Source organism: Diadema antillarum, unplaced genomic scaffold (assembly GCF_040938485.1).
Source record: "Diadema antillarum isolate AM-2024a unplaced genomic scaffold, OU_Dant_1.0 scf00000147, whole genome shotgun sequence".
Lineage (NCBI taxonomy): Eukaryota > Metazoa > Echinodermata > Echinoidea > Diadematoida > Diadematidae > Diadema > Diadema antillarum.
The window spans coordinates 997021-1141199 of NW_027271036.1; the positions used below are offsets into that span (position 1 = coordinate 997021).

The 144179-nt window shown below is 37.9% G+C and overlaps 2 protein-coding genes and 1 long non-coding RNA gene across 3 annotated transcripts; all 3 read left to right on the forward strand.

Moving 5' to 3' along the window:
• Positions 1-16002: 16002 nt before the first annotated feature.
• On the forward strand, positions 16003-31504 carry LOC139721698 (integrator complex subunit 14-like). Its single transcript, XM_071633029.1, has 8 exons — positions 16003-16233; positions 22124-22231; positions 24571-25075; positions 26266-26419; positions 27605-27738; positions 29180-29295; positions 29867-29932; positions 31280-31504. Exons 1-8 carry the CDS (start codon positions 16003-16005, stop codon positions 31502-31504), a joined length of 1539 nt encoding a protein of 512 aa, XP_071489130.1.
• A 16923-nt stretch (positions 31505-48427) lies between these two features.
• Positions 48428-52268, forward strand: LOC139721707 (uncharacterized). The gene is made up of 4 exons (XR_011710240.1): positions 48428-49149; positions 50929-51072; positions 51676-51782; positions 52200-52268. It is a non-coding gene; the product is annotated as an uncharacterized lncRNA (long non-coding RNA).
• Positions 52269-79269: 27001 nt separating this feature from the next.
• On the forward strand, positions 79270-81245 carry LOC139721699 (bcl-2-like protein 2). The gene is made up of 2 exons (XM_071633030.1): positions 79270-80249; positions 80882-81245. The coding sequence occupies exons 1-2, from the start codon at positions 79608-79610 to the stop codon at positions 80999-81001; spliced, it is 762 nt and encodes a 253-aa protein (XP_071489131.1). The 5' UTR covers positions 79270-79607; the 3' UTR covers positions 81002-81245.
• The last annotated feature ends 62934 nt before the right edge of the window (positions 81246-144179 follow it).

Below are 144179 nucleotides of genomic sequence, written 5' to 3' on the forward strand. Positions count from 1 at the left end.
AATCCATAACACAATTGCAAATTACAATATATTCCAGTACGTCAATTGCATTATGACTGTATATCGTGTGTGTTTGTGTGTATTTCTGCGTGTGTGGTGGTGGCGTGTGCGTGCGTGCGTTTGCATTCAACTTTCACTGCGTAATAATGAAAATTAAATGAAAAATCAATTTTCAACCACCGATATCCGGGCATCCAAGCAGCAGTTTGGGGATGTGATTGGAATCAGCCACTATTAATATCGTGTGTATGTGTGTGTGTGTGTGTGTGTGTGTGTGTGTGTAAATGTCATTCAATAGTTCTTTTGCTGGTCAGAAAATGTTGCCGACACTATATCAGAGCCCCATTTCATTCAAAAAAAAAAGTTAAAGGTCCTGTTTACCTTTGGGAGCCGTGATTTAAAAAAATGTTCAAGATATTTGATGCATACAATATGTGTAGGTCTGTTGTATCACAAAACCTCCTATACCATATAAAAATTTTCGCAATAAAGCCTAAAATATAAGGAGATATCAATGTTTTTCCTCAATAAACCGTAACTGTAGACGGTTTAGTCTTGAATCATTTTATTATGTCTATTGTTCACATTTTGTGTATTTAACAACACTTAACATCGATTATACGGATTCAAATTTTTACAGTGGTTGTTTCTATATCCCTAACTCACATTTTAGAATTATTTTAAAGCACTAATGCTGGGTTTTTGTTTCATCTGCACAAATAATGGTAAATTATGCCTTAATTACGATACCATCTCTTACTAGAACACAATTGTCATGGTAACAGCAAGAATTCAGCTTCCTGATTGGCTGTAGCTATTGGAAGTTGGCATTCAGCAAGAGTTGCTATTCTCATCCTTCATGAAATGGGGCCCCAATCAAACCATCTAGTCTTGTTGTGTTATGTTCGCACAGGCGTGACAACCATCCATTGCATGGAATCGCAAGAGTTTGCTTGGTCTGGGCAAGAGGGGATTTTAGGACAACCTATATATTTTCAAGGGTTATGCATAATTTGTAAATTGTTGAACTTGATTTTTGCTTGACGGGCTTGTGTTTGGGCTCGGAGCCGTTAATTGCGGGCGGATGCTGCTTTTTTGTGCATTATACAGCCCCATTTGTTATGTGTTATGTTTGTTCGCTTATTTGGTATTAAGGGACTTTTTTAATCTTATTTTTGTACTGTATACCAGAATCGGTTCATGAATGATTTGAATGAAATCAATAAGCATCAAGGGGGAAAAAATGTAATATCCTATTACCATTTAAAACTACATGATCATATTTTGTCACTAAATGAAGTTTATTTCATTTTCGGAAATATAACTCCAATTTCATTTTTGGATTAAAGAACCTTCGGAATAACGAACAACCGACTTTCTAAAAGTTCCGTCAGGAAGTTCTTCCGATTCCACAACCCTTTCCGACCGTCGACTATCGTGTCATCCGTTACGAACACCTCGTTTGACCACAGTAGGTCCCTAAATAGTAGTGAAGTAGTCGTGGTGATCTTATCAGATCTGGAGGTCAGCCCTACGTGACTAAAAATGGCGTTGTCTACACGTTCAACGCGATTGCCATGATTGACCTCAAGATCTGATAAGATCTGATGCGATCATTTTACTCCACGATCACCGAAGACCACGATTTCAAAAGTGGCGGAAATTGTGACAGACATACACAAAAATTCTACAATCAGGTGCTAATGGTCAAACGATAATGATTACTGTGGAGAACGCAGAACGTGGACGAGGGGCTGGGTACCAGTGACCCTTGTCCCCTCCACCTACAAAACAAAGCAAAGCAAAACAAAACAAAAAGTTTATAGGCCCTTTTATTCATGAGCACTGTATTCTAGGGAGAAATAAAGCTGAGACAAGCGATAAAGATCCTAGTGCGAATTTTCAACTACGGAACGATAGATGGCGGTATTCAGTAAGCCCCGAATTTGATTTACGGGTCTCTGTGTTCTGCATGATTGTCCGCAGATTTAGCTGCTGTCACAAGGGTAAATATTTCAATCATCTTTAAAGACTTTTCTTAGAGCACTGATACTTGAAAGTTTTTTGGTGTGTTTCAGAAATGATCTGTAAGCCCACGTCGTGACAATTATTTCAATTGTTCTGTTTCAGTGTAGTGCAGTGATAGACAAGACTTGTTGTAGTCCCACATGTTTAAGATCATGGTGGAAAACGTGAAGTGCAACAAAGTGGTGAGCCGAGCCTTAGGCGCGCTGTACTGTAGCTATAACCAGCAGAAACACGTAAAGTTTACGTGTTTGGGTCGCTGGTGCGGTTAGATGAGCGTGTGATATTCTACACATAGTAATAGTATAGGATCGTGTTAGTCATGTTTGATCCGTTTAATTTACCTTGGCCTTTCCAAGAAGTGATTTCGAGTAGATTGCAAAAAATAGAATTAGAAAGTCCCATTGCCAGTGCAGGAAACAACGGCTTTAGCAATTAAAATTTTTACTTGTCTATTTTTACCTCCGCCATGGGCGTGGGAGGAGGTAGATATGTTTTCATCGACATTACATTGGTTTAATGTTGGTTTTGTTTGTTAGAGAAATGGTGTGTTTGTTTGTTTGTTTGTCCGTGCGCAAAATAACTCGAAAGGTTGTGCACGGATTTGGATGAAACTTGCAGGAAAGGTTGAGAATGACACAAGGATCAGATGATTACCGGTAAATTTTGGTAGTGATCCGGAAATGTTTATGGATTATATGAAGGATTTTTAATATTTTGGCAGGTAATAAAATAACATTAACAGGTAGGCCTAGGGTCAGTGAACTTGGGAGTTCAAGCTGCACATTTTTTAGGTTTACATATGTGCACTTAGTTAAAGCGCGTGTTCTTTCTAGATAATCTAGGTCTACATATAAAGCAAGTTACCCAACGTATGACATCCTAAATTGCGGAAGCAAAATAGCGTGCATGATCCAAATGCCTGCGCTGCAATCGTCGTTCGAACGCCTGTACTCACTGTTCGGCCCCGGGTGTCCATGCTTCGACATCCGCGACGTACCGCGCCGTGCGCTCGCCCTGCCTATGAATGTATGCGCCATTTTTATTCATGAATTTCAGGGAATTTTTATTCATAAGAGTGGTCTATTCATGGAAGCTGTCGAATCAAGGGCCACCTGCTTTAGTTTCTGCTAGAGTGAGGGTTTATGATGTAGTCTGGTAAAGGCTTCTTTGTTGGGAAATCAGGAGATTTTTCAGCATGCATATGTAATGTATGGGGGAAATCACTAGCAAGATCATCAGTGGAAAGTAGCTGCTTGGCGGAGGTCTGTGCTCTCAGAGTGCTTTTCTAGTTTGCAATCTAGATCCTGCCTTGAAATCAGTTCTTGGATTTTATAGTTGGAAAGCTCAAAGGTAGCTTAATACAGATCAAACATGATTAGACTCGACCCTATGTCACAGGCTCTTCAGGAGCTCATCATGAAGAAGCCTACTGTACAAGAGTGTACTGACATTATGGTGTGGACTACTGATTTGAGTGACTAGGTCAGACCTTCTATTTTAGACCAAAGCTGCACAGTACAGCATACATTTGCCATGTATGTCGGATAGATATTAAATGAATGATACATGATATTTAACCAGAGATGTTGATATGCATTAATGGACAATCCTGGGTTTTAAGGGGCTAAATTATTTTAGTCTTCTAACTCCAGCACAACCATATGTGACCCTGCACCACAAAACGCACAAAAAGTCGCCAGACATGGATTTTTAGTTAAGGGTATATTCTGAAAGAGTAGACTCTAAGCTTTAAAATGATGTATAACTCAATTCAAATGGATTCTCTTACCCTATATAAATATTGGAAAGAAAGCACACACTCGGGATAAGTGTGAACTGAGAAAAGAGGCTGTGAAGTATACAGTGTGTATTCAAGCGCATAATCTTTACCAAGCTGTGCTGCCTGTGCGATGAATGGGACAAAAAACAGGAAGTAAACCACCGGAGTAACAACAATAAAGGGATTATCAAATTGAACTGAAATTACGCATGCCTTATTAACACACTCTGTCCATAATTAATGCCAACTTTCAAAGCAGTAGCGTCATCCTTTCAAAAGTTATTAGAATTGAAAGTGAAGAGTGTGTACATGGTTACTCAGAAATGAAAATTTTACTCTGAAGACACATCTAATCAAAGTATTCTACCAAAAATGTTTGAGATAAACTGCTAAAAAACACACTTTCCTGACCGTTTTATGACCCCAAATTTTAACATAATGTAGAAGAAGACTTGCTCTTTCAGAAAATATGAAAAAGGCAAGATTGGCTGGGTCGACCCATTTCACCTATTTTCAGTCCTCACGCAAAATCAGTGTTTGCGACTTTTTGTTCGTTTTGTGATGCACGGTCACCTATATGTAATTTTTTAAGTGACTCTAGGGTTTAATAGGGTCAAAGTTTATGGGTAGGGTTAGAATTTAGGGTTAGGGTTAGGGTTAGGTTAGGAAGGCTGTGCTGGAGTTAAAAGCGTAAAACAATTTATCCCTTTAAAACCCAGGATAGCCAGAGAACATCTACCATACTACAGTAATCAACCCTGTTTGCAGCAGGGTGCCTATTTCTGGCAGGGGCTCTTTCATTCATCAGTAAAACAGCTAATGAACGTCATGTGTGCTTAGTCCCACTTTAGAACACAAGCAGAGTTACTCGCAGGAGTTACTCGCAAGTGACACCTGAATGGGCCTTTTCATCAATGAATGAAACGGCCCTTGCCGCAAATAGGCACCCTGTACAAGGCCTACCGCAACAAACAGGGTTAGATTTCAGTACAACAGCCGAACAATGTCTAACTGTAAAACAAGGAATGTTCATGTGCAAGATTCATGTAATTAAAATGCATGCGAAAGTTCTTACCTACACTGTATGCATTGAATGCCAGTGGCGATTCGCAAAAATTTCATGCCGCGAAAAAGGCCGTCGGCTCCAATTCGCAAAAATTTCATGCAGCGAATATATCGTGTTTTACGGTATTTTGGAGAGACTTGGTAGAATATTCTCTTATTGAGTCTCCTACTCTTACTGATTAGTTCATGAGTCATGTGGTTGTATTAAATGATACAGTATGTGAGTGCATCAGTGCAGGATGATCAATGGTCTTTTATGTTTCCAGTCTGCATCATTTCTTGATTGATACTGATGCTTTAACTTCACCTTCAGTAACATTCTACTTATAGGGGAATTTCGTTCAAATAAACATGTAGATTCAGTGAATACAAAAGTATGAGATAGTTGTACAAATAATTTTTGTTTGAGGAAAATCAGACAATCCATTAAAAAATTATTAATCTTTTTGGTTAAAGCCATAATACATGTACACTGTATTATGTGTGCACAGTCATCATTGGATAAGAACATTAGAAGACTACAACAATTTGTGATATCACAGTAGGACAATGATAGAAAATATCTTATAAACGAAATTCCACACAATTTAATTTCTTAATGGAAAGTGCACTCTCCCTTACTTTGGTACTGACATAATCATGTTAGGGGTGACATTACTTCCCCAGCCTTCTGTAGGTAAATCATTTGCTCTTTCATTATGCTAGAAAAGGAGAAAAAGTAAAAATATAAAATTGAAATATGAATTCATTGCCAATGTATAGAAATAGCACATGCCTTTGACATTGTTATCATCAAATCTACAGTTGCAGTATAACAGTTACCCTTGAAAATTTTAAAGACTCCTTACTTCAAAATATACTTAATATCATGAATACCTATTCAACATATAAATATCAAATGTATCAAAGGCAGTAACATATTACAACAAATCACACGTTGGGGCTTAAAATAGACTCATTACAAGTTGGATTGACAACTAATGCCATCAATATCTTTTGATATTGAATTCATTTTAAGATGAACGTGTATGTACAACTCATTACCGGTGAATATTTTTGTTAATTCCCTCAAAGTTTTCAAACAGGGGAAATGTAGAAGCAAGAATCCGATAGTACATCAAATAATGTCTTTTGCTTCAGTGTCCTTGTTTTTCCATCATTGGATGTCTAGGTCATCACAAACAGAGGCATGGAAAAATATAATAATATGTGGTGTAAATACATACAATGTATGTTATGGTATGCAAACCCACCGTTGTATACTACCAAATATCACCTGTAGTGGTCGTTTGATGAATTCAGTTTGATTTTTCCTGTTCCTCTAAACCTCTTTTCCCTTTCCTCTCGTTTGCCGTATTTTTCTTTTCTTTGGTCAAGTTCTCTTTCAATGACTTCTCTTTCTTTTCCCCTCATATAATTTTCTGTCTTCTCTGGTATATTATGTTTTGGATTAGTATTTTCCTCTTTCCCAACTTCTGTCATTCCCTTGGTCTACAGGATCATCTTATAAATCCTTTGGTTCCTTTTCTGCCTCTCTGGGGCTTTTCTTTTGCTTTTCTTATCACCTGACCTTTCTTGATGTCTATTTCCTCCTTCCTAAATCATCATCAGCTTCCTCTGTGAGACCCTCATTAAGGGTATGTTTGTGTTGTTTTTGTTTTGTTTCTGTTTTTTTGTTCTTTCCTTTTCAGTAGTTAAACTGTTTTTCTTTGCCTCTTTAACTCCCTTGTTGCCTTCTTGTCATCATGTGCATTTCATTGTTTTTGATATTCCGTCACTCGATATTCAGTCGATCCAAATCTTTTTCCCCTTGACTTCTTAGCCCTGTTGAATAATACTCATGCTCTTTACAATCAGTGGGAACTCAGCAAGCAATGATAACTACCATAGTTAGCACTATGTCATGGCCAATCAAAGCTAGGAAATCACTGATGGTTACCGCTGATTGCAGAGTGACCATCAATTGAAAAATTGTCATACTTTTATGCAATGACACCCTTATCTTCCTCCAGCTGTTTTTTTTTTTGGTAATCCTTTGCCTTTCTCTTTGTTATTTCCCTCTTTTTTTTCTCTTTTTTTTCTTTTTTTTTTGTTGGGGGTGGGGTGGGGGTATTTACAGGGGATCTTTTGCAATGTCCCTGAATCACTGATGTTTGTGAAAATGATTTTACACAAAACAATAATCGTCCAGAATTATAGGCAACTATTAAGACTCTTAGATTAATAATAGAACTGTCAAGAGACAGTGCTAAAAGAGATGCATGCTTAGTGTGGGCAGCAGACAATCACTTCAAATGTCAGCATCTAATCTATGTAGATCTGGTATCAGTAATGCCCAGTATATGTGCCAACATCATGTAGATTTTTTTTAGTGATGTATTTAAGACAACAATCCATCAAGGGACACAGGGAAAGTGGAGAAAACATTTTTGACAGCTTTATCTGATGAAAGCTAATTGCAGATTCCTCCCTTGCGCTAAAGTTAGTTCACATGCATTGGCAGGTCTCAAGAACAATAACTATGGAACAAAGTAGTCATTGTAATGCAAAAAAAAAAAAAAACACCTACCAACAACAACAAGGCAGTAGTCTAGTTACTGTATGTGGACATTATGGCCTGAATTCACGATGGTGGTTTAAACTTAGACCATGGTACAAAATAGTACCATGATCTCAAATTAGCGTGAAATAGGTGTACCTTTGACATGCGTGTATCAATGGGCATTTGCTACTGGATGTCTGTTAGCGTAGGTCAGTCGTATTTACGCAGAGGAAATTTGCATAAACCATGGTTTCAACCATGGTTTCAATTGTCCCACCTTTGTGAATTTGGGTCCAAAGTGATAGAAGCAAAATGTGCTCAAATAGTCAGAGATCCAACAAAATGTCATGTTGTCAGCACTGAAGAGAGTAAGTCAACCAAGAATAAGCAATAGCGTGCGCCAAGCTGATAAGCATCTTGACTTGAAGGTTGCTATTGGTGTATTGTTGAACTGTAGTCCTTGACATCATTCATTCATTAAATCAAATGTGTCATATCTTGTTTGGTGTTGGTAACAGCATTCCTCTATGTGGGATGTATTGAGTCGGATCTGTGATGTAACGTTACCGATCTGAGTGGATGTCAATCAGTTCAGTAGGTTATCAATTTTATGATGAGGTTTTTGCAACCTTGCCAATGCCCAGACAGGAATAAAACCCTATGAATATTCAGTCAGGGGAGTGGGAAAGGGCCACCTCCCTGCTAAGATTGAGTCAATGGATAAGGGTGCATTGTTTGTCCTGATACACATACTTGCCCAGCCTACAATGTATGCTATGCTTCTGCAATATTTGATGAAGACAAATACTTGGGAGACATGGTCCTAAATTTGTTTCTATTTAAGCTAATTTGAAAAATTGGGGGGGGGGGGATATTAGAGAATTAATGTAATCAAAGACTTCTTTGCTGTATCAAAATTTGGTAATTTCCCTTTATTCCAAAATCATCTGGATATCTTAATTCATGAAAATGAGACGAAGGTGGTTAACATAAAAGGCTCAAAACATTATTTGCTTACAGCTGTATTATATGTCTAGGCTGTTCCCACCAAAACACACAAATGAGTTATTTCTACAAAATTTAAAAGAACATTTTAATCTATACACCACTTAACAATGAAATAATGTCATAGTTCAAGACATACCTACATTTTATTCCTTTCAAAATATTTTGTCTGAATTCTGTGCTTTCTTTTATGAAAAAAAAAACTTTAGTTGAAATATTTGTAACTATGCATAACACTTTATAAGTCATTTCAATAACATATCCAGGAACTAAAGAACACCAACAAGTTTGTGTTCATGGCTCATCAAGGGATGACTATCAAGTATTGAATTAGTTTTCATATGCTCCCTTGAAAGAGATAGGCCTGTTGGATGTTTTAACTGTTCTATAAAAATGCATTTTTTTCTATCATTTATTAAAATACTGAGGGAACCACCATATAAACTTTTCTGAGCATAGTGACGATAGTTTACTACTGCTCCTGTGATTCCGTCTTAATGCAAATGTAGCGTTCAACTCCACACCATTATTGTAGCATTGTAGGTATACTGTTGTAATAAGAGAGTACAATTTCAGGAGTTTGACCCCTTATTAACACTGTATGTATGTTTCAAATTGAAAAAAAAAAAAGAGCACAGATCATCGAAAAAACATATACTATGGGCCACAAATAATGAACATATCAGTGAATGATGTGAACATTTCTTAAAGTGTTCAATAGCTTACCTTGAGAAATATTTCCTAATTCTCTTGAGAAGTGTCCAAAAGTGTCCACAAGATCCTGTCTTGGAGCAGACGTAAATTCAACTGAAAAAAAAATTTCCCGGTCCTGTTCGTTGTGACAAGCCGTATTATTCTTTCACCAGAGGAAGAACTTCGCTTTGTCTGAAGCTATCACAGGGCTGTGCTCCCGTCACAGACGTTTGAACTTTGGTATTTCTCTCCTCAGAAGCTTACAGTGATGGTAACATTTTGGTGAACATAGTTTTCTGACATATTCACAGTTTCTCGGGGCACATTCTGGCCGGTATATTGTTGTACATGGTAAGCCCCCTTAAACTTGTGATAGCCAACAAAGGAGAGTGCGCCTTTGTGCGTGTTCATGAAACTTCACGCTCGTCGGGCAAAGGGAAATTACGAGAACAACAGCAAAACCTTCAGCATGATTAATCGTGCCTAATTAGTGCCCACAGAACGCTCCGCCCTCTGCTGCGGGGAGGGTAACCCGTGCGTGGCGGCGAGTGATAAGGACACGAGTGCGGATCACCCCCACCAACAGGTCCTGTGTGCAGGGGTATGGTAGGAAGTACCCCTCTGGCTGACATTTTATCATGCTGACCTACAGGATTTGGCGAGGGGAAATCATCAATTTAAGGGGAGTACGTAGATACATGATCTAAGAGATGTCTCCAAGGTGGGGGGGGGGGGGGAAGAGAGGAGAGTGGGGGTATACTTAGAATTTGGGTTTACTCACGTCATGAGCTGTGAGTAGGTGTAGGCTTTGAGACAGACCCCGTTCATCATCAGCTGTTGATTAAACCTGTTATGGATTGCAGGTGCCTGGCATTGCTGGTTTGATCCTCACCCTTCACTGGTCACTGCTTATGCTCATTGTGCATGGCACAGGGCATTCCTCTGTGTCGCTCAAATTTTTAATCCGTTGAAGCTGTCGGCCTCCCGCAGAATAGTTTCGGAGATAATGCTTGTACTCCGTGATTAGAAACCAGATTGGAAGGAGAAAAGAGTTAGAAATGAATATAGGGCAGGGAAGGTAAGCGGACCTTGGACATCGGCCAAATCTAGCTTTGCATTTGATCTCTTGCATCACACCAGCTAGAGTTTATCACAAATGGTACAACGAGCCCCATCATTTATTCTCAAATTACATGTCCGTTTACGTCAGCCCCCGCCATGATGTGTGGAGCACATCATTTCTGTCGTAAGGTGAGCATTTGGCATTGTTGTTGACATAGTGTATCGTCTTTTTCGTGAGTTGTAAGTGTGTTTGTGTGCGTGTGTGTGTGTGCGTATGTGAAGCAAATATCTATTTTCAGAATGTCGTTTGATATTATCAGTACAACAGCTGCAATTTCGAGCGCAAAATGAGATATTCGAATCTTATCCCCTCCCTTCTCAAATCGTCAAGCTCTATCTAATTTACTAAACCTGCTAGTGAGGTTTTCTTTTTTCTTTTTTCTTTCTTGCTGTTACTCTCCATGAATAGGATTGTATCCATGATCTATATCATTATGAACATCAAGAGAAAAAGAAGAAACTGTTCTGGGATAACAAATTCCTTTCATTTCTTGTTACTAAACTTGGATCTATACCATTAAGGCTGACCACTATAGTCAGCAGGTAATACTGCTGTACGTACGAAGTCTTTGTGGTTATGATAAAATGTCCTTGAGTTTTTGTCTGACAATATTTCCTGTGCATTTTTCTGAAGCAACAATATATGCATATATATATATATATATATATATATATATATATATATGCATATATATATATATATATATATATATATATATATATATATATATACACACACACACATATGTATATCTATGTGTGTGTGTGTGTGTATGTGTATGTGTATTTTTATGTTTTGATACTGTTTATATAAGGTAATAACTGAAAGAAATAAATATTGCACTGTATTGTCTTAAGTGTGCATATACTGATAGTAAGCAATGCCGTGGTTATATTATACTGCCATCTACATTCACTCATTGTGTGTACATCACACAGTATTATTTTGTTGCCCTTAGCAAGGAAATTGGTTCCACCTGAGCCAAGTTTGTTTGCTCGTTTCCCTGCAGTGAGTTTGTCTCTTGTGACTAACATTTTGCATTGACATCACTATGTTCAGGATTTGATGAATCCCTTTGGGTGTGGCGCTACGAAGACAATCGGGGTTTGTCACAACAACATGACAAAGGATTTGTGAGCATGAGCACAGAAGACATATATGCAAAGCGCCAAGAGACAAATATGTGTGTCTTAGCACTCAGACAGACAGACAGGAACAGACACACACACACACACACACACACACACATACACATAACAGTGAAGAGTATTGTTTTTGTGTTCACATCGGCTTCTTCAAAGGCTCTTGTGCTGCTGTTAGCACTAACAGTGGCAAAGGGAAAAGAGCCAAAACTGAGCATTGAACTGAACGTATTTCAGTGTCATCAACAATAAATGAAAAAACATCCCTTTTTTTCTTTTGCTTGCATATATATATATATATATATATATATATATATATATAAAACACAAAGTGATATTAAGAAAAAAACAAATGAAATACAGTATTCTCTGTCATGAACTGAAAATAAAATAAAAAAATAACAGTCAGTGTGATAAGGGGCTTTCAAAATGCGTGAATGTTTTTTATCATTTATGTGACTTGAGAACACTTAAGTTCACTGAATTATTGAATACACTAATTTAGTGACTTCAGCCAATGACGCGGCAAGATTTGCCATCAGCCGTCAGTGCCTTTGACATAAGGCTAGTGTTCACACTGTGCGTTCAGACAGACACATGCACACACGTGCACATTGCTCACGTGGCTTTCACAACCTAGGAAGGCTGATATCGCTGTCATCGTTCCTCATTATTGGATGTCCCAACGAGTGGAGACGGAGATTAATCGCAACCACCTCTAAAGGACAATTATGATGCCCCCTCAAGACAATGGCTATCAGTCATCTTGTCTGGTACTAAGATCTCAGTTGGCCTCATCTACACACAGAAGTCATCGGTCTTTGGAAGTTTGGATAGTGATGCAGAATTCAATATTCGCATCCTGTTCACACACAAACACTCACACACTATGCAAAGCAAATAATCACAAGGTTTTTCAGTCAAAAGTCAAGGTGGACAGAGTATTACGTCACTCTGTGGATCCCAATACTCGTGATTTTTCTGTGTGCACAGTTCTCACGCAAGAATTTGCAGTTTTCATATCACGTTTCAAGATCAGTACTTGAAACGGGCCTACGATTAATGTCTTATAGGCCCATGCATTCAAACATACGCATGTACATTAGACAGTTTCATCTGTCGTATTGCAATATTTGATAATGTGTACGTGTCAGGGAGGGACCACTTGTTATCGTGCATCACAAAACCAACAAAAAGTCACACCACATGATTTTACGTGAGGACTCAAAAAATGTGAAACAGGTCAACCTGGTCAATCTTGAATTTTTCACATTTCGTGAAAGGGATATTCTTTTTCTACATCATTCCTAAAGTTTGGGAACATAAAAGGAATGGGAGAGTGTGTTTTCAGCAGTTTTTCTGTAACCCTTTTCTGTGGAGTAGCATGATAAGGTATGTTGTTTGGAGGCCCCTTTTCATTTCTTAAAAATTGCGTACACTCTTCACTTTCAACTCTAATAATTTCTGAAAGGATAATGCTAACTGCTTTGGAAGCTGGTAATAATCATGGACAAAATGTGTTAATAGAGCATGCTCAGTTTCAGCTTAATCTTATAATCCCTTCATTGTTGTTGCTATTGTGGTTTACATCCTGTTTGTGTCCCATTCATCGCAAAGCTAGCATGGCTTGGTAAAGATTAAGCACTTGAGTAGATCCTGTACTTCATAGCCTCTTTTCTCAGTTCACTTTTTTTTTTTCCAGAGTGGTGCTTTTTTTTTCCAGATATTTAGATAGGTTGGGAGAGTCCATATGAATTGAGTTATGTATCAATTTAAAGCTTAGAGTCTGCTCTTTCAGAATCTGCCCTTATCTAAAAATTTATACAGTGGACTCCCGTTATAACGAAGTCCTTGGGATCGGCAGTTTTATTTTGTTATATCGAAATTCCGTTATAACCGAACGGATAAACAATAAAAGACAACGAGCAAGTAATGTTGCAGCCTGAATTTTTATTTCATTGTCACCAGAATTTCGTTATAACTGTGTTCATTATAACAGGAGTGCACGATATACTTTGCGACTTTTTTGGTTTTGTGATGTAGGGTCACATTTGATATTTAGATAGGGTCAAGAAAAGCATGCAAGATCAGGTCTGTAAGTCCATGTTTCTGCACAGTTAAATTTTACCAGGTTGCCTAATAATTACACAGCAAGTTACAGCATAGAAATAAATATGTGTGTCCCTCTTCCACATTACTTGGAAAACGTTACAGTTGTGTGAGCCAAGGGGGGAAGAGTGATAGTATTATTATTTTTTTTTTTTTTTTGGGGGGGGGGGTAATTTGGCTGAACAAAATAATTTTTTAAAGGTTTTTATTTGTTCAGAGTTTGAAATTGTACATAAATCTTTCCTACTTCTTAACTATACTTCTTGCTCCAGTTTTCAGTTTAAGTCTTTTGAGCCTAGAAATTTTTGCTCTTTATAAGCATGATTTGAATTGACTTGCTGTAGTGAAATGTATGAATTCTTGCATGCAGAACTGAAGTCAGAGTTCAAAGACATTTTTTCAAAAGGATGTTTTATCTGGTGACCGGTTACAATTGTGTTGGTGCTTTTTTTTGGGGGGGGGGAGGGGGAGGGGATAAAGTGAAATAAACTATGTATTGTTGGGAAACTTTACTGAAGAGTCTGGAGAATTTAGAACAATACTCTGATCAGGAAATCAGTGCTAAATGACTCTTAGGCCTCATGGGGACAGGAAATTAAAGCAGCAAGTAGGGTCTTGAAAGCAGACTATGTGTGCTATATCAGGCAGATGTGAATCATTGTGACGTAAAGGGGATAGCTGGCATTGCTAGTGATGTTGGCAACTGCGAAAAAAAAAAACAATTAAAAGAAAAGCAAAAATAGGCTGCCGAGGTTCTGCCCAGTTTTCCGTGTTTTCACATGTCTAATATTAGGCACTCATTGACTCTTATGGCCAAGTTTGAAGCATAGTGCTAAACTGTAATGTCATGCTCTATTCCATCTTGAGGGTTTTCTGAATCAAGATCTACGTAGATGTACGGGGTGCATGCAAGCATGGGCCACGAAGGATTCAAATAGATTCTTCCTCTTTCCCTGTAAAGGTGGGGGATGTTATTTATACCTGCCCACAGCTGGGACTGTGTGCATCACAGTATCCTGTAACAAAACTATGATCAAACTCTGGTCGAGATTGGCAGGAAGGAATGAATAATTATGTTCCGTGAACCTATTAGTCAACTTTCATTACGTTCAGTCATCTCCCAGCCAGCCAGTTGTCTTGCAAAGGGCAAGGAAGTCCTGTAATGCATTTATCCCGACCATAGAATAAGGACGTGTGTACGTATTGGGATTTTTTTCTCTCTCTCTGAAGTATGTTATGTTGTCAATGTTAGCAGGTGCAATATTTCCGTCGTTTTCAATCCCAAATGAAGCTCTGTAATGAGGGCTACAAGATCTCTCAATTCTACGAGAGACTCTCTGTGAAGCAGGGACAACAAATCAACTTGACATAGAATCATATGACAGCTGCGTACAGTTGTAACTTGATTCTTGAGGTGCCATGTGATCCCACGTACAAGTTGTCGTTGATAAAAGAATGGAGAACAGACAAATTAAAAGTAATGGCGGTTTCATAAAAATCAGGACATGAAATATTAAAAGTCATGAAATTTCAAAGTTTCTCATGTTTTCACAAAATTTTCACAAAAGACAATGGAGCACTCCGGGTTTAATATCGTACCTACTTCTGCATTATTGAAAATGCCTTAAGACTGGTGTCTGGCAAAAGTGGCTGTTTAACGAAAGTGACTTCATAGAAACAAGTTGACAATTTTAGTTTGCATCAGTCTTTCTCACTACAACACAAAGCTTCAACCAACCTTTATACATACTTTTATTTGACTGGCTTGCTTTTGTCCACCCCATGGACTTTTTTAAGGTGAATGATTGTGTTATCTAGTAACCTCGACTCTTTCTCAAACCTGCTTCTGGCCAAGGGAAAGTCAAAGAAGTGTTCTGGATCAGGAAAAGTAATCCTGCCATGAATAGGGGTTTGGGATGCGCATTGTCACTCGTGATCCCAAAGCATTGTCCGACAGGTGAAGCGGAGCCGTGAAGGAATCAGTGCTGACATTGGAAGTCTGTGATTCCTTAGTCTGAGAGGGATCTGCTTAACCCTCAATGAGGCAGGTTCCATAGATCTGATTTTCCAGTACTAATGTTCCTCAGCTGTGAAGATTTGAGGCACCATCCACAACAAACTCATGAAAGATCCCCCGTGTCTCAATGGCCAGATGGATCTTGATGAACTCCTGAATATCAATATGAAGATGGTATGGAAATCAGTGCTAACCTATTGGCGTGATTGTCCACAATGAGCATTTGTGCACTCATAGAAGTGATTGCAAGTTTATTGTGATACAAGGCCCAAATGGTAGTCGAGTACATTCAATACATTCTTTGTAAATTGGAGGAATTTTCATTGATATCTAGATCTGCTGTGAAGCTATAGCATGTCATACGAAATATAAAGAAGAAAGGATGTACAATACACATCGGGAATATTACATTGTGAAGGTTATCTGTGTGCTAACATTGAGTTCATCTTTTTTCTTTCAGTCTATCCCCTGAGGGAATACTCACTGCATCCCGTCACCATGCCGACAGTCGTCATCCTTGATGCGTCGCTGTCCATGATGCGGCCGCTGACGACTTCGTCGGCAGACGCATCCAGCACGGAGACGCGGCGCTCGGTAGCCCAAACCTCCCTCTGCTCCATGTTTGATTACATCACCGCCAATGATCGCATGGAATTCTGCTCTCTCGTTGTCTTCTCCTCCCTCTACGAAGTTCTCGTCCCGTTCACACGAGACCACAACGAGTTGAAGGTACAAATTCTCTGCCCAGACTCCATCAGGTGTAAAGAGCTTGATCCCCACAGGTCAATAAAAAGCTGACTTAGTGTTAGGTGATGGTTTCACACAAGGATCCTTAAAACGTCTTTCTGAACGGATCAAAATTTCATGATTTGTTATGGCAAGTTAACAACCCGACTTGGGTGTGACCAAGGATTGAATGGATGTTCACCTTTTGATCTTATTCATTTTTTTTTTATATCAGTACTACCTGTAGATAAAATGCAAGTCAAAATGGAAAGGGCTTGAGGTTTAGGTGCAAGGGATATACTTCAGATATTGTAATGCTGTTATTTTCATGTACAGATAATTTTTTGTGAGTAAAGAGACCGTAGACATTTTGAGGACATGTTGTTTTTGGCGATTTGGCACTGAGGTTACATCATAAGTGCACTAATGCCTCTCTGTGATATTTTTGTGTGTTGTTGAATTCGCAGGTGAACAGTGATTCGTGAAATTTGTGAAAATTAAACTTACACGAAAATAACAGCTTTTTTACAGATTTTTGAACACTCTTTAACGGACTGTTCCACAGGAAGCTGCATTGTTTGTGTTTTCCATTATATTTGAGCTTTTCGATACAAAGCCACTTGTTTCTATTAAACCTTTAGACCAGCGCTTTCTCTGGCTCATAAAAGAGTTTGAATTGTTGGTGGTTAGTTGTAGTGCATTTTATGACTTAATCCCTATGACGTGGACTGCATTAAGTTATTCCTCTCCTTTTTCTTTATTACTATGGCATAAAATCATTTAACGATGCAAAGTTAGAATGGCGATGTCATTACGGCGGTTGATGTTTAGGCAGTAGTAGTGCATTGTATGAGTTTATCCCTAAGATGTAGACTGCATAAGTTATCCTTCACCTTTTTCCTTAGAACTGTGGCATAAAATCATCTAACAATGCAAAGTTATGATGGCAGTGTCATTTCTGCTCATGTATAATAGGCTGTAGTGCATTGTATGAGTTAATCCCAGTGACGTAAAGCGCATGAAGTAATCCCATTCCCTTTTCTTTAGAACTATGGCATAAAATTGTTCAGCGACGAAAAAGTTAGGGTGGCTCTGTCATTGTTGCTAGTAAAAGTCTGTACCATATCCTGGCTTTATCATGGGTCTGATCCAAAAATAGTGTTCACTTGGACTAAATTTTCATATTGACACTTGTATTTCATGTTATATATCATATTAAAGCTGAGAATCTGCAGTTTTCAGAAAAGTACATGTCTAATATATTTGATGTCAGACTTTTCCGTAAATTAACGGTAAAACAGGAAAAGCGCCCTCTTTGCGCGACGGGACGGACATTACTTTTTCAAGTAATTTGAACAAAAATTACAAAAGTAGGGGAAACATCGATTCTTTTCATAGAGTACCCTTCCTAGGAGCAATTCATATCTGGTATTCATTTTTCTCATTATAGTTAAATTTTGGGTCAAAATCTTCATTTTTTCTTGAAAAAACATGTTTTTCAGTACTTTGACACCAAATTATCATTTTTTCTGTATGATAGACTTGAGTTTGGTCACTCATATTCCACAATGTATCAATGAATTAGTGGGGCTCTATATCCATGACACTAAATCAAATAATTCTCTATTCATAAGAAAATTATCATTGTCCAACATAATGTCCGTCCCGTCGCGCGACGGGACGGACTTTACTAAATGGTAGGCGCGACGGGACGGACTGCACATGTAAACAATGGTAGGTGCGACGGGACGGACTGCACATGTTAACAATGGTAGGTGTGATGGGACAAAATTATTATACCACAATGGGCTAGAAAAAGAGTGTCCCTAACTTGAACAGAATAAAAAGACTTATCTTAGTAAAATCTTAGTACTCTACACTAAAATGTTATAAAAACTGTGTTAACCACAGGTTTGAACACATTTTGATGCAGATTAGTCAGTGTTGAAAATTTCCCATTTGTTTTGTACATTGTGCATATCATTAATTTTGTTTTGCATATCATTTATTGCGCTATGGGATGGAATTCAACACCTTTCGAGGAAATTACTGAAAAACTATAATACATTAGATCTGTATGATAGCTTTTTCATTGAAGGAATGTAGGGAATATTAGTAGAAAACAATGTCACATTGCATGGCAAGTCTGGGTCATCAACGTTGATACAATTTTTTTTTTATTTTGTTCAAAAAGCAGTGTGTTTTTTTAATTCCGTCCCGTCAGGGCAGTAAAATTTTTGATTCCAGCCTTTGCATTGGTGATCAGATCTTGATGGAAAGATTCAATCTTTGAGCAAATGAAATGTCATTGCAACATTTTCATTTATGAGAAGTAATTTTCCTCGAGAAAAAATATCAAGGATTACTGTACCAAAAGTATAAGAATTCTTGTAAAATGAGAGTTTTTCGCCTTATGATAATAATTTTTGGTCAAATTTTTCAGCATTCATTAATAGTTTGAATCTTGGTGTGCTTAATCTACATTAAGATGTAATAAAACTGTGTTTTCCAAAGTTTAAATACATTTTGATGAAAATTAGCCGATTCTCTAGAATTTCCCATTCGTTTTGTACATAGTTCACTTTTGTCCGTCCCGTCACGCGACGGGACGGACTTCAACAGCTTTGGAGAAAATTACCTAAAAAATAAAATCTATTAGATCTAGATGTTTCTCTATTTGTGCAAGTGATGTTTGGAACATTGACAAACAAACACCACATGACATGGTCTGTATTGCTCATTAACTTTGAATTAATTCTCCTTTGAATCTTCTTCACAAAAACCAGTGATTTTTTCAGTCCGTCCCGTCGCGCTAATAATATATGTTGTTACCATGGAAACAAAACAGATGCCGATCTTGTCCATAGTGCAGTGTGATGTCTTCATGTAAGCTTAACACATTTGCAGTAATAAATGGCTGCTAACACTTAACCTTTTTTTGTTTTAAATAAAAAACCCATTCAAATTCCGTCCCGTCGCACACTCTTGATTTTTGGATCAGACCCTCATGTGTTCTCCCACAGTTGTATCATTTAGAAAGACTCATAGAGAGAGAAAAGTAGGGTGTGTCTGCCTCATTTTGAGGTCATTGACTTTAAGGTTGGAAATGATGTGGTGTGTAATTTTGTGATGGCAGTAAACCTTCGAGGGATGGTATAGTTTTGGTTGAGATGGGGCTTACACAGATTCCAACTTTGTGTGAGATAATGAAAAATGTCTTATGAAATACTGTATGAAAGAGCATACAATTCTATGATTAATTCAAAGTTTATTTGGTGAAAATTGGTTTTGAAATGGCTGAGATATCCAAAAACAAAGAGGTTCTTATAAAAGGTGGGACCCATCTCATCTCAACTAAAACCCTTTAAATAAAAACCATCCCTTTAAAATTACCAGTTTTATAACCTCACACAAAGTAATCTGTGTCCATACTTTTTAAATGATGCTCTCTCTGCTCGGTTTTACTCCTTTTTTAAGCTCTACCCTACAAAGAAATGATGGCATGCTTTAAAGAAAAAACAAAACAAATCAAAATGTTGACCCGATAATCAAATAATTTTTTTTTTCTGTCAAGCAGTAGGCCTCCTAGCGCAATGCTGCCAATTGATTTTGTGTATTCCTTGATTTGTCATTGTGTCAACCTGGTCAAGATCAGCAGGTCGAAGAAATGGAATAAACTCTCACAAATGCTAGGACACTTCTAACCATATAATCATTTAGTAAGATTGTCAAACCTGCTCTAGTGACCACCTGTCCATAATAATAGCCTATCCAAAGCACCCAGAAAGGAAGTCCCCGGCAAAGAAAATGTGTAGCTCAAAACAATGTAGAAAGCAATGACCAGCCTAACATGACCAGCAACCAATATTATAAGGTATCCACTTGACAATCAAAGTGTGCACAACCACCACTCAGTGGTGCGCTGAGGCAGATCAACCAGCTTTAATACTAGGGACTTTTCGAATGTGTAGACGTGGATGCCTTTCTCGGTACAAGAGCGGTTCCAAAATGTTGTAGTCCACATGTTATATCTGCGGTGTCATCACCCACTACGATTTTCAATGCACGCCGTTCACAACGTACTGCTATAACATCGTGGCTCCGTCCCTTCTGGCGGGCTGGCAGTTGGTGCGATAAGCGATTACGTCACTCACATCCTGAATCTAGGGGGACGTGAAATCCTTAGAAGACGCATTTGCGAGTCTTGCGTTGGACATGCTGGAGAACCTGGAGCATGCACAGTTCCTTAAAATGACTTCATTACCTCGACGTCCACGTCCAGGAGGTTGAAGTGGAAAAGTCCCTACTATTGCTTGGATGGCTGCTGCATCAGACAAATGCTGCTGAAACTTGTCTACAGCTACAGATGTATTAAGACAACACATGATCGTTTGAAGGGCAATTTATAGCAAGCACTACTGAAATTATATAGGTGTACATGTTGGTACCAGTATCATCATGGACACATGCAGGGCTCAGCATTGGCTGTGGCCTGGGGCCAGTAAGCAAATAATCAACGTTGGTGAAGGTGATGGGGCAAACTATCACTTCCGAGGCGATCTGGATGTAGCTATCTTTCCGAAGCGCAGCCGAGGAAAGATAGCGTACACATTCAGATCGCCGAGGAAGTGATAGCTTGTCTCATTGCCTGAAACTAAAAGTTGATTATTTGCTTTATATTCCACATCTAGGGTCCTAGAAATTCCCATTTTATTCCACATCTGAAACCGTTTTAGCTGTCTTTAGGTATCCCTAAGGCTTAGGCTACGTGTGCGCGTAGATGTTTTTAACGATGAATTTGCTGCGAGCACCGCGCGGCACCGCAGTGAAAGTGCGTCGCACTGTGTACTATCAAGTGACCTAGGTCACATGATAGTCCACAGTGCAACGCACTTTTATTTCGCGCGTACTCATCTTGTGTTAGGACTGTGTGGACTGTGTGGAGATCAGCGAAACAAAAGGGACTATCAACATAGAGTGTAACGAACTTTTCTTCTCAGGTGATGTGATGGGCAAAACTACGCTTCATCACGTGATCAGCTCTGGACCAATCCTATTGCAACATTCTTAGAATGTGGAATATAATAGAAATTAATGTCCGGCCACCACATTTTAAAAAGGCTATCTTTTGGTGGCCCAATCAGGCACTGCAGACACAAAATAAATTTTTATATTTTCATTTATTTCAGGATACTTCATTTTTTTTCAAGCCACCAAAATTTCAGATTTGAAGATTTTAGTGGCCCAAACAGGCTACTAGAGAAGTTTGTGTAGAGCCCTGCATCCATGATTGCATGGAAACTGAAAACATCTACCAGTTGTAAGGTTTAACTGTGCATTTGAGATTTAGATTATTGGTATTTCACTGTCTTTGTGAGTCACAATTAGTTCTTTATCATTCTTACACTGTACTTGTTCAACTGTATGTGCACCATTTACTTGGCAAAATATTGCATGCAAGGTAAAACAACTAAATAAATGTGGGTGTTTGTATATGTGTTTGTGTGTGTATTATATGTATGTGTGTGTGACCCATTTGTAGATATAATAGTGCAGGCAAGAACTTGGCAGGAATATTATTATTAGTCATGTTGCAGTCTTATGCAGTCTAGGACCTTGGTAAATTTGATATGTGTGCATCATACATGTCATAGAATCCAGTGTTGAATGATCATAATCAATGTTATTATACTGTTGAAAATGGAATGTGAAGTCGTAGCTGTATCTGTCTTTCATTAGGCAAAGACGTATTCGAGATTTTATTTTCCCCCATAATTACATATCCTTGATACATGTACATATCGCCAAAATAACTAATGTTAAACACAAAGGTCACAGAGTCTGTCTTCCGTACAGCTTTACACATGGCGGTATCCATTCTCTTATCCACCAGAGAGCTGTGCAGTCCGTCGACACGTATGACAAGACGCTGCTGGACACCGTCCTGACATCGCTTAATACGTACGTCATGGAAGAGTGGGGGTCCATTACTCCAGTACAGGTAACGCTGCCTCCAGCCATTCCAGGGGGTGTTTCATAAAGCTGTTCGTAAAGTTACGAACGACTTTAATAAGAACGACTGGTGATCAGTTCTGATGTGCTATGCTTATCAGAATTTCCATAATTCAGTGCAAGAACTGATCACCAGTCGTTCTTAAGTCGTTCCTAAGTTTAAGAACAGCTTTATGAATCTCCCCCCCCCCCTTCCAGGTGACACTTCTAGCATCGAACCAGCTGTTTATGCTGTGTTTGCACCACGTTCCCAGGGTCAGGGTAATCACGTTTAAGGCCACTGTGGACAAAACAGAATGGACGTGAGACACTGGAGAGACAGGATGGGCAAACGCGACAGGCCCAGATTGCCATAGATGCGGTGTCAGATTTTTAAACTGTCAAAAAATTTGCTACAGCAGTCACAGTGCTGATGAGAGACCTAGTAGGTCATAATAAAACAGGGTGAATGCCACAAAACATGGCAGCACATACCAGTAATAGGCAGTAACAAAACTTGGAGGCAGTCTGAAAAGTGGGACGCAATGGGAAATATGTTTAGCTTAGCCTGACCAGATGCCATGAAAATAGCATTCTGATGGCTACAGTTGTACATGTTCACTGAAGTGAGGACTGATATGAACAAGTCTACAATAGAATACAGAGGGGAAAAAAGGGGAATATCTCACCTACCTACGGCAAACTACATTTCAGGCAAACAGGCCTGCCGTGGCCACCAGGAACATGGTGTAAACGTAGCAAAAGATACAGTCAGACTTGTCTATAGTGACCACCTGTATTATGTGAGAAACAAGGCAACAAAGACCCTGAGTATAGTGGTCACCTGTACCAATGCAACCAGTGGCTAACAAGCTCATCTCCTTCTGGTTATATGCTTCACCATTTATTGCAGCCAAACAAATGTTCCAGATTGAACCCTGTGTGCTAGCAATTCTGAATCTCCCAAACAGGGCTAGCAGAACTATTAAGATTTTGTTGTTGTTGTTGTTGTTGTTGTTGTTGTTGTTTTAAAGTAGATATAAATCTCTTCTCCTTTTTTTCCCCTTTTTTTTGGCGGGGGGGTTCCAAATCATTTCTGTGATGTGAAGATATGAAATGTTTTATGTCTTAGCGATATGTATGTGCATTGATCCAGGTGCAAATTGGAGTTGATGATGTCCCCAGCTATAATACACATGTCCTGTCAGTTTGTACATGAATAGCCTGGATGTGTGCTTGCTGACCAAATATGGTGCCACTAGATTTCTCACCACACCCCCTATTCACAGTGGTTAGCTGTCTGTCTTCTTTTTTTTCCCCACAAGGTTGTATGCTCATATGATTTTGTGAGATAGACAGTTTTGTAGATAGTTACTATATCCACTACAAGAATACAGTTTCAGCAGTCATACAGGAAAAGCATGCCTCAAAACAGTTGTTTTTGTGCATGATAATTTATATGTGACATATATGCAATATCGTTCATGAAAGAAAGGGTTTTCCATGACGGTTTTAACCCATTGAGGACGAGTCCTGAGTATACTAGGGCAGCGGCCTATGGGAAATGCATGTTGTAGCAAAATTATCCCATCAATGGGTTAAGTGACAGGTCAGTTTGTAATTTGTGCACATGCTTCGATGATATATCTTGTACCTTTTATTCAAAGGTTGTTTTTTTTGCAAATTGTAAAGAGTATTTAATACGCAAACCCATTATGCTTTGCAACTGACAACCAAAGGATAATGACTTAATGGTATATTGTAAGATGTTATTTCAGGCTATCTCGATGTAAAATATTATGGTAGTGAAAATATAATGAAAAAATGCAAATAAATGATTTTTTATTATTGGTTTCAATCAATGAGTAAGGGGTAGGTTCTTGTTAGAATTTTGCCCTGAAGAAGCAAGTCAGATTAAACCAGAAAGCTTGTTGAATAGCTGTACACACTTGCAATGCACCGTATTATCGTCAGATCACGGACTTAATGAAAATTCTGAGCAATTGCATAACTAGACTTACATCAGATCTTGAAAGTTTTGCAAGGACTGATAAATAATCTTCATGATTGAAGTGATTGTTTCACTGATGTGTGATATCATATTAGTATAGGCTCATTGACGCAAGATTGGGCTTTTTTAGAGTTGTTATTGCTTTTACAGAGGGTCATGCCATCATCATTATGCCAACACAGCCAGGTAGTCATTCTTGCAGCTGGGTGAAATAGCTTGTCTTAAGGTGAATTCATCAAGCTAGACTTTAACTCAGGGTCTTCTGTCTGAGAGACCAAAATCAAAACAGAATGCCCCCCCCCCCCCAACTGCATGATTTGATTTTCTGCCACCTACAGATCATCTTGGTTACCGATGGCAACCCAGGGATTGGGGCGGGCTCCCTATGTCAGATGCTTGCTGAGATGAACGTCCAGGTGGACCCAAAGAAGAACCCCCTCCCGTTTGTCTTCCCCAGCGAGCTCCAAGTGTTCCTCGTCGCTAGCCAGGCCGAGCTGCAGCAGGGCCACACCCTGCTCCACTACCAGCAGCTGGTGGATGCCAATGGCAGCGGGCAGCTACACACGGTGGAGGGCACCCTCTCGCCCAAGTCCGTCCAGTCCATGTTCCTGAAGTACGCCGAGTCGCAGCACAGCATGTTCAGCACCACGCTCCACTGCGGGAACCTGAGCTCCGACGTGCAGCTCTTCCCCCGCCCCAAGACCACGGCGGTGGAGAAGGACACGGAGGTCCTCTCCAAGGAGATTGGCAGTGACCTCCACATCTTCGGCTTCCTGGACATGGTGGACATTGCAAGCCCACCGTCACTCTCTCGACATCTTGTCATTCCAATTAATCTCAGGGGTTAGTATCTTCATGTATATTGAATACGGTAGTATATTAATCAAGACATGTAATTTATAATCATGTAATTTTGTATTGTTACATTTAGGGAAATGCACTCTACAAGCTTTTTTAGCATACCTCCCCATTTCCAACATTTTCATAATTATACTAAAAATGTTTTACAAACTTAAAAATTTTGTTTGTTGTACATTGTTATGTTACTTTATGCACTCAATTTCTGTAAAACAAAAAAAAAAGATTATATGTTCCTGTTGGAAATGGAAAGACTGAATGAATGGATCAGATCAGGGCCCTGTTTCATAAAACTTGTATTCAGTGACAACTGCCTCATTTCTACGACAAATTTGCTCTCAGCCATTGGGATGCAATGATTTCAGTAGCTTGTCACAACTATAACAACTTGTCACTGATAACAAGTTTTATGAAACGGGGCCCAGATCAGAGTTCCATCAGATGAATATATATGGATTTGAAAAATATGATATGGTTTAAGAATTACACATAAAGGAGAAACTTTCAGCCATGTTTGAGTTAACTTGAGTTTTAACCCGTTGAGGACGAGTACCGAGTATACTCGGGCAGGTGTCTATGGGAAATGCGTGCTGTAGCAAAATCAAACCGTCCTCAACGGGTTAAGGAGTGAAGTCAAACAGATGGTGATCTGCGAGCCATAGAGATGATGTGCTCAAACAGAAGCTACTTTATCACAAACAATTAGTGAGTGATGGAAGCCATTTTACTCTGCGTTCGAAATAGAGCACAGAATAAACATAAGTCCAGAAAATAAACATAAGTCCAGAAAAAAAGAAAAGACTGAAATTTCCATGCTGACATTGTCAGTACCCTATAGTATACTATATGGCTACTGTGTATGGCTGATGATGTTTCTTGTGATATGTTTCAGAAGAATTTTGAGATATTTTTCTGTACTTTTCTGCACCTTTTTGCACAGAGTGCAGGCTCTTATTACTCTGTTTCTGAAATGACAAATGTTCACCAGACTGTCTTTCTCAACGAAGCCCATTGTTTGTTCAAGTTTCCACATGTGTTCTCAGCTGTCAGCCAGTGATAACGTCACAATTATATGGGTGTCCGTCAGGCAATTCCACAAATAGAGTGTGCATCCTGTGTCGAGGGAGAACCCCACCCATCATTTTTTTTTTTGCTTTCATTGTAAACCAACGTAGATAAATCCAGCGAAGGTAAAGATGGAGGAGGTGAAAAGGGTGAGGATGAGACGAGTTCGGCGGTGTCCACAGAGGAAGGCAAGGCTCCCAGCTTCTGTGTACTGCTCCATGGTAGTCTGAAGGTCAACAACATGGTTGCCATGGTGCAGATAGCGTACGTATCAGTCGGTCAGCTGGGTATCTTTCATAACTGTGGAATCACTGCATGTGACAGTGGCAATCAAGAGTACATACCACAATCCTGCTCTCAAGTTGAGTTCATTATTGCATTACCATACAAATTTCAAAAAACAACCTGACACCTCTAGCATAAGCGACATGTGAATGGTTATGAATGGCTACCAAAGATCTGTTTGCAGATTACTTAGGCAACTACTGCAAAACCAGAAATGTTCGCATGAAACTTTTGCAAATTTTGCGAGGAGCCAAGATTCATTAGAGGAAAATGCATGCGAAAGTGTTTTGTCAACGCAGTGCATTGAATGCAAGTAGCAGTTTGCGAAAGTTTCATACCACAAAAATGGACATCGGCTCCAGGTCAGGACAGTTTCCTGTCATGAATGTTTCTTAGTTTATAGTGCTTGATTGCACCTACCTCCAGGATCTACAGTCACCACTGCTTCATCAGGACAACTCAGAAGTAAGATCATTGTCCTGAACAAGATGACTGCCTGACCACAGGAGGTCAGGAGGTCACAAATGTTTAATGTGGAGTTCATTTCATTCCTACTGAAACGCAGAAATTTTCGCAGTACATTCGTTTTCTTATTTTCGCATATTTTGTGCGACTTTGGCTAGCTTGAATTTTCAAAAACCCATGGAAAAATAATCACAATTTTCTTTGCACATTTTGAATGGGTTGACAATTGTGCTGTGCAAAATTAACGCAAGCAGTGAATATGATTTTGAGCCGCTCAGCGTGAAAAATTAATTAGGCAAAAATATTGATGTTTACAGTATATGTGCGATGTTTGTCACCCGACTGTATTGAAAGTAACTGGTGTTGATGAGTGAATTTGAGCTGTACTCATGCAAGCAGCAACAGTACATACTGTGATATAGGGAAAGGAGTGTATGGTGAAGTTCTTCCCATGATACAATGCTAGGAATACCTCATCATGCTTGCATTTACTTTATTGTTCATGATTTTCTCATACATCTGTTTGTCTCACCGTTGAAACTTCTGGTTAAGTATTAATCAATTTACAAATATAGAATAAGGCCACAGACCAGAGGGATGCCTACTCCCAAATCTTGGCTGAGCTATCAATAGATAATTGCTCATGATTGAAAATGATACCAAAGTTTACGATTATTTTCATCCTCGCCTCACCAACAGAGAGGACTGGTACGGCATGCTGTACTCCTGGGCTGACAGCAAGAAGAAATCCAACATGATGCTGTCACTGTATGAGCCAGGGTCCACCCCCCTGTCCTGGCTAGGGAAGACCAGTCTACTTGGGCCCTGTCTTGGTAGGTCTATCTCTACCCTATCTCTCTCTCTCTCTCTCCCACTGCTCTCAGACATGTTGGCTCGAATTCTCAAAGGTGGAATAACTTTATTACACCGCTTATTCCGCCGATTTATTACGCCTCTTATGCAAATCAGGCCCTTGTGATGTAAAATGACGCGATTTATTACCCGGAATCTATTCTCAAAGGTGGAAGAACTTATTCCCCGGAATAACTATTCCGCGGAATAGTTATTCCAGCTTTGAGAATTCGGGCCGTTGAGTTTTTGTATGTCCATTCCACATGAGTGTAGATATACAGCGTTTTAAAGGAGACCTCCAAATGATTTTCAGAGTTTTGCATTTGAACGTTTATAAATTGGTCATACTGGGTACAGAGTTTCAGAATTTATAGTGATTTGGATGAGGAATGAGAATGTTTTCAAAATATTTAACAAATCATAAGGAACAAGGATGATGACATAGCAGCTTCACATAAGAATGCATGGCTGGGTGCTCAAGGAAGCAGAACAAAGGAAGAAAGCATGCTGCCATGCATGAAGTCTACGCAGGAGAACTTGTTAAATGGTGTGTACAGTTCTGGTTGAGATGAGGATTTAGCTTTTAACATTTTGCGAGATATTCAGAAACCACTCTTTGAGATGTCAAGGAGCATGCAATTCTAAGGGGTATCAAAAGTGTATTTGATGAAAATCGGTGTTGAAATGGCTGAGATATCCAGAAACAAAAGTCAAACAAAGAGATCCTTATAAAAGGTGTGGCCTGTCGCCTTTTATTATTATCACTTTTTTGGATATTTCAGCCATTTGAAAACCAATTTTCATCAAATAAACATTGAATCCTTCTTAAAATTAAATGCTCTTTTATAGTTCATAAGAGGTTTCTCGTTATCTCACTCAGGAATGTTATAAACCTGAATCCCCACCTCAGCCAGTACTGTACAGTCCCTTTAAGCAATAATTGGTATTGTAACAGAACTACACTGCTGTATTACTGGAATATATGAGCTTCTATGTCATTGTCATTGTTCAGTGTATTATGTTTTGGGTTTTTCAGAGTATTGGTTTATCTGTTCAAGAACCACAGTGAATTCCACAAACTATATGTGGCTGTGCCAATTTATGTAATACATGATCGTGAAATTATATAGATCTTCTGGAATGCCCCTTTAATCCTGCGTATGCCATATATTTAGTGAGTCTAATTTTTTTGCGAATTAAGACTTTCAGACTATTCCGTAAGTGGTAAAATTTACAATTAGGGAGTACTGCAATGGACAGAGAAATTGGTACCATTCATTTATTTTCAGGAAGCAAAGTTAGTGATCTTGCATTTAAAACAAAAAAGCTATCGACTTACGATAAGACGTTTTAAAGTAAAAACAGACATGAAACTGAGGCAATTAGTATAATGTGAGATACCCCTCGCCCTCCACCCGGCAGCATTCGATGAGAATCCATATGGAGACAACAACAAGACCCCCTTTCCTGTAAGACCGGCTCAGAAGAGGAGCTATGCCCAGAATCCGGTGGTGTGGATCAAGACGGGCAATTTGCAGGTAATGAATCTACTCACTTTTAACCCATTGAGGACGGTTTGATTTTGCTACAACATGCATTTCCCATAGACACCTGCCAGAGTATACTGGGAACTCGTCTTCAATGGGTTAACTGAGTCCCTCTCCTCTCCCCCCACTTTCCTTTCTCTTGCTTTATAGATAATCTGTGGCTGATGAAATGCTGTTCACAAACATTGAAACTTGACTCTGTATTCAGTTGCAGTAATTGTCACCCACTTTGATCCAAAAGGGCATATGTTGTGTACAGTCTGCATAAGATTTACAGCCTAGAAGCTTTCGGTAGGCCAATCAGTCGCATCTTGTGATGCCATGGTCCATTCTGCAAATTTCATTATATAGCTTATTATAGAGAATATTCAAACCTGTTTTATGTGTATTATTATAGAGAATACGACTAACTGTATTCAAACCTGGTGGATATACATAATGCTGGTGTGTGCACATGAGGTACATAGATGTGTGTAGTGTGTGTGCATGTGTAGCTTTTATGGTTATAAATAATATCATGTTTATGTGTAACATCATATATTTTCTTACTTTGCATATTCAGTCTGATGTTCAGAAGATCTTGCGTTATGCTCGGAAGCTGCCAGACAAGACGCCAGTGTTTTATAAGGTACGCACCCCAAAGCCTTGGCTATAAGTTTAAGGTCATGCTCACGGAATTGCCCCATGAAAATGTATACAGTGCACTAGTACTCCTGTTATGAGAAACATGGTTATAACCAAATTCTTGATACAACATTAACAAAGTAAAAATTCAGGTCCCAAAATTATAATCTATGTATCTTCATAATTATACTGTTCATCTGTAACAAAATTTCTGTATAACGAAAGAAAACTGCCTGTCCCAAGGACGTTGCTATAACTGGAGTCATCTATGTATAGTATACATGTGATCATGAAATTAGTTCTGTGTTACATGTTAGTAGAATGAGGCATCGTTATGTAGAATTTTTGATCCCATTTCTTCCAAAATGTGACCTCGATGGCCTGCTTAAATTTTAAATTCTGAACACATGCTTCCTTCTAATCAACGACATTGACAGTTCATGTGATCATGCATGCTACAATCATAATGAAAATATTTTTAAATTTACACTGTATGATGTCCTCTATTTTTATAGCCTGGACACACATATTTATTTCCTCTTCAGTCACACCTATTTGTAAAAACAGAAAAACAAGCAAACAACAAACAAACCCCTAACACTCTTGGTACTGCATATAGGCATGTATGAGATATATCGGACAGGAAACTTGACTTGGATAGAGCTGTCATGTTCAGGCAGTGCCTCGCTGACTGGTGGGGTATAAATTAAAGCTGATTATAATCCAATACCTGCACACAGACTGCAAGATCAAACAACATGGTACTGGCTTACTTGTACAGATGAGAATTTGATGCGCAGTGTACTGCTGTCAATAGAAGTATAGGAATAATGTTGCACTAATATACTACTGCCATATGGGTCCTTTCAGAGTAAGATTCTGTACACACCATATATTTAGCGAGTCTAAATTTTTGCAAATTGGCACTTCCCGACGATTTCACGATTTGTTAAATTCGCAATTGTGAAAGACAGTGCTGAATGGAGAACTGTATGTGTGCACGTCATATTTATGTCGGGATCAGAGTCAATAATTTCGCGTGTCTTTGAATTGGCGAATAGCCCCTGACTTGCGAAATTTGCGAAAATAAAAACCTCGCGAAATATTTGGCGTATACAGTATTCCAGAGTCAAAACCTGGGCAAATTGCATGTGAAGTTGCAATACAATGAAATTGTACTTGTAACAATGTGATTTTCACTTCACTGTGTCATGTTGTAGTTACCAAATGATATGACAATGTGAGTGTAATTCTTGTATGATTATCATTTCACTGTTCCATGTTGTTGATCTTATGGCAATGTGATTTTCATTTTTTGTTATTATCATGTGACTGTGTCATGTGACTGCAGGAGCTGAACAGGTTGAGAAGAGCAGCCCTCTCGTTTGGGATGCAGGAACTGCTCCTGGGGATCTCCAGCCTCCTGGAGCGTGAGTGCACGCTGCTGCCGGGAACCTCCCATCCGGACGCTGCCCTCCAGCTCACGCACGCCGCCAAGATGGTCAAGAACTCTGTCTCCAAGGAGTACAGCTACAACATTGTCCCGCTGTCCACCAATTTCTCAGGCGCGACGTGAGGGCTGGACATCTCGATTCTTATAGACTAATCAAGAGGACACCTGTAGCACATGGTAGTTCATCTGTCCTCTCAGTGAAAGCAGTGCTAGGCTAACAAGGAAAAAGCAATCTCCATCTTGTGTTGCCAATTTAGAACTGTCCATCTTGTGTTGCCAATATGGAGTTCTTCATCTTGTGTTGCCAATTTGGAGCTCCCCATCTGGTATTGCCAATATGGAGTTCTCCATCTTGTGTTGCCAATTTGGAGTTCTCCATCTTGTGTTGCCAATACGGAGTCTTTCATCTTGTGTTGCCAGGACGGGGTTCTTCCTCTTGTATTGCCAATTTTGAGTTCTCCATGTGGTGTCACCAACTTGGGAGTTCTTCAGGCTAACAAAGTCAATGCAGTCTTTGTCAGAGTAAAATATCGGAAGTAGAGGAAAATCCATTAGTGGGACATATCACCAAGAACGTTTTGATACATTGAGGTGTTTGTCATATGCGGCATCAAAGATATATTATGGAGAAAGAAGCAACACAGTCTGATGTTTGTTGTCAAGCTTCAATGCTGTGAGGACAGTGTCGTCATGAGGTGAATCCTGTAAGGAGGAAATATATCATCAGGAATTGATGTGAATAGTACTGACTGAAACCATGGTCTCCCAGCATTCTCTGTGCCAGTGTTCTCTTCCAGAGGTATCTGCCAAATGACATTACAGATGGTGGAGATGTTTCTGAAGTTCAACATCTCTCTCATATTAGAAAGTGCTGTGTGCATCTGTCTGCAGATTTCTTTTCCAAATAATGTATTCTGTTCATCAGTTCTCGCAGCATGAAACAATGCAAGAATTGATGAATTATGACCCCCCCCCCAAAAAAAAGAGCATATTCGTGTTTTTCACAAAGAAATGTTGGTAGTGTAACCCAGTTCATGCATAACTGGTCACCAAAAGGTTGTCCCTAACAATAAGCACACTGGTGAGTGCACCCGACCTAAAAAAAAGAAAAACAAAAGGAAAACAAAACAAACAAAGCAAGACAGTGCAAGCATACCAAATTCCTTTTTTTTTTATTATTATTAGCTGCTTTGTCAGTGGGCATATCCATGATCTCGTCACAAAGCATACAACTGAGCAAAGTTTAGATATATTGTCATGACAGTCAAGATTATTTTGTCACATTCCATCTTTTCTGATAATTCTTGAAGACTTCTCCAGAGATTGGATTTCTGCTGTTATTATTCCGGGTTTTTTTGTTTTTGTTTTTTTTTTTCTAACCTCTCTCATTCTAAGCAATATTGCCTGATACTCACTGTCACCTACTTTTGTTTGTTTTGCCTTGCAATGTATGGTTGTTGCAGTGAGAAAGGAAAACATGGCTCTGAGCTTTGTTAGCTTTAGCATGTGAAGTTGCAATACTCAATAACTGGGAAATATTGTTGTCCACGCATGTGGCAGAATACCCGTATAGTAGGGCATAACTGAATAGTACACAGACTGTCCTTTGGCTCGATAATGGTGAATAATACATGATGAATTTTTGTGTTGATTCATGAGATAAAGCTTTGCAAGGTAATTGCCAGTCACATATGCGGCATAGTTAAATATTACAAGCATGTTTCATTATCATAAATACATTTCAAATGTTTTGAAATGTTTACAGAGTCACAGTTGTCAGCTGCAAGGACCATTTCACCTGTGTGCCAGCTCATGATGTACTGTAAAATGCACAAATTTTCGCGTTGCATTAATTTTTTGCGCATTTCGCGCTACTTTGGGCTAGCACGAATTCTAAAACCCATGAAAACATCTTCACAATTTTCTCTGCACGTTTTGAATGAGTTGACAATTATGCAGTGCGAATTCAAGAACCCGAGAATATGTTTTTGAACCAATCAGCGCGAAAAATTCATCTTGCAGAAATATGGATGTTTACAGTAATAGGGAGATTATCTGTACAAGTCACATATTTGTGTTTAAGGGAAAGTCTACAGGGAACACCCTTAATTTACAAATGTGAATCAGGTCCTCATGTCGCAGGTCTGTACATTAATTCCTGTTCACATATGGCTATGTGTACATGAATATGAGACTGATCATAAGATTTTTTTTCTAGTGTGGATTGAATGATGTCCACACAGCTCTAAGTGTTAAAAAAATAAATGGACATATATTTTGTAATGCATTAAAGCTTCAACTTATGTAATTCAGCAGTGCTCTTTCAGAAATGTGTCTTTGTGTCTGTGTGTGGGTGTGTATGTGTTGTCTGTGTATCTGTCTGTGCATCTGTCTGAATAGGTGTCTGTGCCAGTGTCTGTGTGTATGTGTTGTCTGTCTCAGTGTATCTGTCTGTGTATCTGTCTGTATGAGTGTCTGTGTCTGCATCTTATGTCTGTGTCTGACATTCAGTACACCTGGGACTTAGTGGACTAACCTCACAGCGCGTTGGATGGACCGAAATATCGCAAGAAATGCGACACAAAAATGTAAAAATGCTAACAAATTCACATTTCTCCTCAGATTTAGAAGAAGATGTCGATTTGTGGCGAGACTTTATCACATTAACTGTTTGAAATGTTCATGTTAGACATTTTACTGTAAAATACAAAATTTAAGCCTCATTTGCCGATTTTTTCTTTGTCGTCTGTTTGGTAAGAATGTGTATGATGAATCATGGGTTTGAATTGTGATTCTAGTACAAGGACATGATGCGAAAGACATCGATTATTCCATTACAAAAATTTTGTCCGGAATTATAATGCGATTTTACACCGCGCTGAAAGACAACTTTTAGGAGAGGGGTATATTTTAAGTCTATTTTCCCAAAATTGGAGTGAATAATTTTCATTATTATGCTGGATTCGTAATTTTCAGAACTATGTGAATAACTGGTGCTATTTTTGGTCGAAATTTCATCCACAAAAAAAAAAAAATGGTCCATTTCTTGAAATACTTTCAAGAATGATGCATCTTTATTCCCCTTTTTTGTGTGTGTGTATTTCAATGTATAAATCATAGATAAATAAAGATAAACATGTATATATATTCATAATATGTGTGTGTGTATGTCTGTCTGTCTGTCTATGTCTGTGTTTGTAATATACTTCTATTATTGCATTATATCTGTTTAAGTCTTTGTGTTCATATGTACTTTGTCTACAATAGTGTCAAGTCTCTTGTCCTCAACTATAGAGTAAATTATTAGTATCTGCTGTGAATGAGGTTATCGCATTAAATTATTGGTACTCGAGACAACAATTATTCCCAATGAAGGACTTCACAAGATGCAAGATTTGCTGATACTTACAATTATTGTTTTGCTTTTATTGATATTTATCATGACAAATGTTGGGTAAATAGCAGCAATTTTGTGTATCTCATCTATCAATGATGCTTCCCGACTTTTAGATTGCAGTCTAATTTTGCAGAATTACATAATATAAAAAGAGTGACAAATGAATACTGAAGCATAAATAATGGCTAATCATGGGGTCATTAATACAAATCAACATGTACAATTGTATATAATGTTGAAATAGATGATGGAAAACGAGGAAGAAGCCCTGTGTATTACAGCAGCTAGTTCCCTTGAAATAAAGGTATGAGGTGATAAGGTGGTGACAATTAAGGCATATGAGGGAAAGAAGTAGAAATATAGATTTATTCAAATCATTAATTCTTGCACTGAGTTGTTTTTATTGTGACTGATTGGCATATTGCCCTTCATCAACGTAAATAAAGACTAATTATGCCGTGTCTGAGTAATTGCCAGGATAAAAAGAAAAAATAAAACAAGCTATCATGGGGTTACGACTCGGGAGTGGACCGAGACTTAGGATATTGTGGGATCGAGTCCCATTTGAGTTTGACTTTTTTCATAGCAATTTTCTGAAACAGTCAAGTATGGGTGTTTATCTACTTCAATGAAGGGCAATGTGTCAATTAGTTACATAAGTTTAGTTGAAAGGAATGAGAGGGACTAAAAAGTAAGGTAGAAAAACTAGAAAATAGAAGTTAAGAACACAGGTGTGTCTGTAGACAATGTCTACATAGTCCAGATAGAATCGATGGCAGGGGTATGAATAGTATTGCTTATTTTATAATTCTGTAAATTCGAAGTTTATTTTTGTTACATATTATTGTAAATGGGTAATGGGTATCACAAATAGGTACGTCATATCAAGTAAAAGGATGGATAATTATTATTATTTTTTTTTTTTTTTTTGGGGGGGGGTCAATTCAGCCGCACGTCCAAGCAGTCCAGACGTAAACGGATTTTTTTTCTTTAAGTAGAAAAACCAAAGGAAATGAGGCACAATCCTCCCCCTCCCCCCCCCCCCTCCAGTTTCAATTGACCAGACTTCCATCTTAGGCGCTGTATCTATCTGTGAGCTTTTTAACACCCAGAATGCCCAAAAGTTTTCAACAAGTTTAGTTCAACGTGCGCGATATAAGAAAAGTAAAATTGAAATGTATTTTAGCCATTTATGTGCAAGTGAGTCAAATGTGCACATATTTCGCTCACATAGGCCCACCTTTGGACAGGGAATCAGTCTGCCATGTAGGGGTGAAATGAACACCAATACGCAGTCACCTTCATTGTAATAAAAGGATTAAACTAAAGCAAACAGAATGACGCCAGTTTCATCAGAATTTGGCATAAGAAATGTTTAAGTTTCACATGTTCTCATGAACAATGATATTTCTCAGAGTCTCACCTACAATGTATAAACGAGTTGAGATAATAAAGATTATCCTTTGTTTGCTCACAAATCTTCACTAATTAAAAGAATCTACATTCGGAAGGGCTATCCGCTGTTTTGCATTTCATTATTTTGTCCCGATCTTTTTTGAATTTGTACCGTTCGTTTGATTTTACAATGCTCATCACATGGCGTGGATTTCCACTTTAAAATGATATTTTGCACTGCTCAAATTCTCTTAGTATTGTACAAAACATTTCAGTTGTCAATGCTATGTAGACGTAATTCGGAAAAGTAGAACCGCTTGTAAAGTCAAATAAATGATGAGTTTCAACGTAACATTGGTATATGAAAATTAATTGTTACGTCAGGCAAGCATGCACAATGGATCGGCTGCAGGCAAGCCGTAAGCGTACTCTCATTGGTCAAACAGGTAACTGTGACGTAGGCGCAACAAAAAGGTATTGCGCGCAATATGTGTTTACATTAACGAGTGCACAGCGACCTTCCCCACATTTCGCTTACTGAACGCCTTCTAGCTAAGCATCCTTATGCTGGGATTTACGGAACAGTCTGCTTTCAGTGAGATTTTGAAAGGTCTGAAATAATTCTTAAACTTCCTTTTAAGTTGGCGAAGCCAATTGACAGGAGAAGGTTTTACTATTTCAGGTGAGTTTTCCACGTTTCTACAGAGAGAATTTGGGAAAATAGGGAGTTTGAGAGCATGACATATGACGATGGTATATTCCGTTCAGGGATAAAACATTGTTCAAAGGCGAATTTAGCGATATTGTCTCTGGGTTGATCGTGTTTATGTAAAAAGTCACGTTATTACTTGTTTCTTGTTTCCATAGCATTAAGTTTGAAAAATGCACCCGTTCAGGCCGGCGGTTGTACAATGTGTTGTAATAAGGCCTTTAGGATTTTATAGACTGTAGTTTAGCATCCGTCAGCCAGTAATCGTTTCATAAAAACAATATTTGACTTCGTTTCAAATTTTTAAAGCGAGTGTTCTGATATGATTATGTAGAGAAATATTGGCTTACTATTATTCATGTTTATTTTGATACATGGAATAGCATCAAGCAAAGGGAAAAGTCACTAGCTACATCAAAATCTGACGCTTAAAAGGGAAGTTATGTAACTATTCAAGTTTCGCGTGTTCTCATGAATCGAGGATATCTCTCAGATTCATACATGTAAACTAGATGAGATCAAGATTGTCCTTTGTTTTCACACAAATCTTCATTTATTAAAGGAAAATACATTCGGAAGGGCTGTGATAAAGCAATCGTGTCTTTGAAAAGGAAGGGGTTTTATAGTTTCTAGATTGTTAGTCATGTTGGTTTAAAATATCAGGATAATCGTAAATATTCTTATATACAAACGAAAGGGAGAGATGTACATCTACCCGTGTATTATGATTCCGAAGAAGTAGAACCGCGTGTAGTCAAAAGAATGTCAAGTTTCAACGTAACAATGTTATCAATTGTTACGTCAGGCGACCGTGCATAATGGATGAGCCACCGGCAAGCAGCAAACTTACTCTCATTGGTCCAAAGTAATTGTGACGTAGGCGCAACGATGAGGTGTTGCGCACGCGGAAGAAGTAGAACCGCATGTAAAAGAATGATAAGTTTCAACGCAACAATGATATCAATTGTTACGTCAGGCGAGCGTGCACAATGGATCAGCCGCTGGCAAGCAGCAAACTTACTCTCATTGGTCAAAGGTAATTGTGACGTAGGCGCACCAATGAGGTGTTGCGCGTATTATGTGTTTACATCAACGAGTGCATAGCGACCCTCCTCACATTTCTCTTACTGAACGCGTACTAGCTAATTACTCTGATGATAGGAGTTTTCGGAGTAATCTTACTTTCAGTGAGATTTTGAAAGGCCTGAAATAATTTTTCAGATTCCTTTTAATTTGGTGAATCCAGTTGACAGGAGTAGGTCCTATATACTATTCGAGGTGAGTTTTCCGCGTTTACACAGAGAACTTTGAAAATAGGGAGTTTGAGAGCACGGCATATTCAGGTGGTTTATCTCATTCAGTTGTAGAACATTGTACAAAGGCGAATTTGGGGATATTACCTTTTATGGTTGACAATATAGTATTTGCATATTATGACTTTTTCTTGTTTCCTTAACGTTAAAATTGAAGAATGTATCCCGGTTGTACGTGTATTGCAATGAGGCCTTTCAGGATTTATGTGGACCGTAGTTTAGCGCCCTTAGCCGGTAATTATATTTAAAAAGTTGCATGAATTTGTGTCATATAACTGAATGCGCGTATTTTGATACACATAAATGAACATTGTGATTACTCATGATCAAGTTGACAATCTCTAATAAAATACTGTTGTTTGTTTTTGTGGTTGTTTTTTTCTTTCTTATTCAGACATCTTTTAGTGTGGGATGAGTAGTGTAGCCACAGCAGGCACACTTCCCCCTCTCGGGAAGGGGCTTAAGACCAGGGCACCTTTCCACCTGATGCCCGCCTTGAAGGCACCAGCAGTTGGTCGAGACCTGGACACTCGTTTCAAGAACCAGAGAATCCGGGAAGAGGTAAAGGCGATGGAGAAGAGAAATGAGGATGGATAAAATATATATTATCACAGCAGAGGATGTTTGAATGTGAGCTAATGATAAACACTTAAATGGCAGAGTCATGACAATAATTGGGTCCGATTATTATGAATAACGCCACTTTGGCCTACTGTTGCGAAAATGTCACATGCAAAATGGCGAATGTTATTTACCGTTGATTTTTTTTTTGGTCGTTTCATGAAAACGGAGAACAACACACTAAGTTGAATTAAAGGGCAACATTATAGTAGTTTAAAAGTAGTTTAAAAGACCAACTACGGATAAAAAACATCAAAACATAAACAGTTCTTGGCTAAGACATTTGTTTGTTTATGTAAACATTCTTGTCATTTGTTCTTGAAATGCGCCGTTTGTTTCATATATTTAAATGTGTATTTTTGAAGACTTGATCCGCTTTTTTCTTTGTTTATTTATATTTCTTCAGGACATGCAGCTGCTTCTGAAGTTCCTTCGCGAAACCTGCGATCTTCCGCCGAGCACCAGCCCGGCCGACACGGTCTGCAAGCTGCAGCACAGGATGGCAGCAGCAGACTCCAAGATCAAGCAGATGAAAGAAAAACTTCTGGTAAACTCCTCTCCATGAAATATCCGCCATATACCCTCGTACCGCAAAGAGCAGAAAATAAAAAGACGTATATTTCATATAGTGCACACTTCATTTACTTGGAAAGTAATGTCGATCTAGTGTTACTCAGAATGAAATTGATAACTCATGCTCAAACAAACACAATAATATCAAATAAAAAGATGGAAACTTCCTTATGTTTAAAAAAAAGAAATAGAACGCGGATTTTATTTTAGTTAGACATCGACTAAAGCTTCTGTATTTTATGTCTAATGTACTTGCGTATATAAGATGATCGGTATAATATCAGAAGAACAATCTATTTCATTATCCATTAGCAAATGTGCCAGAGTTTAGTACCTTATCGTATCATCAGTACATTTATTATATCGTGTCATGTTACATCGTTTCCATTTCGTTCTGTATTTATCGGTAGGACCACGACGTTCTCTTGTTTGCGGCTCAAGAGGCGTTAGATTTGGGACCGGAAGTGAATCCTGTTAAAGTTAGTCGCGCCCTCAAGAGTCACGTGAAGACGTCACGTGATCTCATCAGCAGACTGGAGAAAACCATCAAGGTAATAGAATAACCAGCTTTTGGGTGAAACGAAGCAGAATAATAATGAACTCTATATGTCTAAAAGATTTCTATGACGGGGAAACCTAGTTTCCTGTTTCTCCGCTTATATTTCACTGAATAAAAAGTGCAATGGACCGCTGTGATCTTTATACACCAACTGCCGATGAAATGTGCAGACACAACATGAATATGCCTTCTTATTTATAAGTTCTCGTGGCTTTAACAATCTATGTCAATATTGATATGAGCAGTACATTTCTCTCTCCGTACAAGAATTCCTAAACAGATTCAGCATGAAGCAATTTGAAAACATTTCTTTTACGACTTTTCACGTGTTCATGGATTGAAAACCAGTTGATTAATGGTGCTTTTGTCACGTATTGTGCACACATGTGTGTGTGTGTGTGTGTGTGTGTGTTGAATTTCAATCTTGGTTTAGTAGTTATTGTCTTTCTAATTCTGGCGTTCGTTGCTAGGGTAATGATGCTCTCCTCCAGGTCTGCAAGGAGATTGCCGGTGTTTCCGACTACCACACTCCCGAGGGTCTCGCTAACTTTTTCCGCTCCAGCTGGAGCCGAAAGCAGCACTCCTTGGCCTGTATGCAAGAAACCATCCAGGTATACAATTTGATGAATGGGCAGAGACGGAAGGAGCAAGAATACACGTGAAACAAATAAGAAATCCGACAATCGAATATCATTTATTGCAAAGAATGGCTTGGAAACACATGGAAATAAGAAGAACGAGAGAGGGTGAGAGAAAAGTACCAGAAAATGCGAGAGCTTAAGAGGTCGTCTGACAAAGTAATGTGTAACATCAGTAACAGAATCTTTCTGATGTACGAATAAAAAAGGACATTGTGTTGAATACTTAATCACAAGAATTAATTACAAGTATTTATCACTAGCTCCCCCCCCCCCCCACCCCCTCCGCCACAGGGGAAAAAAAAAATATTGTTGATGCTTTGGGATTTGGTTTTCTCACATGAACTGCTAGTTTTCGCAAAGTTAAGGAGAAGACAACTAAATAATGTCATATACAGATAAAATATACACAAGAGAAGTTTGTCCCTATGCATAATTATTATTGTATCGACTGACGTTGTCCGCGAAAAAGCATTGTCTCGGTATTTTTCGAATCCCCTGTTTTCAGAACCTGAAGGACAAGAACAACGTTCTGTCACAGAAGGACTCCGCAGTACAACCTCACGAGTCGGTGATGGTAAGCTATCATGCATTTTTATGAGTTATCTTTACAGAGAACCTCCTTCTAACCAAAAGAATACATATAAAACACAAAGAGAGAAGGATTATAAAGCGATTCATCCACTGCAATTTTATGACCTCTTAATAAGGAAAAAAAACAAGGGAAATAACAAGGAACAAACACGCGTATCATTGTTTCCAAAATCATGTGACAGAACTTTTTCAGTTTGTTATTTGTGTCGTTTACTGTTTTAGTTTTGTTTTTTGCTTGGGGGCAGAGAATAAACTCTGTGTAACTGTTGAGGATTTTCAAGGATAGATTACCTGAACCATCCTTCCCGTAAAAAAACAAACAAACAAACAAACAAGCAACCAACCAACCAACCAACCAACCAAAGAAACAAATAATGCCCGACAACATTGACAACACTATGATAGAAAAAAATAAATAAATAAAGGAATCAGTTAAGCAGAAGTCAGCAAAAGGAACGTAACGCTTTGATTTTCTTCTGTGTCCTCCCCCTAAAACATGACAACATTAACACACAAACACACACACAAATTAACACACACAAAAAACCCCAATATGATACAATACAAAACAGGAGCTTGCACGAGCCATGGGTGTTGATACATCTGACGGACAAGTCTCATCAGTGGTGGCCAGGTTAAAGGTCACCTTCAAGGCTCTTCAGGCTGATATCACCAGCCGTGATGACGTCATCAAGACCAAAGATGATCTTATCAAGGTATGGAGGCAGCAATGAAAACAGTTCTGAAGACGAACCACATACAGTTCGAAATCACGCTAGACCATGGGTGAATTCACAAGAAAGTGGTTAAGATTCATTCCCGTAAATGTATCAACAGTCCCGATATAAAACTTCTCGTTTGAAACTATAATTTCGTAGAGAAATATCTATAAACAAAGTATCGCAAATAGCATCGAAGTTTGTTCTGTTCTTTATTGGTGTCTTTCGTTTTTTTATATATTCTGATCTTAATGCGAACGTTGCTGGACTAACCATGCAGAGTTGACATGTCATTTACATTTGTAGAGAGGTTACGTTCTTAACTTTACGTTCCTCACGAAGGATCTTCGAGACGGCGAAAGAGCTAAGAATGACCAACTTGCAGATCTAAAGGTCACCATTACAGCCTTGACGACCAAAAACCAGGATCTTACCAGAGATCTCAAGGTAAACTTTGAAATCCAGCCATTCAGCTCTCGATCAACCTTTAGATCATACAAAAATAAGATTGTGAAACAAGGATTTTAATTCGAATAACGTTTTACTTTTACACAAACTTCAAAATATGGATTCTTCTAGTTTCTAATGCATACAGTCATATCAATTTTAATTAATTCGTTTTATCTTTTATCGGCTCAAGGAATCTTTTTAAGATCTGAAGTCGTACACTCTTTAAATATCTAGCACCATCTTACCTTTACATGAGTCCTTTCCTATCTTGCAGTCATATACACAATTATTTTATTTTTTTTTTTTATTTTATGTAACAAGATAGTGATGACTAAGTTAGAAACCACTTTTTTTTTTATAACCCCAGGAATCTCGAGGCAAGCTTCTGGCAGCAGACAATCGGGCCTTCGAGCGTGAGAATAAGTGCAGTGACCTTGAACTGACCAATGACAAACTGACCTGTGAGATGGAGGTAAGATGAAGGCCCCAAAATTTGATATTCCTTGACTGTTCCTTTGTTGTTGGTGGTGGTTTTGTTGTCGTTGTTTTTGTTGATATCCAATGCACATTTTTGCTTGCTTTTGTTTCTACTATTTATCCTTTATCTGAATATTAATGTAATGTTTTAATCGTTCATGTGATTTCTAACGCTTGTTTTTTTTTCTGTCGTCTGTTTTCATTTCCTCTTTCTTATCTCCCCTTCCTTATTTTGCCTCCACCGCAGACCTTCATTATTCCTTATTCCATTTTGCCTTTGCTGTCCTGTGCTTATCCTCTGTCGATTGCTCCATATTTCAGTTTCGAGTGCTCGTGTACTGCCTCTCCATCTCTCTCTGTTTTTCAATGAATATATTTTCAACTATCTATCTATCTATCTATCCATCTATCTATCACCAATCTATCTATCTATCTATCACCAATCTATTTATCTATCTATTACCAATTTATCTATCTATTACCAATTTATCTAGCCATCTATCTCTTCATCTATCTTATATATTTCCTGTTTTCGTTTGTCTTTCCTCCATCTCTACTCCATTTCTACTCCATTTCTCTTCATCTCTCTTCTTCCACTCTTCCGTCACTCTCCTGTCACTCTTCCGTTACACCCTGTCCCTGACGCACGCAGGACCTGCTGCAGCGATACGAGCAGGCCCGTCAAATGGTCGAAGATCTGAGGGGAGAGTTGGACGAGAGTCAGCAGAAAGATCAGAAGCTGATGACGGAGAACAAAGTGGGTTCAGAGAAGGAGAAAAAAAATCAACTTCTTTTTTTTTTATACAAAAAAAGTTGCATGATGATTTTATTTCCTTACACTATTTTTTCGCCTTAGCAGAAGAATAATAAGCCTTATTGATGTCGTATAACTATGTATTATGCATGCTGTAATAATACTTTGTTGGAAATTGAATAAATTAATTGTAACGAAAAATGAAATGAAAATACTTAGGACTGTGTTAATGTCACGGTCACTGTAGCCCTGGTCAAGACTCTTCGTGCACTGTAACATTTATATCGTCGTATATATGCGCTTTAACTGTCAACTTAATGTGTTGTAACTTTATATCAGTATCAGACAGTCATATAAGAATAATAATAATAATGATAATAATGATAATTGCATTTATATGGCGCTTTACACGGGTGTTTCTAAGCGCGCTGGTGATATACAAGAAAACTAGAAATCACAATACCATAAAGACAATGCCAAACCAAAATAACAGTAACGAAAAGAATATAATCATGTATAATTTTTATACAAAATATTGAATAGTACTTTTATCATTCCGTCTTTCTCTCTCTCTCTCTCTCTCTCTCTCTGTCTCTCTAACTATCTATATATTCATCTTTCTATTTATATCTCTATGATGGTCGTTATCGCTTTTACACTTTTTTGACATTTCTGATGATTCAAAATCTCTTTCAGTCGTTGCTCGAGAGTCATTCCCAGGCCGACCATCTTGTCTGCAAGCTTCGGACAGAAGTTGCCGATTTGCGCCAAGAGAAGGAGTCCATGGACTCAGAATTAAAGGTACAGTCTATACCAGTATGCCTTTCTGATGATTAACGATGTGATCATGCGTAGTGATGGGACGTCACATACGGAAGTGTGGTATATTTTCTGATCTTTTATATTTGTAGCTAATAATGAGGAAGGAAATAAATGTAGAGTGCGACATACAGGTGTAGCTGTTTGTTGTTCTTTCTTGTCATTGGTATTCCGTTTCTCTTCTTCCCCCCCCCCCCCCCGCACTCCCACTTCTTATTATCTTTTTATTTCCAACTGGTTACTTTAAATGATACTAGTTTCATTGAACCATTTTCAATGTTAAAGATAGATTTAAAACAATCATGACATATAAGAATGACAACGAGAGAAAGGCCAATTGTGTATTATCACCTGACATACGAGTCGGGAGGAAATGAAATATCAATCCACTTTACTCTCATGGATGTTTCAATGTATGAATTAATATTTGTTATTATCATTCTTACAGAAAATTTCTGATGAACATCTCAAGTCCAAAGAGCTAGTCTTGAAGCGAGAGACCGAACTCGCTGAGTTACAGGAGGAGAAGAAAGATCTAAACTTCAAATTCCTGGTTAGCTTGCATTCCACTTTGTTGACATAGAGTTCAATTTCTTATTATGCTTCTTAAACTGTTTTGTATCTCTACTCTTTTTTTTTACACCACTTCACTCTCCTGTGCTAGCTTCATTTTTCATTTGATTGTATTTTTATATTCCTTCATTGTTATTAATCTCCTTTCTTTTGCTTCTGATCCTTCATTTTCCTTTTCCTCCACTTCACTTTGTTGTCTTTCCTCCCTTTACTCTCTCAGAGTAAAACTCTCGTTTTTTAGGCCTACATTAAGTGCTTTTCTCATTCCGATGGACATCACTACTCAGTCATTTTACACCAGATTTTCACGTTTGTACAAGTAAAGACATACTGTCGACACACGATAAGCTAGACCTCTATACATCAGATAACATTTCATTATAATGATCTTCTCAAATATAATCTATGTGTATTCCTGTATATAAACCGTTTCGATTCTGTTCTCTGCACAGAATCTTGAAGAAACAAACGGCAAGGTGGTGGGACTGATCTCGAATCTCCAGAAGGAAATTTCTGACATCCGACAGAGCAAACTGGAGGAGGAAACTGAGCTCAAGGTACTCTTTGAACAAAATGGTGCCAAGTATCAGCTACCCATGTATACAAAGCTTAGGATATGAATAGAGTAAAAATACCTTGACTCTTATGTTACCGTGTCTTCAACTTTGTTGTTGAGATTTATTCACAGACCACTAGTAACCCGAGGGATTAGCGCATAAAAGTTTCATTTTGTTTAAGTGAATACATGTTGTAGTTGTGAATGACTAATCCATTCTTTAAGGAGAATGCTTTCCGCTGTGCCGTTATGATAACATCAAACCCGGCATCTGATCATGATGTAGATGAAACGCAATACAGAAAATAGAAGCATTCTTCAAATGGGATACCTTAGGGGTTGTATGATCGTGTGTACGTATACCATGTCGCGTCTCTCTTAAAGTTCAAAACAACAACAAGCAAAAATCCTTCTCTTTGTGTTTTCGTTTGACAGGATTTCAGACTACAGAATGAGAGATCAGAGAAGCTTGTCACGGAGCTTAGGGATGACGTTGCCAATTTGCAGAGGCAGAACCATTCTCTCGAGTCACATCTGGTGGTGAGGATCCCTTGCTTCTTATACTGCATTGACATTTGATTTTCATTGATTTCTTCATTCAGTCATAACATCTTTCATTTAAAGGTTAAATAAAAATGGGTGTTGTAATTTGTCAAGACAATTCTCGCTCTGTTTCCACTATACATGTGGGATTGAGAGACAAATTAATAGCACGTGATTTAAAATTTAATTGACTGTATGCCCAAACCTTGGTTTCGTGTGTCCACATATCGTCCTCTGTATTCTTATCGTACAAAATTAATGATTTTGCCCTCTATACAGAGTGTGACTAGTCAGTGTCGCGTATCGCATGCCCTCATCGACCAGTGTACTAACGAGACGTCAAGATGGGAAAAACTTACCAAGGAGCTTACAGACCAGTTAAAGGTACGATCTGCGAAGTAATGTTTATGTCTTGAAATCACTTTTCTGAATAAGGTTTATTTTCACATTTTATAGTGATTTAATGGTTATGTTACGTCTATATTGCAATGAATAAAAAGCTTTGGGACGACAGGAACTCATCAAAGATCTGCACAAGATTTTTCAAATTATTTCATTTATATACAGAGGATTATCTTGACTTTTCAATAGTACCAAGGGTCTTTCACTAGTGACTATATCTTCTAGACATAATATCAAACAGCATCATTCTATACCAACGAATTATAACTATAAACCAACGTAAAAACGATAAATGATAATGATGATGAATGACGATAAAGAGTCCATTCCATTTGCGAAGAATTTCGAGAATTATGAATAATCAAGCAAGCACATAGATTATTGTTCGACAAAGACAAAGTGTAGTTATGCAACACATTCAACGCGATAGCACCCTCACAGACTAGCACTAGAATCAGGTCAGCACCCCTCCTCTGATTAATGGTTGATACCTGGTCATGTGACAGATCTCAGAGGAAGCCAAGAAATGTCTTGCTACAGACCATGCCTCCCAAATCTCGGAGCTTCAGACTCAGCACGAAGATCTCAAGTCCAACTTGGAGGTAACACTTTACTTGAGCCTTTAAAAAGCTGACATGGAATTATTGAGGCCACATCTACACTTCCTTATTAACCCCAAATAAAAGTTCAATATCTCATTGTCCTTTTTTTTTTTATTCTGCAATTTTGATTCTGCCAGTAAATAAAGCCGCAAGTAAGCAAACTTTGAGAGCGGCAAAACAGACTGGGTTGCAGTCTGTCAAAGTAGTTTAGTATTACAGATACTGCAGATTATTTGCATTGTTAACAAACTCAAATCACTCATATTGCAAAAACGCCGTCTCAAACCAATTGCTAAAACGTGACGCGCACGTACGTACGTCAATACATACTAACAAACAAACGTATATGCATTAACAAATATATATATATATATATATATATATATATATGCATAGTATTTGTTTATATGCGATCATAAATCAACAATGAGAGAAGAAAAATATGGCTTTATATATACGTGCTAATGGCGAGTTCACTAACAGTCATACATTGTACTTCAATGACCTGTTTCCATTGTAACTCGATAGGACGCAGAGACGAAGTTGGCAGCTTCGACGCGGCAGATCGAAGTTCTGCAAATTGACGTCAGTGCGAAGACCACTGAAAGAAATGAGATCAGTGAACAACATCAGGCGAGCTGCAAGGAGCTACAGGTACGGTAACATCGCCATATTCTACCTTGATAGGTAGATGATGGCTGAGAACAAATATAAAATGTTTGTAATCTTCTTTCTTTTTTTCTCCTCCATCATTTCTTGTTCACCATCTTCTCTTCCTCCTCTTCTTCCTCCCATCCTCATCTATCTTCTTCTCTTTCTTCAGTTTTCCTCTCCTTCATTTCTCCTTCTTCATCATCTTCTTCTCCTCCTTCTGATCATCATCATCATCATCATCATATATTTTCTCCTGCAGTAGTACTGAGTAGGTGAAGATGTTTACTGTAAATTATATCCATGTGTCTCTAATCTTTGTGTCAACACATTCGACTGTATAGTCGCCAAGTCCACCTCCAGTAAAATGACTCGGACTTGAATCATATTATACATTCTTATAGGAAATGGAGTTGAAACTCTTAGCAGCGATGCAGCGGACCGAAGAACTTCAAATCCAAGTGGCCAACTTGGAGAGAGAGCGAAACGAGGTGATCCGCAGTGAACAGATGACCCGCCAAGAACAGCAGGTAAGGAAAGAAACCAAGTGTGAGATTATCTGGAGACTTGTTTCATTTGCGTAGCTCCTCTCTATGACGTAATGTTGTATAGACATGGCGTTTTCTTTCCAAAGTGTCAACGAAGACGTGAACTGGAATCAAATAAGACGAAATATACATTAATAGTAGACCAGCCAAACCTCAAAAAAGGCTCTAGATAAGGATTCGACGGCATTTTTTGTTAATGCTCCGTTCTCATACTGAAAGTCTTGCAAAAATACTAAGGAATAGCGTACGGCCGGATGTCACGCGCGTTTTTGCCGAAAAATGTCATTTTTAGCACAAAATTCAGAAGCATGTCAAAAATCACGATTTTTATTTTTTGCTTGCATTCAATTGATATTTGAAAGATCATGAGTTTCAATTGTCCCTTTTAATGAAATTGCAATTTAAATGTGTTTCCTTAGCATTTTAAAAAGTCATTTTGTACAGCCATATATGGGGCTCTCAAATGTTTGGGTGTTGTTTTCTCGAAATAATATTCACAGATTACTTAACGTTCTGCAAAGTTTGCTTTTCCAAGCTAATTAGATGATCTTCCAAAAGTACTTTAATGTTTTATAAAACTACAAGTGCTTCTTTAATTGAATGTGTCAATATTATTTCTAGTTTTCTTGAAGAAATCTTTACTTTTAATCAAAACTCTGAACTTGCAGGAACTCAGAAAATGCATTTTCCGAGCATTTTCCAGTAGCCCCGCGCAGCTTGTGTGCGCGCGAATACTTAATACGTGTGCGTACGTCTACCACGCACTACCCCTACGATCTAGCTACATACAGGTAAAATCTCTCGCGCGAGAGCTGCATGTTTCGGTCGTTGAGTTGGAAACGTGGTGACTGGAAAAGGGACTATTTCCTTCGAATGTAAGTAACTTAGTAAATAAATACATAGTTCCTTATTGCACTGCATAACGGAACTTAAAAATCTGTTTTGATCTATTAGTTAGATATACAACTTTGATCTGAGACTTGGTTAATATCAAGGTTCAAGCGCTAGTACTACGTTAGGCCGATGTCTTTAATTACTGTATTTCGCACCGATCCCGTGGGCGCGGGCATGCCTACCAACCCCCGGGCCGCCACCCGACCGTGCCGGCGGTGTTTGTTAGTGGAACAGCGATTATTCCGTAAAGCACGTCTTGACACGGTGCGAAAAGAGGCCTAACAAACATTAGGTCTACGTCTAGATTTAGGTGTCTTGTTAGTTCGATCTAGGTTTGTAATTTATGGCCTCATCACATGCAGTTGGACTGAATCCTCGTCTACTGTTAGGTCTAATCTATCTAACGGTAATACACTCTCTCTAACTGTTAATACTAACGTTAGTGTTAGACATTCTAGCTAGTAGGGGTAGTGTTACTCTAACGACGAATGTTAGTGTTAGTGCTAGAATGTACGGCTACGCCTGTTATTATGCCAAAACAATTCAATCGGGCTAGGCCCTATGACACTAGTAGTATAATCACAATGAACTTAACACCTAACGTTAGCACATTAGCAGTTGTATAACGTGGACAGTACAGGTCCACTACTACTAACGTTACTGCGCTGGTTAGATGTATTTCTATTTGTAGGGCTAGAGCCAGGTCCAGGGCAAGGGGCTGTAGACTATACAGAAGATGTAGATGTAGATCTACCAACGTTTAGAGTCTAATAGTAATATACTAGACCTACAATATAAAATCTAGGGCCGGGGTCTGAAGCATAAATAGCTGGCGTCTGGAATTAGGATCTAGGTCTAACCTTAGTCAAGATCTGGGCCACTGATTCTACCTAACGTTAGAGGTTTCTAGTAATCTACTACTCATATCTAGGCAGTTTTGTTGTAAAGACCCAGCTTACTAGGCCTAGCTAGACCTAAGTTTAGGCATCTAGAGGTTCTAAAATCTATGCATAATAATTATACTATATATGTAGGCTAACTTTGATCAAAAAGTTCATGTTAGATCTAACATTAGAAGATCCTAACATTAGCTCTAACGTGAATTATCTAGGCTAATATTAGTCTCTAGAGCAGAGGTCTAAGGTTGATTCCACTCTTTCTGGTATTTGTAGACCTGTGGGTTCAGAAAAAGAGTCTAGGATTTAGGCCTAGGTGTTTTATATAAAAGCGAGTCTACAACCAAGTGATCTTGCCATTCGAATATGCCTGAAAGAGAGAGAGAGAGAGAGAGAGAGAAAGTGTTCAGTCCTGACTGCCAACCTCTCCTAATCTGTGAATCATTTACATGTACTCTTCTAGTTTACAAATAGATCTAGTCAAAGAGAAACTATCTAGAAATGTCTTTACTCATAAGTACCAAGTTCTTATGTTAATGTCTCAAAGAATAAAGGTTCATTTGAAAAAATGTAAATATTACATTTTTAATGGATCATTTATACCGACTCACTGAAACCTAAATATCTTCTTCTTTTTTAACTTTTTAAAAAGCTAAAAAAAAAAAATCATCTTAATGAAAGAGATATATTTTTAGTTATAATTGATTTGCATGGGAAACAAAGAAAATTATGTCAATGTCAAGATGCCTTTTCAAAACAATTAAATTTCAAATTGATTTTATTTTTTGTTCACTATTAGCTTATAATGCTCTGCTTTAAAGATGAAAAAAAAATTATTTGAGTCATGTTGATTTCTGTTTTCAGCTAGATGTACCAACAAGTGGACAGACTGAGTCTTGTCTTCAAACTTCACCAAAGAGAGAGACATATGCCTATTCTGACTTGCCAAAATCTAATTGTAAAGACTGAGCTCTTTCTACCTGCAACAAATTGCAGAACAACCAGAAGGTAAGAAACGGTAAATGTCTTAAATAGCGGTCTAATTTGAAATATCTTTTAAATACTAACTTACTAAGTGTTTGATTATCAAATGTATCACTTCAGTGCCCAGTTGAAAATAATGCCAAATCTAAATACATTGAGTATCAAATATTCCTATTCCATTTGAATAAATTGTAACAAGCATGTTTTCGCTTTGACAGTTGCATTACAATGCAGTGTACAAATACTTTGCAAACAAAGAGAGGAGAATAATCTTATACACGTGTATCTCCATTTATATAATAAGGGGAGCAAATCTATGATCGGATGTGTATTCTTGTTTTCTTGTAAATTCATTGCATGATCTATTGTAGAGGATCATATGAAAGAACGGTATTCTATCTACTGAAGATGAGATCATATAAAAATCAAACATAAATGTAATCAAGTAAGATATTATATGTAATGAAATATTTCTCAACCATGTCAATTGGCACAAGTGTTTAATGTGTGCACAAATGAAAATACGTCTGTAGTCACAGATCAATTAACTTTCCATTGTTATTATGTTGCGTTAAGTATGACGTAAGGGTGATATGCTGTGATGTATTGTTCTTTATTTTTATCAAGGTGTCACCAACAAATGGACATGCTGAGTTTGAGATCACATCCACTAGAGTGAGGGGGAGATAGAAAGATGTCTTGACTGCGATGTGAATGCCCTTTCCAGCTCAGAAGTAAGTGTCATCGATTTGAAATTAGGAATATCATCTCATGAATACAAATCGATTTATGCAAGGAAATCATATCCTAATCCACATACAAATGAGAGCATGATACAATCAAATATTTGTGTACAGGAATTACAGGTGTCAAGATGACTTCCATCCTACATAATTCATTTTCAGTAAGATATGGCTTTAGAGCATCAAAGATGATAATAACAATGACATGATTAATGTATTACATGTAAGACAAATTAATGTTGACAGTGACCTGAAGATCCAAAATCTCATACTAAGGGATTCATGAGATCGTGATGATTAATTCTAATTCATGATGAATGTGTTTGTTTATGTTGCAGTATGATTATCCTGTTTCACTCATAAAAATGATAACTTATTTAAGTTTTTGTTAATTGTATTTTCGACCAGAATTAGCACAAAGTGGACAAAATGGACCCTGCAAACCACAGCCAACTACGGACAAGAGAGAGAGAGAGAAAAAAAAGAAAGAGAGAGATGTCCTGACTACCAACCTCTAATCTGTGCATCCTGCACTCTATTTCGAAAGGAAATGTGGGAGGTAAGCAATAATACATGTACATGTAAAATGTAAACCCCAAATATGTTGGAATATTTTGTCAAGCCTTTGACATCTTGACCAAATTTTTGACTGTCGATCGTTCATTGGGCAGAAAATTAACGCATGTTTTGCTAAATGAATGCAGTACTGCATATGCATGTAGTCAATCACTCCAACAACGAAGATTTACATGAATTAACGCTGATTATTATTTTTTTTTTAGCCTCTGTCAAAGATGGTTGCAGGAGTTTTTATGTTGTTGCAGTCATCATTCACACGCACATCTGTCCTATTCTCATCTTGCAATAACTTAACATTTACTCAGCAGATCATCTTCAACTTTGGTTTTATACAGAAGAGATGATTACCTGCTGAGCCTTGTACAAGTAGCATTTTAGTTATTGTTGTGATTTTGCTGCTGATTGTAAATTACAGGGAAACCCTGATTTTTATTGACTGTAGAGCATTGCTACCATGACATTATATTTACCTTCGGATGGCAAAGTTACCATAACCTCTAAGCAATTTGACTTTGATTAGTTATGAGGGTATTGATGTGAAAGGTCACAGGGACATTATATGCACGAAAGTGTTGAATGTATCCAGTTGCAGTATCAGGCAAGCACTACCTTGAAATTCTTCTGAATGGAATAAAAAGCTTAATGGAAAGAATTGGATATTTGGATCATGAAAGTTTCCTACATTTTATATTTCATCGTGTACTCACGGTTAAATTGCTACAATTAGGATCTACTGTATAAAATAATATACTTTACAGTTTCAAGGAAACACTACATATAGAGGAAATCAAGTAACCGTATGTCTTTATTAGCCTATATGTCACTGTGTCTTCACCAAAGATTAAAATGCCCATGTCACTTTCCTCATCAAGTAAAGACAGATACACCATTCTTTCTCTCTCTCTCTCTCTCTCTCTCTCTGTCTCTCTCCAGAAACAACCCTGCCAGGCTTTCCGGGCCGCATCCAGATTCCGTATGAAGGATGTCATCAGAACCTGAACTTACATGTGGAATGCATCCATCTAAACTTCTCAAATATAATCACAATGTGCTTTCAGAACTATTATAGAAGTTGAATATATAAAAGACATGTGTATATATTAGACATTTCTACTAATCCAGATTAAATGCTTCTTTTCTAATCTTTTTTTTCTTTTTTTTTTTCCCTTAGTGATGAAGTAAAACAAGACCTGATATCAAAATGTGCACAACACTACTTGGCAAAGAGCATTTACAATATGATTTGATGTAGATCTACTTCCAATTTTGATGGCAGCATTAAAGGGATGAGGGATGGCCTACTTTTGGTTGAGATGGGGGCTGATATGGAGATTTTGTAAAATAATGAGAACCCTGTTACGAAATATTAAAGAGTAAACAATACCAAGAGGAATTCCAAATTTATTTGTTAAAAATTGGTTTTGAAAAGGCTGAGATGTACAAAAACAAAGAGGTCCTAATAAAGGTGGCACCCACTTCTAATTATTATCATTCTGTGTCACTTTTTAAAAAAATTTCTCGGCCGTTTCAAAACCAAGAACTTTAATCAAACAAACTTCAAATTACTCTAAGAATTTGATGCTCTTTCATATTTCATAAGTTGTTTTTATTTGCTTGCAAAAAGTTAAAGTCTGAATCTCCATCTCAACCAAAACTATACCATGCCTTTGAGACTCACAGTTACAAGTCGCATACTAGTAGTTCATGGAAATTGATCCTGTTATTTCCTTTGAAGCCCAAACGCCAACATTTTAATCCTGTCAGATTGGAATGTCTTTTGTTTTTGTTTTTATGGGGGGGGGGGGCAACAAAAGGGAAGTGAACTTTGCCTTTCTTCATCAGATGGAGGAAAATATGTGACATGTTAGTCAGAAAAAAAAAAACTGCACGTTGAAGAGCTTAAAAAGAGAACATTTCACAAAGTAACAGTTGGTGAATCTGAAGGGAAATAGCATAGAGCATGTTTTTTCTTTTCTAGTTTAAGATATAAAAGAATAGTATGTAGCTTAAAGGAACGAACATAAGTAAAATGTTTCAATCCAAACGCCAAGTACAAGAAGTAGTGAAAAGAAAATGTACTGGTCAAGATGTATGTTTTGCCAGGTTTTCTTTCACATGTGCCATAATTGTCATGATGTTGGTAATACTGTAATATATGTTAGCTATTCAGGGCCCCAGCAATGTATTCTGGTACTTGGAATGAGGGAAAGTATTAGAGGGAAATACCGGTACCATGCATTTTGGAGAGGTGATTTTTTTTTTCTTCATTGAGAGACTAGTATTCAGTACAGATACCTTATCACACTAGTTTGCAGAACACAAAAATAATATCAGACTAAAAGTAGATTTTTAAAAATTTGGCAGTCACCATTCTAATTTAGTTGTACATTGACGAAAGTTCAATGCAACAGCGTACAGTCATAATTAGCTAGGATATGTAACCACAAATTTTTAAAAAGATAGAGATATTGAAATATTGCTTAAAGAGAACATTTTGTTTTTCTAACTGGTGTAACGTTTGTGATGCTGGACACATTATAGTATATGTCACATTAAAAAAAAAATTGAGGCTGTCAATGCAGTTAATGTAGTCAGCGCAATTTGTATTTTTCAAACTCTTTTGATGTATATCACAGAGATTTGTTCATGAAAGACATTTTCACTGAGGACTCATTCTTTTCTAAAGCTTTTAATCATTTAAGAAGATTGCTTTCAGATGGATTTTTTTGTTTGTTTTTAGATGTCCACAAATGGAGACTGAGGTTCTTTACCTTTCAAAACGAAATACTGTTGAAGAGAAATAATTATATATATTTTGCAGGATTCAAGCATGTTCTTACTGTGTATGGTATTCTAATCAGCATTTTGGTAACCAGCAACATAGATGTCAAGTGCTGCTATTCTAGTAAATGTACGCTAATGGCAAATCATTGCTTTAAAAAAGAGAAATTGCCTCGTTTACTGTTTACTGTATTTCATTCGTGAACGCTGTTTGAGACGGTGGTTGCGGGCGTGTGCACATTTTGTAGTACGTTTTGTTGGTTGACTGGGAATTTAGAGTGTTGGTGATAACTGAAATGATTTTTTTTTCACAAATTTGTGATAATATAGAAAAAAAATCGAATTGCAAACAAACAAGTTGTTACATGTCTGCTCCAAGGACATAGAACTTGGCCAAGGATTAATATAATCTGCAATATAGACTCGATGATATAACCGACTTAATGATGGGAAGGATACTGTCAACCTAGAAAAGGAGCTGAAGGATATGCTTTTGGCCCTTGAGTTGCATGATAGGAAATTGAACGTGTTGGTGTATGGCATAGCTCAGCAAAAAGATGAAAATCCCGTGCGTGTTGTGAGAAAGGTGATCAAAGATCTTGGCTTCTCTGATGAGGAAGCGCAAGGCATGCCCATTGTCAATACACACCGCCTACCAAGACGAGGTCTTCCAAATGGAGAAGCTGACAGACGGGGCCCAGATCCCATCATCGTGCGTTTCGGTTCAATGTTCGCGAGAGACGCCATTTTGCAAGCGTATCAACGAGTGCAACTGAAAGCTCGCGATAAGCAAGGTCATCCAGAATCACCGGCCCGACTCAGCTTTCGCATCGTCACTGATCTTCCCGCCACCCTGAAACGGAAGCGCTTTCAGCTGGAGCAGAGAGCTTATGACCTGAGAAAAAAGGAAAACAAATCTACGAGAATCAAACTCATCGGCACCAAGCTGCAACTAGAATGCAGGGAGAAGGGTTCGACGACGAGATGGATGGTTGTGTCTGACTGAGCCTGAAATCGTCTCTTACTCTTTTTGCAGGCCCCTAACTGGCGTAGAAAGGTGGAAGAGAAAAGGTATTATTTAATGAAACATTTCCTGGCAGACTTCTACAAGTATATATATCAATTTCAAATTATACACCAGAAACATTTTGCAAAGTCCAAAGTCTGCCAAGATCTTCTTTCCTGTTTGGTGGATTTGTGATTGAGAAAAGGAAAAGAAATCTAATTGATTAAGCATTTTTGTCTCAGTATGATGAAAAAAGAAGTTTTATTTATGGAGTGAATATTGTCTTGTAGCATAGCCAACCACTTGAAGGGGGGTCCACTGATACTCTTGTGTACCTGAAATGAAATCACAAAAAAGGGATTTATTTTCGCAATAAGTTATTCGCAGCTGCTAAGATAAAGAGTTCATCATGTCAACAGCATTGGAGAAAGTTTTTAGCACCGTACCGGTAACATTAATTTTGTCTGTGACACAGGGAGAGTTGACCTCAGTGGCAATGCAATCATGGTGCGACCACACAGATATGTACAATTCATGGGCTTGCCCTGCTGTGTAAATGTTGCAGTCCAGAACAGTACATTAAATGTTTTAGGATATAATTTTTTTTGTTCTGGCAAGTACAGTGATTCATATGAAGTTTAGGGTTAAGAGAATTGACTCATCCAAGGATGTACAAGATAACTCTTTGGCTGTTCTCAAAAAAAAAAAAAAAAAAAAAAGATATGGGAGATGGTTGGTCTGAATATGGTTTCCATATATCAATTCATTCTCTCCTTTTACATGACTTGATGATTATTTCACCCTTCATTTGTGTCATTACATGCTTGAAACCACATGAGGTGTGTATAGTAAAATATGCTTATTCGTCAGAAGATGCAGTCAGTATATAAAGTTTATTTACTGCATTGACCTGTCTACAAGTAAGAACAGATTTCATCTTCTGTGATTTGTTATGGGTATTGAGGAAATGTTGTAGTCTAGAACAGCAAACTAACTGTTTTAAGGTATTTACAAAAGAAAATAGTTTTTTTCTTTCAGGCAAGTACAGTGGTTAATATAAAGTTTTGATTTCAGAGAATTGATTCATCCAAGGATGTACATGATAACTTTTAGGCTTTTCTCTGGAAAAAAAAAAATATGGGAGATGTTTGGTTTGAATATGGTCTCCATGTATCGATTCATTTTTCCCCATTACATGACTTGAGAATTATTTCACCCATCATTTGTGTCATTACATGCTATGTACCAAATGAGGTATGTACACTTGTACAGTAGTACATGCTTATTCGTCAGAAGATGCAGACAGTATTTGAAGTTTATTTACTGCATTGACCTATCTACAAGTAAGAACAGATTTCATCTTCTGTGATCTGTTATGGGTATAGAGGAAATGTTGCAGTCCAGAACAGTGATAAATTAACTGCCTTAAGCTAAAAGATTTTTTTTTCATATAAAGTTTTGACTTGAATTATATTTGAATTTTTTCTCATTTATATAAAGTTTTGACTTGAACAGAGAATCGATTCATCCAAGGATGTACATAATAACCCTTTGGCTTTTCTCTGAAAAAAAAGTAAATATACATATATATGGGACATGGATGGTTTGAATACGGTTTTCCATATATCAATTCTTTTTTTTTCCATAGCATGATTTCATAACTATTTCACCCTTCATTTGTGTCATTAATGCTACATACCAAGTGAGGTGTGTAAATTATGCTTATTCGTCAGAGGATGCAGTCAGTATATGAAGTCTATTTACTGCATTGCCCAGTCTACAAGTAAGAACAGATATTACCTCGATCAATACAACTGTATGCTCAAATGATAAATTTTGTATTGTTTATTACCTACACTGCTAGGTCAAATTTGAATGTGGAAGCTTCGGTAATTTCTTTTCTTTTTTTCGGTAGGTCTGAATGACTGAAGGGTTTTTGTATTTTTTGCCTAGTTGGTGCATCTGAGCTCCACTTATTCTTTTTTCTTTTTGTGCACCACGAACATACACGTATTCGTGTTTCAATTCTGAGTTGTTATTTCCACATAAAGTGAATCTGAAGATGTATTTATCATTTCCTGAAACTCAGAAGGCCTAACCAATAGGCCTTATGTCGATAGTTATAATGAGCAGGTCTGGTTTAAATTTGACGCGCCATGGAGGCGAGTTCTCATTATGCTACCAATTACCAAGTTAGCGTTGTCTGATGCAAAGTCGATCTAACACACCCATACACCGAAGTGTCTTGCTATTGTGGTATTGCGGTGATTTAGCATCTCTTCGGTGTATAGGTTCTATGTGGCTGTGTGTGTCCGGTGCATTTTGTAAGACCCCTCCCTCCCCCCCCCCCCCAAAAAAAAAAAGTATTGTATCCACTAGCTCGCTACAGTCCATGAATGTTAAGCGAATCTTGCCAACATTTGGCCTTATGTAGTAGGAAAGCAATGACCTTACTAAATTATGCAGATTGGACCTAATCCGCCACGTCGTTTGACGTTATAATGCCCAAGATTTTGTATTTCTCCTACGACATAGCATGGCGTCAAGTTTCCATTGTTCTTTACATACCTTGTCAAGCTTGAGCATGCATATTTTTGTCTGTTTGTCTTTTTTTTTTAATCTTGCTCTTGAGTGCAATGCACTGATAATTGCCCAACTATCGCTGTGCAACATTGCTTTCATACCCTGGTACTGTGAATTTCACGAGGTTCTTAAGTTCAATACATAATGCATATTTTCACACGCGCCATAACAGTCACCTGTTGTTTGTGTCGGTTTCATACAGAGTTGACAGCCACTCGCTGTGGAATGTGTTTTTCACACGAGATAAATGCATGTACGTCTTCCGACAAGTTTCCCATAGTCTTTCTCTTTTTCTTGTTAGTTTCTTTTCCTCCTTACCTTCCGTCATTTTTTTTTTTCGTTTTCTTCTTCGTCCTTTTCCCTTTTTCTCCTTTTCCTTCTGTATTTCTGTATGGGTAATGTCACGCTTTGATTTACAAAACACTGCTGATTTCGCTTTTCAAGGATAATTTATGCATATGTATACCGCTCATAAAACGTTTGTATTATTTTATTAGACAAAGTAGGGCAACATACTCGATTTACGTAATCAACTCATTCCCCGGAAGAGATGCACGGCTCGGTGACAGCAACAGTTTAGCTCGGCTCTGTAATTGTATTGTACATTTTATACCTGATAATGATGTCGAGGCGGATATGTTCTTTCATTCCGACAGTTGAGTTTTGTTATTTGCTTCCTTTTCTTTCTTTATTTTCAGCCCAACTTTTTCTATATATATGTCTTTTGCTTTCAGTTTGGATGCCCACCCAGACACTCGTTGTACATGCATCTTCGTTTACTTGTTCTATTTGTTCTGTGTTTGTCTCCCTCGCCATTATTGGTCTCTCTCGTTCAACCCATTCTGCTTTTTCTTACTCCCACTCCACCTTCCTCGAAGCGATCATCCCTACATCAATGACTCCTACGCCAGCATTGCACATTGCTACGTGTATCGAATTGTTCACGTGCTTTGTCACACGTTGCCTGTTGGCCGCTTTCCTTTTCTATCGCACGCTTCCTCTTCACACTTTTGCTGGTAACTCAGAACTCTATTTCAGACCATATCATTATTTACTATGGCTGATTTCGTAAATGCACCCTTTCATTCTATGTCGAATGATGATTTTTTTGAATTATTTAGACACACAACATCCGAATCTGATTTAGTTGATGGAGTACCAGTTACACATGCAACTCCCTATGATAATTTCGCAGCCGATAATTTGAATTCATCAGCTCCTGAATTTACTTATGATTTTGATGATTCAATTCAGAACCCGCTATGTAATTATATAACTGTTAATGAATGTAAAGATATGTATCATAGTTTTTCTAAAGACACGTTTTCTTTGCTGCATCTAAACATAAGGAGTTTAAATAAGCATTTTGATGAGTTACAGTTTTTATTAGAATCTGATCACACTCAATCATGCTCTGTCATTGGTCTGAGTGAAACTTGGCTAACCGCGTCGTCTGAAAACTCTTTTGCTATCGACGGATATAATATTTATGTTAATAACAGATCTGACAGGAGTGGAGGTGGCGTTGCATTTTATGTCTCAAGTTCTTTTAAATGTGTTATTCACAGCGAAATCTGCAGAATGGATAGTACCGTTGAATCTCTTTTCATTGAACTTAGTATTCCAGGATGTAAGAATGTGGTAGTTGGAATTATATATAGACCTCCCAATTCAAATATTGTAGATTTTTTTACTTATATTGCAGATTTGGCAAAAAATCCAATAATTCGAAACAAGGACTGTTTTTTACTTGGCGATTATAACATTGATTTGTTGAAATCAGGAAATGATCATTCTTCAAGTGAGTTTCTCGAAACGCTTTTGTCTTCTTCCTTTCTGCCCCTCATTTCCAAACCGACTCGGGTTACAGATCATTCGGCTACTCTCATTGATAATATGTTTTGTAATGTTTTACCCCTCCCTGACTCTTTTATAATTCTTTCAGATATAACGGATCATTTTCCAATAATGACTTCCTTTACTTTGAGAACGCTTGTTAATGACTCCAAATCTTCATTTCCTTTATTTAAACGTAGAGTGTCCCCTGAAAAGTTGGCCAGTCTTGATGCCGCTCTTGATAATGCAGATTGGTCACGAGTATATGACAGTGACGATGTTAATTTGTCTTTTGACAATTTTATGAATATTTTGAATTGTTTTTTGGATGATATAATTCCTAAACAAAAGAAAAGAATGGATTATAAGAAGACTCCTAGGTTACCGTGGATAACTAAATCAATTCTTCGCTCAATTAACAGAAAAAATCGTTTATATTATAAATACAAAATGGAAAATACTGATCAATCGAAAAGGAAATACACATCTTATAAAAATACACTAATCAGAATTTTACGTTTTGAGAAGAAAAATTATTACTCACGACAGTTGTCAAAATTTCAGTTTGATATTAAAAATACCTGGAAAGTTTTAAACCGGGCGATGAATATACAGAGCAAAAAAGTAGAGATTGATCAAATTAAATCGGATGATAATTTGATTAACAATTCTGTTGATATTGCCAATGTTTTTAACTCTTATTTTTCTCAGATAGGTGAATCGCTTGCTCAAGATATCCCGGCCACAAAACAAAATTTTACTGAATTTTTAGGTCAATGTAACCCAAATTCTGTTTTTTTTTATTCCAACGAATAGGTATGAAATTATTGATATTGTTTCTTCTGTTAAAAATAAGCGCAGTTCCGGTTATGATGGTATTGATAATTGTATTCTTAAAGGAGTCATATCTGCAATTGCAGACCCTTTGACTCATATCTTTAATTTATCAATTTCTCATGGTATATTTCCTGATAAAATGAAATTGGCGAAAGTAATACCAATATATAAGAAGGGTGACAAACTGGATATCAGTAATTATCGCCCAATTTCTTTATTATCTTCATTGTCTAAAGTATTAGAAAAAATAATTTATACTAGAATTATTAATTTTTTTAATTTGCATAAAATTTTTACAAAGTCTCAGTTTGGATTTCGAGAAAAACATAGCACTATTCATGCAATTCTTCATTTCGTTGATAACGTGGTTAACGCAATTGACAACCACGCTCATTTAATTAGTATTTTTTTGGACTTCTCCAAGGCCTTCGATACAATCAATCATAACATTTTACTTTATAAGTTATCGCATTATGGAATACGTGGGAAGGCCTTGGAGTGGTTTAAGAGTTACTTAGGTAATAGGAAACAGTTTGTTACTATTAAAGATAATAATTCAGTTATAAGAGATGTCAAGTGTGGTGTTCCTCAGGGAAGTCTTTTAGGACCGTTGTTATTCATAGTATATATCAATGACTTTTCTTCTGTTTCTGAAATACTTTCTTTTATTCATTTTGCAGATGATACCACTGTTATTTTTGCTCACAACGATGTTGATATTTTAGTCCAAAAAGTTAACACAGAACTGTTAAAAGTTACTAATTGGGTCAGGGCTAATAAATTATCATTGAATCTTCAAAAAACAAAATATATGCTTTTCAGTAATACTGTCGAAGTATTAAATTCTAACATAGTTTTAGATGATATTAATTTAGAAAGTGTATTAGATTTTAAATTTCTTGGTATAATTGTTGACAATAAACTGTCTTGGAAAACACATATTGATCATATCTGTAAAATTATTTCACGTAATATAGGTGTTTTGAACAGATTGAAATTTTATATTCCTCAAAAGTCATTACTCATGTTATACTCCACTTTGATACTGCCTTATTTGAATTATGGAATTTTAGCTTGGGGCAATACTCATCAGACCCTCTTGAATAGAGTGTTGTTACTGCAGAAAAAAGCCCTCCGTATTATTTGTCATTCTCCTACACGTTCACATACAAATTTACTGTTTGCTTCTAATAAGTTACTAAAAATAAATGAGTTGTTTTTATTCAACTTAGGTCAATTTATGTACATGTTTAATAACAGTTCACTTCCATCTATTTTTGATTCAATGTTCCTTAAAAACCAATTATTTCACTCCTATCCCACCCGACGTTCAAATGAATTTCATTTACCTTTTTTCCGAACAATTTTGGGGAAAAATTCATTTATCTACACTGGTCCAAACTATTGGAATTCTCTGAACCACGATATAAAAACAGCTCCCTCTTTGTATTCATTTAAACGGAAATTAAAAGCCTATCTTTTGCGATTTTACAATAACATTTGTCATGAATCGGATTAGTTTTACACGTTATTCATTTTGATACCCCTTTCATAAAATCCGCATAGTTGTTTACACATTGTCGCTCGTACTAGCTGACCACCGCCAAGTTCGTGAATAAAGTTTTGGGTTAAGTTAGTCATGCAGTTGATGGATTTTTCTTCGGGATCTGCACTCTATACGCTTATATAATGAGGGATTTTTTTTTTTTTTTCCGTCCGGTCTTGTCTCTGTCTTGTTTTTGTTTTCCGTCCGGTCTTGTCTCTGTCTTGTTTTTGTTTTCCATCGTCCAGCCCTCGTGTATCGTTATCTCCGTTGTGCTAGTCTTACTTCCTGTCGTAGACTGTCTTTTGCGTTTAACTATAGCCTCGTCGATGTCCCAGTGTCGTTTTATGTCCGTTTATATGTTAATGTTGTCATTTTGTGTTTTTCTTCCTTTTCTGTCTGACTCTTTATGGGCTTCCATTTCTAATTCTATTTTGTCAATGTTTTTAAACATTTTTTCCTCTCTACTTTTTTTTCTCTGCTGTTACAACTATTTTCGCTGTTGTTGCTTCAGACATTTTCGTTGCTGTCCTGATGCCGATAATTATTACCAATATTTTCACTGATTCTTTCTCTCCTGAGGGGCCCACACTCTACAAGCTTCGTCTTTTCAGTGGGTCCCTCCGTTTTCGCCTTGTGTACGTTGATATTCAACTTTACTTTAATTTACTTCAGGCATTGTAATGTATCTTTACTGCAAGTATACAAGTACTGTTTTACTCTGTTAAACTCACTTTGATTGTTTGATTGTTTTTTTTTTTTTTTTGGTACGATTCTTATCACTGAAGAAAGAGTGATGTATGTTATGTTATTTTTTTACTGTCGAGAAACGGAATAAACTTGAATTTGAATTTGAAATTTGAATTTGAAGGGGAAATAAAGCTGTTATTGCATTGTACGCATTTCACTTCTACTTCCTTTTCGCTTCTTATTTTCTCTTTTGAGGGTGATATTTGCCTTACTTTTTCACACAAATCCGGGATACATTATAACATTTTTATGTCGCCGACTAAGTGTGCGTTCTAAACAACGTTCATGTCAACAATCAACCATCATAAAAGAAACATTTAGTATAAGTCTTCTGCGGGAGAATAAATCAAAATAAAATGCAAACACCTCGCCTTAGAACATTACAAAAGTAAAAGTGATTTCGTGCCTATCCCTTGCAGGGCTCCGTTTCAGGGCCTGAGAATGCAAACTATATAGCATTACGAATTCCAAAGCATTCTCGGGGGAAGGGGTGAGTATGCAGGATGGGAGATTTGGTATCGTAATTTTTCCCAGTAACATGTGATTTGTTATCACGGTTTCCATGACAACCATTTCCGAACATAGTAAACAATTTTATATAACTCTTAGGTTTCATTGTTAAACATAGATTAGTTAGATTGACACATTTTTCACACACACACAAAATGTTTCAACACTTTCGTACGTTTTACAATTATGAATATTTGAAATTTTCAGGGAGTGACCTAATGATGATCAGTTGCCATGGTAACAACACTACTGATTTTATTATTTTTTTTTTGGGTGGGGGGGGGGGGTGGGGAAGAAGCACATTTCAGTCATATCAAGGTGCCACAAAGGGTTTTGCAGTCAGCTATCCAACCTGTCCATTGACTTCGCCAATTATGTAAGATAAATACCTACACGCACTATACCATGTACAATATATATGGGCTTACGCTATACATTCGATTTTTCATTCAAAATGCGCGTCCAGTAAAAATACATCGTCCCATTTAGGATAACATAAAACGAGTTATCTTTCGCCTTATCTTGTAATTTTTTCGCTGCATAAGATATCAGAATATATATTATATTTCGGAATAATAAAAACTTTTGAATAGATTGATTTAGGTAGCTTAAAAAAAACTTTGAAATATTGGTAGATTTTACAAAGTACAATTTTGAGTAAATCAAGTTTTTATGTTTCATTGCGCCATATATGTGCGTGTAAAAATTCTACATTCAAATGCATATTAGTCAGGTTCTAAACTTGAAATGGAAGATAACACATCTCTAGTTTGAAAGGTACTTATCAACCATTACTTATTTCGGTAAAAAAATAAAAATCGTGATTTTTTACATTCTTTCAAATTTTGTGCTAAAAAAGACATTTTTCGGCAAAAACGCGCTTGACATCCGGCCGTACGCTAAACTTGAGTATTTTTGCAAGACTTTCAGCTGGAAAACTTAGCATTAACAAATTTTGCCGTCCAAAGTAAAAAAAATCGTCTTGGCTGGCCTACTATTAATGTGCCACAATCGCAATTTAATCTTATTCAAGTCTGTATGGTTTCAGGGTTGTAGTTTTTCTTTCCAACTCTATACTGACAGGGGCTGACCGAGCAACTTGGAAACGCGGCTCGACAAAACGAGGACCTAAAGGATGTCATTGCCAATCTGGAGAAAGATAAGGCCCAGATTTCGGAGCAACTTGGCAAATGCAATACTGAGATTGAGGTAAGTGTTGATTTATGTTGATAAAACTGATGTGATATATTTAGGCATGAAAGACACAATGTCGAATGATGAACTAATTATAAGACTGGAAAATCTCGCAATCTTTTCACGATCGCTTTCAATCGCTCTTGTTACTATTTGTAAAACTCTCAGTTTCTCGTTATTTCTTTCCATCCCTCCTTTTCATGCTCCCTCTGTTTTTTTTCCCCCTTACTTTACCACTCTTGTAGTTCTTCGTCATACAGGCCTACTTTCCCTCTGCCTGAAGGCTTCAGATTAATGGATAGTTGTCAACAACAACAACAACAACAAAATGGAACTTTCACGTCATTGAAACCAAATATTTGATGTATATAGTCATATTCAAGCTTGTTTGATTCGACTCATGACTAGGAAATGTAATATTCTATTGTCGATAAAACATGTGCAGACTCTCGGTGAGCGACTGAAGGAAGCCATCAAACTTTGTGATGACTTCGATGCAACTGTTGCCGGTTTGAAGAAGGATAAAGACCTTATGACCAAGAAGCTATCGAAGAACGATTCTGAACTCCAGGTATTAATGACATGTTAAATTATGCAAAATGATAGTATTAATAGGCCTAAATTTTATTTCAATTTTGTTTATTCCAACTTTTATTTCACAATTTAAAAACAATGATACACCCATTGTATTTTGTGTGAGATTTATCATCATGAATACAGATATGGCTGATAAGTACGATCTTGTCATAATTACTTTTTATATTCGCAAGGAGATTGCAAAAACGTCAACCTGGTTGGTAACTCCGACTAACCCTTTTTTTTTCCTCCTCCGCTTCTTGTAATGAGCAAATGTTTCAAGATTCTATTGTGAAGAAAACATCATTAACAACCCTAATAAAACGTTATCTTATGACTGACAGGATCTCATGCGGCAAGTGAGTGAGAGGACTCGGCAGAACAAGAACCTTCGGGCTTCCGTTGCCAATTTGAGCCAAGAGAGGGAGCACCTTTCAACACAACTCTGTGTCACCCAAGCCAAAGTTGATGTAAGTTGTCGACCTCGGTCATTTCTTTTTTAAAATTTTATAGACAGATAGTAAATTATGTTAGAAAAGATGTAGGACGAGCGTTTTAGATTTTGTTTGGACTCCTTTCCAGCCGCCAATTAAAAAAAAAAATGGCCTTCTTGGTTATGATGCACCATACCGCTTGTATCTAAATTATCATGTACATTAATGAATTTCTGAAAAATGCAAGATACACGTAATACTAACATTCTCTTCAAATTAGATGGCATTAATTGTAATTTTTTTAAAACACTCTCGCAGATGGCAGAAGTCAAGTTGAAAACATCGGAGGAACTCGGTGAGAAGCTTGCGACTCAGATCAAAGAAAGGGAGACTGCACTAGATCATCTTGGAGAACAACTGAAAGAAGAAAAAGAGACCCGTCTGGTAAGAGACGAACTACCGTTAAATACTGTTCTTTTCATCATCGTTGTAGTGCGTTTTGTTGTAATCGTATATGTGTTTTAATTTCATCACTTTTAGAATTAATGATATCTTTTGAATACAGTAATTGGGGCATAAAGAATCATTATGACTGTTCAGAGACGAAGAATATCAATGAAATTCAGCCATGAAAACTTTTATCATTTTCCAGCACCAATACAGGTCTAAATATCATTTTCACAAACTGCTAACAGTCTTGTAAACATCTTATCATTTTTAAATGGCTTTTGTCCTCGACTATTGCAGTAATTTCTTCTCATAGCTTTTTTTTTAAGGACAAAAATTGATCTGTGGAACTCAAACGCATACTTATGCTTCATAATTTTCATCAATTTTTTTTCATCAACGAAGTTTGTGGAAGACGAGGTCGCAGTTCTAACTGCTGAGGCACGGGACTTTAGGGCTGAAGTCGCCCAGTTGAAGGTGGAAATCAATGGATGGAAGAGTGAGGTCGACCTCAAAACCAAGCAATGTGAGGTAAGCTTATACAGAGATGATTTGAATGAAAGTTAAGAGAATGCCGAATAATATTGTTTGATTCAATTTATCATCTCTTTTTATGAATCAAGTTAAGTCAGTTTAGCTATATGACGAATTAATGCTGTCATTAGTATCTTTGAATGATTATTTTTCAGCTATGTAAAAATATTTTCATGTGTCTTATAGTAAGATACACTTTATGATAAAGAGTGAGCAATAATGTATTTTCAAATACAAAAAGAACTTGAAAAACAATGTTGTGCATTCGTTTTATCACTGCATTATTTCATTTTAACAAAGATAAATGCGACATTTTAGAGCAACTTTGATTTATCCTTATTCAATTTACACAAAGCGATGCACATTTCTTGCTCTTCCTCATCGTATTCATGAAACTAGATGAATAAATAACAACCCTCTCACGATCGCCAGTCATAGATACCACTGACGTTCTATGCAGCTTATTTTCTACTGGTAGTGACTGGGTTAAAATGCTCTCTATCACTTCACCCCATCACACCGTGTCATACATCGCCTCTCCTCTTCCCTCATCAAATTCACGTCATCAACACATCATCAGGAGGCTGATGAGAAGCTGGCTATGTTTAAGGAGATGGTGGATTTGTTGGACATGAAGGCCAGCCGTGCAGAGGCAATGGAGCAACAAATGGCCGAAGAACTTGAGGTATGAAATAAAAAAAGGAGAAGAAATCAACAAAGTTACGATGTCCCCATAACTTCTATGAAATATGCCTTCCTTGTTGATAAAATAAAACGCTTTTATTGTTTCTGAGAATTTTCTTCCCTCGCAGACCTTTTTTGTTTACGTGTCACTATGAAATCTACTATATTATGTAGTTTAAAGGTGTACTTATAGGATATCATACCTGTCCAATTATAGTAACAGGATGTATATTATGACGTATTGTTATTGTTGACAAGTATTTTAGTAAAGCATGCACAAGCATAAGCTCTTGAGGAAATTTATCAAAGTGCACCTCTATGCCATGCGCATATTTTTTCAATATTCTTCTTTCTTTCTTTCTTTTCGTTGTGGGCGCACTGAAACTTAATTTCAGTCGTGTGATGTGTGTGCCAATCTCTTGGATAAAGTTAATAATTTTTGTCGTCCAGGTGTCCTCCTTGTAGCTGGTTCTGACGTGCTTATGAATTTCTGTCTTTCGTCTTAGAACATGAAGGCGTCGATGACGGCTGCTGCGATCCAGTTCGGCCTCCTGTCTACTGTGGGGGAGACGATTAGTGCGGAGGGCCTCTGCCGCTCGTTTGACGAGATGAAGCAGCATTGCACCGCGATGCAGGGTGAACTGGATGACTTGAAGAGGACCAAATCACTCTTTGACGAGATGGTCAGTGCTAAGACAGTTATATCATATATTTATATATCAATCTCTTTCTTTCTTTTCCTTAGCTGCCTTCCACAGGTGGCGTGTGAGATACAGTAATATATAAATGCTCCACAAACTTATCATGATAGGCATAAGATATCATTCCATGTCAAACAGAACGCTGATGGTACATTTCTTTTCTTTTGCCGGCCATGACACATTATCTACTCAGTCGCATTGTAACACCTTTTTGTTTTTATCGCTTTTTCTCATCGAGATTCCTGATTAATACGTGATGGCACTAATAGATTTTGTTTGCTCTTGAGTTGTGTCGTCGAATATGAAATTAAGAATGAGACTGGAAATTTCAATAATAATCTATATTGAATGCATTGTTTCGATGCTCATCAGCTAAAACTTGTTAATATATATACCTCAATGACAACATGTCATCGATTCAGCAACGATTCAATCATTAACATCTGGAGAGTTGCCCAAATCGAGGCGGTCCCAACACCTTGTTCCCTTCTCTTTATTTGGATACTTTGTCAAAAATGATGGACACCGGCATTTCATATCTGTCCCTTTGTGACCCACTGCACACCTTCTACTAGCCTTTTTCTGATTTCTTTCTTGTCTTCAATATCTCGCTTTCACTGTCTCTTCCTTTATTTCTCTCCTTCTCAACCTAACAGATGAAGATGTGTGCTCCGACCATTGATAGTGCTGATATCAACGATGACGATGAAGTGTAAGAAATTAAGTGTATTTTGTTTGAGAGAGATGAAGGAGAAGAAGACTCCGTTTGTTGACTTAATATATCAACATTATAACAGAAGTAAATTTGGGTTAGATGTGCAAGTGGTTCCACTATTCATGCAGCTATTCATGCAGCTCATTGTCTCACTTTACTTACTTTATATGAATGAAATTTTCGTTTACCACCCATCACAGGAGAAGTAAGGGATTCCAAACGATATTATATATCATTGAGACTTACTGCTTATTCATCTAAATACCATGTGAATGCACTTTTAGAAACAAATATACACGTATCAAAGTAATGTTTGCGAAACTGTCCGTCATGTCTTAGGCAGTGTGTCTGGAAAAAAACAAATATTTCATTGAAGCAGTACTTTTCTTTGTGGTGATATCATACTGCAGACAAATTGTATCAAACAGAAACAACTCGACAGCAATGTAATTTTGATATAAGTGTCGAAATTAACATCTCACAGACTCTCACACAAATACCATCACACACAGACTATCAAATGTGCACCTACACAATTTTAATTACACAAACGCAAACCGATACACATTACTGTTACCTAATGAAAATATAAGTTCCTTCGTCTCCTCGTCCCATAGAGACTATGAGAAGAAAGGGATGGCAATGATGAAAGGCACCATTGACGCTCTCAGGTTCAAGACCAACCGACAAGAACTCATGATCAAGAAACTTCGCTACCACGTGACCTGGTGAGTCTGACAGGCAACTCTTTGGTACAGACACTATCAGCACACATTGAGTTATGCTACTGATAGATATAGCCTCATTCCAATTTCTTCGTGCACTAAGAGGTTGATACTGGCGCCACGTGGTTGCCGCTTTATATGATATGCCATTTCATCTCGATCGTGGAATGTCTTTGATCTGACATACAACTGCGTAGCCCAAATTGCTGGTTTATTTTTGTTTTGTTTTTTTAATCATTGTAAACGTCTCGATTACTAGTCGCGTGTTTTGTTTCAGAAGCACAGAATTATTATATGGGATGTCTGTAATTCTCAGAATATCCTCATTCTCTTTTGTTTTCTTGCTTCTGCAAACATAGTTAAACATAGTTAAACTGTGAACTTCATACTTGAAGGGATAAAACAATACTATTGCTCGGATTAGATTATGGTAGTAATGTGTTCATATACAGGTTATTGATCAATCGTTCCATTAAGTAATTGATAAAAAAGTACGTTTTATCAAAATCAAGCTGCAGTGAATCCAGTGTAACATTAGAGTTGCCCTGCATGAAACTCCCAAAAGGCTTAGTCAAGAGAGAAAAGTAATAACATGCCCATCATCTTATCAGACTGACTTATGTAAATGTGATCTTTTACAGCTTCCAAAAGGATGTCCTCGAAAAGCAAAGTTCTCTCTACGGTGACATGACGTACATCGACAGAGCCGTTGTCCAGCAGTTTATTTCTCTGGCAGAAGTCGAGGCCATTCCGCCCAATGACCTTTCACCTTACGGGCAGGAACCGGAAGACGGGGAGGACGAAGTTCCCATCGGTCAGGGCTCTTTTGGCAAAGTCTTCTTGAAGCGGTACAGAGGAAACGTGGTGGCGGTGAAGGTACCGTATGATAAATTCCAAGACAGGGGTGACGACCAGGTCAAGAGGGTGTGTCGCGAGAAAATGAACAACGCTCGCATCACCATGGAGGCCATCGTCCATTGCGTCCTCCAAGATCATCCATCCTTCCCAAAGCTCTTCGGCGTGGCCGATGCCCAGGGTTGCCCGTCACTCGTCGTAGAATTCGTGGGTGATTTGATGACGGGGACAAGTTTCCCGCTCTGCCAGGCACTCCAATTCCAAAGCCAGTCTGTCTCAAAGGACGCCTGGTTCGACATCGTCCTGGACATCATGCGAGGATTGAAAGCCCTTCATGATAAAGGTCTTCTCCACAACGACCTCAAAGCCAACAACATTCTCCTGAAGTGGGACGACGAGGCACAGCGCTGGCGAGGAGTCATCATCGACATGGGCAAAGTCTCCACCACCATCGTCCCCATCAAACACCGCACCATGGACAAAGATGAGCTGGAAGGGTACAAGGCTGGAACCATCTATCAGCACTTGGCACCAGAGTACACTTTGGGTCAGGAGTCCACGTCAGTCCAGACGGACATCTTTGCTCTCGGAAAATTGCTGGACTTGATCGCGCGCCGAATTCGCGACGACGTTCTGCGGCACTTGGCCGCGGAGATGACGGCTTCCAAACCGCATCTCAGGCCCGCCTGGAGGCACATTGAAAAAACTGTTCATAGGGCTCGGCAGAAATGTCACACATAATTTAATTCAGTTTTAATGAACATGCAGTTTGTTAGGTGACTTCAAGGTCTCTGGAGAAGGGGGTTGGGGAGAGGAATTGAGTTATTTGCCCCATGAAATTATATAATTATGTCTTTTCTCGAAAAAATAATCTTTTGTATCCCTATATTCTCGGAGAGGATCTGTCTTGATAAACCATGGGCCAAGCCGACAGTGAATTGAACGGAGGGACACGTATGGCTTGATTAAAAATAATTATCGAAAAGAGTTTGCGGGTAAAACCGTAACACCTCAACTACATCGTCATCGCCGTCATAACTGAACATCAAAACAAATTATTCTTACGACATTTTTAGGATGGCGCCCCGTTCCCTCAAGCCATCTAGACAGATCTTTTCCGAAAATATGGGGATAATAATGCTCATGAAAAGGGGCTTTTAATAATCACTGCTATGTGGAGCGGCTATGAAATGTGGAAGGACAATGATGGGAAATACATGTATAAGCGAATTCTGAGATAAGCGTCTGACCACACCCTATGAAAGTGATTTCGCCAGATTCTTTAGTACTGCAAAAAATCTCGTCCCAATCCAGCCCTTTTTTATACTTTCTTGAAAGTAGAAACTCGGGCAGATTCCGGGGTCAGGTTTTTAAGGCGGGAAGGAAACCGGGAGATCACGTGGTCAGAAGTTCTGGCATACTTAACGAATTTTCTCGACTTATGCCAGGACTCGGTAAAGAGGAATTTGGCGCGAAATAATGGTTCGATAGAACCACGAAAAAAGTATAAACATAGTTCAAAAGATGATGACATGAGCCTATTTGAGTAACCCTCCCCACCCCCTCTTTCCCTGATGAGACAAAATGCCAGGAATAGTAATGTCGATTTAATTCATATCTAAGGGGAAAAAAGTATCTTTGTTGCTTTTCTCACGAGAGAGAAAAATAACATTCTGCTAAGTATTCAAAACCTTTTGCGCACCCTGAAAAATGAAGAGGCAGTGACATTAATCTAGTCGATTTCGCGAAGCTATACGGATGATATTTTAGCTTCAAACAAGTCAGATCTGTACTTTTATTAATATTTCAATATTTGAATTTTCACTGCCATTATGAAGTCATGTTAAAAAGCTCATGAAAAAAAAATACCGGTATATTTTTGAAATTCTGAAGAAGATAAAAAATGGTCAAGAGCGTGATACACTGTATCAATCAAATTATCGGCCGCTACCTGAAATCAACAGCAAAGTTTAATGAATGCTAATGTCTCCACCTTACAAAAAAAAAAAAAAAAAAAAAAAAAAAAACACAGAAAACAAAAGTAAGCAAAAAATGTGAAAGGAAAAAAAAACCAAGCAAACAGATTGATTGCTGCAATCAACCTAGTCGAAAGAGCAGACGAGTCTGTAGTTCTTGAGAACTGAAATGTATTCGAAAGCATGACAGCGCTGACCGGATGTACCTCAAGTTGAATTGAATCATATGAATCAAAATTTTGATTTACACATGTACTTGTGCATTTGAGATGTCTCATTAAAATTGATGAATACTGATCAACCTCTACACGTGTGCCCCGTGTTGCAGTCGTAAATATTCCATCAAATTCAGCCATTGAGATTATTTGTGTCGTTCACAACGAGTGGATTCAAAGAATATTTTAATTCTCATGAATGAAAATGCAGTTCATAAATTGATGCCGAAGGTAATCTTCTGTAAGTGTGTAGCGTTATCTTTCATTATCATAACCATTATGTTTACCGGTACTTCCCCAAATGTGGATTTTTTTTTTTTTTTTGGGGGGGGGGGGAGGGGAGGCCTGTTGGGGGACAAAATACGTTGACATTAAGTCTGAACTTGGAGATCTAACACATTTCCGCTTTGCCATGAGAAATGACGTAATGTAATGATTATAACTTCGGTTTGAGTGGACAAATATAGATTCACCCCCATAATAAAGCGCACACACTCACTCACACACAAACACACACAAACAAACCCAATTTAAGCACAATGTTCCAGGATGTAATGCTTCCTCCGTAAAAAAAAAAAAAGCCTCGAGTCACAATATCCGACATTGTCACAAATACACAAATCAATCAGCGTACATACTTCACCGATACACTCCTCTATTACTAATTTTCATATATCATAATTATTACGGTCATTGTGGTCAGGAAATATGACGACAATAACAACAAAAAATTACATTGTATCATCAAACAGTGGCATGTTTTGTTTATTCATAGCATCTATACATAAATACCCTTTCAGCATAAATTCTAGTTATGATACATGTACAAATTTACAATGTATGTACATTCCACTCTCTTCTTGAGCGAAGTAACTTTATACCACTGAAAATATGAAAGACTCTATATTGCATAGTCATATTTCTGTGATCAATCACTCACACCTTAACAAGTTAGAAAGACTTATAACTGAGGTTGTCATCACCAAAATTAATATCGTTTACACACTTCAATCAACATGTAGAGTTAAGGTTATAAATCACACATAATATAACGTTATTAAATGACATTTGCAGCTGCCCGTTTGAGATTTTCTTTCTACTATAAAAATACAACATGTAATAATTGCACGTTATCATGATCTGGCATATTTCACTCATGACAAATTTCGTACTGCTCTTCTCCCCTTTTAGATCATGGGATGACTCTCAAATTCTGACTTTTTGTGGTCCATCAAAGGGCACCACCTGAACTTTCTTTCAAAATTTTGTTATAAATATACTGCATCTGAAAATATTTGTTGCAACTGGCAAAAATTGCACGTTACTTCAAAGATGAATTTTAAAAGCACGAAATAGAGGCTTTGAATCGATCTGAAAGAGGTCACCAGACTTGTGCGTGCAACGAGCTGAAATAATCCATTACAGTGGGAATCTGATTACATACAGTACGACAAGAGAGACCTAGTTTACTTCAGTTTACACACTTTCTCAGCAGAAACCCACAGGTAGCAGTAAACCTACTCAATGATAGAGGACACTCTGGACACACAAGCATCGACTGCACGCGGATAGAAACAGGATGGCAGATCAAACACACAAATTACAATCCTGTACATGAGTCCTCTCGTTACCCGTTGCTTCCTTATTTCTTAATTCATGTCTGTGCTCACGATAACATTTCACGCATACACTTAAAATCTGGTTTTGTTTGCTAATGTGCTGTCAGAAAGAAAAGGAAAATCATCATAAGCAGGGGCGGATCCAGGAATTCTGTAAAGGGGGGGGGGGGGGTGACTAATATTTCTGGTGCCACTTCCGGGTTTCATTTCATTTTTTTCTTTTTATTTCTTTTGTTTTTAACGAAAAATAAAGGGGGGCGTGCTCCGGTTGCGCCCCCTCTGGATCCGCCACTGATAAGAGATGCTAGAGCATCACAGTAATAGAGCAGGGAAACCATATAATCTACAGAGTTATTGTAATTATAAGATGCAACTTATTATGAACATAATATAATGAAAATGATATCCAAGTTTACCACTTACACCACTCTGACAACGTCCACTGATATTTGCACTACACGCTTTATAATACCATTTTGTCATTTCGGAGATTTGGGGTCGATGTTTTCTATCAGCAAATTTATAATCCATTTAGTTCAGGTTTCTGTGACATCCACTATTTTTTTGTAGCAATTTCTTTTCACTCCTGGCATAGGTGTATCTGCATAGTATCAGTAGACTCTTGAATTACAGGGGTAGTGTGAAAATCTAGCAACGGAACGTATTTCTAAATGTATCTGTGAGAAAAATCATCTACCAAATCTTGCGTTGCGAATCTGTTTTCCGACGGGGTGTGTGTGACCAAGTAAAATTCTATACTAAGTACAACGTACCGTAATACTGGACAAGCAAAAACTGTAGTCTCAGAGACATTATTGAAATAGCGCCACCTATTGATCATTTATGTATACACACATAAATACTCGACTTCAGGCTTTGGTTGGTCGGCGAAGTATTAGTGAAGGAGTACAATGCAGGTAATGAAAATAAAAGATTGTGTGTACTCTCAGAGCTATAGAAATCGCATGTGAATAGTACTGCAAGTTTCAGTGAAAGTGGCTATCATGGAAAATTAGTTTCAGAAAAGTTTCTTATGCCATTATGCCACTTTTCAGATTCTTTGACGAAAATGAATGCATCACCTAAATTCACATGTAAATACATGTATTCCTTGATGTGCCTTGATATGTGTTACATGCTTTAGGAACAATGTAACAACAACAGGATGAAGGAGTGTACAGACTTATGAATAATATGTATAACTAATCAAATGAATAAATAATGATAAAGATAGCAGCCCTCCTTACCCCCCCCCCCAAAAAAAAAACAAACAAACAAACAAAAAACTCTCTATAACAAGCTTTTAACATCAGGACTCGTCCTCAACAAGTTAAAACTCTGCATGCCACATTAAAATCTTGTCCAAAGGTATTTATGTGAAATTTGTGCACATTTGATTTATTGGAATTAAAAGGGTTAAATCATATCTCCCTATGGCTCACTGGTAAATCATTAACTTTTGCAATGTGCTGCAGCTGTGACTTTCAGCTTTCATGATCAACATCTGATATTAGCATGGACAAATTTGGAGATTTCCCAAAGACAGTATGAAATCACTGCTTAGTATGCAATACCACAAATCAACATTCATATCTGTCTCACAATAGCCAATATGAATGAGAAGCTTTACTGTTATATGAAAATTTCTATTAGGACACAGCAGTGCATGCAACATAAGTGATCAACAAGAAAAAACAATCAGTTTTTGGTAGTATGCTGTATACAGATATTCACAAGAAATTTTCTGTTCAGATGAAAATATCTGTACATCTCAATTGTAGGTATTTATCTGACAAACGATAACATTTTGGCAGTATTCTGCAGACTACTGTTTCTTGTTAGCAAGTACTAAACATCATCTGTAAGACTACTAATATATCATGACAAATATCATGACTTATTTTACCATTGTAGTCATCATACAAAATGGATTCTGTTACAACGAATCAAAGCTGTGGATGCACAGACCTTTAAAGAAAAAAACATGGTCATTTATACTGTCTGAGGGAGAAGATTGTAAACTTCAAGTTAGTTCGGACTCAATTTCTGTTTGTCAAGAATTTTTCCTTATTCTGACTGTTATCTCTTGATCCTCTGTCAATGAATCTGGCAGGGGATGCAGCTCTACCCAGAACTCGTCTGCCAATATTTGCAACCCTCTTCCAGCCTCCGTCATCTGATGTAGCCGAGACATTTTCCTCTCCAGTTCATCTGCGATCCTGCCCAGCTCCAGACCAGTCTCACGGAAAATGGTCCGCCTCCCTCCAGGGATCATAGTCCCGCTCAGGTCATGCACACATGTAAGTCTGGGTCCCCCTCGTGAAAGGCAGGGACGGTGTTCCGTGTCGCGGTGAAAGTAGTGGGGAAGGTCCTCCTCGGTCCCACTGACTCGCTCTGATGGATGATCAGTCCTGTTGCACTGTAATGAAGATTCTTGAGAGCTGAATCTCGTTGTCATCTGGTTGCCACGCTCTGCGTGATGACCAGAGCTCGACAATGACGATGATGTCGTCAAGCCGTCTGTTCGAAGCTGATGCACCATTTTGGTCAAGGCTGGCAGGTGCGTTCTTCTCTGCACAATACCAACACCAATATATGACCAGCCTGTATACCTGACGGTCAATCAGAGGACAAGAAAAGAACTGAATAAGGAACTGTATGGGACTTTTCATGCTCGGGACAAATTTTGATTAACATCAACAATGTGTCCAATAGACCTTGTTTATGATGCATTCCATGGGCTACAGAATGTATAATCCTGATGTTGTGTGGCATGCAAATGCAATTAAAAGTAATGGCTATGAAAACTTTAGAGTGGGTAGATTTGTTCGAGCCATTATAGGTTTCCAGAGACCCCAACTCTCCCATTTTCGACGGGAGATCTCCCGCCGAAAACCCATTTTTGCAAAATCTCCCGTTCTCCCGCTTGAGATCTAATTCCTCCCGCCCTGGCTCTGTGTCTCCCGTTGGAAATGATTTCTTACTTATTGCTACCGTATGTTGAAAAAATAAGCCTTAGATAGCACCAGAGAGCATCTAGAACCCTAGGAACTTCGCGCTTCGCACACATGAACTTGGAGTCTCCAGTCTGCTAGGGGTTTCGGGCGGGAGAATCTCCAGATCAGAAGGTGCTTGGGGTTGGAGTCTCTGGGTTTCTGAAAAATATATTTAGTAACTTTTGTAGTGTTACTTTGTGACACAACATTTGATCCTAGAACAATTGCTCCGGTCTTATTTTCTCCAAGGACTTCGACTTAGGGTAAGGGTTGTGATCGGGCTTTAGGTTTTATAGTTTGATGTGAGGATTATAGGATTAGGGTTAGGGTTATGTTTGTGGGTAGAATTAAATTACGTTTGGCTTAGCATGCAGATATTCCAAGGGGGCAATTGTTGATGGCGCAAATGTCATGGAACCATTTCTTTTGTTGTTGTTGTTGTTGTTGTTGTTGTTGTTGTTGTTGTTGTTGTCAATGTGGGGGTGAACAAAAGATATTGCAAAATTATCATAACTCCAATGAATCCGTAAATCTGGTGCAGCACACAGTATGAGAGTTACTACGGACACAAAGGCAACATGTATTAAGCAGTGTTTAAACGAGATCTTCCGCAAGTGTATGCCATACACATATAAATTACACACGGTCGTACTGAACAACGAAATCAGATAGAGAGACTTTACATGCACCACACATCATTTTACCGTGGCAATAAGGTTTTATTTTACATACGTTCTCGATGAATTAGAACATGGGTATAGAAGTACTCACGACTGTTTCCTCAAATCCACACACAAAAAAACTCAACAGCAGACTACCTTGATCAAGGCACAAGATAGAAAATATGGAGTGTTCACCGCTTCGAGACCAGTAAAATTTTGCCAAACTTCTGCCACCACTGCAACTTCCTTCACGAATATTGCACGACACAATCGTAAGGGATTTTCCCGTATCGTGCAGAAAGACATGTTCCATATTCACAATATAGTACAACAGCATGCCCGGGGGGACGGGGACAGCGTGCTGAAGTAAAAGAAATGTATTTCGAGATAGCATAGGACACTCTAAAAAGTATAGATTCTAGCATAGACAGTCAGTTTTCTCACAAGAATCTTTTGGGTTGTCTTCAAATCACTGTAAACATCTGTAAAGTACGGTAAGCCTGAAAACATGACTACGTCCTTCAGGAAATTTCTCGATATACCTATTTCAGTAAATGGAATATTCTATCCTGTTTCGGACTAGTAGACTTTGCCAGACCAATCAGATTGCATGTTTATTGTGACGTCACAGCATAGCGACGTCATCGGTAAATTTTAGTCATCGTTGGGACTCGTGATAGGCACGAATGGCCGAACTGATACGAACACTTACGATTTTACTTTCGTATCGTGCGCTTGTGTCTCTGTGAGACGACCGCTGATAAGAAGGCCAGCCTGACTGCGGAATTTTGCAATACGAATCGTTCAGCGAAGCTCGGTAACCAACAGCACAGAGGAAAGCTTGTTTGAGTGCTTAGTCACCGTACTACTCTACCACTAACCTCGGATACTACGTACACGTACTACCTTCCCATCTAGCTCTTCGTACACAACCACATCACATCGCACTCTCCGTACTCACGACCAACTCGTCAGTTGATCGGCGAGGCAGCACAGAAAGGGTTGTGTCGCTGTTTGACTAGCTGTTTGGTTGCTGGGTTAGGGCTTGCGGCTTTTGAATGTGCGAGGAAAATCGTACAAGTGAAGGAGAGCAGACAGGCATTTGGTGCTGTCTTGGATGGCCCAGTGGATGTGAAAGACCAACAGCCATGTCGGAATCAATTCTCGGACACCCTTCCCCTCAAAAGAACAGTATTTCTAAACTGTTTTTCAACGGTGGCGTCACCAAGGAGCAGCCGCCTAGTCCGGATACTGAACTGAATGGGGGTCAATGCTTGGCCTCGTCGTTAGAAGAAGGCGAGTCGGGGTTTATCGCCAGACAGTTGGGGGATGATTATATCGGCTACAAAGTTGGCAAAACAAAAAATCGTCGTCCACCTTGCCTGCATGCAGAAACACTCAGGAGAGTAGGGGACGAAGTCGAGGAGAGATATGCCATCACGCTGAATGGACTTGTAAATAATTTGGAATATGACCCGGAAAAAGATGGCGAGGAAGCATTTACAGCAAGTCTGAATGCCATGTTCGAAGAAGGTGCATGTAACTGGGGACGTGTAGTGATGGTTTATGTCTTTGCAGCTCGTCTCGCGAAATATTGCCAAGAACACGGAAAGGGATATCACGTAGGAAAGTTAGCAGACTTTGCAGGGAGATACGTTGCAACTCGATTAACCCCATGGATTAATAAGCAAGGAGGATGGGTAGGTATTTTGTTAGGGTGTTTTGTCTTCTTTTTTTCTTGGTGGGGGTGGGTCTTTTTGAGAGTTGCATGACCTTTCTTCAGTGTGTAGCGATACAGTGTAAAGTTAACATGTTAGATATTGAACTGGGTAGATAACAATGTACTAGTAACGTTAGACCTCTAACTTACATCATGTAACACTCACAGGGTTCTCCACTCTGGTCTCCACTTGGTCATGATGGTCTGTGGTGAATAGCACTGTAATATTTTGATAAGTCTTGTAATTGTAAGCCATTCAAGTTCAACACTAACTTGTTATATGTTAAAAGTTCTAGTCTATTGTATAGTTTTGTCAGTCATGTGTGTGTGTGATTTAATCTTTCAAGAACCAAATCGGGTGACTTTCTGTTAACATGGGATAGATTTTGTTTACTTTCTATTCTTTTTTAGACTCAAGGCACTAGATGGTCTAATTATTGCAAATGGTAGTCTACACGGAATACACCACAGATACTCTGCATCTGGTAGAAATCTATAGATCTAAATGATAAACTGGTGAGTGTTAGCTATCATTTATATTTAGAGTGTATTTGTAGTTTAACACTGTACTAACAAATGTGATTTCCTTGTCTTTTTCTGTCTCATTTACAGGACAACTTCAATGAAAGCTTCAAAGCAAAGGACTGGAAGGAGAAGGCAGCATTCAATTCTCTTCTTGTCACAGGAGCCTTTCTCGGTGGTCTTGCAGCGTTGAGATTACTCATGAAATAGGGACACGTCTGCCCCCATAGACTTTTAAGATAACTGAAAGACATTCAAACTATGAGCAAAACTTTTGTGGCAAATTTCAGACAACCCATTGCATTGCACAATTCTTGGGTGTACAGTACATTCACATGACCACTTTTCTCATGTAATAAGCAGTTAATCAAGCATGACAACGTAACTTCGGAACTTCTGCTCATGCAGTGGCCCTAAGCTGAACATTTCTGGCACAGACCTACCGACTACAAGCAGCGACTGACAATAAATTTCTGTTAAGTGTACAGTACTAAAAGTAACATTAAACTCTCAACTGCCTATTGTAGAAGTACATTGTAATGTACCTGTACCAAGTGTTCATCACATTTGTGGAGAACTCTACTGTAATTTGTACCTGTCACTTTTGTAGGATCAACAGTCTGTAATGCAGTAATTCATAATAATACAAAATACACTGCCATGAGAGCTTTCTTTGGTAACTGCTTTGCTACGCATGTGGTTGTGAATTCATTTTATCAATGTCATCGTAGAATCAAAAGTTTGTTGTTGACCTTGATATATCCCTTTAAGTAAATTTGTTTATGAATAGAGAGTGGCTGAAAAAATACAAATGCATGATGTAGCAAATATCTACATTTGCATACAGTGTAATTTTTGTAGCACCTTGGTCTTCTTTGTCCATTATCCTACAGATATGTTGGCCATCAACTTGCATCACTGCAGCTATAAACAAAGTTGGCCAGTAAGAACAGTTCCGCCTATAACATTGTACATGTTTTCAATGAGAGTTAATGTTTGGGACATGTGAAATCTATCAGTATTCTGCTGTACTCTGTAAAGATTTATTGACAAACAGAAATACGGTTTCTGCTTTTCTTTCTCGGACAGTGGTTCGCATGCCAAAATGAGGTCAGTGTGATAGGTCTGAAATATCGCATAAACTTTATGCACAGAGAGTTTGTGACTCATCTGTGTAGTCAGCTACACTGTACAAGTGCGCCTTCATTTTGGCTAAGTGTCAATGCTGTGCATTTTTGCCAAACATTTTGTTTTGTAAAACAATGCAAGAAGTTGTTGAGTTGTCAGGCTTGTGATGCAATTATCAAAAACAGTAAGCAGAAGGGAAAATAGAAGGAAAAAAAATGCTTCTTTAACACCAAAGGAGCTAATGTTCCAGCAGCTGATGATAAATATTTAATATGATAACAGTGAATATTATGTTTTGATAGTGAATGTTGTGAAGTGTGATGTGATGTGATGTTTTCCCTCCACGTAGCTATTTTTGTTGTGTCTGTGTGCAGTTTGCTCATCATCTGCCCAGCAGGAGTGAGTTGACTAGATTTTTTTTTTCTACTCTACACGTGGAATAGCTCTGTTTCTACTATTATTTGTGTCTTGTAATACAGATCTACTATTGGCATTGGGTCCCTTCCTCCTTTCAGTGTGCAAGAAGTCGTGAATTGCAAATGGTACCATTTGCTTTCAGTGATAACATTTCCCTGTAGCCTGTCAGCTGACAGTGAAACACACAGTGAGAGTTCAGTTTTTTTTCTTTTTCAGTTCTAAAATTTAAGTTCCATTTTGATGTCCAGGTACAAGATGTAGTGAAAACTTTTGGTTTTGTCTGTTCAATGTATGCGCTTCAAATTTTTATTAGTCTGTTACACAAAGGTTGCATGACATCACACATGCATTTTGTATGGATTTCATCAAATCAACAAAACTGAATGTATGTTGTGTAGTGAATTTATGTGGTATAATGTTGGTACATCTCTAAGACATGCTCTTTAACCCGTTGAGGACAGGCTGATGTTGCTACAACATGCATTTGCCATAGGTTCTTGCCGGAGTATACTCATGACTCGTCCTCAACAGGTTAATTTACCAATCATAATGTCAATGAAGGAGAAAAGAGATTTGTTTTCCAGTTCTGCCCCAGCACTGAAGTTCATTGTTCATATGTGTTTGGTACTTGGCCAGCACCATGTTTGAATTGCCTGTGGTTGTATGTTGGCGTGCGGGTTTGAAAGCTTTCTTTTGTACGCATGACTACTTCAGTAAATCTTAGCTCTTTGATTTGAGCTGTGCTTCATCTAATGGCAACTTCCTGTCCGACAAACAGAAACAAGAGAACTGAATCAAGAAGTGATGATATTATAGGTATGCCATTGTTGCTCTTTTCCACTGGCTTGTAACCCTGGTCAAAGTGTGAAATGAGTCAGGTTACTGGTAGGTTCCAAGTGCTTTTACAACATCAAAGCCATATACATGTACATGTACCAAGCCGTTTCATTTTCGTACATGTACATGTACCAAGCTGTTTCATTTTCCTGTCATGGCTCACATCATTAGTACGTACATTCATTTACATGCTCGAAGGCATAGGGTATGCATCCAGTGGAGAGTAGACTTGTCACAATCCTGTTATCAAAGATATATTTTTAATGTGTATAAGAGAATAAATATATAAATAACAAAAAAAGTGGTACTTTGTGTGTATGTTTATATGATTTGACTGCCAAAACACGTAATATACTATGTACACATATGTACATCTGTAATGGTATTTTACATTGTACGTGTACAATGTACTGTAAGTCAGTGGAGTAAGGTTCCATTAGCAATCAAAATAGTTCTACCTTATAGGTAAATTAGGGTGTATACAATGTATGTAGGCCTACATGTACAGCTGTATACACATGAGCAGACATGTGGTTTGGTTCAGAAAATGTGCATACATTGTATCATTACAGAAATATCCATTGGACATCATTTGACAAATTCTTGCCAAAAGAGGAACTACATTGTAGTGCATGGTTTGATATTACAGCTGTATGGTTGGTTAAGGGATACGGGGAAATTGATGTGCTATTAGTGCCACTGCAGTAAACAGAAACACACAACTATGTACAACTTCCTTTTCCAAACCCCAGTGCCTTTTAGTTCAGTAATCTGTGGAAAGTTTACAGTATTGACAGTAGGTACACAATGGACGGGTTGGCCCTGTTGCACGTTCCTACCCCAACTACATGTATGCATGTACAACCATCCTGTCCTTTACAGTAGTACTGTACGCATGCAGTCAATGGATGGCACTGTGCCCTGTGCATAAAGGATTGGGTACATTGTATACACGAGACACATACCATTGCTAGTAGTATAGATGGTGTACATGTATTGGTACTGCAGCTAGAGCCTCGGCACAATGCACAATAGCCCGTGTCAATAGTGTGGGAGATAAGACCTTCTGTACCGTGCATGGTGTGTGATTTTGTGAATGCCATCTGCTGCCCTACCGTTGCAGTTGCTGTGCACACTCGGTCCTTACCTTGCCATGATGCTATGGACTTTGTACATGTGCTTGGATTGGTGTTTACACTTTACAGTCAGAGTGGAGTTTCTCATTCACTGTAGAGTCCCCCCACATTTCTGCACACTCATTAAGGCTTAGAGCTACAGTGAGTTCATTCATTTCGTATCTCTCCTTTTCCTTTCCCCACCGTCTAGTTCCAACACGACTTCAATATCATAGTATGGATAAGACTTCAAAATGGCCAAAAAGATAACATTGTACATGTAGGGCTCTTGATAACTGGTGGTAGGCCTTTCTTTTTTTCTTTGTGTCCAGCTTGTAAGTCAGTTTTGCATCTGTAGGGTACCTACAATGTACTTTCAAGTCTCAAGAGAACAAGTTTATAAACCGCAGTGGGCTTTATTACTCCGCTATTATTGAAATTACATCAAAGGGAACAGCTAATAATCATCATTTTAACTTTGGGGCAAAACATAATTTCGTATCACTCCATTGATGAATGGGAGTATTGTAGCAAAGCAAAAGAAGGAAGTTCTTAATAGCTATTCAAATGATCTTTTTCCCTCCCTTTTCTTCCCCCTCGTCCGCAATGATAACCGATACACACTCGTCACACAGACACTTTTGTTCGAGTGCAGTTTCAGGTCTTATGTTTCAAAATGAAACTGGACCCCATCTACTTTAGTCGCCTTCCTGGTGCAGTTTCCAGAATTCTTTGCACGGGATGTTACATACAATAAGATGTGGTTTCAATTTCTCTCTTCCTATAGTTTTCTTTGTGAAGAAGAACAAAAAAAAAACAACAACCAAGCACTGATATATATAACTTCTGAGTACAGTGGATTATATTGGTGAATTTCCCTTTGTTACAAAGTTGATGCACTGATCTATATCAGCGTACCAGTAAGTGTACAACCTTCTTTGAAAATTTTATTTTTGAAAAGGACATTTCCCTCTCAGTTTTAGTTTTCTTACTATAAATGTAATGCAACACGGGATATATATACATGTAATACATATACATATATAAATATATATATATATATATATATATATACACTGTATATATATATATGTATATATATATATATATATATATATATATATAGCATCAATAAACTATTAATACATCTCTGCAACTACAAAATCCGTTATACTGAAAATCTGGTATGCCTTGTTCCACAGGGCAATGGTTTGAGTAAAGCCTTCATCTCAAACAGTTTTTAGGTAGAATGTATTCACAAATGGCACGCTAGATTTCTGTCTTTTTCAACACTTCTCCTTCTCTCTCTTGCATAAAAAGGAAGTGACCACTTCCTCTTTCTCTAATACTGTAGGAAGTCATCACTTCCTCTTCCTTTAACAGAGAGGGAATGCCCAGGGGGAGGGAGGGTAAGGAATTGAGGGAAGTAGATTTGTCATTTATGCACATAACATGAGTGTGTAGGAGTATGCAGCTGTAACAGTTTGACTAAAATGTTCCTGTTGATAAATGGATTTGTTTTCATAGAAGGAAGTTAGTGTGCAGAAATTTAGCCCATTGTCCAATAAGAGCATTCAATTTATCTCAAAGTGTTGATGCTTCTTACGGCCTGCATTGTTGCCATTAAATCACTTGCCATCAAAAAAACAAAAACAAAAACAGAAACAAACAGATTTTTATAGATTAATTGTAACATTTATAATATTATGTAGGCCTAGCATAATCTTTGGTATGTCTTGCTTCTTGGACTCGCCTACATGCCTATATAGTGTAAGCGTTTTTCTCTAAGTTTGTTTTTTCCTGGTATTTCATCAATGCTATTAAATCAACACTGATCATTCAGAACATACAATGTACAATGAGCATCAGAATTTTACACAAACAGTTCCAAGGCTGTTTATGAATTCAAAAATATGAGTGCTGTTTACATGCATTTAAAAATACCATTCAGCATCATGTTAGTGTGTAGTCAACCTATTGGGGGTATACAAAGCGTGTGCATGGCTACTCCACAGTCCTTTCTACTCTTGCTGTTGGTCAGAAATTTGGATTCTCCTTTTATATCCATTATACAGGGTATAAATGGTGCAGAATGGATGAGCAATAAGGTATAATAATGGGTGTGTGTATGTGGGGGGGGGGGGGCTGAGGTAGATGCTGGGGACCCAGGGGGTATAGGCTGGATAGATCCTGAGTCAACTTGACAGAGTTGGAGTCACATTTAAGTTAAATAGTTAGTCATAACTGATAAGTATTCATAGAAAAAGAAAAAGAAAAAAAAATCATCTTTTTTTGTGTGTGTGCCAAGTCATGTGAATGCAGAATGTTGCATTTACAACAAACACTTCATGGAAACTAGATATTACCCACATCAATACAGTAAGGCATCCCGTTTTGGGCCAAGTTACTGTGTGTGTGTGTGTGTGTGTGTGTGTGTGTGTTTTGAATGGCTTTTAAGGTAATGCTTCATTATTCAAACTTCAGAGCGGAGCAGGCTTGACAAATTCCATGCACACATTGAACGAACATAGCCCTATTTTTAATACTGCAAGCATGATATGAATGATGGCAATGAACAAATATTATATTACACTCTGTGTAATATGAGGAGCATGTGTGCTTTATATTGTAGTTTTGTGCGAGATAGAAATGTTTTTTTTTTCTGTGTACCGCAAATCATTTCCTCCAGTTGGGCAGTTTTGTTTTTGCTGTGTGTGTTGTCTTTGTTGTAATTCTGTGCAAAGTATTCAAGGTTGGTCATTCCTGTGGTGCCTATTTTTGGTATGTGACACTCACAGTTAATTATCAAAGTTATAAATGTTTAAGAGCTACAGCTGTACCAGTAAACATGATTTTTATTTTGAGGGACTTCTTTTTCCTGGAATCATTTCCACCAGTTCTGTTGAGTTTTGATGTTGACAAGACGAGTTTCAGGGTCTTCAAGAAATGTGATTTTGAAAAAAGAATGTTTTTTGAGTGTGAAAAAAAGAAAATACATGTTGTATTTGTAATGTGCACAATGAGTGTGACTAGAGATATTTTGATGTATTATGATAGAGCAAACAAGTTATAATTTTTTTTTTTCAGGAATGCTATAGTGTCGGTCTAGAACAGTTGAGATTTGGAGGAGTTATTTTCCTTACAACTCTTGCAGATACAATGACATATATTATAATGTGTATGTATGAGTGATGTACTGTCATCAGAATTTTGTAATTGCTGTTCATGCTGTATCAAAATCTGTAAAATAAAAGATGAATATTATATATTCCAAGAATACTTACAGTATTCCCAGACTGCTTTTGTGCCTCATATCTGATTCATGTTTATTTCCAGATTGTGCAATATCCTCTGTTGTGTAATTTAATACAAAACTGTGGTATGCATGAGCGACACATGAACTATGGGAGTGTACACTGTAATTTATCAAACTTTGTAATACATATTGAGTGCATATGATCTTGCCTGTGAATGAGGTTGCATATATCTGAGAGGTGAAATATATATATATATATATATATATATATATATATATATATATATATATATATATATATATATACATATACATATACATATACATACATATAAACGTGTACAAGTATAGGATGCTTATATCAAGAGAGAAATACACAGAGAGAGACAGAGAGAAGGATGTGAGCAAAGAACGATGAAATGGGGGGGGGGGGGATCAAAAGCAAGATGAACATAATTGAACCACAGAACTTCATGTTCGATGCTTCAGCTTTGTCTTATCTTCATTATAATTATAGTCCCCTGTAGGCCTACATGGAATGTTATGTAGCTGCTTGTATATAGTTGTAGCATCGTATTTTCCCTGTAGTGTGGGCTGAGTACATAACCCGACGCGCGGGTGCTGCGAGCGCACATTGAGCAGTTTGACAGCGTGGCAAATGCCAGTGCATGAAATGGCAATCAGTGCGAGATTTGTGCATAATTTATGCGGGAACCCTTTAATTAGCATCACAGGAAAAGCCCTAAAGCCATTTGGGGACATTAAAGGGGCGTATAGGCGAGAACCAATAAATTGCGCCGCTGTATAAATGGTCCTTTAGAATTCAATGTGTGACATTCGTGCAAGCAAATCAGATTTTGGCACTGTAGACATTCTCTCGAAATCCTCTAAACTAAACCGCTATGACTACGAGATATAATCACATGCAGGATATAATGCTCTTGTTTGGTAACATTTGCATAGATAGTGTTTAAAAGTTAACATGCCATCCCCGATTACAGTTGTAGCATAAAATTATACGCACGGAGCAGACCTACAGGCCTATTCTATATGATAAACTGAATTATTAATTGTATTATAGGGGCCTAATCATTAAAATACATCAAAGTTTCTTTGAAACTCGGACGTGATGTAATGTTGTTGATGGACACAACATCACTAAGAATATCTGCACTGAATAGACCGAGTTTATTGAAACGTTGACTGCATGGGAACTCAATGTAACTATTTCTTTCTTGTCGATATGAATAATTTACTATTCCTCATAGACATTTTTTTTTTTGGCCAATATTAACATGACAAGTGATTAGATAATATTTCCAACCAAACGTAAGGATAACAGAAAGTTATTCCAATAATGAAATCGGATATTTACATAGCCCAGCTACATTTACCATTTACTGGATCAATAACATAGTTATGTAGAGCTTCTGAAAGAATATGTCTCTTTTTCGAAATCTCTAATCCAGTTGGCAATAGATAGACCAGTAATTTTCCACCGTACAGGCAGGAACGTCTTGTGTACAATCCCTTTCACTTTATATTTTTTTGCAACAGTGATCATTTCAAAGCAGAGCTGCGACGATGGGTAATCAAGCTATTTGGGACATTCTTCCGTGGGAACCTATTATGTAAATAGAAATTTCCCACTCTCCCGAGAGGCGTACTCGACAAGACGTAAGACATAAGATCGATACCGCATCGATCACGATAGTGAAATGATGTCATCGCTCGATTTATCAGTCGCGTGGTGCACATGACATACGGTATATTAGTACATTGTGCCGTATGACGCAATGCAGCTCAAGAACGCACTGGGGTCGTGTGCATTTGTGAAGCTAGTGGTTGTTCATGGAAAAGGTTTTGCAAGTTGATTTCCACTAAAAGTGAAATAAAAAAGAGGAACGTTGATTCTTACGTGAGCTAATGCTTTTGAGCCATGGGACGTCCTTGGATTGCCATGTTTTATGTTTTTGTTTGGCATTTATATGCAAAAAATGCATGACGAGTTATGCTTTCCCCCAATGTTTTTATGCATTAAAAATATTGGATCACTTTCATAAAAGCTATTATGAGTGAGTGAGTGAATGTGTGGTTATGTGTGTGTGTGTGTGTTGTGCTGTGTATGTAATATCATTGTTTTGTCGAACCTGGGCCCTTTATGAAGAGTTATAATCGATTATATAGTTGATTTCAATCATAAGTCTATGGCAGCCTGTGTGGTAAGGAAATTTATAATCGATTTTATCTTTTGATAAAACGGGGCTCTGATACCAATAACACCTGAGATTGAAATATCAGTGATGAAAACTGCTAAATTCAATCATATTCATATCCATTTCACATATCCCGCGCGCTCATCGACGACGGAAACAATCTTATACGTGTATGAACTTTAGCTTTTTTTTTTTTACTGTCAACCTCGAAACCAAACCAGAGTCTGTGTGTACATGTTTAATTAATTTATGATCTATTATTTTTCTATTGTAAAAATAGTATAATTCACCCGCATCAACCACCCACTTCTAACCCAGCAGACCCCTTCCCATCGGAACACCCCACCAACTTGTTTCGTATAACAACCTCCAACCCCTTTACCCATCCACCACCTCACAATTCCCCTTCCCATCGCCCTCCATCTCTGTTCCCCATCCCACCCCCAATCTTTCCACGTTCACCAAAGTCCTGTCAGTATTCATCCCCACATCAGGATGAAGATTTGCAGAATTCGTTGCTCCCCAACGGGTCTTCTGCAGTATCCGATATCATTCCGTGTTTTTTCCGGGATATGTCGCCCATCGATTTTTCGTTCGCGTGGCGACTTCTCGACAGCGGCATGCAGTCCCGAGGGAAAATAACGCGCCGACAGCATCCCAACACCTCAATTTTCAATTCCCGCATGCATCAGTTTGCTGCATGGCGTGTGAATGGTCAGGCGTCGTGCGTGGAAGACACTGGAAACACATTTTCCTTTTCTCTCCACATCTGTTCTACCGTTGAAGCAAGACTTATCTAGAGAAATCAGACTAGTACGTCTTAATAAAGCCATGTCATTTTCAACTCACAGAGACTGACATTTAGTTGAACTGCCTTGAATGAGTGCTCGAAGAAACGCTTTGTGAGCAAATTTGGTTTTTAATGATGAAACTCATTGCAACTCTAATCCCGTACACCATATTATGGATTACTGAAATAAAAAAAAGCAAAACAACAAAACAACAACATTGAACGCGGGAATATTTTTACTCAAAATATGAACTCATTCCCTGACTTCGCATTTATCGAATTTCGTTATTTTAGTTGTTTTGTTACTTTCGTTTTGTTGTTATCATAGGTGCATTCTCTCCAAGACTACAACCCTTGCACGCATGCATGTCCAGCACTTTCAATGTCCCAGTCTATCCTGACACAACCGTCATCATCATTCTCGTCATCGTCGTCATCACAAGTTTGAAGCGATCATGCCTTTGAGAGTGATGATGCCGATGATGTTTTTGTTTTGTTTTGTTTTTTTTTTGGCTGTATACTAAGAATTCATTCCCATCTCTGTTGTGTGCTGGCGTGTGGAATGTTTTCGCAATGCAGTATCGGCAGTAGTATAGCCGATGATCCTTCTTCAGCTCAAGGAATCTGTCCCCGGGCACATATCCATCTCCCTCCGACTGAATCCCTTCTCGGAATTCGAGTTCACCAACCGAATCTGTTTGTCCCCCCCCCCCCCCCCCCACCTGCCACTTGGCACTTGAACTTGAAAACTTTTTGCCTCTTCATAATCCCGTGTCTTGTCCAGGGTTCAAACCTGGCTGTATCGCGAGCTACTTTATCCACCGGGACTGCAAAGTTCTGTATATAGTATTACTGTTTTGAGATATTGATTGTGTGTCCGTGCATGTAGAACGATAGATAGATATAGAAAGATATAGATAGATGGATAGATAGATAGATAGATAGATAGATAGATAGATAGATAGATGGATAGATAGATAGATAGATAGATAGATAGATAGATAGATAGATAGATAAATAGATAGATAGATAGGTGATAGATAAAGATGAAAGACTGTAGACTGTAATCATACAACTTTTTTAGGATATATTTTATTTATCAATATATCCAAATCACCAAAAGTCCCTAAAATAATGCGTGATTTTGACCAAGATCAGTCTGATTGATTCTTAGGTCCTGGTCACGGCTTTAACCAGGATTCCGGATTTACTTAACTCTCCCCTTTCTTCTTCCTCATTTTCTTTTTTTTTTTTTTTTTTTGTGAGACCGTGCACAATCCTGGCTAATACATAACATCGGTAATTCTCAATGTCAGGGGGAATTCGTCGTGCCGGATATTGGTTAACAAAATAACAGTCCCTGCAGTGCGGTTTTGCACTGATCAAGAGTGCTCATTACTCCTGTATGAAAGGGATGCGCGTGTAGAAGATAATTCATTATAACCACGATCCGGGAGGATTTGATTTTCCACGCCTGAAGACGTCTCACTCCCTTAACCTTACAAAATACATGTCGTTCTATAGCTATTTGCCTTACATGCCGTCTATTATCTACCTGAAAAATTACCCGTTTGTGTGTGGATTCACTTTTACATTATTATGTATAGACGTTAGCGTCTATGAATTTTTATTGGCATAATTTGTTATGATTGCTTCAATGTTAAAAATTATTAAACACTGAATCAACTATATGCCAACAAACTCTATACACGTCTATCAATATACAAGTCTATCAATTATTTTCTATCCATTTTTTTTTTTTTTGGAGGAAAGGGGACGTAATTGTTAAAATTATCGATTTAAACATTACTTTTCTGTTACTGTAAAAGTTTTTGTTAAAGTATAAAAACTTAAAACGGCTCTTCTATTTTGCAGGTGTGTGTGATTCACAATGTCATTATTTGGTAAAAAAAACTTGTGCACGTTAAGATTCCGCAATAAATATGTCAGATTTCAATTTAATTTCTACCAGTCTGTTTGTTCGATTTTACTCATATCGAAGTCAACTTGAGTACGGTATAAAAATTCAATGTCAGTCCTTATAAGGCAAAATCTCTTTCATTCTCAAGCCTTCTCGAATGCTCTGAAAGACTTGAATACATTCACCAAAAGACAACCAGTATTTGTTTTCCGCCCGGTTAAAATTTTGTGGGACAAATTCTTAACGTCTGATGAAAACCGTCATTCACGCTCAACGTTATCCCAAATCAAGCGTGATTTTAAGAATAACTGAATCAGAGACCGTTTTCTGAACAAACATATCTTTCAACAGAGTTGGTCATCCCGAATTCCTCCCTTTTAATATTTGATAGCACTTTGATATTGAAAAATTCATCGGTTTAACTGCCTATAGTGTCATCGGCATGCTATTACTACTACACGAAATATTCGTAATTTCCAAGAAAAGCTGTGGACACATAATAATAAATGTAATGATCTATCTGTTTCTATTCATTGGTCCAGATTGTTACTATCTGCAACACCCAAACACTGATTAATTATCCTTTTGTTCTATTCAACATAAGGCTCTATACACACACCCACACACCCACACACACACACACACACACAAATATTCATGCACACACATAGCGGCAATAGATATTCATAAGCGACATATTTTTACAGCAAGTGAATCATGCGTTTGCGGTATAAGGGGGCTGCGAAATATACCAATCATTTGAATTGTTCAAATCAATAATAACTGTTCATGCATCGCCTTATGTGCGTGTAGATTTGATTGTCTGCCGTTATTTTTGTGGTATGTGCGGATAGCTGCATCAACGCGTGCATATTTCATATCTGGGTTAATATTCTTGCACAAGAATAGCAACAAGGAAGGGGGCTAAAGAAAGAAAAGTAAAGGAGGAAGGGGGGGGGGGTCGAGAAATGGGATGAGCTCTTTGATTTTGAATGGATGAGAATTTATGACGCATAGATTTCTGTCTCCAGAGGGGGATTTGTCATGCAGGGGTTGAGAGGGGGCACCCAGAGGACAGGGCGTGATTTACTTGATGAATGGCTGACAATAATCATAATAATCACCATCTTCAGACAAATTCTCCTCATCGAGTCTTCGCCTCCGTCTTCAATTAGAGACTGTCTCTTCGAGTTGAAAAAAAAAATAGAGAAGAAGAAAGAAATGGCTGGCTACATCACTTACCCGGAGAACTGAAATCAAATCGTTCCAACTCTAGATATTGACATACTTAAATTCCATGCCAGTTTGAGACCTTTTTTTTCCAATGAACGAAGCGCCTGCACAATATCTATAATGAGACTACGACACTCAGATACGTTTTGATATAACGAAATGAAAATAAGAATGATTTAATTTAAGACATAATAAAGACGAGGCTTATATTAGCGACAAATAAACATTCAATGAACGTCATATAAATCAAATTTTTCAAGTGAACAGACAATAAAAGCCCAGATTTGCTCGCGTGTCAGGGTATATGCCGAAGTTTCTTTTTCCTCCCTACATTTGTTTTGTGTTGGTTTTCCATCCATTGAGGAAGGGGGAGGGGATGAGTTCACATTCTTCTTCGCTGAAAATTTCAGGACATGATGCGTGTATTAACGATTTTCAGCACTTATAATCATCATGAGTTGCAATAAATGGGAAACTAGATTTTTGGTTTTTCGTGTAATGCTTGTTACTAAGTGTTTATTGATAGTTTTTGTGATTCAAACGTCGTTAGTTGTCCTTTGAAAGTACGATATTTCATCTTTTCTTTCAACAGTCAATATCAATGTTTGATAGTTACAGAAACATCCGCCCAGAAGTGTTACACTAGTAGTTTTATCCTATTATTTTTCAAAAAAGAAATAGTATATCATCTACATGTTTTGCCTTCAATTGGCTGTGCAGTTAAGTTTGGAGTATACTTCTATAACAAAGCCAAACAGGGTCTTTCTTTAATGCTCATAAAAGAAGACAGAACATCGCAGGCATATTGAATTTTGCCAATGATGTTGCTGAACACCAAAATGTTGGCAATTTGAATCACCGGGATTTTTCGTAAATAGACGATATTCCCCATCTTCATTTACACCATCAATCTGTGTCTTGTGTCATTCTGGTATTTGTCTGCTGTATGCATTATTTTGTAAAATTTGCGATATTTCGCAACTTCCCGTGATCAAGTTTGTTTTGAAATATTTGTTACCGAAGCTTCTGCGGGTATAGTGTCCTCCTTTCCTCGGCAAGACCTTTTTTTTTGTTTGTTTGTTTGTTTGTTTGTTTATTTGTTTGTTTGTTTGTTTGCTTGCTTGCTTGCTTTTAGTAGCGGGCATCAGAGGATTTGCATGGGACCAGCAGGGAGGTGATCACCTCCCTGATGGGACGAAAGTTGGACAAGATGCCAAGCTCCATGACCAGACACTGCAGACACCCCGGTGTGAGAGGCCAAAATAAACGGACAAGATGAACAGGATACCAAACATTCCACTTCGTTGTATTGCGAGAAGAGTTCACACAGCTAGGGGTCGCGCTGGTTTCGCATCCTCCAACATAATCGTTGTTATCATTGTTTTGGTGTTTTTTTTTTTGTTGGTATCATCGCCACAGGGACAATTTTTATTTCATCTATTAAAAATGATCATAATAAGTGAGAGTAATCTCAACTGCAGGCGGCAGAATTAGCAATGACATTGGCCCATCGAGGAGGGATGATTGAGAGGAAATTGTAACTTGGCAAAGAAGTTGTCTACGTGTCCATTATAGGAGGAAAGCGACGGTCAAGAGGGAGTTATTGCTGTGCCTAGAAGAGAAAGAGAGAGAGAACAAAAACACTTTCACCGATTTGGCCGATGACATCATAGTCACGAGATGAAAATTGTGAATGTTACGGTGCGTGTGTGTGTGTGTAAGTGCATGTGTGTGTGTGTGTGTTATATGTTATGCATACTCACATGACTGTAATGTATATGGGGGTATAAATTTTGTGTCGAGATTCACGTCTTATGACGATGATGTCATAAAAAAAGTCATCTCAAAGAAAAAAAAAACCATTGTTACTCTCGAAATTTTTTAGCACCAACACAACAAATATTTCCGTTATTTTTTCTATTACATTCTTTTTGTAACTGTATCGGCATAAATGTGATATTCAAAATAAAGTTTGATTTAGATTGAATAGAATTGCTCGGCTTGTGGGCATATTATTTATGGTACTGTCTTCACGAATGATGATGGGAACAATGCGTAAAAAGTTCCCTGGTTCGATCCTATAACCGGTGCTTGGACCCTCGGATGAGGCATTATGATATCCACAATATCCTGTGGAGATTATAAATTATTATCAGTGCTGGTGTGATACAAGTAACACAAAGACCTTCTGGAAGAGCAATGCTTATACTGAAGCGGTTAACCTGGACAAACATTACCACGATTAACCAAGAAGATCTATTCTATATGCTATTGGGATTGATGTTAATTGGAAATTTACCATTATTTGTTTCAAACACACACATGCAGCAAAGGCCATGATCACTATCTTCTGTATTTTTGTATTTGATTGTTGCGACATTTATGACAAAAGCATGGATTTTCCCTCGATTTACGTCGCTATAATTTGTGTAAAATCATCAATATTATATATTGTGAGCCAAAATGATTTAAATTCGATTTAGAATCTGAACTTAGAGAATGTATGTATACTCAAGACTCTTTACCAGTTTCATCTCTTTGTTTCGGAACTTAATACTTGTGGGAGAAGAAATTTATTCCAATTTGCTTTCATGAAAAAAAAAAAAATCTGAGCCACAGTGGGTTATAACACTCAAATAACAAATATATATCAATAAGTAAAAAATTATACAAATTACAAGGGGATATAATACAAGGGTGTGTCATCAATGTTTCACTTAAGTTGTTTGCAGTGTGTTTCGGCACAATCTCACGTTCTTGCAGGGAAAAAAAAATGATTAGCCAAATACATTACCGTAATATACATGTGGCACCTGCATTATACAATCGTCCACCATAATTCCTGTACGCTGATGAACAAGGTAGTATACTTGTTTTTGCCCCTTCCTTCCCTTCTCCCCTCCCCCACCTTCCATCTCGATTTCTCTCGTATACCCTCTTTCCTCCTATGTTCTCTCTCTTCCTCCACTTCTTCTAACCTCTTCTGTCTTTCTTCATCGCCTGTCCTTACACAAGCCATCTATCTTTCAAGGCGCTAAGTTTTCTAACCTTTCCCCCCGATATCTCCTCCACAACTCGTTATGGCCGTGCCTGTTTACATTTTCGTCACTGCGTCTATTTACATGAACTCTTTAATCATTTCGTGTTACGCAATCAAGGTAACATCGCGACCTAGTCCAACGCTATAGTAACGGTGATACAAGACCTTTATAGGGTGTGCCGTTTTATAACAAGCAGAATGAAATTGTCGCACGCGAAATCAAGATATAAATTCTTTCGGTATTATATCGATCATCGCAAAACAAAAGCGCGCGCAATAGATTCCTGTGATTCATTTTTGTGCACAGTTTACAGAAAATTGGATGCGTAACAATGATTTGACTCCATAGAGGCAGACATTTCACAGTACAGGAACATGTGTCATACTAAACCACTTCCTATAGAATTTCCTAGAACATTATATGCTGTGCCTAAAGAGTATCATCAATTTTACAGCACCCGTCAAAACTCAAGTACAACATCACAAATACCAATTCCATTCATAGGAAATGAATGTAAATCACGTCTTGGCGGAAATTCTGATAATACACTACATTCCTCCGACCGTCCATTGTACGATAGTATACATATCCTCACATCGCTGATGGTGTTGCTATTTTGTTTTTCTTTTGTATTTCTGTTTGGATTTCTACTTGTTGTGTTTTGTTGTTGTCGTTGTTGTTTTTTCAAAATCAATCTGGCTTCCAGACCCTGCTGCTTAAAAAAAAATGATAATAATAATAATAATAAATCTAAAAAAAAGTTACATTGAATATAAAAGTAAAAATCTCTCAAGATTCGTAACCCATTCATCTAAATTTAATGGTTGAAAGAAAAATACTAGACACCAGCCTTTTTGGCTCTTGTCGAGCAAAGAGAAGTAATATTAAGATCTTGAAGTGTTTTGCCGCCTGAAGGCGTATTCCAGATTTCTATCGAGAAGTGTGTCAAAGTGCCCACCAATCGTCTGTGTCAGACCGTGAATTGATTGGTATCTCGTATAACAATACTTTGCTAATGACGGTTTTAATATTCCTCTAAGGCGTTATTTTTGTACATGTATTTCAGTCCTAAGGTTCTTTTAATCCATTATGTTCTTGAAGACTGCCTAATATCAGGGAATAAGGACAGGAAAAAATTTTACTTTTAAAAGGAGTGACCATGACCACTGTTTGAATGTGATGGGTTGCCTATAGTTTATACATTAAGCCGGGATTGTTTAAACTTGTATTTTTTTAACCCGTGCTCGAGATAGTCTCGGTAAAGCCAAATGTTGGATAAGGCATGTCTGACCCCTATCTTATCAGAGGGAAACAATATATACTGACATACCAGCCGCAGCGATAAGTTTAGGAGTTTAGGAATGTAAGCATTGTTCAGTGGTGAACTTCGAACCCAAATAGTAACGATTATTACCCGCGTGATCATATAAGTAAATCGTGTTCATGGATACAGAAACGAATACTCTGGAATCATCGTTGTGAAAGACTTGGGAGAAAACGAGAAAAAAAAAAGAGAAAGAAAATGTATAATACAGGAAAAAACACATAAGAAGGGAAAGGGAGACGGAAACTGTCTGAGACGAAGATAAAGAGAGAAATATAGACAGAAAAAGACCGTTATATGGTCCATCAAGAATGCCGAAATTTCTTGACTTGAACGAAAAAAAAAATGACATTGAGAACATTAGGAAAACAAATACAGACAAGGGCAACGCTCATTCCAGCGGAAGGGATGACGAATGAACATCGAAAGATATCAGCGATACAGAAAAAAAAAATCATTCAGCTCACAATGAGTGTGTTCTGATTGAGACTTACGAATCGCTCCTTTCATCAGAGCCAAGTTTGTGTGCAAAGAAAGGCTATCAAACAATTGTCGAAGTTTTGCAATGACATATTTTACATCTTACGAAGAAATGACCTTACAGTCGCCCTTCTACTTGGATATTATGAATTTCTGCGCATCATAATGCACATTATACTGCAATAAACGGCGATGCAACTATAAAGGACAATACTCCGATGCATTCATTAGCATATTTCTATATCACGTGATTGTACTATCACAGAGTTAGCATAATAATCACGTGCACTTTGAACATATTGACATATCACTTGATCAACAATTATTTCTTGATTTCCTATTTGTCTAGCTTCGCTCGATCTTTATTCAAATATCATGTCTCCAGTTAGTTAAGGTACTGTGTTGCAATGACACTTAGGACAAAGTTTATGACAAAATGGACGTGACGCAGTATATAATATGAACAATTTGCATTAATGTCATTTTGTCTAAACCTATGCTTCCATTGGGTAAATCGTGTGTGATCGTAATCATGACACTCTTTGTGAATCTGGTGCTAACATCAAATTAATAAGGATATTCTTTTAATACAAAGTATATATAATAACTGATTGTCATCTTGTCTCACAAATTTGAAAACAAAGTATGAAATAGTTATATACTGATTTAGATTCAGCAAAATGTTTAAAATGACGTTCCCTGAGTTCCAATTGTTTAAACACTTTAAAAAGTTTGATTTTTTTTTCAGAAAGAAGAGAAGTTATCACTGTTAACTTATAGCAAGATTTATGGTACCGACAAATCATAGGACAAAATCTACATACAGGAATGTTCTCCTTCAATTTGACCTCACACAAAATTTCAAACCCTTGTCGCAATTCCACACCCTGTCATAATTATTCTTGCTGCAATAATACTTTCGTTTTACAAGCGCTAGAAAGGTTCATAGACTATGTTTTTTTAGGTGTATGCACCATACGGGTTTTATTTCTTCAAAATTCATAAAAAGAGTACGGACGTGTACTGTAAACATATATATCTATCGAATTTCGTTATATCCCTCCGCTGCTGTAGAAGATGTTCTCACATGACTTCGTCACGTGCCTTGTCCCATGACGATATTTCCACTGGCACTGAATCAGCGAGAGGTCGGTAACCAGATCAGATCCTTGGGGATCAACCTGTAAATAGGAATGCCATTACCATTGTTTGAAGGCCTCACATGACCACTGAAACACAAACAACACTTCTTCTTTTTTTTTCCTTTGGAGTAACGTTTAAGCCATTTAAATTCCAAACACTGTAATTGAACGTGCTTATTCATAAATCAACAAAATATTTTCATAACATTCAAATGCTGACACTAAATGTTGACCTATAAGATTATGATTATGTAATACGTTATAACGGGAAAAACTGTTTTCTATAAAATTGCGACTTTCTCCGTTCTATAGGTCCCTTCATTTTAAAGCAGTTATAAGCTGAAGAGAAAAGAAATAAACAAGCAACAATTTCAATTACTAATAGCTATCCTTTTCAGGTCTTCTAACTTTTTAGAATTTGCCAAGAAATCGAATTTGGCTTCAGAATTTCTACACGCATTGGTACAGGAGCACGAATATATACGGCTGTAGCAAAGTTTTCTCTCCAGTAATATCAATCAATTTCTTTGTATATGGCTTCATGCATCTTTTAATTGGCTAATCATAAGCAAGACTAATTCAAGAGGTAATCGTGACTATGCCACTATAACTTACAACATGCATGGGGTCACTTTCACCTCCAGATATTTATGTCTTCTTCTTTTCTTTTCTTTTTTTCATCACCTTTCCTGACTTGTCTGAATCACCCGATGCGGCAAGATTGCATCAGAAATTATTTAGCTCAATTTGATAGTGGCGTGATTTGAAAGCCATTGAAGTTTATGAACCATAAGGAAGGGGCCTTGCACTGTGTCCCGCACGCGCGCGCACACACAAACACACAAACAATCATACTACCCGTGTAAAATGCGCCACGCGTGACGTCACTGAGTGTTGACAAACACTCATCAATGAAGTTCTCGGAAGCCGATGAAAAAAAGCTGGTGGTAACCGCCTAGAAGTTTGTGAATGTCAATGTTGGCACAGGGTGTAATCACTAACGCGTGACCGACCCATCACACCGGCACACATTCCCTGCGCCCTTGATCCACGGAAATCATACGAGTCAGTGTGTGACCTCTAAAAAGCCCGGACGCGCCCGGACCTGACGTTGGAACGTCTACGTCAGAGAAGGATTTGAATTTCACTCTACCATGACGTATTTTATTACCATAAACTGCCATAATCCATACCAAGTACTCTGATTAGCCCGTTTTGGTATAGTGTTGCGCTGCAGCTTATAATGTTTAACTCCAAAAATTACGACGTCCGATTATTTAATTTTGAACGATTGTCAACAGATAGTTAAAACAGATAACTAAACAGAGTTGTATAGTCGACGAAATTTTTAAGCATGTTTCCCTTCCTCTCCCAGTTCAGTAGATATTCCTACTCAAATATCCCATAATGAAATAGTGTTATATAGCATAAAAACGTTGCAATCAGTGATAATGGTTTCTGAAAAACACTTTCACGTAAATCGTTTGTACGTATACATTTATGGTATCTGACAGAACTGTCGTATAACCTGATAAACACTATTATGTGCTATAATAACACGGCTCCAGGCACTATTTCGACTCCAGAATGATAGTTCTGGAAGGTAGATGAGTCTTGAACAGAAATTTTCTCGTCATCGGTCCATTTGTTTTAAATAATATTAAAGAGCAATATACCGAAATGACATGATTGTGCCGAATTCATATTGGAAAGTTTTGAACACTTGTGTGTCCATGAAAATATATCACGCCCCATCGGTCATCTTGCGCAAGTTTTGAAGATGTCGTGAGAAAAATAACGATTGGTCAACAACATGGTCAGCTGTTATGTGTGGGTGAGTTAAGCTTGATTCTGTGGTCAAAGAGGATTGCCTGAGCCAAGACAGTGGTCAAAGCAAGCTCCAAGAAACGGTATCTTCTGACTCCCTCTTATCTGTACACTTTCTGGCGACTCCTTTACAATTATCAATGCAGAAGCTCTTCCAAAAGAGGACCTTGGAATGAGAAGAACAGTTCAATGACTCTTTGAGCAAATTTGGGACGAAAAAAAAAATGTCATTAGGTTAACCGTTGTTGCGGGCATCTCAGCACTGGCGAAGTATAGGTCATGATTGTATTGTGACGCAACTTGCGGAGAACTCGATATCTCTTTGACCATGATATAAAATGGCTGATAACAACACACACGCACACACGCAGAAACACACACAAACAGACACGCACACACTAGAACAGAATAGTATTCACGACTGCGATCAACATGATTATGATCAAAGTCAAATGTCCTATTTTGGGAAATAATAGTAGTTGAGTGCTTTTCGTTTTTGTTTTTGTTTTTGCTTTTGCGCATTTATTTCTGTGTGTACTTGTTTTGTTTTGTTGTGCTTTTAATTTGTGTACAAAACAACGATTTTTTGATTTTTTTTAGGAGGCATAGAATCAGGTGATCGTCCATATGATATGTAGCCCTAGTACTTTGTGACAATTGAAATGAGGTTGATAATAATGGAGACAATGATGAGAAAAGTAATAATAACAATCACCATATTCCTAATAATCAAAAAACATAAAAAATGATGACGATGATAATAATCAATGATAAAATATTAAATTTCTACGCTGGAATTAATATCGCACGCGATGCGTTTAAGGCTTGATAATCTTCAGTTTAAGTAGCTTGATTTTATTTCTGCATTTTTTTTAAAGAAAATAAATACCTGAAAATAACAACACGTGTATCTGACAACAAAACAGAGAAAAAACAGCGTTACATTCATAATATGATAATCAAAACAATCATTAAAGGTTAGACATAACGACTATGAGATCAATGGAATTTGTCGATGGGATTGAATCGACGATACACTTGTTTCCAGGTAAGGAGGAAAAAAATTCAGGAGCCTGCCATCTTTAAGCAAGTGCTTGATAGTGATGGCAACCTCAAAGAAAAAATAAGAAACATAATGATACTTTAAACTACAAAATGGGCAATTTGCCATTGAATAATCAGAGACGTTCAAACTTTCAAAAAATTCGTTCACTGACATATAGCTTTCTCCGTCCACTTTCTCTGTTGATTCAAAACTTGTTTTCATAGGTATAAACAGTTGCCCTCTTTTGTAAATCCTCCAAAATTCACAGAATCTTCCTAACGAGTCGATGGCAGATCACTACAGAGATCGAGTCGTCCATGCAATCCCATAATGCTTTGCGAAAGAGTGTTGCAAGACTTGAGTATCTCATGCCATCTAGCCAGAATGACGGAACTTGAGCAATCCGGATTGTTGCTCAGATAAGGATCGGCCACAATTATTACATATAAACATTTCTCGGAGATAGATCGTAATCCGTGATGAAGGATATACATGTAATACGTACACAAAAGTCCAGTAATCTTAGGTTATGCTGTAAACAATTCTTGAGAAAAACGCTCATGTACAGTATACAGAGTGTATGCTTTGTGCGCTTTTATATCATAAAAAAGAAGAAAGAAATGTATATGATGCTTTCATTAAGATTAATCATTCAATTATCTATGTTACTTAATGGAAAACACTGTATGAATAATCGTATTACATGTTTCTGTATATTCTATATTGCCTAATTATCATTGTTTTATCTATTTGTGTAGGTAATGTTATTATTATCACTTTAAATCACTGCACTTATTATCATTTTTGGGCTTTTGAAATTTGTATTCAATTAACGAGCGCACATGAAAGCACATGATCATGACACTGAATTCACAATGCCTCTATATATACACTGCCGCATTTCCAGTTGCAATATCCTATAAATTACATGGATCATGACAATTCCCGCGCAATGTTTTACTTTAGTTCTTGATCGATATCGTGAATTCGATTGACGGCCGCCAGTACGTATACAGCCTTTTGTCTTAACGATGGAGTAAAGTCATAACTTATACAATCGACGACTCTAGTGTAGACAAGGTATTTGATTATTATGGTCAGTCAGGCGGCAATGCAAGAGTTCCTATCCTTAAATATTGAAGATTTCAATCGCCTTGGACTTTAATCATACCCAAACTCTTCTCCCAAAATTTCATTACCTCAAGCGCGAGCATAATGGGGTGAGGGCCTGAGCGCGTGGAGTTACATGGACTGAAACAAAACTAAACAAAGGCCAAGGGTGATTATGCCGACCTGTATCAATGAAATTTTGATGATATGCAAATGAAGTGACGTCAAAGACATGAAATATTCGTGGAATTAATGAGCCTCTCGCACAGACTCGTCGTGAAGAATTCATCAAGCAGTTAAAAGATGCCAAAAGTCTGATCCATAATGGATGATGGAGGGAGAGAGCGATGTGCGCTGTGGAATGGACGATCCCAGTCTTGTTGTGCTTCATCCATGGTTCTGTTTAGAATGTGTGCGTGTATGTATAGAGTGTTTGTGTGTGTTTGTGTGTGTGTGTGAACATTTACTGTTTCGTTGAAATGGGAATATCTAAAGTAGGGATAGAGTTTCGCCATGCAATACTAACAGTTAAGATTGTGATTTTAAAAAAATATTGTTGGAGAGTGCAGATGGTTCAAAAGTCAGAAATTAGTATTGATTTTTGTGTGTGTGTGTACAGATTTTGATGCAAGAAGATAACCATGATGAATATTGAGGATGATGGGGAGGGGGATACAGACCACCATAGATGGGATGAAGATTCATATGAAAGGGGCAGTGGAAGGAGAGGCGAAGAGGGAGAGGATGAACTAAGGGAGGAGGTTTTCGTTTTTTGTGTTGTTGTTGAGTTTTTGTAAAATATTTCACTCAGCGTTTCGCCATGACGTGTTGGATATTCATCGATTCCTTTGAATTTCGCAATTGATTTCTGTGTAACCCTGGACATGGACCGCTTAGTGTCTTTTCTGTTGTAAACATTTACACGAAAAAAAAACTTGTATATTTTTGTATGATTGCATAATGTAAGTTGGAAGGAATAAAACAAAAGAAAATACTCGAAAATGTGTGTGCATGCTCCTCTGTGTATGTAAGTGTGTGCGTGTGTGTGTGTTTGTAAAGATCAGCTTTAATTCGAGTAAGATTTCAGAACCCATTTTGATTTCAGACAATTTAGATTTCTTGCATGTTTTGAACAACATTTCAAGCGTTCCTTTCGTACGATGTTCGTTATTCCGAAGGTTCGTTAAATTCCGAATCCCCTCAAAATTCCTAGTGGTTCGTCAATCTGGAAGTGAAAAGGATTCTTTAATCCGAACATTTTGTGGCGTTATTCCAAAGGTTCGTAATTCCGAAAATAAAATGAGGTTCGTTATTCCGAAAAAGGTTCATTAATCCGAAAATGTAAAGACGATGCGTAAAGGGTCTACCAATGAACCTTCGGAATTATGAACCATAGTTCATTTTCGGATTAACGAACCTTCGGAATAACGAACTGTATTTTCTGGGTCTTCTGCTTCTGTACTCCCAATGGAAGCAACGGCCTGAACAGAAATGGTAATGTAGCTGTCTGTCAGCATAGAGTAGGGTAATGGAGCTTAACTAAACACCTCTTGGTGCAAGCGATGCTCATGTTAAAGGGAAACTCGACTCCTTGTTAATGTTGACTGTATATAACAAGACGAGGAAAGAGAACCAAACAAGACGGAGAGAACGTGTTTTTATAGTTGCACACAACAGTGACTTCATTTCGAATTTTTAACAAGTTTCTACAAAAAAAAGGTGATGATATCTGTTCATCACGTCACAAACCACACAAATTAGATATGGCAACCAAGTCATTACTTTATCTCTCTCTTTGTAACATATATTAGGCCTATAGATATTCACAAAACAGTCTTTTTTCGAAAGTTCACCACATTGAACTCCTGTTTCCTAGCAGAAAAAAAAATGAAATAAATGGATATTCTATTGCCCAAGCATTACCATTTTGTAACAACTTTACATGACTGACATAGATTCATATTCAGGAAAGAAAATTTGGTGAAGATGCTAATCATGTCTACATCAGCTAAAGGAAATATCATTTACTGTTCTTGAAAAACATCTGACAAATAAAAATTCCCACAAATGTATAGGCCCTATGATATTTGATTAGATTTCAATGAATCTTTTACAGTCTTCTTTTTTCATTTTGCTCTAAAAAAATTAACACTGAGTGGATTTTCACTCGTACGGTGTATTCACAGCCACTACTGATTTCGTCTAATATTCTCAAAGGAAATAGACAGGAATATACTGTAAAGAGTGTACACATCTCAAGAAGAGAAATGTGACAGATAAACGATATTATTGATGATGTAATTACTCTAAAAACGTGTTTCTTCTGAAAGGTCATTGCTTGTATTAAGCAATTAAAAACTCAATCTACCGGGTTATATAGGTAAGATAGAATATATTTCTTAGGGCACACCGAATGAATTGCGAATAAGATTTCGCAGTTCAGAGAGACAGAGAACTAGGCATGCGAAAATATATGAGATATGTGAGTAAACATGAATAAGAGATCTGGCGACCATTTATAAAGGGGGTTTGAAATAATCGAAACTTGCTATCGTTGCAGTTACCATGGTGATGACTGTAATGTTATTCACATTCGACTTGCTGCAGCATGGCTGCTGCCATAGAAGCAACAGGTGCAATCGTAAAATGTTTCCCTCCATGAACAGATTTGTTTAAGGAGTGCATTACAGAATTCAAATAATAAACAAATAAACGAGAAGGTGATAACGAAGCACCCCAAGCAAACTAACAATAAAAGATTTACCCATGTCGACGCCTGGATTTAGACTAGAACGTACTTGTCAGATGTAACGAGTCACACGAGTGTACACCCTAGACGAACGGAAAGTGAGGAAGAGGCTAGTTTTAGGGTAGGATTTGGGGAAGAATGATCATGAATTAGAGAGACGTGTGTGTATGTTTGTGTCTGCCTCTGTTTGCTTTTGCAATCTCTGAAAACGTTAACCTGAAAGAACATCATGACACGGAATCTGAACATAACATAAATATGAAACGTATTTCCCAATGCCCTTATGACAATGCCATGCTCGAATTCGATCTTCATGGTGGCTACGAAGTATCACAATATTAGTGAGTTCCATAGTGATCAGACTTCGGGCCAAACAAACATAATTGTTATTTGTTCAATTGTGTTATTCTTAATAATTCATCATTATCTATTTCATTGCATACTTTAGCCATAATTAAGGTATGGGAGAGCCTTGATTGTGTTGTTTTCATAATTTCGTTTCTTCAAAGTTAACGTCACTCATGAAGGAAAACATTTCGAGTTCAGGTGATGCACCATTTTGTGTGTCAGGAAGATTCAAAGCTGTTTTCAGGGTGTCCAGAAATCACTAATTCTAATTGCCTCCATTCTCAGCTGATTTCAAAGATGAAGGCGAGGGTTGAAAATGAATTTAGTATCATAAATATTTCAACCAAAAAGTAGCTCCTGATGTAATGTAATTATGGATGTGTCAAGATCAAAATTCCTCAGCAAAGACTGGCATGGCTGACCTATACCTTCTTCTATACCTTGTTTTCTTCATTGTTCCAATTGTTGCAACTATTACAAATATGTTCTGCTTATACATTGTATATAATTTCTCTGTTTATTTTATGGAAAAGAAAATTAATTTGAATCTTGAATCTACCTGAAATAATGTCCATTTGAGTTAAGTTCATATTACCACCACTCGACGGGTTACCTGTTTTCTGGTGTGTGTGTTTTTTTCGACAGCAACATCGGTGTTACCATTGTTGATGCGCCGCGGAGTGTACTGTGCACCCATCTCTATCAAGAATAAAACTGCCTTCAATTTTTCTTTGCACGGACATGATTTTTTTTTAAAGATTGTATCCATCTACAGCTTGTTTTTTTCATGGAATAAGGCCTTCAGCTCTTAAAAGAGGACATTTTCTCTTTCAGCTTTGTTGTTTGTGGTTCTGTGCACTGCGTTGGCGTGAGAACCTCCCAAAGATGCCTGTAGTCGAACATGCCAACCTGCAAGAAACACCCCAGTCAACTTGAACTGAACGCAGACGGGTCAAGGGAGGTCAACCGTCTGACACCATACATTCCAAACCTCGAAATCTTTTGCTAAATAACTTTACGTCCCAGCTGATGTCTGTTTCACTTCCATCCCTAACCATTGGCTCTATAACGAGCCAGATGTTAGGACGTGGAATTCCGATCATACCAGACAAGATACGCATCCGAACAACGGGGCTTGGCGCAGGTTCAAGAATCGCGGCACATTGCATTTCTCAGAGAACATGGACGATCATTGCCCCCAATCAATGTCGAAGTCGCTATAAGGCCATGGTTGTCGGTGAGATGACGGTATTAACTGTCATCGCCTGTCGAATCGCATCTCGATTACTGGTATGTCACTATGTGGCGCAATCTTTGAAGTCTTGGAGGAATTCGTTTAGATAGAGCAGCGAGGTGGGAAGAGAGACTAAATTACAACGATTCGTGATATCACAATAGGGCAACGATTTAAACAAAATAGGAAGGAGATTCAACGTACTTTTATTTAATCTAGCATAATGAAAGAGCGCTAGACTTTCCTATCTCAGAAGGCATGCAATTACACCTAACGTACATGTCAGTACAAAGCCGAAGGAATCCGTACCTTTTATGGAGAAAACAAAACAAAACAAAACATGAAACCATATTCAAAGTAAATTCTCCTTTCAATTTGAAAAAACACGGAAGATGAATGTTGATGTACAAATTTTTGTTTTATGTAAATCGCTTTTTTGTGCAGGCTCTGTCTATGGTATACATCAAGGGTTTTTGTTGTTGTTCTCTACTGGTTTTGCGTTTGTTTGGTGGTGGTTGCTCGATTGGTTGGTTTCTAGAATGAACGACTCTGATGTTTCGAACAACTCCTGATTCTTATAACATCTCATCGTCTCTTAATAACGTCTTAAGACAATCTGAGAGAATGCCTGACATCCGCACAAACTGAAACGTTTCAGCTCCGTCGACGGTTTTTTTTTCAAAGCTCTGTGTGAACTCAAGATGTTCTGATTAATATCTCGCCCTTATATATCAATGTATTGCTGATATATCCCGACAATGATTGTTCCGCAGTCATATAATCTCCAAAACTAAAGTTACCAAAGTTACAAGGCCAGCCTCTTCTGAATTTCATGTACTTTCTATCAAAGTGCATGCTATGACTTGCAACCAGCGAGTGTCGCCAGCGGCATGCCTTTGGTATTGTCACGTGACTTTTACCTATCACCTGATAAACACCTTTTTGAAGCCACTCGCGTTAAATGGCGGCGTTTTCCAAAGGCTTTCCTACGTCACAACAACAACTGTGAAGGACATCACCTTTTTCCTCTGACGAAGAAGACAATGTTGTGAACGTGATGCTGCTCCTGCATGCTGTTGATGATGATTGTCCGAAGTTATCTCCCCCACACCGTCCGTTCGGTCATCGGCACTTGACAGGAAATTTGGTATGAAAATAGTTCGGAATTACTCGTAGTGACTCGTACCATGGACCTATAGGTCCATGCTCGTACTAACCAGCTCAGGAGGAAATCCAGATGTTCCATGATATTTTAGAAGTCTAGTAGAAGAGGCAAGTCGATGAGCTCGAAGCTCTCACATGGTTGGGGTGTGGCGCCACTGTTGTAGCTCCATGGTTTGGGAATCCCCAAACATTGCAAGCGAAAAGAAAAGAGAATCTAACGCATGTATGATCAGGTTATGAAGAATGTTATCTAATCTGGCATGATTTTTACTGTTATCGGAGAAAATAAACCACAGCGAAGTCTGTTTTTTAACTTGATAATCACAATCGCGAGTATGTCATCCACACATTAGATACTTTAACAGGGCCTTCTTTATATTTGTCAATACCTATATTGACCAAAAAAAAAAAATATGTTGTTGGATAGGAAATCAGACCTCTAAAGGCTGATTTATCCTTGAAAAGCCAAATTAAAGTCCATACAAGTGCGCATGTGCATGAAGTATGAAAATATATGCATATATTACTATAATGTGAATTTAAACGACCGTTCGACCTCATACAACCAACCACACGGCCCCTCACAATCCATAACAGAAAGGGAAAAAAAAATCGTAGAAAATACCTTTCATATATTTCAAAACAAATTTAGTAATATTACGACAATTTCCTCTTATTATAGAAAACAACAGGAAACAGGATTGTAAACATGATCGCATAACAATGATTGACATGTGATTTTACAACATGAAGATAGCAGCAAGTTCACGCCAATTCATGCAGCTGCAGCTACTAAAGTAATTCCTGTTTGTTTGAGGTTTTACGGTTTTTATAAAAGTATGCGGACCCCCATCACCCGTCACAAGCTAATTGAATTAATGTACAATGCCTTACTAGAACTTAGCGATATCGTCTGATTACTTGAATGTTTATTAGAAACCTACATCAATCCATTGCTGTTGCTGTTGTTGTAGTTCATTTAGGGTACTACCCATAACTACCCCATGCAGCGACAAATGAGTTTCAAGGAGCTGATAAGTCGTTCAACTTCAAGCAAGATAAGCAATGAGAATCTATAATCACGTTCCTTGCAATTTTCGAGGGCAAGCATCGGGCAACTGGCCAACAATTACACCTCCGTCAAGGACTCATTTGCTCATAAACCAATTGCACATATCTCAGTGACGTCACACTGACAAACTAATGTAATGATGCGTTTGTATTACGGGATAAAGTCGCAGTTTTACTATGAAATTTTCCTAAAAACCTCATCAATGTTCGTTTTTACATGCATGTTTAGTGATATTGACGTTCTGTGAAGGTCGAGTGTATCTCCGTTTATGAAATCCGGGTTTTATTGTTGCTGTTGTGTTTGCCCGTTTTGTTTTCCTTCGCTATACATGTACGTGTTTTATTGAGTCATGTTTGGCACAGGAATGGCGATGAACTTGAACTAACTGTTCGGTCACTGCCTTTTCGTTCTGTTTTGTGCATGTGTGGGTTTCGTTTAGTTTGTTTGTTTTTACTGAAGTTTGGTTCTGAGTTGAGTTCTGACTTGAGTTGAGCTGAGTTGAGTTGAGTTGAGCTTAGTTTAGTTTAGTTTGGTTCGTTGTTGGGAGGAACGAGTCTGGGTGGCAAAATCTGATGAGGCGTGGTTGGTTAGTTGGTAGTTGGTATAGATAGAACCTGATCGTCTTCCTTGCGGTGTACAATTTTATCTGACAGGATATTTAGGCGGTCTGGCGGACCACATTAAAAGGATGAGGTTGATACAGTATTTAATGCAATCACCTCCGGCGAAGTGGACATTGACGAGTCTTGACTTGCTTCTCGACATTCATTTTGTCCACTGGCTTACCCCAATAGCTCCCATCACGGTAAAAAGGACACATTTTGTATATGTTATGTAGACGAGGATATTATTGATGTTTGGTCGTAAGAGGGTTAAGCAATCTATAGGCTAGATGATAACGAAATCGATGATGTTCGTTATTCCGAAAGTCTGTTTGTCAAACACACACACACACACACACACACACACACACACACACACACACACACACACACACACAAACTCCCTATTCTATACATGTTTCTTAATCCGAAAATGAAAACAAAAAGACCATTAATCCGAACATTAATTTTGTGGCGTTATTCCAAAGGTTCGTTGTACCGAAAATGAAAAGGAGGTCCGTACTAACGAACCTTCGGAATTACGAACCTTTTTTTTTTTGTTTTTCGTTTTCGGATTAACGAACATTTGGGAATGACGAACCTTATTTCACTTTCGGATTAACGAACCTTTGGATCAAGGAACCTTTGGAATTACGAAATATTTGCGACAGTATACTATTACCATTGTTATTTTGAACGCATTTGGGGCTTTTAAAGCAATATGAAGGTGATCACAAATTTACCACCTAACAGCTGACATGAACCAATAGTTGTGGGTGGTGAAAAATATGCATGAAATATGCTTCATTTACGTCAATGTAGGTTCCACTGTAAACAAACTACACGCTTCGATTGTAACTAGGTATTTTAATGGCTTGTTTGTTTGTTTTTGCTGTTATCTGATCATCGAACCAAACACAGTGAACTACCATTCCGAACTTTATAATGATATAATGTTTACGCTCAATATTCAATGTCACTCTGTCGACCATGAAAATTGAGAAAGATTGAAGAAATGTCAATGCCTGGACGTGGGAACACACACATGATGATATTGTTAACATGTCTTTTGTTAATTATTGCAACATGATGCAGTATTGTGGTATGCTTATATCAGTCCAAGGCTCGACACAAGTTACGTACGACTTAACGAACGACTTAATGGCAAGCCAAGTTGGGATCCTATAAAATCATTGTTAATTTTAATAGCTAGAGTTGAAATTTGCAGATGATAATGACTATTCTTACATTATAATACACGTTTCCTATTGAAAGTTTTTTTTTTGCCCAATATATGAAATATTGACATTCAGTCATACTTTGTTAGGAAAAATGGGCACTAATATTGACACTTCATATTCCAGTTGTTCATAAAATCATACGTAACTTTACGAACAGCTTTATGAAACACGGCCCAGACCTATATTGCCTTTTCCTTGGCCTCATGACAGGTACAATGTAATAACACAGGCATTTTTTTGTATAATCTTTATTTCTGATTCCGAGCACTACAGATGAACTTCATACAAATTCTCTTTAAAGGTGTTTACAAAATGAACAAAACAATTGTAATAATACAAAATGCTTTTAATTACAGGTAATACGACACAAATATAGCTAGAAATGTTTTTCATAAGTTTGGGACCAAATCTTCCTGCACACATTTATATATGCATGTGCGTGTGCATGTTTTGTGTTGACTTTTGTTTGTTTGTTTATTTGAGTGTGTGTGTGTGTGTGTGTGTGTGTGTGAAGTAAAAAATTGTAAAACCAAAATTTTATCTCCCTTTTATATTTTGTTCATGCATGTTTACTCGTCTGCAAGTTACTAAACTCCTCAAAACAAGTTCTGCAATTAAAGTTTGACATATCATATTTCTCTTATACCCGCATTATCTTCATTAAATATGACATCATAAGAAAGCCTGATTAATTATCTTTAAAGTGACACCTCACTTGCTATGATTGGGTGTTCTTGGAATGTGCAAAACAGCTGAGTATGGGGACAGATCAAAAGTGAAAAGTCACAACAATTCTGCTATTGATAATGCACAGTTTTGATGAAAAAAATGCCACTGGAATAAGCAATGATGAAATGACAGCACTTTCAAAAACTCCCACTTCCTAGACATGAGATGACTGTTTGTTCAACCTTTATGTTTAATCTTAATCTGCAGATGCTACTGCAGTTTTTTAATTCATGGATGAAGCCTGATGGAATGTAATGTTAATCTCACAATACATTCTTTTCAAGCACATTCCTTCCCTGAAACGACAAAGCAAATGGGAATTACTGTTTGACATAACACGTTTGCTCTATTTTGCAACATTTCACATTTGACCTTTCCTCATACTCAGCCTCATACTGTGCATTCCAGGAATACCCAATCACATCAAGTGAGGTGACATTTTAAAGATAATTAATCAGGCTTTCTTGTGATGTGATATTTCATGAAGATAATGCGGGTAAAGAGAAATATGCTATATCAAACTTTAATTGCAGAACTTATTTTGAGGAGTTTAATATGGTGTATAGTCTATATTTTATCTAACTTTACATCAACATCGTCAACTACAATGTGTACATGACAACCGGACTACTTACCCAAAGCGAGCGTGGTCTCAGTAAACGTAGGCCACTCTATCAGTAAGGAAATAAAGTTGCCTTTTTTCACATCATGTTTGAGAAAATCTTCGAAACTCGGGACATGAACGAAAACAAACTTATCGTTCGGCGAAATAAAATATCTGAATGTACGTATTTCGCAATGGGATAAAGTTCACTGATAATACCCATAATGATGTGTATGCACCCGTCTCATTTACCTGACTATTGATCACCCATTCAGATTTTACAATGGCACAGTGTAAGTCTGAAGATGAGGGCAAACTTTGAATATTGGCTTGGAGATGGTTGGACTTTGACACAACAAGGCGAGATAAATAGCGACCTGATTATACCAAGGAGGTTATACACTGTCAACACGGCGAGGTCCACATGTGTTGGCGATCTCGCACCTCGCGGTTCTCTGGTTGTGTTGTATATCTATATCGTATATCACAGTAATTGACGATGAGTGTATTCCTGTGTCACTAATCTTTTTTTCTTTCATTATTTTTTTCCACAGTTTTTGGCCGTAACAGTCACTATCATAGGTAATAATCACTGGAACCAGCAATTGCCCCCCCCCCCCCCATCATCCTACATTCCGCAAATGGCGTCACATTACGTGCGTCACAACGTCATGTAGAAGCTTTTGTGACGTTTTTTTTTTCTTCTTCCAGCAACACCCAGTGGTTCCTTATATAAAAAAAAAAAAATCTCTCTTGAAATAGGTGATTGTATCATTATATCCATTGCATGTCCAATTTCAAACATTACTTTGAATATTCTGCTGAAAAAAAAGAGTATTTGAGTAAAAAATGAAAAGAGTTTGAATGTAAATATCCTCTCTTGGCAATGTTGTTTTTACCATTTTTATGTATATCAGTCAATCAATCATATAATTTGTTGTATAACGTTTGGGGGGAAAGTACAGCTTTTTAGCATTCTTCCCCATTTCCAGCATTTCCATACACTTACAATATTTTGTAAACTTATCCTTTATTTTGTATTATGATGAAATTTATGTTTTCAATTTCTGTAAAAAATATGTTTCTGTTGGAAATGGAAAATAAATTAATGAACAAATGAATGAATGAATGAATGAATGAATGAATGAATGGTAGTCTTGTACGTTACACACACACAACCACACATTTAGGTTACAGCTCGTTATTTCGAAGGTTCGTTATTCCGAAGGCTCTTCAGTCCGAAGATTCCTTATTCCGAAGGTTCGTTTTTCCGAATTTCATTTTCAGATGAACAAATCTTCGGAATAGCGAACCTTCGGAATAACACCACATGTTCGGATTAACGAACCTCTAGGTATAGGGAATTTGCGTGTTTCGGATTAACGGACCTTCGGAATAACGAACCTTCGGAATATCGAACCTTCGGAATAACGAACAGCACCCCACATTTACACACATACACACGTGTGTATATAATGAATATACATACACGTATATTCGTGTATATACAATAGTATGTGTTGTGCAATATATTATTTTCTTTTGGGGGATATGAAGGGTTTGTTAATCCCTTCACGTAAACAAACTCAGTATGGGTGAAGTAAATGAGGTGCAATTTATCATATCGCGGTTCCAAATAGATTATCAGCCATCATGAAAGATACAGTTAAATTTCTCTCTTGACTAGTAATTTGCTAGTGATCTGTGCATAAGATGTTGGCAGAAACGGCGCATAATTGCATTTTCATCCGTAAAGGCGCTTTATGAAACAGCAAAGCATAAAACACTTGATTGACTTGACTTGATTTATTTGCCCACTGACTTATATAGTGTTAATTATTATTAAAACAAGAAAAGTAAGTTTATCGATGAGTATAATTCCACATGACAGTGATTAATCTTGGAATATATTTTCTGCGAGATGTATAGTGCCATCTCAGATGCACTAATTGAGTAGAAATAGAAAAGGGTTTATTTCTCTAAAGGTTGATCCTTTTGTTGGATTTAGCACCATTCTATATACACATCATTACTTTCTCGCTCTTTTACTGCGTTATGCTTTCTCTCTCATTGTGTTTCACTTCCCTAGACTAGAATTCGACAAACTGGTTGCTTTATAGGAATCCTCTATTACGGGGTGTGGAGAAACCAGACCACCTTTCGATCAGGAAGGCGGAAAATACAGTGGGTGGTGTTTTTCAGAAGCTTCGTTATATACATTCGAAAGGTTTGTCATTCCAAAACACAATTCCCTCTGATATACCTCGATGTTCATTGATCCGAAAAATAGGGCTTGCTAATGCGAACATTTATGGCTTTATTCCGAAGGTTTGTTGTTTAAGAATGAAACTTAATAAGGCTCGGTAATCCGAAAACGAGCCCCCCCCAAAAAAAAAAAAAAAACAAAAAACAAAAAACAAAAAACAAAACAAACACAAAACAAAACAAAACAAAACAAAACAAAACAAAAACAAAACAAAAAACAAAACAAAACCAAAACAAAACAAAACAAAAAAACAAAAAACAAAACAAAAAAAAAACCCATAATTATGAACCTTCGGAATTGTTCCTTATTTCGAATTAATTTCGAATTAACTAATCTTCGGTTAAACGAACTACTCTCCCGGAAAGAAGAAGAAGAAGAAGAAGAAGAAGAAGAAGAAAGAAAAAAAAAAACTACCTCCAGGGATTGATCGCATCTCGCACCTAAAAAGTGCCTGGACGAATAATGTGGCAAGCATCAAATCAATGTTTTACTCCCCTTATCATTAATTTTTTTGAGTATTTTTCTAGAGGGTCCCCCCCCCCCAGACTACTGGTAGTACTCAAGCTGTGAAATGTCAATATTGATATGAAACCGATACCATTTTTGATGAATACCCTTCCCGCATACTGTACATGTAGTTGTTAACTTCATGTACAGTGTGTGTTTTAGAACCACTAGTCAAATCTTCGTCCCCATCGCGGTTTTTTTTTTTTAAATTCCCTTTTCGAGTCATAATCCAAACTGTTTGATTTGAAAACGCAAAAATGTTTCACTCTATTGTTGACTGTTGTAACGGATACAATATTGTAGAGGTTATTGTAACCACAGTACCTTTGCGAATTGATATTAGTTTATCAAATTAATATAAGTTTCGCCAGGAATGTCACTTCTAAATGTTTCGAAAGAATAGATGTTTGGGATACGCAAGCATTCGTAGATACAAGTGTATTACTTCGGCGCTTCTATTTCCCCATCTGGTTGCGGTTAACAGAGGAATGCGATTGTCTCGTATTCTATTGTGTTTCCCTCCGTGGGAGAATTTTTCTGTTATTGTCTCCAGGTTACAGACGAAAACGGCACAATGGGAGCTATTGATCTGCAGCGGTGCGGAGCGGTGCGAATAACTATCCTCTCTGTGTTCTCACAGGTAAAAAATCTGACTCACCCACTTGCTCCACACTGCATGGTACAGTATAGAGTTTAATAGAGGATACTGCGCATGAGCAGATGTAGGAAAAAATACTGTAAATCCAGAAACTTCCGCGGCATGAAAATTTCGCGAACTGCCATTGGCATTCGATTCGTTGTGTAAAAGTGTCGCGAGCGTTTTACTTTCGCGAATCTTGGTTCCTCACGAAATTCGCAAAAGTTTCGTGCATGCGACAATATTTGTGGTTTCACAGTCCGCGACAGACGGTTACAAAGTGTAAACGATTAGGTAGCTAGCAAACAGATATATGAATAGATAGATAGATAGATAGATAGATAGATAGAGAGAGAGAGAGAGAGAGAGAGAGTCAAACAGATTGAATAGATAGAGAGATAGATAGATAGATAGATAGATAGATAGAGAGAGAGAGAGTCAAACAGATTGATATTAGTAAATACCAATAAGTTATGTCCTCATTATATTTCACCTCCAAACTTAAAGGCTGAATCGGATTTTGCAGCCATTTTCTATTACTCCGACGTCTGGTTTTTGTTTTTTGCTTTTTACTTTTGTTTTTCTCTATCTCTTTCCTCAACGTCTGCCTGAACTAATTTTATCAACTAGTTATTTGATCCAGGGAGTGTTTCCGAAGTCATCATCAAGTGTAAAACATCAAGCGTAAAACATCAAAGTAGTTATTCGATAGTAATATATAAAATATCCTGATCGATAATGCAGGTGCGATAGATACCTTCTGTCCTATGATGATTCTATAAAGGAAAAGAGTTTACTTGTTTTGTTTTGTTTTTCAATTTCCCTCCAATCACTTTCGGAGCAAGTTTCTCACAATACATGTATGACGCAGAAGACACCGAATACATGTATTCATGGACATACATGTATCAAAATCAATTGGAGCTAATGACGTTCTCTATTGTTCACTCCGCTTATTCCCATTAAATCAATATAGAAATCATAATCGACCTTACATTTATCTTTCATTTTTGCTGCAATGTCATAAAGGTGTCTTTCGTTTGAAAAAAAAAAACACACAGCAGAATTAACATATAATTTCTCTTCACTCTTCATTGTTTCTCGTGTTTTTGTTCTGCAGATATTCAACACATTGCATTTAATAACGCAATATTCAAAGCTACTGATAAAAACATGTTGAATGGGCATTCAGATAGATAGATAGATAGATAGATAGATAGATGTACAGATTGCTATAATTATACAGAGTGCAAAAGGTATTCCATGTGGAACGGGGGGGGGGGAGAAAAAACCCAGACGTAAACAATATCTAGAGAGCTTGGTCTGAGTGCAGCCCGGACTTTGCTTATTCACTGGTCATTTTGCATCACATGGACTGTGAATATTGAGACTGTGCGGGTCGAGGTAAGTTACTATTTCTGTGCTATTGTCCGTCCGACCATTCAAATGCTGGACGGCGCATACCTGTACAGCCATCATACAAAGACGACGTTTTGTTGTCAACACAGACCGAGAATATTCACGTCACAGCACCAATCAAGCCAGGGCCTAAGAAATGACGACTAAGCCCCTCAGGATCTTCCCTACGTCTGGACCTTGAATGACCTAACAGCAAAAATCTTCTGGACGTCACACGTCTGCACTTTCATGTCGATCGTTTCATCTCAGAAATTCAAGGAAATGACGTTTAACACCTAATCATCGTCACAACTGGAAATTAACCATTCCTATTTCTTAAAAGTTTAAAACATGACTTGAGTTTTTTTTTTCTCTCTCCTCCCACACTTACTTATATCAAGGCAACGCGTGCGGACGTCCGGTTGGATACCTTTATACACCCGTCCTGCTCGTTGTTACGCCTTCTTTTTAGGACAATAATGTTGGCCATGAGTATGGTAATGAGTAACAATCGGAAGGCGTAGTTCGGTATGCACTCCTTAGAAACTATAATGAGTGATCAAGTGATGAGAATGTGAAGATGAAATTCAATGGCATGTGACTTTGGGCGAGATTGAGTGTTCGTTTGTTGCTTCAAGCAGAAACCAAACTCTTCCTTCTCGGAATCACCGAGTCACATATGCTACGACGTGGCACATCAAAGAAAAAGAGGAAAATATTAACATTTATCTATAGTTTATTGACAATTCTGGATCGATATGTAAGGGCGGGGTAATGTCTGTAAATTGAAGCACTACCTTCTCAATTCTATCTTCTTCTTCTTTCTTTCTTTCTGTTGTGTTGTTTTGTTTTGTTTTTTTTACGTTTCGTCTCATCTTTTTCTCACTGGATTATTGAGTTTGTTCACTGCAAAAAGTCCGGTGTTTTCATCATGTGAAACACCGAGCTGGTGTTAAATTTCCGGTGCTCATATGGTGTTAGATTAACACCTCCGGGTGTCATACTGATAAAATTGTTTTTTGAATAGTTTCTTATAGTTACTGTTCTTCTCGAACTTCAACAAGACGATCAAGAATTTTCCGATTAATGTACTTGATTTTTGGAGACAACACAACAGTAACACCAGTTGGTGTGATCTCCTATTTAAGCTGGACGGGTGTTATACCATTGACATTAACGCCCGCAATATCAAATCAACACCATATACAGTGTCGTCGTTGAATTAACACCAGCGCAGTGTCAAAAATATCACCTCTACAGTGTCAAATTAAAACCACGAAGTGCCAGGTAAACAATTTTCAACCCCAACACAACATACTTTCTATAATACACCTGTGGGTGTGGTCCTCTATTGACACTTGATCGGTGTTCGATTTAACACCGATGTTTTTGTAGCGTAGCGTGTCCATAGGGACAACAAATCAATAAAAGCTTAAGTGAACAGAATTTATTTGAGAACCTCAATTCTGAGATTGCTCTTTTTTAATATCTTGATTGGCTTACAGAGACTTGCTTTTCCGGTAAAGAAGAAAAAAATGTATCGTTTTGGCCTGATATGCTGTGGCTTATGTCGCTAAGTTTTAATGCGAGACAATTTTGACAGACACATGGGTTGTCAGGAGGAACCCATAAATATGCAACAACGGAGGATGTCTCGGTTAAAAATAATTAAAGAAGAGGTCTGATTAATTCATTTGAAACCATTTAGTGCAGGAAATAGGATGTCCTGTGGATGCTATTTCAATCTCTTAGGTGTACGCCGCACCATCGTTTGAGACATTTATTATAATCTTCTACTTGTCTTTGGTCAAACTTCAGCTTCAAGCGACGTCTGGCCGATCTTTGCAGCCCAGATTTTGTCGATCGACGTGAAACGATAGCTCGGGGCGCAGCGACGTTAAAACATGATAAACCGATCGATACAAACAAGGTTTCGCTCTAGTTGAAAGCAGTTATGGCAAGATCGATAAAGAAAACAGAAATGAGGATGGCGGCGTGAGAGAATTATCGAGTAGAGGGCAGTGACATTGGAGTTAGCTGTGACTGTTTACGTAGCGGATGTATATTTAAGGAGGATCAGCATCTTTTCATGCGTACTCTGCTTCAATTTCACCTCACATCTGTCGCTTAAAGTGTAAATAATATCAAATTTTGCATGTTTTGGCGAAACGGTGCTATATTGGTAGCAAGCGCAGCTATGCATAATGAGATGAGGTGCACCTTTATAATCAGCCTTCAAAGACAAAATCCAACAGAGCAGAAAAATCGCATCCTTCTTATCAAATTTGGTTTGTATTGTTATACTAGTATCCCATCATAGTAGCTTTAATGAGGGGATGGAGTTGTAGATGCTAATCCACCTAAAAGAAGATGTTATGATAATCATTTGGTACACAAACCAATTGCAGAGTAATATAGTGAGATTATCATTTTAGCTAATTTGCATACACAGTTGCGACTCATATCATCTGCACCATTCGTTGAATGTGAGCATTTCAAACTTCCATTCCGTTCGTCTTGATGTTACTCTGTGATACAGAAGATAAACCGTCTGGGGAATCGGGATGGGGATGTCCCATTTTCATTCTCTCGTCTCTCTCAGCTTATCCTACATTCTGCTTGGAATATTTTTAGCAAAAATATCTATATCAGATGCTCAAAGTGAATGTAGGGAAGAAAAGGTTGAATTCAAAGTGAAGTGTTTCAATTTCGGCTCGAATGTTTTGCGCCTCGTCACGTTGCGCACGTGCAGTAATATAACAATCAAATTGGACAGACTCAGAAAGCGGTGGTTTTACCTGCTCGCAAAATCGCGTTGTCGTACAAAAGAGTGGAATGCGGAAGAAGTCGACCGCCAAATTCCTTTTGTTGAAACAAGGTCAAGCGAACAAAAATCGAACTTTGCTTGGAAAGAGAGGATTGGCCACCTCCTTGATTTTGGCAGCGAATGGTGGGGACACACGTCTTATATTTACGTTTGCATGTTGTTGTTGTTGTTTTTCTTGACTCAAGAGTTGAAGTGTAAAACAGTACGCGGTTTAAGAAATTATGCATTCATATACTCCTGTATACGCTGTTATTTTCGCGTACAGCTATTTTCGCGAATGACGAGGCCATAGACATTTTGGCGAGATATTGTTTTCGCGAATCGACGCCGACGCTTACGTTAACAAAGCACATGGAGACATTTTCGCGTGTTGTTAAATTCGCGTTCCAACTGTGATTCGCGAAACTCGCGAAAATTAAACCCTCGCAAAAATAACATCTTATATAGAGTCATTTCGTTTATCGCCCCCCCCCCTTTCTCTCTCCTTGCTAGTCACTCCAGGTTAGTGCCACGTCATACATTTGAGGTGGTGCAATGTCAGTAGTGTAAGATAAATGAAATAAGACATGATTTACGTATGGTTATTATTGTTTCATCTATATGCTGTCTAATCCTGATTTGCAACCCTTTACCTCGCTGTTATACTTCTTGCATTTGCTTCATGCCCTGTTGTCACAGCCAAATTCGGCTCTTGTTATTGATAATTGATAACATCTCCAAGATACATTTGTTCCATCTTCACATATCATGTTACCTTTGTATTTTTTCTCCTTTTTGTCCCATCATCTCTCGTGCTAAAAGTCCATACCTACATCGCCATCTATACATTTCAGATCCCTTTGAAAAGAAATGTTGTCTTGCCTTTCTCTCTCGTGAGCAAAAATCATTGTTGCAATTTTGATGGGTTTTTTTATTCTTCCTTCATGGTTTGCAATATTCATAGGAGGATTGTAACTCTACATCCTCATGCAAACCGATGGAAATGTTACAATACGTTAGATTTCCTTGGCCATATATCTCATTCAATAATGAGTCACGTACGGCATTGTAACCAGGAGGTGTTGGTTTACCTATACACCTCCTTGCTTCACAGACAAATACATGAAGAATACAACATTCTTTCTAGTTTCGTTTTCGCGAAATAAACAACTGCCCTGCGGATTTCTCCTCCATATCCCCCCCCCCCCTCTCTCTCTCTCTCTTTCTCCTTTATTTGAAGACTGTTTGGGACAAAACTTGTTATTTCCATAGTAGGGCGTGATTTCGCAATCGTACGGTAGAATAATCACACAAAATCAGGTGGAAAGCCAATTATTATGAGGGAAAAACAGAACTTTTCAAACACGTACAAACACACCCGGACACAACACACAAACACAATCACAAACACACACCATGCACACGGACACACACACACACACACACACACACACACACACACGCTCCTACAAACCGAATCCCTACATTTTTCCCATTTTCAATTTGGGTTCAGTGCATAGTTTTGGTTACGATATTGCGACATCTATAGCGATAATTTTAATATCCTGAAGTGGCTGGAAATTTACAGCATTTTTTTTTTCAATAACCATATACTTTACATAGTCTCAAAACATGAACTACATTTTTTTTTTACCTCTTAAAGGCACAAACAGGCGTGTTCAGTTAGTACTATAGATTCAGTGCATAAAGATTATACTCGCTTTAACGGATTGCTTTTATCTTCTGGACTATACACTTGATATCAAACATGGAGCTGATCTCTTTATCAATTTCATCCAAATTTGGAAAAAGGGAACATCCCATAGTCATATCCCCTGTAAACATCATGCAGCTTAGCTCAAGAGGATACAACACAGTAGCTTGATTCGCAAAACATATATCATGTTAAGGGGATGATACACTTCAGTTGAGATGGGGCTTGAGGTTTTGTTGTTGTTGATAATTTGTTTAGGTAATGAGAAACCTCTTAAGATATGAAAGAACATATAATTCTAAGAGGAATTTACAGTTTATTTGATGAAAATTGGTCGAGATGTCCAAAATAAAGCGATCCTAATAAAGCTGGGACCCACTTTTTTCTTATGATTGTTTTGTTTCACTTTGTTTCTGGATATCTCAGCCATTTCGAAACCGATTTTCATTAAATAAAGTTTGAATTCCTCTTAGAATCGTATGCTTTTCGACACTACATGAAATGTTTTCTAAGTAGAGCCTATCTCGTAAAAAGTTAAAAGCTAAATTCTCACCTCAAACAATACTATATCGTCCCTTTAAGAGATACTCTATGCAGTTGAACACGTATATAGGCCTATGTCCTTAATTTGTTATTTTCCTGTTTGGTTGAAAACGGTTTTAATTTATGAATAGATTTAAAAATAGAAATGTTTGTATAGATTAGCAGGAGGACTTGTAAGGATTATGAAATTGTTCATTCCATAACAACAACAACAAATCCATAAAGGGATCCACATATTACGAGGCATTGCTTTTTCAGAACATTTTAAAGAACAATATTTGTTTCTTTAGTAACATAAGGTCAGGATGATATTTTGCTTGAATATCTTTTAAGTCTTTTTTTAGCGAATATCCTGTTCACAAACTTTGCATTTTATGTCCTTTCATTTGATGTTCTATCGAAAAGAACAAAATCCAAAGAAAATAAAAAAATCAGTCTGATCGCAAACACGGAAGAATTCTCAAACTCATGATATACGGACTTGTCACACGGTCAAGATGGTAGACAGATCGAGCTGCAACTGGCGCACATTGTGCTAAACAGAAGCACCATTATCAGACAGAAGCCAAATTCACAATCCTGTATACATTTTGCCTTTAATGTAAATGCTTTAATGTATTATAATTATGTATGTATACAAATTTGATTTTCATGTGTCGTATATAAGTATCTTATACGTTCAGTCATGAAATGATAGTTTCGAGATTTTTTTTTTTAAATATGAAATGGAATGAAAATAGAATAAAATCGAGAGATTATGGAGGATAGGTTGTGTTTTGATCATAATCATGACGTTAATGCATATTCGTCAGTTTCGACTTGTTTTTGTTCTTACTCTTATAATATTAATGAAATCAACATGAAAATAAAAGTTGACAAATTATGGAAAGTGTTGCATCCTTTTTTTGTGACGTTGAGCCTTATGAACTATCAGCTTGGGTATTTTTAGTTTCAATTTGATATATAGAATAGATGAAATAGATATGAAATGAAAGTGGGCAAACTGAGGCGGGATATCACATGTATTGTATGACGTAGATTCATGAATAATAACTTGTTAATAGTTCGGGTTTTTATCGAAATTAAATGAAATATTCGGGTTTTTAACGAAATGAAAATGAAATAAACATGGACATACTATATGGAGAGGTTACCTCACAGGACATGAATATACTGCCCTCGTTATTGAAAATAAGGTGAAAAAAAAAAGATTATGATGATACCCTATAGCAATACAATGTGTCTTTTGAAAATGGAAGAACCCCAGCACGAGACAGCAGGGTAAATAAAGGGGATTTATATCTTGGCCCCCAAAGCATTCAGACGTGAAATGCTATTCATAGCGTCGCCTTCATGGTTGCTCACAATTCTTTCTGTTCGCCATTCATAAAAAATGAGTTTTTAACATATAGCATGAGTCCAAATCAATGCTGTTTACCTGTAATAGCGGTATATAGCGCTTGATAAGAAAATAGGGGAAAAAGGTTGTTTATCCGATAATGATGTCTAGCCAACACTGAGTCATGCGATTGTTCGAAAACGAAAGGTTTAGGTGCTGAAGAATTTTCCACCTGACTTCACAAGGATCTCGATTGGTTTCTCAAACCTTGCAAACTCATCGAGATGGCGCACACAGTAGTCCAGAGGTGCAAAACACATCAAAATGTGGATAATTTCCTTTGCTATCATGTCAAAATCATCAAGCTATATGTCAATGAACCTAAAATTCGTTACCAAGCCGCTCATGAAAAGCTCTCCGAGTTCACGGACCTCGGGCTGTATAGAGTCAATAGCCTTGTCTCAGTGGTTTCATTCCGCGATTGCAGTGGATTTGAGTCTAGACCTCATCCGTGAAGGAATCATTTCAAGCTTTGAGCAAAAAATCCTCCTTGAGATAGGTTGACCGACTGATTTTTGAGAGACATGATGCGTCAAATTTGCGGGAAATGTTCGGGAATTAATATAAGAAAAAAAAATTGTAGAAATCAAATTGCTTTCGTCTTCTCTTAATTGTCGAAAATGTGACACAAGTCGTCACCTGCCGAAACTGTTAAGGAAAACAAATGCATGTCAAGGAGAGTGTCGCATGGTTCACTTTCTGATGGTATATTTACAGTTACCAAGTAGGCCCAAAAATAAATAAGTAAATAAATAAAGAAGAAGAAGATGATGATGATGATGATGATGATAATAATAATGATAATGATAATAACAATAATGATAATAATAATAATAATAATAATCATAATAATCATCATCATCATCATCATCATCATAATCATAATCATAATCATATTAACAATAATAACAATAATAGTAATAATAATAGTAATAGTAATAATAATAATGATAATAATAATAATGAAAAATACATAGATGAAATGAATTTTTTTTTTGTCCTGTGGAAATTTGAAGATACATTGAGCATTTACAAGAGGTAATGTAAGAAAATGGTGAGTAAAGGTTTGGTCCAGTCTGCAGGACTTGTTGTTACTGCTATCCCTGAAAGTTAACCTTCTTCACGCTGTGCTGATACTAAATGCCACCTTCACGCAACATTTAGCTGACTTCGAGAAGACTAGCGGACATTGAAGAAAATAGAAGGTAGTCATAAAAATGCGAATGAGTCACTGTTTTATGTGCTAGTGCGTGAACCTATTGTTGTCCGAGACGCTTAGCAAATCTAGAGCTCAAACTTCCCAAACTTTACATGCTTTGGTTTCACTTAAGCGGAGTGTTCTCATAAGATTGTTTTTCCAGCCAATTTTCCTCGAGGCTTGAAGGCGTCGCGTAGGCGATGACATGAAAGATTCCTTTTCTATAAAGGAATGAAGTGGTACGTGAAAATGACGGATTGAATTGATGCTGTGGCACACTCACAATATGTCGTCTCAATCTAAAAACATAAATAGATACCCTCGGTCCCTACAAAGACAAAATCAAACAAGCTCATGTGTAAAAAGAAAAATGGCCCCCGTGATTTGCAAGCGTTGCGTTGGCTTCTCTCTTTCGGATGATAGCAAACAACCCCACAAGCTATTATCATGTTTTATATGTATTCTATTTCTCATATGAATTTCATACGGGTATCCCCATAGGCAGTGAAAGTGACAAGAAATAATTTCAAATAGCGTCATCTCCGCAGGAATTTTTCAGTCCATGATATTTGCGGGCAAATCGGGAAAGGGGAAATCCCCTTCCGTATAATGTTATCGGACTTAGTGAATTCGCTTTCAGTTCTATCAAGGGATGTTGCTTGGAGAGCCGAGAGTTCGCGTCACTATGGGGATCCAGCTCGGTTGGTGATTATGTCAATACGACCACCTGACGTGGATCACGTTTTCCTTTACTTTTTTCTTTTCTCTTTCTTTGTTTTGCGGCTGGTTGAGCTCTGTTGTTATATTTTTCTCCCAGTTTGTGATCTGGTTGCTGTGGTGATTCAAATTGCGACATCTCGTTCATAGGGAATGTGAGTGAATGTGAGTGACCATGACAATGAGATCCTGCTCTCCCGTATACTAACGGGGATGAACGGATTGGGGGGGGGGGGGGGGGGGGGGGGGGGGGGAGAGAGAAAGGGCCACCTGCTATGAATGACAAAGACTTGTCAAAGATGAGTACGTGAATGGCAAGAGCTCCCCTGCAGCGACCAGCCGTCAAGGGGGTAAACGGGTCTCGAGATTTGACGTGGGGTCGCAAAGAGTAGCTCGTCACATTGCGTTATTAAGCAAACACAAGCGCTTTGACGCATGAAAAACTCAAATATGGCATAGTTATGTTGTCAATTGTCCCATTGTCGTCACTGTGTACTAGTATATAATCACGAACTAATTAAGCATGAAACAATTTACCGTTCAACGTGTCACGGCTGCTACGGATAAAAATTCAACGTCATCACTATTTTCGTCTGAAGAGGATGTATAGCCTCTTCAATGTTAGTACTAGAACTGCTCTTCCTAAGGCCTTGGTCACTCATCCACAGCATTGCCAACCACCCAATTTTATTCTTTGTTTATCCTTGGTAGGAAGGGACATTCATTTGGTGCTACAACATCTTATCCGAGAGTGGTAAACAACTGACCAGATTTGAATTCAGGACCCCTGCTCAAACTCAAAATCCTGAACATTTCTAACGAAGTGTTCCCAAAAATGATTTCATAGGACGATAACATTTAAGGACTGCGCCTCAGAATAGGCCACTAGTTCGATGGCGCATTACAGATGTAGTACTTATCATTATTATTATCATTATTATTATTATTATTATTATTATCATTATTATTATTATTATTATTATCATTATTATTATCATTATTATTATCATTATTAGCATTATTATTATTATTATCATTATTATTATTATTATTATTATTGTCATTATTATTGTCATTGTTATTATCATTATATACATGAAAAATACTCAATTATGATCGGTCTACTGAAAGTTTCATACAACCGTATTACTGATCGTCGTTATCAATGTTGATTTTCCAATTGCTCATCGAATCGAATTGCCAAAATTGCACCCAAGTCTTTTCTGTTTTTAATCTCTGAATCAAAGTTAATGAGTACTAGTACATTTCATAATATTTCATTTCATTTCATTTATTTATTAAGTTTCCACACAAATCATGCAGTGTTGTATTTACAACATCCATCCATGACAATAAAATAACATATATATCATAAGTTCAGTATTTACGTGATGAGATATAAGGAAGTGCATATGTTACAAATTACAATAAATCATTCATCACGAATTATATTCGCTGTCATTCATTCCTAATCAAAGAGCCAGTCCTCTGTATATCAAAAGCAAGGAATCGTGCAGATTAACACGAGAAAAGCAAGACAGAGTATCATAGGTAGGAAAGCATTCCGCTGCTCGAAATCTGTCATGCTAAAAAAAAAAATAATGATCATAAACGTCACTTTCCATTTCATAGTTTTTATCATTCACAATGTATTTCCCCAATGCACTTCGCAACGTCACTTCTAGAATAGCGGGTCTTATTGAACTTGAACTTTTAATGCACGCTTTTGACTCCATACCAATCACAGCCTGCATGGGCAGCTCCTGGGCAGTCACTAGGCGTTTTCACATCAGCCCGATGTTTCGAAATAGCGCGCTATTTTCTGACTTGGGAAGTTAAAAAATATCTCGAGCTTGGATTTTTATCGGGCTGATGTGAAAACGCCTACTGATGATCGAGGCACAAACTTTCATGGCAAATGCAACCGCCATTAAGTGTTTGACTTTGTTGTAACCATTTATACATCAATTGTAGGTTAAGATGAGTATTGTAGCTGAACTGGTTAACGATATCATGCCTTTAAAGAGTTGATTCTTCAATCTTCTGACATTCAGCTCTGTCACAGCCGATGGCAAGACTTTCATGCGCAATACTCATGGTCCTTACAGAGAACCAGACGGTGACATGGTTTTCAGCCGAATTAAGTTCTAGGCTCGAACTTGTTTGCTATCATACATGGTTTCAGTAGCAAGGTTAAGAGCGGCGGAGGGAGATATGAAGGTATACCCTGGACTTACACACCTACACACACACACACCTACACACACACACACACACACACACACACACACACACACACACACACACACACACACACACACACACACACACACACACACACTCACACACATGCACATGCACATACACTCTGAACTATTCTAAATTTCGAGTTTCATTCGATAATATCAAAATCATATTCACAAACACACACACACACACACATATACAAAGACACAATGGCAGCTAATATCCATTCACTTACTATATGCTACTTGATGGCAGAAGTTTGTATTTGAGTGTATGCAGATTAATACAAAAAAAATCATAAAAAACCTACATAAAAGTCTTACAGTAAAGTAACACACTCAAGCACACACACGTACACATACACACACACATGCATACAGACACACACTCTCTCTCTCCTGACTACGGCGACATAAAATGTCATCTATGAGTCCATCACAAAGTAACTTTATTGTTCGTCGCAATTTACAGGACGATGATGGTCTTTACGATGACCTTTCATGATCGATGCATTCTGAGCGTAACTACGCACTTCGATGCATCGTACTTTCTTCAATAGCTGTTCGTAGTTTGGCAGCATCGTATTCTGTGTACCCAATTTCCCTTGCTCGCGATTAGACCTCGTTAAATGGTAACGGTGTCGCTTGGGGTTAAGTGGCCTTTAAAGGAGAAATGCTCTCCAGATTCCTTTTTCCATTTCCTTTTGTTTTTTTCTAAATGAAAGCACAGCAATCAGTGAAAAGATGCTTGCGAATTGAAACCGCTAACATATTGTAATACATATCTTATATTTTGAAATCATGGTGTCTTGAATGTAAAACTTCGTGACATGGGCTTTATTCTAATTTCTTAATGAGTAATGAGGACTGTTGAGGTCATGTGACCATTACGTCACATTTCTCTTTGCGCTCTTCTCACGGAAGGCGCATTGTTGGTAAGCAGATTCTTGCCAGTAAGTTCACATTTTTCGCTAAATGGTTTGATTTGTCAACACGCGAAAAGCGATGAATGCAAGTTGCGCTTTACAGGAGTTAATAGGGGCTTATCGATTGGGCCCTCTCAGATTAGCGGCTCACTTTCAAAACTGTAACGCACTCTAACCATACAGCTCCAGGGCGAGCAAGAAGTAAACCGACTTCTTTATAAGTGACGCGTGCAAAAGAATTAATGAGTTGACATTACAGCCGGTGATATAAGAATTTATACTATACTATATTATACTTCTAACATGAAATGATATTCATATCCCTTCTGAAACTATTTCATAATCAAAAACATTTTCATAACCATGAACACATAAAAAAGTTTACGATCCAGTATACATGATCATTTGATGATTCGCTTTTGGAATTTCGCTAGAGGAGAAGTGATCAAAAGTGCGCGGAAATTTCCATCATTGCCATTATTCCCGCGAGGCGTGATATAAACTGGTGTGTCGTCTGTTCTGGATTGGTTTGTCACGGCCTGTGTTGAATCGAAATTCACCATCACAGCCTGCCAGCATAACTTAGCATTTCGCGTTTTGCCAGGTACGCGCTAAGAGTGTGCGTGGGCGGAATAATCGATAACACGGAACGATCTAACCAGACGATATATTTCCTGATATAAAGTTAAAGGCATATGTTATGTTTTCTTGCTGTTCCCTTGTTCTTTTTTCCTCACTCTCTTCTTCTCCCTCTCTCTCCTCCTCCTCCCCCCCCCTCTCATGTGTAACGAATAGTCATCGTCTTAATGGTAAGCTGACGGCAAGTCATAAAATTTTACAGCTGTACAAACTAAATGAAAATTGCACACTGCATGCTGAATGGGGGTGGGGTGGGAGGGGGAGCATGTGTGCAAAGAGGGCATAAATTGGTGTGAGCATGGAGCTACGTAGCTCCATGGTGTGAGTGAATTGTCCATTCTTGTGTGATTAAAACCAGCATCGCTGACTGAACTTTGCTAGTATTATCTGCTGTTAAATCATAATTGGTTCTGATCGAGCGCATCAAGGGAGAATAACACTAATCAATGTAGCACGCAGCGGAAATTTCACAATAAAAGACGGCGTCTATTGATGAATCGCACAGTTCATTGATGAGCGTGGGTAGGCCTATATAGATTTATCTTGGGGATGATTCACAAGGCGTAGCAGACTAGCCTTTATACTTACATCGTCTACACACAATAAGAATAGTACGGCTCTCGGAGTTGTTTTCCCTGGCAATAGCGTAAACGACGCCCTCATTGCTAGGTGGAACTACCCCTGACTCAAGTTTGTGTAATATCTGTCTATATCTCTTTGATTGTGAGTCAGTTCTGGTAATATCAACCAACAACGATATCCTATTGATTGGACGCACGAGTAACTTTCATGGATTGATATGAAGTTCGATATATAGGTCTACGCAACCAGCATTGTCCCGGAGTTGTTTTGATTCTTGGTTTCGTGTTTTTATTTCGACAAGCATGATTATCCAAAAAATAGAAGTCTCCTATAATTTGTCACATATCTGTAAATATATCAAATGTGTGAGCACTACGTGAGCAGCTAGGCAGATGTTGATGAATATTGTTGCCATGGTAGCAGCATCACTGCGGGGCAGCAGTCATACTCCATATGAGTCTCCCAGGGCAGGGAAGGGATAGTGACTAAACAGCTCCCGCCGCTACAGTTATTAACAAAAAGCGTCCAAGCGTGCGAAGTGGTTGCCGATCACAGATATATTTCAAAGTGTTCTCTACGTTGCCGATTTACTTTCCTCGTGACTTCGTAGAAACTGTGTTTTATGCATGAGCCCACTTGCTCACGTGAAGTGGATGAAATAATAAACACGAAAACTATATATAGTTGCCTATATTTTTGCTTTACTGCGCGTCTCTCTTGTAGTCTACTCATGTGCTTAAGCCGTACTACACAATTATTCTTTCCTTTCACGACTGTTCCCCCTATATAAGACTTCGATTATTCTGCTTGTATCATAAGAAGGAGCAATATCACTCGTCTACAGATGAACTTTGGTCAAAGATAGTAGATAAGAGCATGGTGAAAGGAAAAGAAAATTAGGAATTGGGACAGTAAACTTAGTAAAGAGAAGAAGAGAACAAGTTACAGTGAGAGACATCGTGGCAGAGAGTTTAATGGAATGGGTGCAATGGGTCAAGAGGATAATGTCTCTTGATACCGTATAGTGAATAACTAAGAGCGCAATAAAAAAAGACATAAAAATGACCAGCCAGACAATAGCATAGCAATGGGATTGCAACCGCATTTATGGGGAACGTTATGAAGGAGGAGATAGTGAGAGAGAGAGATATATAGCGAGAGATGGGGGGAGCGTCCACTCACTCTACTACAGAGGAAGATGTAAAGAAAGAAAGAAAGAGAATAGGCGCCACGATATGGATCCGGAAAATGAAAGGCAGTGGAAGCGATATCAGTACATGAACATACGTGTGTGTGTGTGTGTGTGTGTGTGTGTGTGTGTGTGTGTGTGTGTGCGCGTGTGTATTTGTAGTGTATAATGCTTGTGTTGTTCTGTGCCTCTATGTGTGTGTGTGTGTGTGTGTATGTGTGTGTAAGGATGAGCGTAAACACGCGTGACCACAAATGCACACAGGTGGGCGAAGTGGGAATAAGGATGAAGCGCAGTTACCATGGAAACAATCTGATGTGAGGAGATGCCGCCGAAGCAAAAGGTGACAAGCGCAGACGGTGGTTGACTTTTCTGGCGAAGCCCTGGAGATGCTCTATCAGCTCAGCGTGTGGTAAACAACTCTACTAGCCTTATGTCAAGGGGTAGGACATTCTTTGAAGAAGCGATATATCATTTTGATAGTTTAATTCCTAATCATAAAAAAAAAACTTTTTTTTTTGTCAACAACGTGGGCACGAACATTATGATGCCATCAATGTCTTTACTTAAATAAATAAAGTACTTTACTTAAATATTATCAAATTTCATCAGTAAGATTTTTGCTATGTGTTTATGCTTAAAATTTCTCTTTACGGTATATGATTTACATTTCGCCTCAATTCCAAGACGCGCGCACACATCCACACACTGTTATGGATGTATCATTTTGTGTGGCAATTGGACGTGTTAACTTTATAATCTACAAATCTTTGGTACAGTATCACTTGGCCAGACGTGAAGTGTATTTGTATGAAAAGATGAAGTATTATTCTCATATCATTTTCTTGACTGAGATAGCTATGATTGATTTCAAATGTAACTCAATGGTTGATTGAAAATACTCTCAGTAAAAGGGTTATTTTGTAATATCGACATACAGTTTTCATTGTTGTGAGTTGGTATAAAAGGAAATGAATGTTACTTTGGTGTTGTTAAATAGAGTTCATTCTTTAGTTTAGGTTCTGACTGAATTAAGTTCTGGATATTTACACGAAAATCAACCCATGTGATCCACTGTACTCTGCAAAGACTAACATAATGTAATGAATGCTGGTTGACGCCACTGGAGTTTGAAGTGAGAAAGCCATCAATTCAATTTCTATTTTAATCAATATTATATTTCTCTCCAACAGAACATAATACAAAGAAAATACAAATTATCTTGAATACACAATAGTTGACTATATGATGACAATTAGAGGTAGTTATTACGAACTGAAAGCATGTATATATAATTACAATTCTTAATTTGAAACAAAACCTGCTACATTATCCATGTTTTGATTAAAAAGATGAGGGATCCCTACACTAAAAAGCAGTGTTTGCATTATGTGGACAACTGATGCAATCAATACAAAAACTTAGACCGTCCTAATAACCAATATATGTATATATATATATATATATATATATATATATATATATATGTGTGTGTGTGTGTGTGTGTGTGTGTGTGTGTGTGTAAGTAATTCAAAACAAGACAGATATTACAGAACAAGAACAAACCCCACAAACACAGAGACAGACACACATGGCATGACTGTAAAAATGTAAAGGATTAAGACAAAATTGATGAAACCCTGTCGCAGCTGTAAGGACGTATCTCAAACAACCAAGTTCGATTTTTCCCTGTATGTACGGAAATTTCACTTGCCATATACTAGTAGGCTCGCTGTCTCAGGTACCTGACCGATAGTTGAACTCATCTCATGATATGGAATACCTCGGGCAAGTTTTTTTGGCAGAGGAGCGAGCGGATGTCCAGGTAAAAGACGGGAGGCCTCCGAGAAAAGGAGGATGACAGATACAGATCGAAGAACACTTTGGGATTTTGAACTCGGGAAAGGAGAGAAACAGAGACAGGGGGGGGGGGGGGAGGGGTGGAATGTGGCGAGATATCACGAGATAGTATTGACAAAGTGAGGTGCAGCTGTCGGCTGTTTGTTTCTATGCGAATGCATTGCTGGAACTTTTTTTTTAAAAGATCACACGATTTTGTTTTCTTCACGTATATAGACACCGATGCATTTATGCAAAGCAGAATTGTAAAATTATGTTTTAGCATCTTGTTCAAGGAGTAAGGCGCCTACCCGTCAATTGGGGGGGGGGGGGGGGGCGGCTTGCTGTTTTCTTCTTGGATGGTGAGGTACTAGTGTCTGCTATTTCGTCAGCATCTTAGTAAACTTATCGCCATTGATAGATGTGAACAGCTAGTTTGAAATATGAAACAGTGATAGATCTGGATAATTGTAATGTTAATGAAATCATTATCATGACGATTATGTGCATTGTGACTATGATTCTTACATATCTTATATAGTATTTTTACAATTTCCGCCATCATGTCTAATAATGTGTTTCACATTTGGGGTAGTTTGTAGCATATTCGGTGATTAGTCTACACTCTGTGTCATCTTGTTGTTCAGGTCAATCCGAGCTGGACTGGAATTCACCAGTTTCTCAATATCCAACGGCACCGCTGACATCAGTGCGGATAGAAATTAGCCCGCGCCACGCTGACCTTTTCTCACGTGTCTCGATAAGGCGAATCAATATTGACAATATTATTCAGACAAACATGGGACAGTCTGTCTTTCTGGCTGTATGTTGGAAAAACAAACAAAACCAAACAAAGCGCACATGTTTATGAAATTCAATATCTTTTCTTTTTTTTCTTTTTTTATAGTGCAAAGGCACACACAAAGTCAAGATTGTTCCGCGAGGAGCAGTGGGTCATGTTGATCACCTGATGTTTTCATGTGACGATTGGCGAACTATTGGCACTCTTCGTTATCGGTGGTAAGGAAAGGAAAAGGGGGATGGATTGGGAAGGGCGAGTCAATATCAGCGCATGAACACTTTCGTTGTGGGTTCTACGTGCTGTTTTGAAGGTTGGAAGCACGTCCGAACATTAGAATTCCACCACACATTGTCTAATGTGTCGAATGTGGGCAAGTTGGCAACACTCGTCGGATTCTTGAATGCCTTGATTATTCGTGTATATTTAAGCAAATAACAAGATCTAATACGAAACGTTTGTGTTGCAAAGTCGTGAATACACCCCATCATAACTGACCTCTGCATGTATTATTATAAAAATGCACAAAACCCCACCAAAGACCCAAGCAATATGTTGCAACAGTTCTTTATATCCACGATTGTATTTAGAAATGAAATAAAAAGAGAAAATGAATGGAGAGAGATCAAGAAGTGAGGTGCAAAATATGGTGGGGGAAAAAGAACCCATGCACATACAGACAAACATTTTTCTGCGCCTTCTCGCATGCATCAAAACGACAACTTGACCATCTGAAACGAAAAATGAATTAGAGACAATAATGTCGAGAGTTTTCATGAAAAAGCTGGTTGATTTGAATTGGACACATTCCAGAGGACGGTAAAATAAGCAGGTTGTTTGCGCGATAGTCATATCTAAATATTAACATTGGCGTCTCTGATATCCGAATAAAGGTGCAAAACTGAATTAGGTCCGGATGCAAAGCACAAAACTATAACCACTTCGTCCTTTGGTAATGTGGATGTTGTAATCGTTGAAATCAACAAACTCAAGTCATTTTTTTTTCTTTGAAGCTGAACTGTATGTCAAGTTCGTAGTAGTCTCCGTATCTATAGACCATATAAGTTTAGATCAAGAAATGAACAGAACATATCAAACGCTAAACAACCACAATGGCAATCACTATTTTTTAAAAGCGTGACAATGAAAGTGATTGAAATGAGTATGTCAACACCTGGTCAAACACGCGCTGCAGCTCATTGTGTGTGTCATCTCTGTTTTTCCACTAATGCTTCCTTACTGCAACTGCTACAGACTTGATGTTTTATCTACTAAATATAGAATTAAGGGTACGTTTGTAGCTTTAATCTCACATTTGGCGAGCGGCCAAGTAAGACATCTCTTGCTATTTGCACAATATGGCGTTTTCCTCCATAAAGAACGTCGCATGTTGTGTGTTATGCTTATAAGCAGGTTCTTAAAACGTGGTAACAATAATCAATGTCTTTCACCCTCTCTCTCTTTCCCTTTTCGCATTCCTCTTTTCTGTGTTTTCTTATGTTTTTAACCACAATATTCTCCCCCCTCTCTCTCTCTTCCCCCGATCTTGCGTTCCGTCACCCCAGCAGTGATACACTATACAAGAAGCCAGATCACCATGACAACGAATGGATGTTGACGTGAGCGGGAGGACAGGTTCGGGAGGTAGAGTTTGGAGAAAGGGGCAGATGTGGGATAAATCTTACGAGAGTGAGAGGAATCAACTATATGCATTACTATTACATGCATGGTGACTGTGGGGAGTTTGGTGTGCGGGGGAGTTTGCTTCAAGTGGAGATAAATTTCTTGATTGATGGAGGAGGGAGCCTTCAGTTTTCATTCTTGGGGCTGTTTTATCAGCTGAAACGATGAAAGAGAGGGACGTTTTCTTTTTCTGCTCTGAATGAAAAAGACGAAGACATGTCTGAGGCGCAGATTGGGGTAAAGGCCTGGCTAGATTTCCGCAGCAGTGATGGGGCACGTCGAGAGGATTCTAATCCATTGCTACTATAGAAAAAGAGAGAAAACAAATAAACAAAAGACAAAACAAAACATAAACAGCATTTGCGAGATGAGAGAAAAAAAACCCACAAGAGCAACAATGACAATTGACGGAGATGAAAGATTAGAATCTTGAACAGATATGATAGCCATATTCATAATGGTCACACCGTTATCGGAGTAAGCTAATCACACGTTAACATAACGTCAGGGCAGCTCCGTGCAGACCTACCTGTCTTAGCTGCTATTCATCGTAAGAAAGGAACTTGAAAAGTAAACAATCAACATTAAAAAAATAGCACCCCGCACAAGAAAACAAAAGAAATCGGAAAGATTATTATACAATTGCAAGGGATGTGAAATCTATCTAGACTGTGACATCGTCTCACTATACGCCGTACGGATAATGTGGAATCATGAAGCTTCACGGTAAAATCAGGGAGGTGAGACCCCTCCCTGGTGAAATCAAAATGTGCACCAATGTTCGTCGACGGTACATACTCCCCATAATACACAAACACAGGAATTTGCCAAGGGTGTATTCAGTGCGAGGACGTTCGCGTTACGTAACGTATAGCTATAAGATATCAGAGGAGTCCATTGTAAACCATGTTGCTATGAGGGTTTGTATCAATAGCTGCAAGAATGTGCGAAGAATGACTAATCGGGGAGAGGAGATATATATAGCTACATTCAAGGTGTTTTTAAGGTCCACCAAGAATGAATAGAATGTCATTTTCGCGGTCACAAGATGGCGTTTATGCGTCGAATGGAGACCTATAGGCACATTTTATTTCATTTTTTCGTTCCGTATTCTATACAATGTATTTCCGATGATACTCGTAGAAGTCCACTATCGCAACACATATTTTATAAAGATACCCCGTGAAATACTGTAGCCATGTCCCTCCACGGTCTGGTGTTGTGCCGATGATGATGGTACTGTAACTGGTAGATTTGAGCGTATTCCACAGCCGGTATATGATGACCCTTTAATATATGAGAGAGAGAAAAAAAAACCTGTTCCCATAGCAACGAGAATCACGTGGGTATTGCTCGTACGATAGTCGGCCCACTCTCACCTGCGTGACACCTGGCTACATACACCACTCACACCCACTCAGTATTTGCACTCTAAATTCGTCGATGATAATTCTGTATGCAAGTACCGGTTGCTGAAAGACAGACGATGTATAATGCGGGCCATAATGTATATACATACTTCAGAGAGAAAGAGAGATGTGATATACAGACATACTGACTGACTAACAGACGGAGTTAAAGAGCGATATAAACTTAGATAGTATGAAGAAAAATAAGAAACAAAAACACGAATTAACAGCCTTTTCGTATGTAATAACATTGGTTTTACCCTTATCGATTTTCCAACTTACAAGGTGACCTCCTGAGTAACATAAACTTAATACCAGGCCTAGCATTCTTTTTAGCATTTTTTATATACACAAAACTTACAATGCAGATGTAAAATATTTCCTCATAAACACACGATATCAATGTGAAACATAATGAAAACACACTTGAGAGTGCATGTTTGTGTTGGGAAAAACAGATAGCATCAATGACTTCATCAATATAGAAACATTACAGAATATATCTCTCACCCTTTCGCATTTGAAAAAGTTAAGACTACAAACTGACTGTTTTCCCACAGCTCCATAGGAGAGAATTGCCTCCGATCCTATAAAGAATTATTAAACAGACCCTTTGCTTCTCTGCTGGCATGTGGAAAAGAAAAAAGAAAAAGCATGTACAAGTAAGGCTATTCGGCGTATAAAATGTTGCTGTTTTGTTTTAATCGATATTGACTTAATTGTTATTTCTCTATAATTATTTCTAAAAATGTATTAAGCAGTTAAGGGTGTAACAAGACATGAAATATGTCATTGCAATTATAAAAAGAAGTATAATCATGATTCATGATTTTTTTTTTTTTACACTTGTACATTGTAGTAACTTTATGAAAACAAAACGAAGATTCTGTTTCCATACCTTTCCCTTTCTATGTTATGTGCTTATATCACTGTGATTCTGAAATACGAGCGGGATTACGCTGATGAAGACAAATATATATTGCAGGCGTCATTCATTTGTCATAGACAGACACCCACAGGTCCGTGTTTGGAAGTAGCGGGCGTTTAGCCAACTTAGATACACACACAAACACACACACACTCACACACACTCACACACACACACACATACACACATCTGTCTGTGGTTACAACAAGGTGGGCATGCATAACTACTTGTTGCTAATGGAAAGCGTTTTCAGAATTTTCCTCATATGTGTAGTTCTGTTTTCACAGATGGAAATTCACACACGCCTCTGTTAAAGGTAATGTCGTGGGTAGTTTGTCAAAAAGAAAACAAAATAAGAATGACTCAACAACCAAAACTATAAAGTCAGTTGACTCAGACACCTATAATTACCATTACGAATGAACATAAACTCTGGTAAACCAATGGGGAAATCATTTGGCATTTCTCGCAGTTCCTTTGGCTACCTGGCGTCTTAAACTACTTTTTTAAAAAAAAAAAAAAAATCGTAATGAGTATAACGTCACCTCAAATGAATATTATTGGAGAACGTAAACTCACATTTAGATTTGGGATAAAATTGTCGTTTGATTGTGAGTTGATAGGTCGCAGGGATTTCTATGTGATCAAGAAGAAGATGAATGAACTTTAAGCCGTTTTTCAGTTCGTATCGGTCGATTGCATGCGCATGGAAGGTGAAAAAAGAAAGAAGGGAACAAAAAACATCCGGGCATCCTTTTTTATCTTTCTAAGAAAGTGAGGATCCGTGCTGACACGATCCAAGCCGAGCGGGGCGAGTTCCAAATCTATGGTAAATGAATCAGCATCAACAGAAAAATTAGGAGCAAGTACAAACGTTTGATTCATCCTGCAAAGGACGTCGTCTGGAGAAAAAGACCGCAAAAAACCACACGGGAATACAATTCAAGGGAACAATCTGTGTAGTTGTTTGCAAAAGCGATTGTTCCGAACTAGTTCTCCTTTGCCAAGGGTGACACCTCCCCCCAAAAAATCGGGTCGGATTCTCACAGCGGACGTTGCTCCTGGTGGAACACGACCTGGCCGGGGGAGATACATAAGGAGAGAATGGAGGGGCGTTGCCAAGCAACGAGGGGATGACGTCCTGCCAAAATCGAGAATAACGCATCTGACAGTTAGACATTTGCGAATGGATGCTGCATGTGGGAGAAGAGAGCATGGTGCGAAGAATCGAAGAAATGCAGCACGGAAGTGAGCATGGAGAGTGTAGCAGACAATGTGAGAAGCAAAAAAACAAAAACAAAAACAAAAACAAAACAGGATTTGCACGCAAAGAAATAATCATTGGAGGGTACTAGTTCTGTAGACACAACGGCAAAGAAATTGAAATGTAATAATTCTCTCCTCTGCATTTTGTAACGAATTCAAGTGTTTTTTTTTTTTTTTTTTTTTGGAGGGGGGATGGGATGGTTGGTGGGATTACAACACTCGTCGCTTTGAATGTCATGCATGAATGTGTGCTCGTGTTTTGTGCGTTGGTAATATTGAAAATGTAATTGTCTGGGAATTTCGCGCAAGCGATTTCACTTGCCACAATTTGTATGTTATTCTTCTCAGACAGTGTCTATACATATTTCACTAAAGTGTTCTCAGAATCAATCCCAACCCACCCCTTTTTTGTTTGCTCATTGTTATTGAATTCATCATGCCTGTATATAGTCTAATAGGATTACCTCAAAACTACTCTTAAAAATGCTAGAGTATAACATCCGTCTAGAGGCCCCGGAGCAATTCAAGCAACTGGGGCATATCATACTCGCTTTACTTCGAAAAGGGAACACTCCTCCGAGCATACACCCATAATTCAAAACATTAATTTTGTATTCGTATGCTGTACCACAACATTGACATGCAATATTCCCTTTATAGACTGATTGATGAGCTGGAAAAATATGAAGACAGAGAAAGCTATGGAACTATGGGAGGATAAACAGATAGATCATCATCAAGCATGAGAGAATTAGAGAATCAGAAAGCGGAGAGCTAGGTAAGGAGGGCGAGATGTGAGTTAGAGCGAGGGGGGAGATAGCGGAAGGGGGTGAGAGAAGGAAGGGCACGGGGAAGGACAGATAGGGGATGAGGATATTGAGAAGGAAAGAGATGATCGTAAACAAAAGAATGACAAATGAAAGGAGAGAGAGGGGGGCTACAGAAGGTCAGGCGTGGTGACCCCACTTTACTGGCGTTGAGAACTTTGCCGGCTAATGTATGAAGACAGGTTCGGGAGGAGGGGGTGTGACGCTGAAAGGTTAGGAGGCACGCGTTGCCAGATCACGTTACATTCGTGCACTGACAAGCGCACACACGCGAAGTGAATAGAAGAGTGTATGATAATGAGTGGTTTGTACGTGTCGCGCTTTACTATGCGGCTACGGGGGCCTTCGTGTACGCATTCTCAAAGGCTGCCCATGTACTACCATACGTGATCTACGTTAGATGTGACATTTCCGCTCATTTTATACACTGCAATAACACTACCCAATTCCGTTGAGATGTGTTACTGTATAATATACAGTAAAAGTTTGTAGTAAATTGACGAATGCAATAAATATTGTTGTGCGTAGAAAGCACCGACAGAGAATTATTGATGAAACAAATCAACGGGATTCCCTTTTAGTAATTTCTATACGATTCAAAACGTTGTAATGGTCCTGATTTTCACATCTGGACTGGAAGGGGAAAACCTATTACGCTTAATTAGAGTTAGAACAAATGGTTTCATAATTCGCTTTCTTATCTAGTTCGTTGATATACACACATAGTCAATATCATGAACAGCAAAAGAATAAATAAATAAAATGCGTTCACTTCCGTACTGGTCTAAAAGCAAATGACAAAAATAACAAAAAACAAAATAACGAAAGTACTTTTTAATTGCCAGTTTCCAGGAATTTCGATGAATACACTCTATAGAGTGCTTTCGGTTATAGTTTGATAAATCCGGATCACGAATTGCCAAACTCGTTTGAAACTGAAATAGTTTTCAAGATGACGTAATTTGGTCTCATAACAAATAGTCTAAAGTGATTTTTCGGTTTTATTATTTTGCAATTCCGTCTCAATGAAGTCTCATAAAAAATAGATCCCGATCAATAAACTCCAGACTGTCTATTTCATTCCTTTCAATATTCAAGAGGTAATGTTTTCGCAGAAGATACCATAGTTGTTTTTTTTTTTATCCAATGTGATTTTGTATGCTGGACACTTCATTTAATTTGGATCTGAAAGCAAACGGGGGCGGGGATAAAGAATCTGTTTGCGACGTTATTCCTGCGATATGGTTATACTGTGTCTATAGAACGTTTGAGAATTAAATGGTAACTTTCCTAACATGCACTCTTTTTCCTCTCCCTCGCTGTTTTTTCTTTTCTTTTCTTTTTTTGGGTGGGAGGGAGGGGGGGGGGTAGAGGCAAGGGAAGGTTGAGGAGGGTCGTTTCCCTAACTTGTAACTGACAGTCGCGTCATAGCGAGTGATCCTTGCGGCGCCCGAGTAATCAACGCATTCAAAATGTTGAGCTCCAGAGGGCTGTGGAAAGCCGATATCAAATTTATTGGATGTAAATCTTGTTTATTCCGAAAAGACATAAGGGGCCACTCGCATAATGATGACAGATTGTGGGGGTCTCAGAATATTATAATGAGCATTTAAAGAATACCTGCACTATGGGGCGGAATGATTTACGAAATTCTAGTGGTTTCTACGCTCTGGCAAAGCGTATTAATACTAGCAAAGCGCCCCAAATTTTTCGACCAAACAATTACTATTAAAATGCATCCCATAAAACAATAAGTTTATCATTTTATACATAACATAGTCCATCGACTGTATTCAATGTTTTGAGCATTGTACGTGTCCGTGTGTGTGTGTGTGTGTGTGTGTGTGTGTGTGTGTGTGTGTTTGTCTTTCAATCTGTCTGTAAAAGTGAAGTAGTTTGAGAAAAAAAATGGTTATCATTGTTTAATTTCCGTATCTACGTTTGAAGTGCACCGATTGCATACAGGGCGAAAGCATGAATTCATATCAATTCAGGTGATAGCTGATGTTCGGGCAATAAGTGTCAATTCTTACAGCTGTTCCTCTATGAGGTACATATACAGCGCCCAAAATAAATGCAAATTAAAACACAATGCGAATCACATAGGAGCAGGATGCATCGTGTCGGAAAGGCGCTATATAAAAACTTTAATTCTATCGTCATCATTATTGTTTCATAATCATTATTACCATAGTACACATTATTATATTAGTAGAAGTAGTAGTGGTATAGCAGTGGTGGCATTATTGTTAAGATTATTTAACATCGCTATAATGTCATATATATCTATATCTATATCTATATATATATATATATATATATATATATATATATATATATTATATTATGTGTCCACACACACATACACATAAATATTATGTATATATATAGATATATATATATATATATATATATATATATATATATATATCTTTATATTCAATTACACACTGTGACGGCATAGAAATCTCAGAGAGACAGGGAGGGAGAGAGAGAGAGAGAGAGAGAGAGAGAGAGCGATGGGGAAGGGAGAGGGGACAGTTTCTTGCCCTTTAACAGTGTATGCTACTACAGTAGAGTTATACAGTACTTCATTCAGCAGTGATAGTGCGACGTACGTATAATCATCATTGTCTCGATGCTGGAGTAAGAACAGCTGTGATGACCAAGCGAAAGAGAACTTGATCTACAGGATTCTACGCGGTACATGACCCCCGCAAGATGCTAAAAATACCCCGCGAGAACACTCTTACCGGGATGTTTGGGATTCCAGGCCTTCTCTGGAGACGACTCACCCCTCACCGGGGATTCCCCGGGCTTCTATATACCAACCGATTCTGGTATTCTATTCATAGCAACGCATTAAAAGAAAATATATGAATATATATAGAATCTGCTTCCAGGTAAAATTTCCAAAGCTTTTTCTTACATTCTTTTCTGTCCTTCACTCGCAGAAAATATAAGTTTGTCTCACATCAGGAACCACGATATACATGATATGAATATGGAAATAAAGCAATTATGCTATGTCGCCTTTTCTAAAATTTTGGTCTACGCTAAAGACACCCCTCCCAGCTCTCCCCCTTTCTTTACACACACACACACACACACACACACACACACATATATATATATATATATATATATATATATATACATGATAGATCATTTCATTATTATTATCATTATCATTATGGTGTACAGAAAGGTTTCCTTTAGTGGATGTCACAGGTGAATAAAATTTC

What these genes read in the sequence shown, in the direction of transcription:
- LOC139721698 (XM_071633029.1), top strand. Translation starts at nt 16,003, where the DNA reads ATGCCGACAGTCGTCATCCTTGATGCGTCGCTGTCCATGATGCGGCCG. An exon ending in GTTGCCATGGTGCAGATAGC is followed by an intron (nt 26,420 to 27,604) that starts GTACGTATCAGT and finishes CCTCACCAACAG; the next exon opens with AGAGGACTGGTACGGCATGC. An exon ending in TCAAGACGGGCAATTTGCAG is followed by an intron (nt 29,296 to 29,866) that starts GTAATGAATCTA and finishes TTGCATATTCAG; the next exon opens with TCTGATGTTCAGAAGATCTT.
- LOC139721699 (XM_071633030.1), top strand. Translation starts at nt 79,608, where the DNA reads ATGTGCGAGGAAAATCGTACAAGTGAAGGAGAGCAGACAGGCATTTGG. An exon ending in TTAATAAGCAAGGAGGATGG is followed by an intron (nt 80,250 to 80,881) that starts GTAGGTATTTTG and finishes TCTCATTTACAG; the next exon opens with GACAACTTCAATGAAAGCTT.